At 38.0% G+C, this 144,179-nt stretch overlaps 11 protein-coding genes, 3 long non-coding RNA genes and 2 pseudogenes across 17 annotated transcripts in view; 1 reads left to right on the plus strand and 15 right to left on the minus strand.

The window, feature by feature from the left end:
- Window positions 1-3,290: 3,290 nt before the first annotated feature.
- On the minus strand, window positions 3,291-6,611 carry LOC147551266 (putative disease resistance protein RGA4). The gene is made up of 2 exons (XM_086672562.1): window positions 4,028-6,611; window positions 3,291-3,916 (listed from the first exon to the last, which is right to left on the minus strand). Exons 1-2 carry the CDS (start codon window positions 5,262-5,264, stop codon window positions 3,597-3,599), a joined length of 1,557 nt encoding a protein of 518 aa, XP_086528688.1. The 5' UTR covers window positions 5,265-6,611; the 3' UTR covers window positions 3,291-3,596.
- Window positions 5,472-64,504, minus strand: LOC147551267 (putative disease resistance protein RGA3). The gene is made up of 2 exons (XM_086668542.1): window positions 63,848-64,504; window positions 5,472-6,756 (listed from the first exon to the last, which is right to left on the minus strand). The coding sequence occupies exons 1-2, from the start codon at window positions 64,276-64,278 to the stop codon at window positions 5,472-5,474; spliced, it is 1,716 nt and encodes a 571-aa protein (XP_086524668.1). The 5' UTR covers window positions 64,279-64,504.
- LOC147551268 (disease resistance protein RGA2-like) lies at window positions 33,924-37,935 on the minus strand. Its single transcript, XM_086672557.1, has 2 exons — window positions 34,674-37,935; window positions 33,924-34,557 (listed from the first exon to the last, which is right to left on the minus strand). The coding sequence occupies exons 1-2, from the start codon at window positions 37,822-37,824 to the stop codon at window positions 34,238-34,240; spliced, it is 3,471 nt and encodes a 1,156-aa protein (XP_086528683.1). The 5' UTR covers window positions 37,825-37,935; the 3' UTR covers window positions 33,924-34,237.
- On the minus strand, window positions 45,754-47,113 carry LOC147551269 (putative disease resistance protein RGA3). Its single transcript, XM_086665332.1, has 3 exons — window positions 46,957-47,113; window positions 46,141-46,854; window positions 45,754-46,028 (listed from the first exon to the last, which is right to left on the minus strand). Exons 1-3 carry the CDS (start codon window positions 47,111-47,113, stop codon window positions 45,754-45,756), a joined length of 1,146 nt encoding a protein of 381 aa, XP_086521458.1.
- LOC147551270 (putative disease resistance protein RGA3 pseudogene) lies at window positions 46,030-49,353 on the minus strand (annotated as a pseudogene). The gene has a single exon (XR_015238940.1). The product of XR_015238940.1 is annotated as a putative disease resistance protein RGA3 pseudogene (transcript).
- Window positions 50,355-52,049, minus strand: LOC147551271 (uncharacterized). The gene is made up of 4 exons (XR_015238944.1): window positions 51,923-52,049; window positions 51,062-51,815; window positions 50,637-50,959; window positions 50,355-50,465 (listed from the first exon to the last, which is right to left on the minus strand). It is a non-coding gene; the product is annotated as an uncharacterized LOC147551271 (long non-coding RNA).
- LOC147551272 (conserved oligomeric Golgi complex subunit 4 pseudogene) lies at window positions 52,785-56,497 on the minus strand (annotated as a pseudogene).
- LOC147551273 (disease resistance protein RGA2-like) lies at window positions 63,437-83,740 on the minus strand. Of its 3 annotated transcripts, none has more exons than XR_015238938.1 (3): window positions 80,509-83,740; window positions 80,051-80,403; window positions 63,437-63,535 (listed from the first exon to the last, which is right to left on the minus strand). XR_015238938.1 is itself a non-coding variant. In XM_086672555.1 (3 exons), the coding sequence occupies exons 1-3, from the start codon at window positions 83,672-83,674 to the stop codon at window positions 79,952-79,954; spliced, it is 3,561 nt and encodes a 1,186-aa protein (XP_086528681.1). In that variant the 5' UTR covers window positions 83,675-83,740; the 3' UTR covers window positions 79,800-79,951. The 3 variants fall into 3 exon arrangements, 2 of the variants coding, with proteins under 2 accessions (XP_086528681.1, XP_086528682.1); XM_086672555.1 differs by lacking the exon at window positions 63,437-63,535 and adding an exon at window positions 79,800-80,049 and having other exon boundaries at window positions 80,107-80,403; XM_086672556.1 differs by lacking the exon at window positions 63,437-63,535 and having other exon boundaries at window positions 80,036-80,403.
- LOC147551274 (uncharacterized) lies at window positions 66,619-67,237 on the minus strand. The gene is made up of 2 exons (XR_015238267.1): window positions 67,156-67,237; window positions 66,619-67,060 (listed from the first exon to the last, which is right to left on the minus strand). It is a non-coding gene; the product is annotated as an uncharacterized LOC147551274 (long non-coding RNA).
- Window positions 83,741-90,902: 7,162 nt separating the features above from the next.
- LOC147551275 (uncharacterized) lies at window positions 90,903-92,494 on the minus strand. The gene is made up of 2 exons (XR_015238442.1): window positions 91,618-92,494; window positions 90,903-91,078 (listed from the first exon to the last, which is right to left on the minus strand). It is a non-coding gene; the product is annotated as an uncharacterized LOC147551275 (long non-coding RNA).
- Window positions 92,495-101,255: 8,761 nt separating this feature from the next.
- LOC147551276 (putative disease resistance protein RGA3) lies at window positions 101,256-106,436 on the minus strand. Its single transcript, XM_086672567.1, has 3 exons — window positions 103,394-106,436; window positions 101,372-101,470; window positions 101,256-101,314 (listed from the first exon to the last, which is right to left on the minus strand). Exon 1 carries the CDS (start codon window positions 106,399-106,401, stop codon window positions 104,116-104,118), a length of 2,286 nt encoding a protein of 761 aa, XP_086528693.1. The 5' UTR covers window positions 106,402-106,436; the 3' UTR covers window positions 101,256-101,314; window positions 101,372-101,470; window positions 103,394-104,115.
- A 7,557-nt stretch (window positions 106,437-113,993) lies between these two features.
- LOC147551277 (putative disease resistance protein RGA3) lies at window positions 113,994-118,022 on the minus strand. Its single transcript, XM_086672568.1, has 2 exons — window positions 114,724-118,022; window positions 113,994-114,611 (listed from the first exon to the last, which is right to left on the minus strand). The coding sequence occupies exon 1, from the start codon at window positions 117,881-117,883 to the stop codon at window positions 115,829-115,831; it is 2,055 nt and encodes a 684-aa protein (XP_086528694.1). The 5' UTR covers window positions 117,884-118,022; the 3' UTR covers window positions 113,994-114,611; window positions 114,724-115,828.
- LOC147551278 (putative disease resistance protein At3g14460) lies at window positions 114,716-115,783 on the minus strand. Its single transcript, XM_086672569.1, has one exon. The coding sequence runs from the start codon at window positions 115,781-115,783 to the stop codon at window positions 114,716-114,718; it is 1,068 nt and encodes a 355-aa protein (XP_086528695.1).
- Window positions 118,023-127,842: 9,820 nt separating the features above from the next.
- Window positions 127,843-128,732, plus strand: LOC147551279 (uncharacterized). Its single transcript, XM_086668543.1, has 2 exons — window positions 127,843-127,868; window positions 127,997-128,732. Exons 1-2 carry the CDS (start codon window positions 127,843-127,845, stop codon window positions 128,730-128,732), a joined length of 762 nt encoding a protein of 253 aa, XP_086524669.1.
- A 7,790-nt stretch (window positions 128,733-136,522) lies between these two features.
- On the minus strand, window positions 136,523-136,972 carry LOC147551280 (putative disease resistance protein RGA1). Its single transcript, XM_086668544.1, has one exon. The coding sequence runs from the start codon at window positions 136,970-136,972 to the stop codon at window positions 136,523-136,525; it is 450 nt and encodes a 149-aa protein (XP_086524670.1).
- Window positions 136,973-140,210: 3,238 nt separating this feature from the next.
- Window positions 140,211-144,179, minus strand: part of LOC147551281 (disease resistance protein RGA2-like) — a 4,106-nt gene continuing 137 nt past the window's right edge. The window contains exons 1-3 of the mRNA XM_086672565.1: window positions 141,031-144,179; window positions 140,618-140,915; window positions 140,211-140,555 (exon numbers count right to left, since the gene is read on the minus strand). The exon at window positions 141,031-144,179 is cut by the window's right edge and continues 137 nt beyond it. Of these exons, the coding sequence (XP_086528691.1) occupies window positions 140,522-140,555; window positions 140,618-140,915; window positions 141,031-144,179 (3,481 nt within the window). The 3' untranslated portion in view covers window positions 140,211-140,521. The remainder of the gene's footprint in view (window positions 140,556-140,617; window positions 140,916-141,030) is intronic.

Consider the following 144,179-nt stretch of genomic DNA (forward strand, 5'->3'; position numbering starts at 1 on the left):
GCGTTCCACCCGAGATTTCCACCCAGATCCGACGCCCCAGATTTTAACCGACTTCAACAATCAGTTATACTTCATGTTTGGTCCCTAATTCCGAACAGATATGTCTTTTAACCCAACAGACACTATGCATCCATTCAACTCCTATATAAACCAACCAAACCCACTCCATTTTCATCAATTCATTATCTTCTCTTCTTCTCTTCTCTCCTAACAATTAGAAGTTCTGGTTTGCCTAGAATATCTAATTAAGGGAGTAATTCTAGAAGTTCTGGTTAGACTAGAATATCTAGAAAAGGAAGAAAGAAGTTTTTCATAGGTCGTCTAGAATATCAATTCAATTCATTCTCTTCTTCTCTTCCCTTCTAACAATTAGAGGTTCTGGTTAGCCTAGAATATCTAATTAAAGAAGTATTTTCTAGAGGTTCTGGTTAGACTAGAATATCTGGAAAAGGAAGAAAGAAGTCTCGAGTGAAATTTGAATTTCAGAAGCATCTAGAAGATCATCCGCATTAGTCCAAGAGCTCATAATACTGACAAAGGTTCGTCCGCTTTCAGAATATAGAAGTACCATCTTAAAATTCTGAAAGGTTAGTCGTTGTATCCCGAAGGCATTCACCCTAACGTTTGGTACTGTTACGGGGGTGTAAAATGTCTTAAGGAAAGAGAATTTATTCTTGCCTCGACTACATTAACACCTATCTCGGTTAGTCCGAAAGAAGGAATATTGATTAATCATTATTCCTTATTAGTTTATCTCTCTATAAGTTAGAGAAAGGAAACTCTGTCTAAATTAAGCCAAGACAGAGAGAAATCGACTTATCGATTAATAACCGGAGAACAACAGTTTAGAACATGGTGGTTGATAGCATAAAACAACTTGATATTTTTTTTTTTACCGTATAAAATGTAAAACTATGTTTTATACATAATGTATTTGTCTTTTAAATTAGACAAACACATTATTAAGAATTTATTGGACACCCTTCAACAAAAAAAAAATATTTGTTGGGCACATAACTTTCAAATACGTTAGATATATAAGTCTTGGTATCATATAATCAAGGTAGTCTGGGAACTAAAATTACTTCTTTACTTCAAGTCATTGAACGATTCTTAATTTTTTTATGCTTAACCAAAGTGGGGGGAAAATAAAATAAAATAAGAAACGGATCAAGTATCTCTTATCCTATTTTCGCATTAGAGAATGTGAACCTGTGTCAAACTATTGATTAATATATTGGAATAATCTTATATATACATCTTCGAATGAAGTTGGGATAATGGGAAAGATGTTAAATTTTTAAACATATTTCCATAGTCGGGACGGCCTTAGGTTCTGGAGAGTTTAAGAGAAAATTTGAATTTGTGTTTAATAGAGAGGGCCCCAATTTCAAATTTCGTTTCGGACCACCAAAATCACAGGGCCGACCCTGCTCAGAAGGAGAACAACCTTAAAAACTATTTATTAAAGGAGAACAAACTACAAAATGAAACATAAAAGTGTCCTGACGAACGGAGGACTTTTCGCCGAAAGAAAGAGACGTAGATTTGAGTACTAAGAATGATAGAGACGGTTATTTTTTTTTCAGAGAGGGAAGAGACGGTTTACAGAGAATGTTTAGGGCTTGTTACTAGTCCTAGTAGACCCATGTTCAATTATGTCTTTAATTTTAATAAAAGGAAAAACAGAACACAAGAGTATTGTAAGTCTCTAACCCTGCCTCCCCATTTTCTATTTTTCCAATAGACACTACACATTTCTAATAAGGAGGTGCTAGAGTGACTTAGAGGATGACATAATAACGTGGAATTCACTAAAACATGTCATCCTCTAAGTACCAAATTCTAAGTCACTTTATTATTTCCCTTTCTAATATTGAAGGATAATTTAACTAGTTCTGTTTTTGTTCAAAATGAAGGATGATGCTCTATTTGGTATGGATTCAACTAGCATACAGACACATCGGATGTTTGATTTTTCGATTTTTTCTTTATATCAAGCAAATCATGTTTAAAATAATTTATTAAGATATACTAATGATGGGTTCCAACATTTTCGAATTTTTTATTTTCTTACAACAGTTCTTAACATATAAACATTCCTTTGAATACATGTCAAGAAAGTGTTACATTCTATTAATTTTATTTCTTTCATAAATCTCTAACTAAGTTGGAGCAAAAAATCAAGGAAACATATCTAAATGGAAGAGAGTTTTCCATGGCCGCGGCTTTGGGGAATAAAGAAAATTCTCCGGGGAATAAATTCTCGAGGGAATCCAAATTTTTTTGAAAGTTCTCCGGGGAATAAATTTTTATGGGGAATACAAAATACGTTTTTATAAAAGTTCTCTTTCATCTCATCTATTCTCTCTGCCACTTCATCTTCTCGCCACCTCATCATCTTCTCCGACGAAGGTCGCCGGCCGGCCAATTTTCCAGCCGGCGACCTTCAAACATAAAAAAATTAAAATTAAAATTAAAATTTTTTTCTCTCTCCTCTCTCTCAAATTTTTTTTTTTTTTGTCCTTCCTCTCTCTCTCTCTCTAGAACAGATCTAGAGAGAGAGAGAGAGTAGATCTTCACGAACAGACCGAGATCTGTTCGTGAAGATCTACTCTCTCTCTCTCTAGATCTGTTCTAGAGAGAGAGAGAGGAAGAAAAAAAAAAAAATTTGAGTGAGAGGAGAGAGAATTTTTTTTTTAATTTAATTTTTGTTTTTATGTTTGAAGGTCGCCGGCCGGCGACCTTCACCGGAGAAGATGATGAGATGGCGTGGAGATGAGGTGGTAGAGAGAGGTGATGAGATGGAGGAGAACTCCCAAAAATTAGAAGTCCCTTAGCAATAAAAAAAAGCATAAAAGTCAAACTTATTTCACTAGTTTTAAGAAAAGTCTTTATTACCCGGAGAATTTTCTTTATTCCCCAAAGCCGCGGCCTTTTCCAATTCCAAAATTTAAATGAAAGTTAGTATGTTTGCTGTTTTAGCTCAATCAAATTAATGCCGCTCTCTTTATAAATATTACAACATAATTTTACGATGTGATTTTATTTTTGTCTAACGAAACCCCGATTTTGTTCACCACTTTGGGCTTCCTAACGACTAGGGCCGATTTTGTTCACCACTTTGGGCTTCCTAACGACTAGGGCCGATTTTGTTCACCACTTTGGGCTTCCTAACGACTAGGGCCGGCCCTGTCACTGAAGTCCACATAACACACTATCTTTTTTATCACAGCCACATGAAATCATATTCGACCTAGCTTCTTGATTATGACCAGATCACCATCACCAAAAAATAAGAATAAAATCTTATTCACCCTCACAACCAGCAGGGGCACTAAGAACAGAGTTAAGATCAACAGAACTTCTTTCACTTATTACAACAGGACCCTAATCTCAAATTGTACCAACTCAAACAAATCCAAGTTCAACTCTATCACAAATCTCTTCACCAGGACAATATTATCAATTCACATACCTTGAATCCATATGTTATTGAGATATGTGAGTGGCTGAGATGGCAAATATTACAGATTTTTGCAATCTTCAATGTGCGAGTAACTAACTCCATTTGTAACTCTGAAACAATGAATGAATTATGCAACCTCTCTTTCTAACTTAAGTATCAATTTTGGAATGTGGGCAATCTTGTACCAATCGGTTCCCTTGTCTTTGTCACATCGTCTGTGTAGATCTGGATGACAATTTTCGATCCATAGTCTATTGAGAGATGTGAGTGGTTCGGAGGGTAAATATTTCAGATTATGGCAATCTTCAATAATTAAGGTATCAAGTGAAGTGAGGTTGGCTATCCACCCCGGCAAAGATGTCATCTTAGGTAGGTTATCAAGACACAGAAAACGAAGAACAAGGAGGTTGTGAAACTCATCTGTTGGAAACTCAAATCCCGGACAATCTGCAAAAAATAAAACATAACAAGTGCTCTGCTTGGTTATCAGATTTCTTTGATTTCATGCAACGAAAACTGGAAATCTAAAACGAGACAAGAAAATAAATGATCACTTACTTCGGATGATCAATTCAGTTAGTGAAGTGAGATTATTATAAAGCTCCTTAGTGAGATTCTTTAGCTTATCACAACTACGTATCTCAAGACGTGTAAGATTTTGCAGTGTCATCATCATTGTCGTCCCTGTTACCCCAAAGGATATTAAATCGTAAACTTCAGCAATCCGAAGTTTAGAAAGTTGAACGGGGGAACTTTCTAGACAGCTGACCAAAAACGATTCTACGCAATTCCTCAACTTTAAAACTCTTACAGATAGCTGCAACTGGGGAATTTTTCTTAACTTGGTACACTTAGAGATGATTAAGTTTGTAAGGTGGGGGAATGAAGTTTGTCTATCTTCTTTTATTCCGTTTTCCACTTCTGATGACAGTGATGACCATTCCTCCAAATTAGGCATCTTAGATATTTCTACACGTTCAAGTGAAGGAAAGAAGACGAAACCTGATAGACCACCATGATTTCCATGATAAAACTCATCTCCAATGTATCTCACGGAATCCATTCTACGTAATTCAAGAATCTTAAGTACCGGTAGTAGCCCAAGCGCCGGTAGATGTTCCACCCTTTGACAATCAAAAAGTTTGATATTGACCAAATTAGAGATGCATGATAGACCACTTGGAAACATTGCACCTCCATACCCATTTATACAAAGCTCACTCAAATTAGGTAGATGTTTGAGGCTTTCCGCAACAATTTCCAGCACCTCTTCTTGTTGTTCGCCGGTGCTGTAACTATTTCCTTGCTCGAGACTAATTGGCGGTGACCACTCTAAATGTACGACACGCAAATTGTGCTTTCCGATTAAGTTGGCTTTTTTAGCGTCAACTACGTTTCTCACATTGTTTATTGCTTTTATCGTTAATTCTCCTTTCAGGTTGTTCAGTCCTTGTAATTGCTCTATAGTAGAACCGCTCTCTGCACCTACAATGAAGAAACTTAATGTTTGGAGATTAACCAATTCTCCCATACCGTTTGGCATTCGGGTTAATGCATCACAACCCCTAATGCAGAGGTGTCTGAGGCTTCTCAGTTTCGATAGGTCTTTAGGTAACATTTGGAGCTTTTTACAGTAAGTTAGGTTCAATGTTTGGAGATTAACCAATTTTTCCATACCGTTTGGCATTAGGGTTAATGCATAACAACGTTCAATGAATAGGTGCCTGAGGCTTCTCATTCTCGATAGGTCTTTAGGTAACATTTGGAGCTCTTGACAGCCGGTTAGGTTCAACATCTGCAGATTTCTTAGTTGACAAAATGATTTATTGGGTAATGAAGTTATACCAGTGTCGGAGAGATTGAGGTACCTCAAGTGCTTCAAATTGCTTATTCGGTCAAGCTTTGTATTTATCCTGCTTAAATTTAATGTCCGCAAATTTCTAAGATTTTTGAAATTTAGTTGAAGATGAGTTCCATCGAAGTGTTCACATAGAAGAGTGCGCTAATTTGGTTTTGACCTTTCCACGAAAAGCACAAGATAGCTCTGCAGTGAACTTGAGAACGACGAATGAAAAGACACATGTCTTAATCTTCTATTACCAGTATTATTTCTTGTTTTGTCATACCCAATCACAAAGCATTCTTCCCTCATTATAGAACATGCAAGATCATGCATTAAGTCATGCATTTTACACCATTTCACATTGCCAAAATTATCGTTATAGGTGTCTTGAAAGAAGGACCTCCACAATAAATCGTTAAAAATCTCATTTCCTACATCTTCTAACTCCAAAGGACCCCCTTTAAGCGGAACAAGACCGTTCGCCATCCATAAATGAATCAATTCTTCTCGGTTCAAATTATAATCTTTTGGAAAGATGGAGCAATAAGCAAAACACGATCTCAAATGTGAGGGTAAATGATTGTAGCTCAACCTCAAAATCGATAAGATATTGTCTTCGTTTTCTAATTGAAGATCCCAAATTTCATTGTCTCTAACAAACAACCACTCTCTCTCTTCTCTTTTACGGCGAAGCAGTCCTCCTAATGCTTTCGCAGCCAAGGGTATACCTCCACACTTAAGCGCAATCTCCTTGCCAATAGCTTCCAATTTCGGATAAATTTCTATTTCGTTCTTTCCCATGTCGAAAGCACGATGCTTGAACAGTGAAAAACAATCCTCATGGGATAAACCTTTTGGGCGACACACTGGAAGCGTAGACATTATCGATGCCAGTTTTTCAAGTCTGGTGGTCACAATAATTGAACTATCTTTGCTTCCACATCTGAATGAGGATTTCAAAACATCCCACTTGTTCATATCATCATTCCATACATCATCTAACACCACTAAGAATCTCTGCCCATTAAGTTTCTCGCGAAGGCGACGTTGCAAAGGTTCTAAGTTTTCGAGATCATTTGCAACCCCTCCTAACGATTCTATAGTAGCTCTGAGAAGGAATTTCGGGTCAAAGTTGTCAGAGACACAAACCCAACATCTAACCTGAAAATGATCGACAATCCTCCCATCATGGTACACCATTTTAGCAAGAGTAGTCTTCCCAAGACCGCCCATTCCATGTATTACACATACCGAAGCATCTCCTGCTCGACTATGATCTCCACCCTCCTCCTCAACCCCTGTATTTTTTATCAATAGGTTCACCATGTAATCTTTATCATCTTCCCTTCCATAGACTTCTTTCTCAGCCATATCGGAGCTAGTTTCTAGGTGCTGAGTCGACCTCGATTCAACTCTATTTCCCATTTCCAAATGGAAATTCGACCTTTGTCTGGCAATCTCATGAAACTCTGTCTGAACTTTTCTCATTCTTTTCGCAATTTCCCGACGAGAATAAACTTGTTTGAAATTGATACAAGATGAGAGATGTAATACCTGAAGATTGTTAGAAGTCGGGGTCTCCATTGTTTGAATGGTTAAAGCTTCAGTAGCTAACTCATCCAAGATGTCCTCGGCATCATAAGCTGCATCCTTGAGTTTATTCAACCAATTCTGAAGGGGTTTGTTTTTAAGTTGTTTTAACTCAGCGTCTTCGATGACATCTTTAATGGTGGATAGTGTGCTGGAAAATTTGTCCAACTCTTCAACTAAAGGAGAACTGAGATTACCAAGAACAGTTTCAACTAAAGGAGAGACTAAAACTTGAAGAGCCATTGAAGCAGCCATCTCTTTATCTGGTGGTAGGGAGATAGATCTTTAGCAGGACTTTACAAAGTGATATTCTCTCTCCTTTCCTTTTGGTGGATGAAGGGAAATTAGAATATGAGGTAGAAAAATGACTACAATCAAGATAAGAGGACTTGCTGGGGTCTTTCATTAAAGTAAATACTTGGGGAGAAAACAGTTCTATTATGCCTAATGATAGTTGACAGGCTTATGCCTTGATCGCTTCATTAAGAGAGAGTAAGCTGAGTTAGGTAAGGTTTGTGAAGAGACTAATAGTCTCTTAATACTAATGAACCAAAAGAGAAGATGATGAAACAAAAGGAAACCAGAGAGCAAAGAGATGAATATAATTTGAATTTAATCTTTTGTATTTCTCTGTATATCAATTACAACTTGTATTGGTATTATATATATAGGTATATATGGATATGGTAGAATATACATAAAATGGAAACTTACATAAAATGGAAACTAATAGGAAATGGTAACATATTATACATGGAATATTAACTAGTATGGTAAGTCTAAGCTATCAAGAATTTGGTTTTATCCTTATCTATTCTTGCCGAGTATAGCCGAGTTGGATGGGTTGGTGACAACTCTTGTGGTGTCCTTAATACTCCCCCTCAAGTTGGAGCCGAAATTGAGATGATGCCCAACTTGCCAATATTCTTCTGAAAAATGTCGCCACCCAGTGGTTTTGTGAAGATGTCGGCCAGTTGATCTATTGTTGATGTGAAATGGGGAGCGATGGTTTTGTCTTTAATTTTTTCACGAACGAAATGACAGTCTATTTCAATGTGTTTGGTTCGTTCATGAAAAACCGGATTGTTGGCGATGTGAAGTGCCGCGCGATTGTCACAATAGACGAACATTGGTGAAGGATGAGTAATACCAAAATCCATAAGAAGGGATTTAATCCATTGGAGTTCACAAGTAAGATTAGCAAGTGCTCGATATTCAGCTTCAGCTGAAGATTTTGCAACTGTGGGTTGTTTCTTTGACTTCCATGACAAAGGACTTGAACCTAGCATAGTGAAATATCCTGTAGTGGAACGTCGAGTCGTGGGACAACCTGCCCAGTCAGAATCACAATAGCCGGTGACGTGGAACGAGCTATTGGCGGAAAGAAATATGCCATGGTTAATGGAACCTTTCAGGTATCGAAGGATACGATGTGCCGCTTCAAGATGAATATTAGTAGGATTTTGAAGAAATTGACTAAGATTATTAACGGCATAGGTAATGTCAGGACGAGTGACGGTAAGATAGAGTAATCGGCCAATTAGACGACGATAGACAGAGGGGTCGGAAAGAGGATCACCATCTGAAGGATTGAGACGGAGTTTTTGTTCCATCGGAAAGGAGGATGGTCGTGATGCAGTGAGACCAGAATCTGCGAGAATATCAAGAACGTATTTTCTTTGACATAGGAAAATTCCTTTTGAGGATCGGGAAACTTCAATGCCGAGAAAGTATTGTAGACGACCGAGATCTTTTAGAGAAAATGTTTGATCGAGAAAAATTTTTAGTTTGGAAATTGCCAAATCATTATTTCCCGTAATTATGATGTCATCCACATATACAAGGACATAAATGGATGTGGAGGAGTTGGTGAAAGAAAAAAGAGAGTAGTCAGAGAGGGATTGAGTGAAACCCTTTTTTAAGAGAACTGAGGAGAATTTCGAGAACCATTGCCGAGAAGCCTGTTTGAGGCCATAGAGGGACTTGTGTAAATGACAAACTTTGGACTCCCCCTGTTTGGAAAAACCGGGTGGTAGTTTCATGAAGACCTCTTCATTGAGATCTCCTTGGAGAAAAACATTGTTGACGTCAAGTTGGTGAAGTGACCAACCCTTGATTGCGACAATGGAGAGAAGAATACGGACAGTGACCAACTTAGCTACCGGAGCGAATGTGTCATGATAGTCCAGACCCTCTATTTGAGTATAACCTTTGGCGACAAGCCGAGCTTTGTATCGTTCAACCGATCCATCAGAGCGAAATTTGATTTTGTAGACCCATTTGCAACCAATGGGTCGTTTTCCAGGGGGTAGATCAACGATGGACCAGGTTTTATTTGATTCCAGTGCCAAAATTTCTTTTGACATAGCATTTCGCCATTCCGGGGACTTCATAGCTTGTGAATAAGAAGTAGGTTCCACAGTTGAGATAACAGAAGCCAGGAATACTTGATGATTCTTTGAGAATACATCAAGGGACATGTAATTTGTCATAGGGTAAGGAATGGGTGAGTGAGTAGACGATTGACAAATGTAGTCCGATAAATGTTTTGGTGGGCGTCTTGAACGTTGAGGCCGATGGTTGTCCATCTCGGAGTCACTTGATGGAACCGATTGAGTAGGGGAACCTGCTAATGAGGTGTCCGAATGATGAGGAGATGTGAGGCGTGGAGGGGCAGGAGATACCTCATGGGACGGTGATGAAGGACCTGACGTATTAGGATGAGACAAGTGGGAGGTGCCTGTAGTCAGGTGTGGTATTGTTGAGGGGACAGGAGTGCCCGAAGTGGGTGATGATGGGCTTGACGTTGAAGGATGAGGCAGATTGGAGGTGCCTGCAGACAGATTTTGTGTTGGTGAGGGGACAGGAGTGTCCATAGTGGGAAGCTCCACTGTTGGGGCCGTTGGAGAAGTAGAACGGCTTCTGAGGGCAGCCACCCGATTAGGAACCGTGGTGGAAGAATGTTGAAATGAGCCGTCATCATTAATTGCTAAAAAATGCCGTTTCTTAGAAGCGGGAATGGAGGTCATTGGAAATCGGTCTTCGTGGAAGATAACATCACGAGAAGTAATTATCTTGCGTGTAGAGAAATCATATATACGAAAGCCTTTTTGGCCATTAGGATAGCCAATAAACATACCCGGCGAGGCTCGAGGATCTAATTTTGTCTTAACGATTGGATGACGAAAGTAACATAAACAACCAAAGACTCGAAGATGGTTGAGGTTAGGTGGAGAACCTAACAATTTTTCGTGTGGAGATTTTCCATGTAAAACGGGAGTAGGTAATTTGTTTATTAAATATACTGCGGTAAGAACACATTCACCCCAAAAGGAAAGAGGGAGGTGTGCTTGAAGGCGTAAAGATCTTGCCACTTCCAAAATGTGTCTATGTTTGCGTTCTACGACCCCATTTTGTTGAGGGGTGTAGGTGCAACTTGTTTGGTGGGAGATTCCATGATTTTGGAACCAATTTTGTAGTTCGTGGTTCATAAATTCAGAACCATTGTCGGATCGGAAGGTTTGAATTTTGGGAATCAAGATTGAACCATTGCCGGTTTTGAATTTGTTAATGTGATATTTAAATTGATTTGAAACAAATGTTGTGAAATTAGTGACGTACTTGGTAGTATCGGATTTATTTGGGAGAAGAAATATCCAAGTGCATCTAGAATAATCATCAACTATTGTTAAAAAATAACGACATCCCGAGTTTGATAGGACCGAAAAGGGACCCCATAAGTCGGCGTGAACGAGTTCAAAAGGACGAGAAGTAATGGAGGTGCTAGTCGGAAAAGGCAAACGTTTATGTTTAGATAAAGGACAAACATCGCACGGTTTATTATTTATTTGAATTGATTTCATACATTGAACATTAGAAAGTAAATACTTAAATCGACTAAGAGAGGGATGTCCCAATCTCCAATGCCAAATATTAAAATTAACATTATTACTACTACTAGGAAAGAAAGATGAGCAAATCCTAGGGTCCGTACGAAGAAAATAGAGTCCATCCGATCGATCACCAAGTCCAATCGTCGTTGCCGTCGCTAGGTCCTGAAAGACACACGAGGAAGGATTAAAAATTACCTCACATAATAAGGATGTAGTTATTTCCGAAACAGAAATCAAATTGATTTTGAAATCCGGAACATGTAGAACATTTTTAAGAAAAAATGATTTTGAAAAAGAGATGGAACCAATATGGAGAACACGTATTCGTGTGCCATCGGGAAGTCGCACATAATAATCGGGAGGTGCTTTAACGTAAGAAGAAAAAGAAGATAATGTTGAACAAATGTGTTTGGCCGCTCCCGAGTCGACTACCCAAGAATGATTATTAAAGAACATACCGGTCAAGTTGATGATGGGGTCGGTGGACTGTTCTGGTGTAGCAGGGGTGCCTGTAGACTGACGGTTTTGCTCCAAGAGAGTAATCAAAGTCTGGTACTGTTCCTTGGTTAGAGAGGTGGCTGGAGGCGCTCCCTGTTGGGCTGTTGTGGACGTGACAGAGGCAGCCATATGATGCTGCTGTGGGCGCCCCCGAGAACGGGATAATGGGCCTGACCGACTTGTGTTTGCTGGTGGATATCCATGCAATTGATAGCATTGGGCCCGAACGTGACCGTGAGTGTGACAATAGTCACAATAGGGACGTTGTCTCTTTGACCGTTGTGGTTCACCACGGTCATTGCGAGATCCTTGGCCGACGGCTAGAGTAGCCGCTTCAACACCATTGGAGTTAGAGTTGACAATATTTTGTTGAACCTCCTCCTGCTTAACGAGTGAATGAATACGTAAAGTGGAGGGGAATGGATCCATTAGAAGGATTTGACTGCGAATTGCAGAGAAACGATCGTGGAGTCCTTGAAGGAACTCCATTGCACGATCCTGATTTAACCTGTCAATCATAGACTTACCATGAGTACAAATACATGGTTCAACTGTTGTAAGTGATTGAAGCTCGTCCTGGAGCGATTTTAACTGAGTGAAGTATGTGGAGACATCTAAGGCCTCTTGTTTCAAACATGAGATAGCTCTTTTGAGTTGGAAAACCTTCGGAGCGTTGGTTTGAAAGAAACGATCATGGAGATTTTTCCATGTCTCAGCAGCGGATTCATCATAAAGAATTGATGACTGGATATCTGGAGTAACTGAATTGAGTATCCAGCTGGCAACAAGATCGTTGCAACGTTCCCATGAATGTAACTCAACGGGAGAAGTTGGTTTCTCAATAGTCCCATCCACGAAACCAAGCTTGTCTTTGGCACGGAGGGCTTTTGTCATACCACGAGACCAGGAGGCGTAGTTATCTCCGGTAAGAAGTGGTTGGATTAAAACAGTGGTTGGTGAGTCCGAATGGTGGACATCGAACACTTGAGTAACATTAGTAGCGGATTGAGTGGTGGTATCAATTGTTGAAGACATTGTGTATTTTTAAAAAAAAATCAAGTAGGCTCTGATACCATGTGAAGAGACTAATAGTCTCTTAATACTAATGAACCAAAAGAGAAGATGATGAAACAAAAGGAAACCAGAGAGCAAAGAGATGAATATAATTTGAATTTAATCTTTTGTATTTCTCTGTATATCAATTACAACTTGTATTGGTATTATATATATAGGTATATATGGATATGGTAGAATATACATAAAATGGAAACTTACATAAAATGGAAACTAATAGGAAATGGTAACATATTATACATGGAATATTAACTAGTATGGTAAGTCTAAGCTATCAAGAATTTGGTTTTATCCTTATCTATTCTTGCCGAGTATAGCCGAGTTGGATGGGTTGGTGACAACTCTTGTGGTGTCCTTAATAAGGTTAACTCATTGGAGAGGACTTGGACATTTTTATTATTGGCTACTATATCACCCTATTCGTATTTTGGGCAAACTCACATGCCCCCTCACTTGTGATGTTATTTTGGGCTAAGCACTTTATTTTCAGGTAACAATACACATATATCTTCTGAGCCTATTACGTGTAGGTTTAGTTCTAATAACATAGAGAAATTTTATTCATCCCTCCATTTTGATCCCTCCGCCAGCCCTCCGCCGATGTGGCGACATATCACTTGAGTGTGGAGCAATTGGAGAGAGAATGGTGAGAAAATATACTTCAGTAATATGCCACCACATCAGCGGAGGGTTGGGGGAGGGACCAAAGTGGAGGGATGAATAGAATTTTTGAGAAAAGAATGCATACCAACTAAAATTCAAGCAAGCAAAACAAAATGTAGTAACTGGGTACATATAATTTTACCCTGAAAATGCAAACTGCAGACAGATGATAGTTGTGCTTCTATTTCAACTGAATTTCAAATTACACCAATATCAAAAGATCAACAAAACTTCCCTCACTTACTCCAACAAGACCCTAATTTCAAAATTCACCAACTAAACCAAATCCAAGCTCAACTCTTTCCCAACTTTCTTCACCAAGACAATATTATCATCACTAGACTAATCCCATGTGCTAAAATTCTGAAAAACATCTGTCTCCTCTAACTCATCAATCTTCTGTGTAGATCTGGATGACAATCTTCTATCCGTAGATTATTAAGAGATGTGAGTAGCTCGGATGGCAAATATTTTAGATTATCGCAACTTACAATGGTTAAGCTATCAAGCGTTGCAAGGTTGGCTATCCACTCCGGCAAAGATGTCACTTTAGGTAGTCTAACAAGACTCAGAAAACGAAGAGCGGGGAGGTTATGAAACTCATCTGTTGAAACCTCAAATTCCGGACAATCTGCAAAAAAAAAAAACATAACAAGTGTTCTTATTACCAGATTCTTACGACTTCATACAATGGCAACTGGATATATATAACGAGACAAGAAAATAAATGATCACTTACCTGTGATGCTCAATTCAGTTAGTGAAGTGCGATTGTCATAAAGCTCTTTATTGAGAATCTTTAGCTCAAGACAACCATATATATCAAGACATGTAAGATTTTGCAGTGTCATCGTCATTGTCGTCCCCGTTACCCGAAAGGATGTTAAACCGTTAACTCCAATAATCACAAGTTTAGAGAGACGGAGGGGGGAACTTTCTAAACACCTTACTAAAACCGATTTTGTGCAATGGAATAACTCAAACTCTTAAAGATAGCTGCAACCGTGGAATATTTCTTAACTTGGTGCCAAAGATGGTTAATTTTGTTAGGTGGGGGAATGAAGATTGTCTATCTTCTTTTATTCCGTTTCCCACTTCTGACAACGGTGACGACCATTCCTCCAAATTAGGCATATCAGATATTTTAACATGTTCAAGTGATGGAAAGAAGATAAAACCTGGTAGACCTCCTTGATTTCCATGATAAAACTCATCTCCGATGTATCTCACCGAATTCATATAACCTATTTCAAGAAACTTAAGTACTGGTAGTAGCCCAAGCGGCGGTAGGTTTTCCACCCTTGGACAATAGTAGAGTTTGATATTGACCAAATTAGAGATGCATGATAAATCACTTGGAAACATGGCACCTCCATACCCATCTATACAAAGGCCACTCAAATTAGGTAGATGTCGGAGGCTTTCTGCAACGATTTCCAGCACCTCTTCTTGTTGTTCACTGGTGCTGCGCCCATTTCCTTGCACCAAACTAGTTGGTGGTGACCAGTTCAAGTTTACGACACGCAAATTGTGCTTTCCAATTAAGTTGGCTTTTTTAGCATCAAGTACGTTTCCCGCGTTCTCCATTGCTTTTATTGTTAATTCTCCTCTTAGGTTGTTTAGTCCTTGTAATTGCTCAATACCAGAACCACTCTCGGGACCCACAATGAAGATGCTTAATGTTTGGAGATTAACCAATTTTCCTATACCGTTTGGCATGCGGGTTAATGCAGAACAACCACTAATGAATAGGTGTCTGAGGCTTCTCAGTTTCCATAGGTCTTTAGGTAACATTTGGAGCTTGAAACAGTCGGTTAGGTTCAACATCTGCAGATTTCTTTGTTGGCAAAATGATTTATTGGGTAATGAAGTTATAGCAGGGTCAGAGAGATTGAGGTACCTCAAGTGCTAGCTACAAATTGCTTATTTGATCAAGCTTTACATTCCTTGAGCTCAAATCTAATACCCGCAAATTTCTAAATTTTTGAAGATTAGTTCAAGATAAGGTCCATCAGTGAAGTAGTCCACTAGGAGAGAGCGCCTATTTGGTTGTGGATTTAGTTTCACGAAAGGCTCGAGATTTGGCAGTAGACCTGTCACCGAAATTGAGTATGGCGAAACAAAAGATACATGTCTTAATCTTCTGTTACCAATATTGTTTGTTTCTTTTTCAAACTCGATCACAGAGCTTTCTTCCCTCATTATAGAACATGCAAGATCCTGCATTAAGTCATGCATTTTACATGAATCAATTCTTCTCGTTTAATTATGTAATCTTTTGGAAAGGCGGAGCAATAAGCAAAACACGACCTCAGGTGTGAGGGTAAATGATAGTAGCTCAACCTCAAAATTGATAAGATAGTGTCTTCGTTTTCTAATTGAAGTTCCCAAATTTCATTCTTCCTAACAAACAACCATTCGTTTTCTTCTCTTTTAAAGCGAAGTAGTCCTCCTAATGTTTTCGCAGCCAAGGGTATACCTCCACACTTATGCACGATCTCCTTCCCAATAGCTTCCAGTTTAGGATAAATTTTTATTTTGTTTTTGCTCATGTTGAATGCACGATGCTTGAACAAAGAGAAACAATCCTCCTCGGATAAACCTTTTGGGCGGCACAAGGAAAGCGTAGACATTATCGATGCCACTCTCTCAAGTCTGGTGGTCACAATAATTGAACTACCTTTGCATCCACATCTGAACGAGTATTTCAACTCATCCCACTTGTTCATATCATCATTCCATACATCATCTAACACCAATAAAAAACTCTCTTCCCACTAAGTTTCTCGTGAAGGCGACGTTGCAAAGAATCTAAGTTTTCAAGATTATTTGCAACCCCTCCGAACCATCCTATAGTGGCTATGAGAATGAATTTTGGGTCGAAGTTATCAGAGACACAAACCCAACATCTAAGCTGAAAATGATCGACAATTCTGGCATCATTGTACACCATTTTAGCAAGTGTAGTCTTCCCAAGACCACCCATTCCATGTGTTAAAGTATAGCACCAGGGCCAGCCCATTGGATAAGCCCACCGACCGAGAGCATGCAAAGCATGCATAGCCGACCGACCGACCAAGAGCAAGAAGCAAACCCTAGTCGGTTTTGCTATTAGAGAAAGTTAATTATTGTAATATTCATGTAAAGGGAAGTTTCCCAATATTCTTAGATTACTTCTATATGTAAATCTCTTGTAAACCTATAAATACTCATGTAAACCAATGAATAAAATGACCAGTGTTTTGGGGAAATAAGCAAAGTTTCCGGGGTAATAAGTTTTGGGTGGAAACAAATTCTTTTTGTTTCCTCCAAACATCACTTCTTCAATTTTTTATTCTTTCTTCTTCTCCTCTACTTCAACTAGAACTCCGGCGACCTCCACCGGAATCCGACGACTCCCACCTTTAACGCCGGCGAAGCTAATTACCAACTCTCCCTCTCCATCCCTTTTTCTCTCTATCTCTCTCTCTTCTGCCTCTCTCTCTCTTCTCTCCTTTCTCTCTCTTTTTGTATGGTGGAAATTCTATTCAGGAGTTAGCGACATCACAGAGCAATTAAAGTATATGGTGACTGAACCATAAAGTATACGAGTGATTTCCTAAAGCTACCAAAAGAATCAATTATTGGGAAACAAACACACCCTTAGGTTTGGTCATAACTGATTTTTGAATAATAATCAACTCAACAAACTTCCTAACAATCTTAAACTATATTGATTTGTAACTAACTCTTTGTAACAGGTTTTTTCTGTTTTGTAACAACTCAGCTATAGCTCTATAAATAGCTGAGTTCTCTTCATTTCTTAAGTTAATGAAAAATAGCAAAGCTTCCATTAATGGTGTATTCACTTATCTATCATGGTATCATGAGCCAAAGCTCTTACGCTTCTTCAAATAAGATCTCTTTTTTTCTTCTCATTTTGTCTGATAATAACAAGAACAATGTTGAATTCTTGTTCATCTTCTTCATCTCCTACCTAGAAATTGATCCGATTATGAAGATTAATCGAAAAGCTAAGCTAAAATCAAATATGCGAACAGAAATTAACGAGGTTCGGCTTTAAAGCCTACGTCCTCGGGCGAACAAGAAATCTTTATTGAAGGATAGATGAAGACGACTCACACAACCCGCAAGTTCGTCCCAAGATGGTACCGTATAGAAATTAACCTTCTATACTAAATCTTCGACGATCGAGAAATTAAACACCGCTCAAAACTATGAACAAAATCTCTCTCACTTGCTCACTCTCTCTAGCTCTCTAAAGAAGAGTTGTTGTTGAGTAGTTGTGTTGATGATGATTATTACAAAGACTCAAGACCCCTATTTATATTATAATATAAGCCGGTGGGATTCTCCAATTTTGGAAACCAATTCCAATAATTTAGAATTGGCAACCGCCAATATCAGTTTGAACCGCCTCTAGCCACATTCAAAACCGCCTCAACCAAGCCATGAAAAACCGCCTCTTACAATTCTCCACCTCATACACAATTTGATATACTTCAAATTTTGGACGAACACCAGGATACTCCTTGTAAGATATATCTTCTTCTTGTAACTTCATCCGACTGCACCATATGACCATGGTTGCCTACGTACCCTTTTATAGGATCAAGCCTACCGTAGTTCTACCAATCCTTCACATAAAGTTTATCTTGTCGCCATTACGCCCTTTCGGGCAACTTAACACGAGCCGATTTGTAGCAATTCCAGGCAATGCTAAAACTTGCTACACGTCACCACTTTAGTCAACATGTCTGCGGGATTCTCATCTGTGTGTACCTTCATGAGAGAAACATCACCTTCCTCTATGACATCTCGTATAAAGTGATACCTGACATCGATATGCTTAGTACGAGCATGATGAACCTGATTCTTCGCCAAGTAGATTGCACTTTGACTATCACACCATACATCTACACACTCCTGCTTAATCCCTAGATCATCCAGAAGACCCCACCACCACAATGCTTCCTTCACACCCTCGGCCATAGCCATATACTCGGCCTCCGTAGTAGATAACGCGACTGTAGATTGTAACATCGATCGCCAACTAACTGGAGCACCATGTACCTTAAATACATAACCAGTAGTAGATCGTCTTCTATCTAGATCGCCAGCATAATCCGAGTCAACATAACCGCTTACCTGACATGTGTCTCCACCAAAGCACAAACTCGTATCAACAGTACCCTTCAAGTACCTCAAGACCCACTTCACAGCTTCCCAATGTGTCTTTCTCGGGTTTGCCATAAACCTACTAACCACACTGACCGCCTGTGAAATATCCGGACGAGTACACACCATAGCGTACATCAAACTGCCAACTGCACTAGCATACGGTACACGATCCATATGATCCTTCTCCACCGTAGTAGTGGGAGATTGTTTTCCCGAGAGCCTGAAGTGTGGTGCCAAAGGTGTTGACACCGCCTTCGCATTCTGTATCCCAAATCGAGAAACTACTCGTTCGATGTAACCTTTCTGATTCAAGTACAGTTTCTTACTTGACCGCTCTCTCTTAATCTCCATTCCCAGTATCTTCTTTGCAGCGCCCATGTCTTTCATCTCAAACTCTTGACTGAGTTGAGATTTCAACTTATTTATCTCCACCATGCTTCGAGAAGTAATAAGCATGTCATCCACATACAAAAGGAGATAAATAAAGTCACCTTCACGAAGTTTCTTGATGTATACACAACAATCATAGTCACTTCTGCGAAAACCATGCTTTAGCATGAAAAAATCAAATCGTTTGTACCATTGGCGAGGGGATTGTTTCAATCCATAAAGAGACTTCCTCAAACGACATACTTGATTTTCTTTACCCTCAACCTTGTATCCCTCAGGTTGAGCCATATAAATTTCTTCTTCCAAATCACTGTGCAAGAAGGCGGTTTTAACATCGAGTTGTTCTAGCTCAAGATCACTGCGAGCAACAATACTCAATAGCACCCAAATAGAAGTATGTTTCACGACCGGTAGAAAATCTCATTGTAGTCGACCCCTTCTTTCTGTGCATAACCCTTGGCCACTAGTCTTGCCTTATACCTTGTACCCTTGATTTCGGAAGAATCCTCTTTCTTCTTGTACACCCACTTACAACCAATAACAGACTTACCTTCGGGCAATGGGACAACCTCCCATGTCTGGTTCTTGTGAAGAGACTCCATCTCTTCTTGCATAGCAACCAACCAACTCTCTCTTTCCTCCGCGGTAATAGCTTGTTTGAAGGTGACCGGCTCGTCGTCTTCCACTGAGAGTGCATATTCAACCACATTTGCCTGCCCGTAATGCCTAAGAGATTTGTCTGACCCTAACCTCTGTACTGGCTTATATAACCGTTTCGGCCTAGTGTGTACCGAAACATCCTGCTGTTGTTGTTGTAAAACTTGTGTACCTTCCCCTTGAACCTCCTCATGATCGGGTTCATCAATTTCCTCATCCTGAGTTTTATCCTGATGCTCCACCTGATCATGATTCCTAGAAACCCGTTGGTCTTCGGCTTCTACTTCCACTACTTGAGTTTTAGTAGACCCAACATCACCACAACTAGGCACCGTAGCTTTCGCCATAGCTACAATAGATGACTCATCAAACACCACATCTCTGCTGATTACAAACTTATTGTCTTCCGTACACCATAGCCGATAACCCTTGACTCCTGTAGCATATCCTAAGAAAATTGCCTTCTTTGCTCTATTGTCAAGTTTGTTACCTTTAACATGGTAATAGGCCGTACAACCGAAAACCTTAAGTCTCTCGTAATCTGCATGTTCACCTGACCACACCTCGTAAAGTATGCCGCCATCTAAAGAAGAATGTGGAGACCTGTTCACAATATAACAAGCTGTAGCAACGGATTCTGCCCACCATTCTACGTCTAATCCCGAATTGGAGCGCATACATCTAGCCTTCTCAAGTAGTGTACGGTTCAATCTCTCTGCGACTCCATTCTGTTGAGGTGTGTTTACTACTGTCCAGTGCCTCACAATGCCTTCCTGATTACAAAACTCCTTGAATGCCCCATCCGTGTATTCGGTCCCATTATCCGACCTTAACATCTTCAGCTTTCGACCAGTTTTGTTCTCAACCATTGCTTTCCACACCAGGAATGTGTTGAATACCTCATTCTTATGCTTCAGAAAATAAAGCCAGACAAATCTCGAATGATCATCAACGAATGTAACAAAATACCTGGAACCACCCTTGGAAGGTAACTTTGCCGGTCCCCAGACATCGGTGTGTACGTAGTCTAACACCTCTTTGCTCCTGTGCTTGCTTGTAGAGAACGTCACACTGTGTGCCTTCCCGAACACACAATGCTCACAAAACTCCATGCAAGGCTTCTTCATGTCCTTCAACAAGCCTTTGCCGCACATCAAAGATAGACCCTTTTCCGACATATGCCCAAGGCGCATATGCCAAAGCCTCGTACAAGCCGTTGGATCCCTTCCATTGATTCCTACTGCTACATCTCATGTAATTGTTGTCCCCAAAAGTTTGTATAAATTACCGTAACGAGTACCTCTCATTACTACCAAAGAACCCTTAACTACTTTTAAGGAGCCATTCTCTATAATTATCTTTCAGCCGCTTCGCTCCAACACACCAAGGGAAATTAGATTTTTCCGCAAATCGGGTATGTGTCTTACGTCCGTCAATGTTCTCACCACTCCATCGTGCATCTTGATACGTATTGTTCCGAGTCCCACAGTTTTACATATACTATCATCACCCAGTATAACTGTACCACCATCTATACTCCTATAGGTAGTAAACCACTCCCTATTTGGACACATATGGTGTGACGCCCCTGAATCAAGCATCCACTTATCGGAGATCTTCTCAGACATCTCTGTCACCGAGAAACATTCGTCAGGGTCTTCTGACACATATCCCGCCTCTTGCATCTCTTGTTTCCCTTTGTAGTCTTCGTTCTTTTGCTTCAACTTTCTCTTTGGACAAGTCGCTTTAAAGTGGCCAAGCTCACCACAACTAAAGCACGTTTTCTTGAAAGAGCCTCTAGATTTGGATATAGATTTCCCGCCCTTTCCCTTTCCCCTTTCATTACTCCCCCCCCTCGTTACAAACAACTCTTGTGCTTGATCCTTGTCTACTCCACCCGACGCCATACTGCTAGTAGCAACCTTACGAAGGTCATCCGCTAATAACGAATTTCTCGTCTCTTCCATGCTTAGACTATCACCAACAAGCATCAAAGTTTAAACAAGGTTCTCATAGGATTTAGGCAATGAAAGTAATAATATGAGGGCTTGGTCCTCATCTTCAACCTTAACATCAATATCCTTCAAATCTGAGATAATTCTGTCAAACCTATTCACATATTCCTGAATAGAAGAATCCTCTTCCATTCTACATGTGAATAATTTGGATTTTAAGTAGACCCGATTTGTTAAAGTTTTCGTCATGAAACTGCTTTCTAGCTTTAACCACACACTCGCCGTCGTTGCTTCTCCGTCTACTAGGAACGCCACGTCCCTCTCAAGACACAACATAATGGTGGCCCGTGCTTCGAGATCTAACTCCTCCCAATCCTCATCTGACATATCTCCTGGTTTCTTTTCCGTCAACGTCTTGTGTAATTTCTGCGAGATTAGCAGATTCTTCATCTGCATCCGCCAATAAGAAAAATCGTTTTTCCCATTGAACTTCTCTATCTCATATTTCCCTGATTTGACCGTACCACTTCTCGATCCCATCTTCTTTTCGTTCAATCTCAAACAAGGCTCTGGTACCAATTGTTAGAACTAAAAGTCGCGGAAGCTATCGAACCTACCTAGAAATTGATCTGATTATGAAGATTAATCGAAAAGCTAAGCCAAAATCAAATATGCGAACAGAATTTAACGAGGTTCGGCTTTAAAGCCTACGTCCTCGGGCGAACAAGAAATCTTTATTGAAGGATAGATGAAGACGACTCACACAACCCGCAAGTTCGTCCCAAGATGGTACCGTATAGAAATTAACCTTCTATACTAAATCTTCGACGATCGAGAAATTAAACACCGCTCAAAACTATGAACAAAATCTCTCTCACTTGCTCACTCTCTCTAGCTCTCTAAAGAAGAGTTGTTGTTGAGTAGTTGTGTTGATGATGATTATTACAAAGACTCAAGACCCCTATTTATATTATAATATAAGCCGGTGGGATTCTCCAATTTTGGAAACCAATTTCAATAATTTAGAATTGGAAACCGCCAATATCAGTTTGAAGCGCCTCAACCAAGCCATGAAAAACCGCCTCAACCAAGCCATGAAAAACCGCCTCTTACACATCAGATCGTGAATCTAGTCCCAATTAGATTAACATCTGACAACTGCATCACTTGAAAATCTCTGTTTCTGCCTGTGTTACGAAGGTATAGTGTCTTAAACCTTGTTGATGGATCTTCATCTTGTCCAGAAAAGGTTATTATTGATACTAATGGCATGGAAATCCTCAATCCTGCTTATTTTGAATTGATCGAACGAGATCAAACACTTCTAATCTAGTTAAACTCTTCACTTTCTGAAAAATTTCTTCCTTATGTTGTTAGAGTATCTTCATCTCGTGAGCTCTGGTTATCTCTTGAACACAAGTTTTCATGGCTTTCAACATCTCATGTATTACAATTACAATCTCGTCTGCAACAACTTAAGAAAGGTTCTTCATCTATGAGTGTTTATCTCCAACAAATCAAGGTAATTGCTGATCAACTTGCTGCTGCAGGAGCTCCATTTCCTGATAAACATCTTGTGGTTTTAACTCTAAAAGGATTAACATCAGAGTATGAATCTTTTAAAACATCAGTTTCTATAAGAACTCCTCCTGTTACTGTTGACGAACTACATAGTCTTCTGTTAAGTCATGAAGTTTCTATTCTTGAATCACAAAATGTTCAAAATTCTCTTCTTACTGAGACACCAAATCAAGCTTATATGGCTCAAGGTTCATCCTCTTCTCCACAAGCCTATACTGCTCAAAATTTATCCCATTTTCCATCCCAATCTTCTAACAGAGGAAGATACCAATCTAATAGAGGCAGGGGTAGAGGTAAACCACAGTATTCATCTGGTCATCATTCACAAAGTTCTCAAGATTCATCATCTTCAGATAGACCAATTTGTCAAATATGTCAAAAAATTGGGCATCTTGCTATTGATTGCTTTAATAGAATGAATCTCAGCTATATTGGGAAAACACCACCTGCTAAGCTTCATGCTAAGTATGCTGCTCCTTCTAATCAGTCTCCAGCTATTGGTATACTGACACAGGTGCATCTACTCATATGACTGCTGATCTTTCTAACATTCAGTCTGCAACTCAATATCAAGGAACTGACAGAGTTCACATTGGTAATGGACAAGGTTTGCCTATCTCTAACATAGGTTCTTCTTGTTTTACATCACATGATCATCTCTTCAAATTTAATAACATACATCATGTGCCTGATATTTCTGAAAATCTTTTATCTATTTTTCAATTTGCTAAAGATAATCAATGTGCTCTTACCTTTACTGATACTGAACTCACTGTGAAGGACAAGAAATCAGGAAAGACTCTTTTCCAAGAGCAACCTAAAGATGGAACCTATCCCTTGTCACTTCATCAAGCTGCCTTTTCATCTGCTCACAAGGCTGCCTCTCTACATCCTGTTGCCTTTGTTTCTCAAGCTACTTCACCATCACTTTGGCATCAAAGGCTTGGACATCCCTCTCTCTCAACTCTTCAAAGTATCATCAACACAAGTAATCTTCCTCTCAACAATAAAGACTTCACATTCTTCTGCAGTGAATGTCAATTAGCTAAAGCTAAGAAGCTTCCTTTTCAACCCTCTTCTTGCAAGACCACTTCTGCATTGCATTTGCTTTACATTGACCTCTGGGGTCCTTCACCAACTGCTTCAATAAGTGGTTTTAGATATTTTGCTACTATTGTTGATGATTTTACCAAGTACTGTTGGATATTACCTCTCATTAATAAATCAGATTTCTATCTTTCTTTTGTTAATTTCAGTAAAAGAATAGAAATTGCCTTGCAAACTAAAATCAGATTCATTAGAACTGATTCAGGAGGGGAATTTACTAGTAATGCTCTTGAAGAATTTCTTATTTCTCAAGGCATTACCCACCAATTTTCATGTCCTCACACACCAGAACAGAATAGCACTGTTGAAAGGAAACACAGACACATTTTGGAAACAAGTAGGTCTCTTCTTTTTCATTCTCATGTTCCTACATCATATTGGGTTGAAGTTTTTCAGACCTCTGTCTTCCTTATCAATATACTGCCTACTGCTACTTTGAATAATATCTCACCCTATGAGAAACTATATGGGAGTCCACCCAACTACAGTTATCTTAGAGCTTATGGGTGTCTCTGTTTTCCTTGGTTAAGACCTTACAGTCACAATAAGCTAGAACCCAGGAGCATACCTTGTGTTTTCATAGGTTACAGTCTCAATCACATGGATTTTAGATGTCTTGACCCAACAACAGGAAGAGTCTATACCTCTAGACATGTTACTTTCAATGAGCAGTGCTTTCCATTCTCATCACACAAAGTCAATTCAGATATAGTGGTCTCTCCTATTCCCTCTTCACTCTTTTCGGATTTTTCTGAGTCAACAACTACTCCACTTCCTTCTTTGGTTGATAATTCAACCATTCCTACTACATCAAATCCCTTGATTCCTACTACATCAAATCCCTCCATTCCTACTACATCAAATTCCTCTTTGCCTTTATCCACAACTGATAATTCTCAGCCTAATCTACCTACTTCAGAACAATCCACCCCTATTCCCACTGATGTTCAACTCCACACCCAATGCAACTCTCCTGGTTCTAATACTACTTCCTCACCTAATATGTCCTCTTCTTCTTCTCAGCCTGATTCTTCTTTTCCACAAAATACTCATCCAATGGAAACAAGAGCAAAGAGAGGAATCTTTAAACCCAAAATCAACCTATTCACTGCAGCTAAACACCCTCTCCCAATGGCATTACTTTCTCAATGTTCTGAAATTACTCCTTCTTGCTATACTCAAGCTGCCAAAGAGGAGAAGTGGAGAGCAACTATGACAACTGAATTTAATGCTCTATTACAAACTAAGACTTGGACATTGGTTCCTTCTACTGGTAATGAAAATCTTGTGGGCTGCAAGTGGGTTTATAAGATAAAACAAAGGGCAGATGGTACAATTGAGAGATATAAGGCTAGGTTGGTGGCAAAGGGTTTCCATCAGCAATCTGGGATTGATTACAATGATACTTTTAGTCATGTGGCTAAACCATCAACAATAAGAGTTATTTTATCTCTTGCTCTTCACTTTAATTGGGATATGACACAGTTGGATGTCACCAATGCTTTCCTTCATGGAACTCTCAAGGAAGAAGTGTTCATGATACAGCCACAAGGTTTCATTGATCCTGATAAGCCTAATCACATTTGCAAACTTCAAAAGTCTTTGTATGGCTTTAAACAAGCTCCAAGAGCCTGGTATGAGGAACTAGTTCAAGCTCTCTTAGGCCTGGGTTTTCAAACAGCTAAATCTGATTCTAACTTTTTTGTTCTTAAAACCAAGGCTGATATCGTCTATCTTCTTGTTTATGTGGATGACATACTCATTACTGGTAGTTCATTATCTCTTAAGCAAGATATCATTGATCAACTTAAGCAATCTTTTGCCATGAAAGACCTTGGTTCTTTACATTACTTCTTGGGGCTGGAAGTATTTAGAGATACTAATGGTATGTTCCTGTCTCAGTCTAAGTATGTTCTGGACCTTCTTAAAAAGACATATATGCAAGGGGCTAAACCATGTAATACTCCCATTTCCACCTCAGAGAAGCTTGATCCATATTCTGGTTCTTTACTTGAAGACCCAACAGTTTTTCGATCCATGGTTGGTGCACTTCAGTATCTTACTTGGACAAGGCCAGATATAGCCTTTTCAGTTAACCAAGTTTGTCAATTCATGCATAGTCCTCGAGTACCTCATCTCACTGCAGCTAAGAGAATTCTTAGGTATTTAAAAAGGGAACAATCACTCATGGAATTCAATTTACTAAAGGTCCCATTTCACTAAATTCTTATAGTGATGTTGATTGGGCTGGTGATTATAATGATAGAAGATCAACAGGGGGTTATGTAATTTACTTAGGTCCTAATCCAGTTTCCTGGAGTGCTAAGAAACAATCTACAGTAGCTCGATCTTCTACTGAATCTGAGTACAGATCATTGGCTCACACTGCCGGTGAGATTACTTGGCTCACTTATCTTCTGCAGGACCTTCGCATTTTTCTCCATGATGTTCCATCTATTTTATGTGATAACATTTCAGCTATCTCATTGGCCTCGAATCCTGTTTTCCATGCTCGCACAAAGCATGTTGAGATAGACTATCATTATGTAAGAGAGTTGGTAACTTCGAAACTTCTTCAGATTCTCTATGTGTGCACACAAGATCAAGTTGCTGATGTGTTTACTAAGGGACTCTCTTCTGTTCGATTTAATATTCTTCGAGCTAAGCTTTCGGTTCATTCCTCTCCCCTCAGCTTAAGGGAGAGTATTGGGAAACAAACACACCCTTAGGTTTAGTCATAACTGATTTTTGAATAATAATCAACCCAACAAACTTCCTAACAATCTTAAACTATATTGATTTGTAACTAACTCTTTGTAACAGATTTTTCTGTTTTGTAACAACTCAGCTATAGCTCTATTATCAATAAGACCCTAATATAGTTTCCTTGCATCATAGAGCTATTATTGCCAAAACACAAATTCAATGTCGGGTGGCCTTCATATATACAGTGAGATAGTGAGATACTGAGATGTTCTCTTTAGGAAAACATTAAGAAAAGAATATACAAAAAACTGGCACATGAATTGATCAATTTAGAAAAGGCCAACGCTTTGGGGAAAGCAAAATAGTTTCCGGGGTGTGAAGACTTGGTCAAAAGTTGGTCAATTTTGTTTGACAATTTTGTTTTGTAAGTTGTTAGAGAGAAAAATAAAAAACCCCCACCTCACCTCTCTCTCTCTCTCTCTCCACCTCATCTTCTCTCTCCACCTCATCTTCTCTCTCTATCTCTCTTCTCCGATTAGGTCGCCGGCCGGAATTCACGCAATCTCTCTCTCCTCTAGAAACTCCGGCGAAGGGAAACCGGAGAAGGGGTTTCCCTTAGCCGGAGTTTCTAGAGAGAGAGAGAGACAGAGTGACTGAATTTTTTTTTTTTTTCATGGTCGCCGGTCGGAAAATTTTCCGGCCGGCGACCTAATCGGAGAAGAGAGAGAGAGAAGATGAGGTGGAGAGAGAGAGGTGAGGTGGAGGGAGGTGAGGTAGAGAGTTTTTTTATTTTGAACCATATTCCCCATAAAATATGTTTCTTCGGAAACTTTTCAAAATTTTGCATATTCCCTTTAAAATTTCACACCCCGGAAACTATTTAGCTTTCCCCAAAGCGCTGGCCTTTAGAAAAATGTGTGAAGGGAAAACAATCAAACATTGTAAAAAACACGGGTAATCATTTACAGGAGCACGTAATTTTAGGGTTTTAGAGAGAATGGGTATCGCCATTAAATCCCCTTACTGCAGCATGAACCCGATCTACGGGCTTCATAAACTTCAGACGTCCGACAATCCTCTTTGAAAATCCGATCTAAAAAATGAAACACTATATACAGTAAGACTTCATTCTAAAACCCTAGAAGAAAAGGGTATTAATCGAACAAAAAAAATGAAAGAGAAATAGTAGAAATGGTTACCAGATTAGAATTTGCTGGATTGATTAGAGATGAAGATGGAATTGCCTGAAATCTTCCAAGGGCCAGTCTTTTCATCTTCTAGAGAGAGAGGTTTTGGCCTAAGAGTAACGTAAATTCTCTCCATAATCGAAGGTTCCGGCGAAGGGACCATTCCCTTCGCCGGAATTTCGAGAGAGAAAGGAGAGAAGAGAGAGAGAGAAAAAAAGAAGAGAGAGAGAGAGAGAGAATGGAGAGAGGGAGAAAGAAAATAGAGAGATGACTATATCGCCGGCCAACGACTTCCAAAGTGCGTTTGGTTTGCGTTTTTTTATTTTGCACCATCTTCCCCGGAAAATTTTTAGCTTTCCCAAAGCAGTGACCATACAAAAAAAGAAATCTTCTCATAATAGCTTGAACACAGAGAGAGAAGACAAGAAAGAGAGAGAGATGTATGAGAAGATTTCTCAGTGTTGTCGTTATTTCTTAACTTTGGTGGACGGTTTATGGGGACCTTTCTCCGTCCCCTCAAACTCTGGTTGTCGTTATTTCTTAACTTTGGTGGACGATTTTACTCGTTGCACTTGAATTTTTTTAATGTCACACAAATCCGACACTACTCAATTTATCAAGAATTTTTCTAATTATATATCAACTCAATTTTATTCTTCCATCTCCAATTTACAATCAGGACAAGGAACGATTCCTATTCCAAAAATTCAATCAATCCGATCTGATAATGGTATGGAATTTTGAACCATGAACTTCAATCATGGTTCCGTAAGAACGACATTATTCATCAAATTAGTTGCCCTCATACTCCTCAACAGAGAATGGCATCGTTGAAAGAAAACATTGACACATTCTGGAAGTAGCACACTCCTTACGACTTCAAGCCCATCTCCCAACTTCCTTTTGGAGTGAATGTGTTCTAACGGTAGTATATCTCATCAACAAATTGCCAACACCAACATTACAAGACATTTCTCCTCATGAAAAACTCTTGGGTTCTCCTCCCAAATTTGACCATCTTCGGGTTTTTGGATGTCTATGTTATACTAGACGTCCTTTGGTAACAACAAAGTTAGGTTCCCGAGCATCTCCGGGTATTTTCGTCGGCTATCCCCACAATCAAAAAGGATATCGCGTTTTCGACTTGAATTCTCGTAAAATAATCACCTCTCTTGATGTTCTTTTTTACGAAGATAAATTTTCGATGTTGCCTAAACATCCGATCCCTTCTCCTCCTCCTTACCGACCAATGGTCTCCATCCACGATGATGGTACTTTTAATTTTCCGAGGACATCACAATCGCCTCCTCGTCAAGTCTCTCATCAAGCGTCTGATGTGCCTATAGGCACTCCCTCAGCTTTTCGGCTCTGTCCCTTCCGCTTCGGGTCAGCCCGACAGCAACTCCTCTTCGGGCACCCCGGGGTACCTCACGGACCAATCCCAGAGCCCGACTTCATCCCCCATCGATCACGCACCCACATCTCTAGGGGTGCCTCCTCCCGATGGTCCGATTCATCCTCCACGGCCAACACGCAACCGCCGACCACCCACTCATCTCAATGACTACATCTGTCACTCTTACCCGGATTCTAATGTGGTGTACCCTCTTACTCAATATCTAAATTTTGAATAATTCTCGGGTTCTCATCAAGTCTTTCTCAATTCGGTAATCACAACCGTTGAACCCACTTCTTTTTCTCAAGCCGTCAAATCACCTCATTGGCGTGAGGCAATGTCTAAAGAAATTGCCGCTTTAGAATCAAATAACACATGGACCGTTACGGACCTCCCTTCTAGAAAGAGGGCAATTAGATGTAAATGGGTCTACAAAATCAAATTCAAAGCCGATGGCTCCATTGAACGCTACAAAGCCCGTCTTGTAGCGAAAGGATACACACAAATCGAGGGTCTCGATTTTCATGACATCTTCATGAAATTACCTCCCGGTTTCTCCAAACAGGGGGAGTCCAAAGTCTGTCGCCTTTAGAAATCTCTCTACGGCCTTAAACAGGCATCTCGTCAATGGTTTTCCAAATTTTGATCCGTCCTTATCAAGAAGGGTTTCACACAATCCCTCTCTGATTATTCATTATTTTCTCTCTGCACATCTTTCGTACATCTATACGTTCTAGTCTACGTAGATGATATTGTCATCACTGGAAATGATGAATCCGCCATTTCCAAACTTAAATCCTTTGCCAACGCAAATATGCCCTTGACATCATTAAAGACTATGGTCTTTTGGCATGTCGTCCTTCTCCTTTCCCAATGGAACAGAAGCTTCGTCTCAGTCCTTCCGATGGTGATCCCCTTCCAGATCCCACCGTTTACAGACGGCTGATTGGTCGTCTTCTCTATCTCACCGTAACACATCCTGATATCTGTTATGCGGTCAATAATCTTAGTCAATTTCTCCAAAAATCCAGCACTACTCACCTTGATGCTGCTCATCGGGTCCTTCGTTATCTCAAAGAATCCATTGGCCATGGCCTTCTTCTCTCTTCTTTCAGTTCTCTTCACATCACTGGATACTGTGACTCTGACTGGGTTGGATGCCCCTCCACTCGTCGTTCTACCACGGGTTACTTTACTATGTTGGGTTCTAGCTCACTCTCTTGGAAATCCAAGAAACAACCAACGATTGCTAAATCTTCTGCTGAAGCAGAGTACCGTGCGCTAGCACATCTCACTAGTGAGCTTCAATGGCTGAAGTACCTTCTCAAAGATCTTGGCATCACACATTCTTCACCCATGAAGGTTCACTGTGATAACAAAGCTGCTCTCCATATCGTCTATAACCCAGTCTTCCATGAACGAACAAAGCATATTGAGATTGATTGTCACTTCGTTCGAGAAAAGATCAAAGCAAATATCATCGCTCCTTGTTTCACACCGACTTCTGAACAACTAGCGGATATCTTTACAAAACCACTAGAAGTTGATGCATTCAAGTCGATTATTGGCAAGTTGGGCCTCACATCCCTTTCTGCTCCAACTTGAGGGGGGGTGTTAAAGTATAGCACCAGGGCCAGCCCATTGGATAAGCCCACCGATCGAGAGCATGCAAAGCATGCATAGCCGACCGACCAACCAAGAGCAAGAAGCAAACCCTGGTCGGTTTTGTTATTAGAGAAAGTTGTTAATGATTGTAATATTCATGTAAAGGGAAGTTTCCCAATATTCTTAGATTACTTCTATATGTAAATCTCTTGTAAACCTATAAATACTCATGTAAACCAATGAATAAAATACACATAGAAATCTTCTCATACATATCTCTCTCTCTCTCTTTCTTGTCTTCTCTCTCTGTGTTCAAGCTATTATCATTCAAGAGGTATTTCCCTCTTCACACCATGTATGACGCATAGCGAAGCATCTTCCCCAATCTCATCGAACTCTCTCTGAACATTCCTTATTCTTTTCACAATTTCCCGGCGACGAGAATAAACTTGTTTGAGATTGATACAAGATGAGGGATATAATACCGTAGTGGTTAAAGCTTCAGTAGCTAACTCATCCAAGATGTCCTCGGCATCGTAAGCTGCATCCTTGAGTTTATTTAACCAATTCTGAATGGGTTTGTCTCTAAGTTGTCTCAACTCAGCGTCTTCTATGACATCTTTAATGGTGGAAAGTGTGCTGGAAAATTTCTCCAACTCTTGTTTGAAACCAGAAAGCAGAGCAAATTCATATTGGATAAGAGAACGGAGATTACCAAGAACAGTTTCAAGTAAAGGAGACACTAAAACTTGAAGAGCTATTGAAGCACCCATCTCTCTGTCTGGTCTTTGTTTAACAAGAGTGATATAAGAGTATTAGGTAGAGAAAGGGAAAATAAATACTTTACTTCGAATATTAGGTAGAAAAAGAGGCTGATCAAGATAAGAGAGTTGTTACGGTCTTTCTTTAATCAGTATTATTACCTTCATGTAGGTAGTGGTCTTTCTTTAAGGCAATGAATATAATATTGAAGACAGAGTGACTTGGTCAAGGTTCACAAAGTGAAGATACATTTTATTCTCGGTTACTAGGTATCATTTTCTGCATACACGCCCCCACATGAGGGGGCTTCTTTCAAGAGAGCCGCATGCTTTTCTTGGTGAACTTAAACAAATGTGTCTTTTAAACTTATCAATGTATGGGCCTAGTTCTACCATGTTAAATTTGTGGTCATCCAACTCAAAACTAATAGTGATGAGTGGAATGGACCTAGACATGTTACTCTTGGTTACTAGATCACCCTTTTTCTCATGGGGGACTATTGTAACCATTATTGTATTGACAAACATTCTTTTCAACTTTGTTTCGCAAATTGCTCATTCAAGATCTAACCAGATTAAAGTTATGTAGCGTTTGTCTTGTATACAACTCGAAGCTGATATCCGATTCAAAAGTCTGAATTGACTCGAGTTAGGTTCCAAATCTCAAGTCAGATTCCAAATTGTTTTGTTTAATGTCCGACTCGTTTTAATGACTTATTTGAGTTGATTTTAGGTCCATTTGATTCAGACGAGTTAGGTGGTTCGGATACATCGGGAACCAAGCTTGTACACACTTGTTTTTCATATGGATTGAAGAATCATTAAATTACATCATACATGGCATTGATACATCGGGAACCAAGCTTGGACTCCTGGTATGCGGAGTGAATGTCCAACCACTAAGTCAAATAATAGTGGACGCTTGGAAACATACTTGTAACCCAAATTCTAGACTCAATTTAACTACTATCAGTAGGTGGCCTAAGTGTACTCGTCAGTAAACTGTCACAAGTCCACCACAATACATCACATTCTAAAATACTACCATCATACTTATAGTCGAAGCCCCAAAGACTTCCAACTCCTACAACGTACAATTATTACCGTAGGAGACACAACACGAGCGACCCTAGGCCAAAGTGGCCAAAGCAGTCGCTTTGGGCCCTAAATTTAGAAAGGGCCCAAATGTTTTAGCAGTAGATGATTATGTATAAGAACAAGTCTGCTTTTAAACGTCAATGGAGTTCCCGCACAATGATTTAGAGTTTTTTTTTCTTATGAGAAATGTTTAGGGCTTGTTACTAGTCCTAAACTCCCACTAGACCCATGTTCAATTAAGTCTCTAACTCTATAACAAAAAACAAGAGTAAGTCTCTAACCCTGCCTCTGCATTATCTATTTTTCCAATAGACACTACACATATCTAATATTGAAGGATCATTTAACTAGTTCTGTTTTTGTTCAAAATTATATCGGAGGCCCTAAGCGAAATTAAAATTGGGGTCCCATACACTGTATATTAGAAAAAATTAAATAAAATTTAAACAATGCAAAGGGTAGGAGAATTGAACCCTTGACCTCTTATCCAAATTTGAACTCTTTACCACTTAACTACGCCTTAAATTATGTTTGAAATTGGTTTAAAATATAATTAATTTTTCGAAAGTTACATAGGAAATAGGAAACATGAGGCCCTTGATTATTTGGGGCTCAAAGCGGCCGCTTTGGTGGCTTTGGTCACGGGCCGCCCCTGAATGGATGATGCTATATTTGGTATGGATTCAACTAGTATAGATACATTGGATGTTTGATTTTTCGATTTTTTCTTTATATCAAGCAAATCATGTTTAAAATAATTTATTAAAATAAATTGATACTAGTGATGGGTTCCAACATTTTCAAATTTTTTATTTTCTTACAACAGTTCTTAACATATAAACATTCCTTTGAATACATTTCAAGAAAGTGTTATATTCTATTAATTTTATTTCTTTCATAAATCTCTAACTAAGTTGGAGCAAGAAATCAAGGAAACATATCTAAATCGAAGAGAGTTTTCCAATTCCAAAATTTAAATGAAAGTTAGTATGTTTTCTGTTTTAGCTCAAGTAAATTAACGCCGCTCTCTTTATAAATATTACAACATAATTTTACGATGTGATTTTATTTTTGTCTAACGAAACCCCAATTTTGTTCACCACTTTGGGCTTCCTAACGACTAGGACCGATTTTGTTCACAACTTTGGGCTTCCTGACGACTAGGGCCGGGCCCTGTCACAGAAGTACACATAACACACTATCTTTTTATCACAGCCACATGAAATCATATTTGACATAGTTTCTTGATTATGACCGGATCACCATCACCAAAAATTAAAAATAAAATCTTATTCACCCTCACAACAAGGCACCAGCACGGGCACAAAGAACAGAGTTAAGATCAACAGAACTTCTTTCACTTATTACAACAGGACCCTAATCTCAAATTGTACCAACTCAAACAAATCCAAGTTCAACTCTATCACAAATCTCTTCACCAGGACAATATTATCAATTCACATACCTTGAATCCATATGTTATTGAGATATGTGAGTGGCTGAGATGGCAAATATTACAGATTTTTGCAATCTTCAATGTGCGAGTAACTAACTCCATTAGTAACTCTGAAACAATGAATGAATTATGCAACCTCTCTTTCTAACTTAAGTGTCAAGTTTGGAATGTGTGCAATCTTGTACCAATCGGTTCCCCTGTCCTTTTCACATTGTCTGTGTAGATCTGGATGACAATCTACGATCCGTAGATCATTGAGAGATGTGAGTGGTTCGGAGGGCAAATTTTTCAGATTATAGCAATCTTGAATTTGTAAGGTATCAAGTGTTGTGAGGTTGGCTATCCACCCCGGCAAAGATGTCAGCTTAGGTAGGTAAAAAAGATACAGAGAACTAAGAACAGGGAGGTTGTAAAACTCATCCGCTGTGAACTCAAATTCCGGACAATCTGCAAAAAATTAATAAAACATAACAAGTGACCTTCTTTGTTATCAGATTTCTTTGATTTCATGCAACGAAAACTGGAAATATAAAACGAGACAAAGAAAATAAATGATCACTTACTTTGGATGGTCAATTCAGTTAGTGAAGTGAGATTATTATAAAGCTCCTTAGTGAGATTCTTTAGCTTATCACAACTACTTATCTCAAGACTTGTAAGATTTTGCAGTGTCATCATCATTGTCGTCCCTGATACCCCAAAGGATATTAAATCGTAAACTTCAGCAATCTCAAGATCAGAAAGTTGAAGGGGGCAACTTTCTAAACAGCTTACCAAGGATGATTCTACGCAATTCAATAACCGTAAGACTCTTAAAGATAGCTGCAACTGGGGAATTTTTCTTAACTTGGTACACTCAGAGATGATTAAGTTTGTAAAGTGGGGGAATGAAGTTTGTCTATCTTCTTTTATTCCGTTTTCCACTTCTGATGACGGTGACGACCATTCCTCCAAACTAGGCATCTCAGATATTGATAATTCTTCAAGTGATGGAAAGAAGACGAAACCTGATTGACCAACATGATTTCCATGATAAAACTCATCCCTGATGTATCTCACCGAATCCATTTTACATAATTTAAGAATATTAAGTACCGGTAGTAGCCCAAGCGCCGGTAGATGTTCCACCCTTTGACAATCAAAAAGTTCGATATTGACCAAATTAGAGATGCATGATAGACCACTTGGAAACATTGCACCTCCATACCCATTTATAGAAAGGTCACTCAAATTAGATAGATGTTTGAGGCTTTCCACAACAATTTCCAGCACCTCTTCTTGTTGTTCGCTGGTGCTGTAACTATTTCCTTGCTCGAGACTAATTGGCGGTGACCACTCTAAATGTACGACACGCAAATTGTGCTTTCCCATTAAGTTGGCTTTTTTAGCGTCAACTACGTTTCTCACATTGTTCATTGCTTTTATCGTTAATTCTCCTTTCAGGTTGTTCAGTCCTTGTAATTGCTCAATAGTAGAACCACTCTCTGCACCTACAATGAAGAAGCTTAATGTTTGGAGATTAACCAATTCTCCAATACCATTTGGCATTCGGGTTAATGCATCACAATCCTCAATGCATAGGTGTCTGAGGCTTCTCAGTTTCGATAGGTCGTTAGGTAACATTTGGAGCTTTTGACAGTAAGTTAGGTTCAATGTTTGGAGATTAACCAATTCTCCCATACCGTTTGGCATTCGGGTTAATGCATAACAACCATCCATGAATAGGTGTCTGAGGCTTCTCAGTTTAGATAGGTCTTTAGGTAACATTTGGAGCTTGTTACAGCTCTTAAGGTTCAACGTCTGCAGATTTCTTAGTTGACAAAATGATTTATTGGGTAATGAAGTTATACCAGTGTAGGAGAGATTGAGGTACCTCAAGTGCTTCAAATTGCTTATTCGGTCAAGCTTTGCATTTATCCTGCTTAAATTTAATGTCCGCAAATTTCTAAGATTTTTGAAGTTTAGTTGAAGATGAGTTCCATTTCTAAAGCGTTCACATAGAAGAGTGCGCAAATTTGGTTTTGATCTTTCCACTAAAAGCACAAGATAGCTCTGCAGTGAACTTGAGAACTGCGGATGAAAAGACACATGTCTTAATCTTTTATTACCAGTATTATTTCTTGTTTTGTCATTCCCAATCACAGAGCATTCTTCCCTCATTATAGAACATGCAAGATCATGCATTAAATCATGCATTTTACATGATATCACATTGCCAAATTCATCGTTATAGGTGTCTTGGAAGAAGGACCTCCACAATAAATCGTTAAAAATCTCAATTCCCACATCTTCCAACTCTAAGTGACTACCTTTGAATGGAACAAAACCGTTTGCCATCCACAAATAAATCAATTCTTCTCGGTTGAATATGTAATCTTTTGGAAAGACGGAGCAATAAGCAAAACACGACCTCAAATGTGAGGGTAAATGATTGTAGCTCAACCTCAAAATTGACAAGATAGTGTCTTCATTTTCTAATTGAAGTTCCCAAATTTCATTGTCTCTAACAAACAACCACTCTTTCTCTTCTCTTTTACAGCGAAGTAGTGCTCCTAATACTTTCGCCGCCAAGGGTATACCTCCACACTTAAGCGCAATCTCCTTGCCAATAGCTTCCAATTTCGGATAAATTTCTATTTCGTTCTTTCCCATGTCGAAAGCACGATGCTTGAACAGTGAAAAACAATCCTCATGGGATAAACCTTTTGGGCGACGCACTGGAAGCGTAGACATTATCGATGCCACTTTTTCAAGTCTGGTTGTCACAATAATTGAACTACCTTTGCTTCCACATCTGAATGAGGATTTCAACACATCCCACTTGTTCATATCATCATTCCATACATCATCTAACACCACTAAGAATCTCTGCCCATTAAGTTTCTCGCGAAGGCGACGTTGCAAAGATTCTAAGTTGTCGAGATCATTTGCAACCCCTCCTAAGGATTCTATAGTAGCTCTGAGAAGGAATTTCGGATCGAAGTTGTCAGAGACACAAACCCAACATCTAAGCGAAAAATGACCGACAATTCTCTCATCATGGTACACCATTTTAGCAAGAGTAGTCTTCCCAAGACCACCCATTCCATGTATGACACATACCGAAGCATCTCCTCCTCGACGATCTCCATCCTCCTCCTCCTCAACCCTTGTATTTTCTATCAATAGGTTCACCATGTAATCTTTATCATCTTCCCTTCCATAGACTTCTTTCTCGGCTATAACGGAGCTTGTTTCTAGGTGCTGAGTCGACCTCGGTTCAACTCTATTTCCTATTTCCAAATGGAAATCCGACCTTTCTCTGGCAATCTCATCAAACTTTCTCTGAACCTTTCTCATTCTTTTCGCAATTTCCCGACGAGCATTAACTTGTTTGAAATTGATACAAGATGAGAGATGTAATACCTGAAGATTGTTAGAAGTCTGGGTCTCCATTGTTTGGATGGTTAAAGCTTCAGTAGCTAACTCATCCAAGATGTCCTCGGCATCATAAGCGGCATCCTTGAGTTTATTCAACCAATTCTGAAGGGGTTTGTTTTTAAGTTGTTTTAACTCAGCGTCTTCGATGACATCTTTAATGGTGGATAGTGTGCTGGAAAATTTGTCCAACTCTTGTTTGAAACCAGAGAGTAGTGCAAATTCGGATTGGATAAGAGAACCGAGATTACCAAGAACAATTTCAATTAAAGGAGACACTAAAACTTGAAGATCCATTGAAGCAGCAATCTCTCTAGTCTTTCCTTTTGGTTGTCTTTGAAGTCTGAAAGAGAGGTAGATATAGGGAAAGTGAAAACTTTACTTGGAATATTAATTTTCTCTCACTCCAAGTAGAGTATTTACTTTACTTGGAGTATTTGAAGACAAGATAAGAATTCTGTCATGCCTAATGATACTACGTACCTTTATAACTTTGGGTTAATTCCATTTTGGCCCCTAAAGATGACCATCATCCATTTTGGTCTCCTTTTGATCTTTTTTGTCAGACTTTAACGAGTTATGTTTTTCTTTTCTACCTATCTCTTCAAAATTCTTTCCTCTTTATCCTGTCACTTTCTTCTTGCCGGTCGCCGTAGGTCGTGTTAGAGTATAAGGATCTAGATGAATCGAAGAGAGTTTTCCAATTCCAAAATTTAAATGAAAGTTAATATGTTTTCTGTTTTAGCTCAATTCAATTAATGTCACTCTCTTTATAAATTTTGCAACATAATTTTACGATGTGATTTTATTTTTTTCTAGAAGGAAACTCCAATTTTGTTCACCACGTTGCCTTCCTAACGACTAGGGCCGATTTTGTTCACAACTTTGGGCTTCCTAACGACTAGGGCTGGGCCCTGTCACAGAAGTACACATAACACACTATCTTTTTATTTTATTTTTTGAATACTTTGATTAAATTAATGAAAGGAAACGGGAATACAAAGACGCACATGGCTAGTTAGGCCTAGTGACAGAAAACAAAAAACAGAAAAACACCGCATGAGGATCACTCCAAAGACCCCCCACGACACAATAAAAACATCAAAGACATCCTTTCCATAGACCACCACAACACCGGAACACCGGATACCAAGGTTTGCCCATTAAAGCGAGTCTAAAAAACCATCCCATGACTCAACCATGCAATTAAACGAATATACTTTAGCCCACTTGTACGATCTGCTCCAATGGTAAATAAGACATTTAGCCGCGAAGAAGATGTACTCTGATGATCGGGATTTATCTCTGAAAATTCCATCATTTCTAGCACTCCAAATTGCCTATATGATTGCTTTAGGGATAATGTTGAGAATAGCCTTCTTATGTTTACTACCTTTGATACCTTTCCAAGCCAGCATAAGATCGGTAATGGAGTTGGGGGTACACCAGACAATCCCGATATTACTCATGAATCTGTTCCATACGCCCCTCGCCGTGTCACAATGGAGAAATATATGCGAGGAGGATTCTTCATCATTCCCGCAAAAACCGCATCGATTTGGCGATATGAAACCCCGTTTCCTCAAGTTGTCCATGGTTGGAATCCTCTCCCAAATCACAGCCCATAAGAACACACTCACCCTCATGGGTATATTCTTTCTCCAAACATCTCTAAAAACCGGTTTAGACTCCAACTCCTGGTTTGACAAAAGTGAGAACATCGCTCTTACTGATAACTCTACCTTCTCCGGATCCGGGTTTGAAATCCATACCCTAGCGTCTGGTTGATTGATGAGGCAGAACGGTTCTAAGTCGTTTAAGAGGCTTTTAGCCTCCTCCAACTCCCAATCATAGAGCCCTCTCCTAAAATCCACCCTCCAAACCTTCGAGTTAATGTCAAAGTAATCATTAACAGTCCCATCCTTCGATTCGGAGAGCAAAAAGAGATTCGAGTACGCTTCTTTAAGGGATGTGTCCTTAGCCCAAATATCACCCCAGAAACTCGTATTCTTTCCGTCCCCGACCTTAATCTTGGACATGGAATGAAACTTATGACACCTACTATATATCCCCCTCCAAACCGAGACCCCATACGCTTTTTTAGGTGGTTTCGACATCCACCCTAACTCCTCTTCCCCATATTTTTCCTTAATAATTTTCCTCCACAGAAGGTTCTTTTCCTTACCGAATCTCCATAGCCATTTAGATAATAATGCATCGTTCATCCTCCTCAGACTTTTGATTCCCAAGCCCCCTTGAGCGATCGGCTTACAAAGAATCTCCCACGCCACCCAATGGGATTTCTTGTTGTCCATCTCACCATCCCAAAAGAAATCCTTGAACTTTCTTTCCAATTCATTACAAATCGAGACCGGAGCCGAGAAAAGAGATAAGAAATAGATAGGAAGAGCCGATAAAACCGCCTTAATTAGAGTCAATTTCCCCCCTCTTGACAAAAGTCTTGCCTTCCACGGAGAGAGGCGTCTAGCCACCTTCTCAATGACTGGATCCCATAGGTGTTTAGATCTATAAGAGAACCCCAACGACAGACCTAAATAGGAAATAGGGAGGGATGCTTTAACACATCCAAAAGTCGCAGCCAAGTCGTCTAAGCCCTCCACGCCAACTTCAATCACTTGGCTTTTACCGAAGTTTACCTTAAGACCAGAGGCTGCTTCAAACCATATGAGAGTGTCTTTTAGCTTGCAGATCTGGTTGATGTCTTCTTTAATGAAAAATAACGTGTCGTCCGCAAATTGTAGGTGGGTAATAGGCGTTCCATTATCAGACACCCTGAAACCATCGAACCATTGAATCTCTTCCCCTCTTTTAACCATACAATTAAGAACTTCCGCCACGAGCAAGAATAAAAGAGGCGACAATGGGTCTCCTTGACGGATCCCCCTGGAATTCATAAACACCGACGACGTAGTACCATTTATCAAAGCCGAGAACGAAACCGATGAGATGCAGTTAAAAATCCAAGTTCTCCATTTATATTTGAAACTCATCTTAGTCATGATGTCGTAAAGGAAATCCCAACTGATTTTGTCGTAAGCTTTTTCCAAATCAACCTTAACCATAATACCCGAGGACTTCGATTTCATCTTGGGGTCCAGCAATTCATTAGCAATTAAAACCCCGTCGAGAATTTGTCTATCACTAATAAAAGCCCCTTGATTAGGAGATATGATGGATTCCAGAACCGACTTAAGTCAGTTTGCCAAAACCTTGGAAATGATCTTATAAGGTCCCCCCACTAAACTTATCGGCCTGTAGTCGTTCAATGAATCTGTAATATCCTTCTTAGGGATGAGCACGAGGAACGATTGATTCAATCTTCAATCTAAACTACCCGAGAACCAGAAATCCGAGATTACCTTCATAAAGTCTCTCCCAATAATACTCCAGCATTTGTCGTAAAATTTGATGGAGATACCATCCGTCCCCGAAGCTTTATCTTTCGCCAAATCTTTGATTGCGAGAAGGACCTCCTCCTCCGAGAAATCCCCCTCCAGTGACTCAGCTTGGAGATTTGAAATCAAAGGCAAGTTTAGACTACCCCACACCAGGTCTCCACATAGCCGGCTCCTTGTATATATTTGCAAAGTGCTCGACCACCCGACTTTTGATCTGCTTGTCCTCCATGATAAGCTCATCGCCTACTCTCAAAGCTGCTATCCGATTCGACCTCTTTCTACAATTTATGATTCCATGGAAGAACTTTGAATTCCTGTCTCTTGCCTCAAGCCAATTGATTCTCGATTTTTGTCTCAAACTAATTTCCTGAAGATTAAGAATTTTCTCCAGCTCTACTCTCATACTCTGTCTGAGCAAAAGATCCTCATCACACAAATTAGTAGTTTTCTCCAATTTGTCGAAATTGTGGATCCCCTCCTGGAGTCTAGCCAAAGTCTCCTTCTGACCTTTGAATTTTTCTCTTGACCATTTATTTGCCTTTTCTTTCAATATGTTCATTTTAGCCCAAAAAGAAGCATCTCTATCCATCTCCTCCCACCAAAGTTTAACCTGGGGAATAAAGTCCACATCCAAAAGCCAAATATCTTCAAGTCTAAAAGGAGGGTTACCTGTGGTCTTGATATTTGATTTCAGAAGAATGGGAGCATGGTCCGACAAAGGCTTCGGCAGAATAATCTGAGAAACTGAAGGGAATTGATCCTCCCAAGCTTTGTTAATTAGGAACCTGTCCAGCCGGCTCATCGCCGGAACTGATTGATTGTTGGACCATGTGAAAGCCATCCCATTCCCTGGAAGGTCAATGAGCTCATTTCTCCCTACCCATTCGTCGAATCTCTTCATTTTAGAGGTGATGGAATGTTTGTTCCTCTTCTCATATTCGAATCTAGTGACATTAAAGTCCCCACCGATACACCAAGGTAAATTCCAAAGATCATAAATTGAATCTAATTCACTCCAAAATGACTCCCTAAGCGAGGAAATACACGGACCATAAACCGAAGTAGCCATCCATTCAAAACCATCTGATACATTACATAACTTTAGAGAAATGGAAAAACTACCTATGACCCTGTCGGAACAAGCAAAATAAGAAGGATCCCACATACATAGAACACCCCCTGTCGACCCAGTAGCCGGTAAAGCACACCAGGCCACATTACAATTACCCCAAAGACTAAACACAAGAACATCATTAATATTTTCTAACTTAGTTTCTTGAAGAAACACAAAATTCGCCTTCATCTCTATCCTTAACTTCCTAACTGCAGCCTTCTTCTTTGCTGCTCCCAAACCCCTAATATTCCAGCTGATGAAGTTAATTGACATAATCAAGACGAGTTACCACCCTTGAACACGAACGAGTCCTCCTACTTCCTCCTGATTCTGACTCCCTCATCGTCCACTTTAGCCTTCTAGCCTCCCTTTCTAACTTAGATGTTGTTCCTGCCCTCTTCTGTCCACTGCTCTGATCAGGAGTCTTATCTCCATCGACTGAAACCCTATTTTGAACCGGAGTATGAATCACCATTGCAAGATCACTATCCATAGGCGAAGCCTCTGTACTGTCGATGACCCCTTCTGATTCCCCCAAATTCCCTAGATTATTTACTTCTGGACCCATGGTAGCTAAAGGTTGAGTAAACAGTACTAAGTCTTCTTCGCCCTTGTCAAAGTTCTCCTTGAGATCCGATCCTATCAACTTAAGAAGGTTCTCCATCTTCCTCTTAGCCCCTTCCTGATCCAACGCAAAACCCAACTCCTTGCATGTTGCCAAGAACTCCTCCATCCTCTGTTCCATACTCGTGTTGATCACCGCTACTGACAAATCATGAGATAGAATACTAGCTGGGGTGACGGCTGGATGAGGGGGAGAAAAGGCACCTGTCCATTCTTTGTCAAGGGTAATACTCTTGGAGATCCTTGGAAAGTCTCTGCCCATGGTTCCCTTAAAAGAATCCATTAGGGCCTTACCCAAGTCCGTGATCAGGAGAGGGGGCGCCCTAGGAACCCTCCTGGGCTTTCTATTTCTCTTCCTGGATCTATAATATATCTTAAACCTTTTCTTTGCTGGGCCCGTCTTCTTTGGGCCCCCAACCTTTTCCCCTGGCCTAGGACCTCTGTCTTCGGCGCACGCCGCTGAAATTTGAAATTTGTCCGTACCCTGACTTATCTCTGATACATTGATCGGAGGTTCAGCCACCATATCATCTGACGAGACGAGACCTTGATCTATCATCGAAGTGGTAATAGGATCAGACCCCATCGGCCATTTCTCTTTACGAGGGTCCCTTAACAAGCTATTGAACCTCGTTTCTTCAGCAATAGTCAACTCCTTGGATTGCTCCCTGATGTACTGGTTTGTATCACTGTCACCTCGGTCTTCTACATCCGAGAAATGAGCTGACCCGAAAAACCTCAAACCGCTTTCCGGCGACACCATAGTTTCCGGCGAGAACACACAGTGGAGAAAAACTTCCACCACATCCCCCTGTCCAGAAGGATCAATCTCTCCGGTATCTTTGACGTGATGTCGCACCTGATGTAAATAGAAGCGAAAGCTAACACCTTGAAAGACTTAGTATCTTCATCAATCATCAAAAAATCTCCAAACGTCTCGCCAATATCATGGAAAACCTCTTCATTCCAAAGGTTGAAAGGGAGGCCAAAAATCTTCACATTGACCCTACACATGGACAAGTTGACCTGATTACAATCCGGGGGCCATCGGCGAAAGAACATCCTCTCGACCTGAGACAGATGAATCTCGCCTAAATCCAGCAGGGGTTTCGTGTTGTATTTAGTCTTGATTACTGCTCGAACCCTGTTAAAAGGGATCAAAGATACCTCCCCAGTCTTCAAAATCCCCCTGATTAAATCTTCCACACTCCCCCAGTCGTCAATGGCATATGTAGCTTCCACCAAAAACCGTGTCTTCCCAACTGATGGTTCCATTAGGGGTCAAGGCCATAGCAGAGCAATGAAGGTTTTCAGTTTTGGTACTTTTAGAGATGGATATGTTAGGGTTTTTAGAAGGTCTCTGTTGAAGAAGGGCTGATTTATAAGAGGTTGAGTGAAGTTTTGGTTGAAAAGATATGTTCTGAACTTGACATGCATTGGCTATGGGAAAATAGGATATTCCCGGTTTGTTGACAGATGTCGAAGATGATAGGGTTGTGGACTTGGATTGGTTGTTGTTAAGGTGGGAATGATGAAGGTGTTTAGGACTGGTTTTGGCAGAAGACGAAGATGAATCGATGGTGTAATGGGGGTTGTTGGTCTCGGGAAGGTGGATGGGTAATGGGGGTTGAATGGGTATCGAACTCTTCACTTGATCCGGCGGAGGTAAGGACCCATTGACATTAAGCCGGCGGAGAATAATGGTCTTTGATTTCTGGGAAAAAAGGAGCGTGAGATCTAGGTGATCTGCAATAATCTTCCAAAAGATTCCATTAACGCCAGCTGGAAAACAGAAGGAACTTCGGGCATTCTCCTTGCCACCTGTACGGTACACTCTGATGAACGGATCAAAATTATTTTCCCTCGTCTCCCAGAACTATACGACTCCATTATCCCTACATCTTCCCCTCCTTTCCATGTCCTCCTTCAACGACGGGAACTTGTATGCCTTTGACCTTACGAAACATGCCAGACCGAAAATCCCTTCTACTGGTAAGTTGCAGGACCATTCCATGGAGTTACGGATCTCCCGAACCCTAGTGAATTTAGGGTTCATCTTCTCGAACCAGAATATCTTCTTGTCCACCTCTACAGAAACCGAAGTCTCAACCATGGCGGAGGCAAGCCAACACCGAGCGCCACCTCTCTCCTCACTTTCTCTCTCTTCACTTTCTCTCTCCTTATAGAATTTTAAATTTCCATTGGGAGGCGTTAAAAGTCTGTAACTCTACTTCACACTATCTTTTTATCACAGCCACATGAAATCATATTTGACATAGTTTCTTGATTATGACCGGATCACCGTCACCAAAAAATAAGAATAAAATCTTATTCACCCTCACAACCTGATGGAGACCATCTTCCTATTGGGCCTCACGGCCATGGTAATAGTGGGCCTCACGGTCAAGAAGCTACATTAGCGTAGTTTCTATAATTAAGTATTTAGGGTTTCCATAATTATGAGTCTTAGCAATCAAGGAAAGTATTATTAGTAGTTATCTTATTTCCTTATTTGAGTCTATCTAGGAAAGTACAATCTCTATATAAGAGAAGTCTAGTCTGTCTTTGTTAACCAGATCAGAGAATGTTATCAACCAAGTTTGTTATTAATCAAGTTTATTGTTCATCGTTATTTTATCAGTTTTATTTCGTTAGTTTAGTTTATTAATTAATGGTGGATTCCATTACTTTTACGCTTCCGCAACAATCTACATCACAACCAGCACGGGCACAAAGAACAGAGTAAAGATCAACAGAACTTCTTTCACTTATTACAACAGGACCCTAATTTCAAATTGTACCAACTCAAACAAATCCAAGTTCAACTCTATCACAAATGTCTCCACCAGGACAATATTCTCAATTCACATACCTTGAATCCATAGATTATTGAGATATGTGAGTGGTTGAGATGGCAAATATTACAGATTTTGCAATCTTCAATATGTAAGCAACTAACTCCATTTGTAACTCTGAAACAATGAATTAATTATGCAACCTCTCTTTTTAACTCAAGTGTGTAAGTGTGGAATGTGTGCAATCTTGTACCAATCGGTTCCCTTGTCCCTGTCACGTCATCTGTGTAGATCTGGATGACAATTTTCGATTTCTAGATTTTTTTTTTTTTTTGATGAGAGAATTTTCGATTTCTAGATTAATGAGAGATGTGAGTGGTTCGGAGGGTAAATATTTCAGATTATGGCAATCTTTAATATGTAAGGTATCAAGTGTTGTGAGGTTGGCTATCCACCCCGGCAAAGATGTCACCTTAGGTAATCTTAAAAGATACAGATAACGAAGAAAAGGGAGGTTCTCATCTGTTGAAAACTCAAATTCCGGACAACCTGCAAAAAATAAAACATAACAAGTGATCTTCTTAGTTATCAAATTTCTTTGATTTCATGCACCGAAAACTGGAAATCTAAAACGAGACAAAGAAAATAAATGATCACTTACTTTGGATGGTCAATTCAGTTAGTGAAGTGAGATTATTATAAAGCTCCTTAGTGAGATTCTTTAGCTTATCACAATAAATTATCTCAAGACTTGTAAGATTTTGCAGTGTCATCATCATTGTCGTCCCTGATACCCCAAAGGATATTAAATCATAAACTTCAGCAATCTGAAGTTTAGAAAGTTGAACGGGGGAACTTTCTAGACAGCTGACCAAAAACGATTCTACGCAATTCCTCAACTTTAAAACTCTTAAAGATAGCTGCAACAGGGGAATTTTTCTTAACTTGGTACACTTAGAGATGGTTAACTTTGTAAGGTGGGGGAATGAAGTTTGTCTATCTTCTTTTATTCCGTTTTCCACTTCTGATGACGGTGACGACCATTCCTCCAAACTAGGCATCTCAGATATTGATAATACTTCAAGTGATGGAAAGAAGACGAAACCTGATTGACCAACATGATTTCCATGATAAAACTCATCCCTGATGTATCTCACCGAATCCATTTTACATAATTTAAGAATTTTAAGTACCGGTTGTAGCCCAAGCGGCAGTAGAATTTCCACCCTTTGACAACCATAGAGTTTGATACGGTCTAAATTACGGAGGCAAGATAAATCACTTGGAAACATGGCACCTCCATACCCATTTATAGAAAGGTCACTCAAATTAGGTAGATGTTTGAGAATTTCCGCAACAATTTCCAGCACCTCTTCTTGTTATTCGCTGGTGCTGTAACTATTTCCTTGCTCGAGACTAATTGGCGGTGACCACTCTAACTGTACGACACGCAAATTGTGCTTTCCGATTAAGTTGCCTTTTTTAGCGTCAACTACGTTTCTCACATTGTTCATTGCTTTTACCGTTAATTCTCCTATCAGGTTGTTCAGTCCTTCTAATTGCTCAATAGTAGAACCACTCTCTGCACCTACAATGAAGAAGCTTAATGTTTGGAGATTAACCAATTCTCCCATTCCGTTTGGCATTCGGGTTAATGCATCACAACCATCGATGCATAGGTGTCTGAGGCTTCTCAGTTTCGATAGGTCGTTAGGTAACATTTGGAGCTTTTGACAGTCAGTTAGGTTCAAAGTTTGGAGATTAACCAATTTTCCCATACCGTTTGGCATTAGGGTTAATGCAAAACAACGTTCAATGAATAGGTGTCTGAGGCTACTCAATTTCGATAGGTCTTTAGGTAACATTTGGAGCTTAATACAGTGGGTTAGGTCCAACGTCTGCAGATTTCTTAGTTGACAAAATGATTTATTGGGTAATGAAGTTATACCAGTGTAGGAGAGATTGAGGTACCTCAAGTGCTTCAAATTGCTTATTTGGTCAAGCTTTGCATTTACCTTTCTTAAATTTAATGTCCGCAAATTTCTAAGATTTTTGAAGTTTAGTTGAAGATGAGTTCCAAGGCTGAACTGTTCACATAGAAGAGTGCGCAAATTTGGTTTTGATCTTTCCACGAAAAGCACAAGATTGCTCCGCAGTGAACTTGAGAACGACGAAACAAAAGACACATGCATGCCTTAATCTTCTATTACCAGTATTATTTCTTGTTTTGTCATTCCCAATCACAGAGCATTCTTCCCTCATTATAGAACATGCAAGGTCATGCATTAAGTCATGCATTTTACACGATATCACATTGCCAGATATATCGTTATAGGTGTCTTGAAAGAAGGACCTCCAACATAAATCGTTAAAAATCTCAATTCCCACATCTTCCAACTCTAAGTGACTACCTTTGAATGGAACAAAACCGTTTGCCATCCACAAATAAATCAATTCTTGTCGGTCGAATATGTAATCTTTTGGAAAGACGGAGCAATAAGCAAAACACGACCTCAAATGTGAGGGTAAATGATTGTAGCTCAACCTCAAAATTGACAAGATAGTGTCTTCATTTTCTAATTGAAGTTCCCAAATTTCATTGTCTCTAACAAACAACCACTCTTTCTCTTCTCTTTTACAGCGAAGTAGTGCTCCTAATGCTTTCGCAGCCAAGGGTATACCTCCACACTTAAGCGCAATCTCCTTGCCAATAGCTTCCAATTTCGGATAAATTTCTATTTCGTTTTTTCCCATGTCGAAAGCACGATGCTTGAACAGTGAAAAGCAATCCTCATGGGATAAACCTTTTGGGCGACACACTGGAAGCGTAGACATTATCGATGCCACTTTTTCAAGTCTGGTGGTCACAATAATTGAACTATCTTTGCTTCCACATCTGAGTGAGGATTTCAAAACATCCCACTTGTTCATATCATCATTCCATACATCATCTAACACCACTAAGAATCTCTGCCCATTAAGTTTCTCGCGAAGGCGACGTTGCAAAGGTTCTAAGTTTTCGAGATCATTTGCAACCCCTCCTAACGATTCTATAGTAGCTCTGAGAAGGAATTTCGGGTCAAAGTTGTCAGAGACACAAACCCAACATCTAACCTGAAAATGATTGACAATCCTCCCATCATGGTACACCATTTTAGCAAGAGTAGTCTTCCCAAGACCACCCATTCCATGTATTACACATACCGAAGCATCTCCTGCTCGACTAAGATCTCCACCTTCCTCCTCAACCCCTGTATTTTTTATCAATAGGTTCACCATGTAATCTTTATCATCTTCCCTTCCATAGACTTCTTTCTCGGCCATATCGGAGCTAGTTTCTAGGTGCTGAGTCGACCTCGGTTCAACTTTATTTCGCACTTCCAAATGGAAATTCGACCTTTGTCTGGCAATCTCATGAAACTCTGTCTGAACTTTTCTCATTCTTTTCGCAATTTCCCGACGAGAATAAACTTGTTTCAAATTGATACAAGATGAGAGATGTAATACCTGAAGATTGTTAGAAGTCGGGGTCTCCATTGTTTGAATGGTTAAAGCTTCAGTAGCTAACTCATCCAAGATGTCCTCGGCATCATAAGCTGCATCCTTGAGTTTATTCAACCAATTCTGAAGGGGTTTGTTTTTAAGTTGTTTTAACTCGGCGTCTTCAATGACATCTTTAATGGTGGATAGTGTGCTGGAAAATTTCTCCAACTTTTGTTTGAAACCAGAAAGCAGAGCAAATTCAGATTGGATAAGAGAACCGAGATTACCAAGAACAGTTTCAACTAAAGGAGAGACTAAAACTTGAAGAGCCATTGAAGCAGCCATCTCTTTGTCTGGTGGTAGGCAGATAGATCTATAGCAGGACTATACAAAGTGATATCTCTCTCATTGAAGTAAATAAAGACTTAGAATATGAGGTAGAAAACTGAGGCTGATCAAGATAAGTGGACTTGCTGGGGTCTTTCATTAATGTAAATAGTTGGGGTCGGGGAAGGAAACAGTTCTATTATGCCAAATGATAGGCTTATGCCTGGATCTCTTAATTAAGAGAGAGTAATAAGCTGAGTTAGGCATTTATGGCTAATCTCACATGCTCCCTCACTTTGTGAGGTTTTTCTGGGCTAAGCACTTTTTTTTCTGGTAACAGTACACATACATCTTCTAGGCCTATTACGTGTAGGTTTAGTTCTTAACATATTAGTCATCTTCTATATTTATCCGTCTTCTCTGTCACCACCAACATATCACCGTCATAAAGCGAATAAAAATGACCCATTATCAACTATAAAACAATAGATAGGCAAACTCTATGTACAAATTTCAACAAAAAAAAAACTCTATGTACAAAGGATGAGGCTTAAGCAGTTCTAGTCATCAAGAAACAGAAAGCTAATTCCTTTCCAAAAAAATATCGGTAATTTGGGAAATTCTATGTACAAAGGATTTTTGACAAAACCCTTGACTGGATGAGTCATACGGGTAAAAGAACGGTCCAGATTAAAGTCAAACTTTAGAAAAACTGTCTTTTAGTAAAAGTGAGTCATTAAGTCAAAGATTTTGTTATTGTAGCACACCCCAAATGATTTATGTGAGTACGTGACTGTCAGCATTCTTTGAGTGATGGATCAGAATCCAGCATAATGTTTTTATCATCGTCATCAACTCAAACCCCATCATTGGTCATTGCTTCAGTTTTCTCCGATCACTCTTCATCGTATAACTGCTCTATTTAATTTTGGAAAAGCTCCTATAAGCATAGGTAAAACCAGAATAGGTAAAACCAAAACCGAATCAACCTCAAATGCCCAAGAAAAGAGTGCATACCAACTAAAATTTAAGCAAGCAAAACAAAATGTAGTAACTGCAGACAGATGATAGTTGTGCTTCTATTTCAACTAAACTTCAAATTCACCAACAAAACTTCCCTCACTTACTCCAACAAGACCCTAATTTCAAAATTCACCAACTAAACCAAATCCAAGCCTAAGGTGCTGTTTGTTTTTTCACCAACTAAATTCAGATTCAGACCCAAAAAAAAAACAAACAGCACCTAACTTGTAAAATTATTCAGCATATTCAGATTCAGTTAATTCAGTTCAGCAAATTCAGATTCAGCAAATTCAGATTCATACCCAAAAAAAAAAAAAACAGCACCTAACTCTTTCACAAATTTCTTCACCAAGACAATATTATCATCACTAGACTAATCCCATGTGCCAAAATTCTGAGAAACATCAGTCACCTCTAACTCATCAAGTATCAAGTTTGGAATGCGGGCAATCTTGAACCAATCGGTTCCCCTGTCCTTTTAACATCGTCTGTGTAGATCTGGATGACAATCTTCTATCCGTAGATTATTAAGAGATGTGAGTAGCTCCGATGGCAAATATTTTAGATTTTCGCAACTTACAATGGTTAAGCTATCAAGCGTTGCAAGGTTGGCTATCCACTCCGGCAAAGATGTCACTTTAGGTAGTCTAACAAGACTCAGAAAAAGAAGAACGAGGAGGTTATGAAACTCATTTGTTGAAAACTCAAATTCCGGAGTCCGGACAATCTTTCAAGATCGAGAAACTCACCAACCAAGTCTGTTTACGTGGGATTACTGATGCGCCTAAAAGACAAATCCAGAAGGAAGTCATTGCCACAAGAAACGTCAAAATCTTAGTAATATGTTCGAGTAGGATGTGGATTCCTAACTAGTTCCAACACAAACAATAAACTCCAGTTCAAAGTAATGGTTATGAAGGAAACCATATCCTTTTCCACAAATGAGAAAAACATTAACACAACTTTCTCCACTCAAACTATCCAAATACAATACAAATACGAATGTGGTTAATCGGAATACGAAGCATCTGAATCAAATAGACCCAAAATCACAACCCGAATCAACAATTCAAACAAAACACACAAAAACAAACATTCTCAAATCTGACTCTGAGACAATTCCGACCTAACTACTTAAAGAAAAAAAAAAACAAAAACAAATCAAAATCAGACAAAAAACTACAATCCAGATAATGGACTTAATTTAAGTAATAATCTTAACCTCATTTCAGTACGGAGATCAGAAAATCAGCTGCCTTTCAGCTACATTCTGATCGAAATCCTTAACAAGGTTAGGTTTTCGGAAAAATATGAATTGAACAGTTCAACGAGTAAAAGAATGCCCTAAAAAATTCAAATGATTGAAGCTATACAAATAATTCTGAGAGATTAAGAGCCATCAGAGGGGAAGAAAAACCTAAAGATTTATCTCATTGCGTCATTGTAAATACAATGAACAACTCAAAGCCCTTGCGCAATATCCCAACATCATATGGCTAGTTTCTCAACAAATACACAAAAAATGATTTAAATATGATCGAGAAATAGTTTAGTTGCCGAGCAAAGAAACCCCAAGTGTTATCAATCGAGCGAAGATTCAATGATTTTACCTCTTTTAAGATGGTTGATTGTGAAGTGGGTTTGCGAGAAATCAATATCCCATCAGTCTAGAGAATGAAATTAGGGTTTCGAGTCTCGCTGGGTAGAATGGTAGATAACCTTTCCGTCACATATCGTATTATAAATGCGCCGTTGACACATATGAGAAATGACTAAAGGTGTCCCCGAACATAACCAAAAGGGTGCCTCTATACACAGCTCACTTTTTAACTACGACATTTCGCTTGAGTTATTGACGCCCGTCAATCCAATGTCCACTACGAGACAGTAAGCATGTCGTCATACTGGTTTCACAATGAGGTTCGGCTAAGACTAAGAGCATCTCCAATGTAAGAGCATCTCCAATGCAACACTCAACCTTAGAAACTCCGAGTGGCACGTGAGATTTTCAGAGTTTTTCTTTGAAAACCCTCTCCAATGCAAAACTTAATATGAATCTTCAAAATGATGTGGCGGTAGTTAAATAGAGATATCTCAAGAGGACACTCTGAAAATGGAGTGTCCTCTTGGGATATCTCTAATTGCCACCTCAGCATTATTTATATTTATAAATTAAAAATCTTAAGTAATAAAGCCGAAGCCAATTAAAACACCCAACTCCTTTGCCAAATCTGATTGATTGGCATCTTCATCTCCCCATGCCCTCCCATCTTTTCCACTGTTTCATTTTACCTAATTCAACTATAATTGTGTTTTTTAATAGTTAAGTGTTTTAAGCAACAACATACATGGAAGTAGAGAAGAACCAGACCTATAAAACAACCTAATTTGATTATATGTGGCTTACACCCAGTCATCTAACTATGTTAATTGCCATTTTTATGTTGCTAGCAAACCATGTACCCTAAAGTGTTATGAACAACACGAATGGTAAACAACAATCTGCCAAAAGAAGAAATAATCTAACACAAATCCAAAACCCGTAATTTATTCTTGTGGTGATGAAAATTTATGTTCAATAAGAAAACCCTAGCTACCTTTCCTTCATGTCCTTTTCCCTTCTCGATCAAAACCTTAATAAACCTAGAATCTTCTTCGAACTGTTAGAGATTCACCAAGAAATCACAGGAAAAGTCCTGTTCAATCTTCATCTTCACAACTTGTTCCACTTCACGTCTTTATCTTGACACTTCACGGCCAAAGAAACTATTTTCGTAGCTTGTTTCTGTTTTCCCCTACTCACTTTTTAATTTTTTATTTGTGCAACTTCAAATTAAAAATGCCACGTAAGTAATTATGTATGAGATTTAGAGTTTTGCATTGGAGAAGTCCTCGAAACCGAGGATCTCTATGTGGCCAAATAGGAAAGAGAAACTCTAGAGATCTTCCTTTGAAACTTGACATCTAGGATATTTAGAATTTTTTTAGAGTTTTGCATTGGAGATGCTCTAACACTCAAAAAAAATTCAATTAATCTAATGTGTCAAATATGAACTGAGTTTCTCTTTCCTATGTAGCACAATTAAGATACTCAATTCAAAATACTTCTCGAATGCAACACTCAAAAAACCTCAATATTTACTTTAGACTTACTCTTGTTTTTTATTTTAATATATAAAATGATGGTGTGGACCAATTGAGACACAACAATAAATGTTGAGATACTCAAAAGAAAACTCAATTGTTGAGTTTTCTTTTAAGTATCTCAACATTTATTGTTGACACATTATATTGAGTTTCTAGTTGAGTGTTGCATTGGAGAGTGTTTTTTGTTAAAAACTCAAATAATTTTATGTGTCAAATTGAGTTTTACAAGTTGAGTGTTGCATTGGAGATGCTCTTAGGTTTTGGGTCTGTCCAATCTAAAACCTTGTTTACAGGTTCGAACTGTGTAGTCTGTAACCATTCAGAGTCTTTAGATTTGATAAACTTCATTAACACTTACTTGTAACCCAAATTCTGGGCTCTATTTAACTACTATCATTAGGTGGCCTAAGTGTACTCGTCAGTAAACTCTCACAAACCCCACCAAAATGCATCACATTCTAAAATATTACCATCACACTTATAGTGGAAGCCCCAAACACTCCAGACTCCTCCAAACAACGTACAATTATTACTTAAGAGTCACAACAGGAGCAACCCTCAGCCAAAGTGACCAAAGCAGTCGCTTTGGGCACTAAACTTAGAAAGGGCCCAAATGTTTTAGCCGTAGATGATTATGTATAAGAACGAGTGATGTAGAACGCAGCGGAATTAAAGAAGACGATAAAATTAAACAAAGAACGATAAAATAACGATGAAATAACTCTAAATACTTAAAACTTTATTAAACTTCAATGGGGTTTCTCTTCAACTTGAGAATAATGGACAAACTAGATATCCTTTTATAGGATTCTGGACTTTCCTAGATAGACTTGAATTAGATTTTCCTAAATAATTAAAATACTGCAACTTCCTAAATAACTAGACTCAAATCTGGACCTTTCCAATTATTGGAAATACTAAAATAACATAATTTCCTAAACTTAAATTCTCTAATAATCATACTAAAATTGGGACTTCCTAAAACTATTCTCCATGGCCGGTTGGCCCATGGCTTGGTTTGGTCATGGAAAAAGCCTCCACGCCGGGTGCCCCTGCATCAGCTTCCCCTTCTCCCACGAGGTTCGTCCCGAACCGTTTCGACGAAGAAAATAAGTGAGCCGCCTGTATACGTTGAATTCCGCCAGACCGATTCTTAGTGTCCACTTTTCACGAAAGTTGCTGAAAATCTGTAGAAGATAATGATGTATTAGGGAACCCATTATAATCTGGACCCCGTGACGCTCCGAGATTCGCAAATTCAACAATAGTGAAGAACCATCCAACAAATCGCGACATCGACCGTCATCTTTTAGCTTCTGGAAAGAAATCACAAATACGACCTTCTTTCTTGGAGAAACAACAATGAATGTCGTCTTCCATTCCAATATGAATACCACCTTTTGTCGTTTAATAACCACCTGAAATAACCTAACAAGGTTTTGACTATCAAGTGAAAAGGCGAATCGTGGGGAACAAATAAAGATTAACAAATTACTTGGTTCCCAAAGAAAATAACGATAGATTTTTGTCGCATTCGGAACCGTCTTACCCAATCTCAAGTTGGCTCTTGTCTCACCTTTTAACTTAGCTGTAGATATGTCAATCGTAGCTTCACGTGACAATTCATCAATCGCTATAGCCTTCCTAACACTCTCCACCATAAAGGATTCTTCAAAAATCACATAGAACTTAGTAATTTCCTGAACCACTTTATTGAAGTTTCCATTTTTAAATAATTTCATTGCTCTTGGACCCAAATCTGGATCAACAGATCTCAAACCCATAATTTTGGACAATATGAATTTGGTATAATCCTCACCCCACTGTGTCAATGACAAGATTTCTTCCAAATACAACTCGATTTCCTTCGGATCGGGATCTTTTGTAGTTCCAACAGAGAGTAGGTTCTTACTATAAGAGTTAATTTCATATTCTAATCTACTCAATTGCCGATACTCCATATATTTCTTCAAGATAAGCGAACCTCGAGTATCACATTCCTCTTGAAGCTCACATATGGCATAAAGAATTCCATCTGCACCACAAAGACTCTGCAAAATCTCAGCATTTTCTTCAACAACCAAAACAATATCTCTAAACAGCTTTGTGAAACAACCGACAAAATTAACTTGATTAATTCCTCCACCGTTGTTGTGTTCCTGAAGTTCCTCTAAGTGCTCAAATTCTGATCTAGAGTTGAATGCAATTACTTTCTTTAAATAAGAAACATAAACTTGAAATCCTTCATCTTCAATACCTAACAGTGAAAAAAACTTAATAAACCGTAAAATCGTCGTATGATCACATCGATCTACGGCAGAAGACAATTTATTCCTAACAATTCCTTCAAGTTGTTTCGTTGATGAAAGAAGATGTTCTCTCTGTTCAGATCCAGAATCTTTAAATTTCTCATCGATTTGTAAAAATATTGAAACATATTTGGCCGCTGATTCATAATCTTCAGTTTTTAATGCTTTTTTAACACCATCAATACAATTACCTCTTTCAACAATAGCATCAATTCTAGATAAAGTAAATTGAACACAAGATTGAGCAAGATCTAATTCTCTAACTTTTCCACTTACCTGAACAGCAAGGTCACAAGTTGATCGAACATTAGTCAACATATAATTTGAATCAGCTTTAACAATCGCCAAATCTTCATCGGATTTCTGCAAATTAATGAGTGTTTTCGCAAGATCTGTTCTTTGAGATAGTAAATTTTCGAGTTGAACATCGATGCCTCTTTGATAAGCTATGTATTCGTGAAGGAGATGAGTCATTGCTCCTGCATCAGTAAGATTACGAACATGTTCTAGGGTTTCTGTACTACCAAAGTTAACTGAAGAAACTCCCTTTTCTTCTTCTTCTTTGATGGCGGAATTTGGAAGCACTGTGTTTGGTGGTTCGTCTTGAATTGGTAGAAGTATAATCTTCTTCCGAAGCCAAAAGAATTCAAAGATGTTCGCGCGGCATCTTTGAACCGCGTCCACATCATAAATCCATGGTTTGCCTAAGATGAGATGACAGTTCTCCATGTCAACAATATCACAACAAAGGTAGTCATGATAGTGGGAACCGATTGAGAACAAAAATATGCATTGTTGACTAACTGCCAATTCGTTTTTGTCAGAAACCCAACCGAGTTTATACGGGCAAGGGTGGTCGTAAGTAGGAAGACCGAGTGCTTTGACTAGGCGAAGTGATATCATGTTTCCTTCGCTACCATCGTCAATAATAAAGTCACATACCTTATTGTTGATGGTAAGTCTTGACTGGAAAACGTTATGTCTTTCCGCAGGATCCAGAGGTTTGGGAAGGATGGAAGAAGACCGTTGAAGTGGTGAATTCGGCGGTGGTGAATGAATAGAGTACGGAGGTGGTGACGGTTGGTATTGACGAGGAGACGGTTGTGGAGGATTTTCTCGTGCGATTTCTCCCGGATTCCAATGATAATTGTACGAGTCGTTATTCGCATATAAACATGAAGAACATGAGCATTGATTCGTTATCTCTTGATGAGTATAATTTGATTGAATATAATCATCTTGACGAATATAATACGATTGATACTGATGTAACTGGTCTGGAAAAAAATTTCCAGAATCATTAGCCAAAAACTTTGGTGGCTCTGAATACCACATGATGTAGAACGCAGCGTAATTAAAGAAGACGATAAAATTAAACAAAGAACGATAAAATAACGATGAAATAACTCTAAATACTGAAAACTTTATTAAACTTCAATGGGGTTTCTCTTCAACTTGAGAATAATGGACAAACTAGATATCCTTTTATAGGATTCTGGACTTTCCTAGATAGACTTGAATTAGACTTTCCTAAATAATTAAAATACTGCAACTTCCTAAATAACTAGACTCAAATCTGGACCTTTCCAATTATTAGAAATACTAAAATAACATAATTTCCAAAACTTAAATTCTCTAATAATCATACTAAAATTGGGACTTCCTAAAACTATTCTCCATGGCCGGTTGGCCCATGGCTTGGTTTGGTCATGGAAAAAGCCTCCACGCCGGGTGCCCCTGCGTCAACGAGTCTACTTTTAAACATCAATGGAGTTCCTGCACAATGGTTTAGATTTTTTTTTTTCTTATGAGAAATGGTTTAGGGTTTGTTTTTTTTTTAAACCAAGTGAAACCATATTTCATTCATAAGTGATTCGACCACAAGTTACATGGATGATAATTTGTATTTCTTTGAGAACTACATGAGAGTTACATACGATAAGTTCATAGAACTTTCGAATGTAAAGTGCCTCATGAAGGAAAAGAAATTGACCAGACACAGATTGAAAAACAAAAGACCCTAAAGGCCGACAAAAGATCATGAAGATCGAAAATGAAAAGACCCTAAAGGTCGACAAAATACATAGAACTGAAACTAAAATTGTTCCAACCGAGAGAACTACGGCCGATGATGAATGTAAATCGCAAGGCCAACCACCACCATCACTGCCGAACAAGTCTTTGAGTCCTTCTGTTTAGGTTTGTTACTTGATAGATCCAAAGATTCAAGAAGCTTCAATCAACCAAATGTTGTTGTATCAATTCCTGTTGAACCCTAGAAATCCCAAATCTCTCTTCTTTTCTGCCTCTCTCACTCCATCAATATGTTACTAAATCTTTCGCATTCTTTAAAAAATTGAAAGAATCGATCAGCTCGCTTTGGGCCACCAAATTTTGGGGGCCACATTTGCAGATGCGCCTGTTGAATTTTGTAGCAGTCACGTTTTTTTAACTTAAGCCCAGTAGAAACTGAAATAAGAGGCCCGTATTCAAGAGGAGCTGGTTTCAATAAATGAGACCACCAAAAGTTTGAACTTTTCAACCAAATGACCATTCCACACATGTCTGTTTTTACTCCTACTTCATCTCTCTAGATTCCATGTCTCTTTGTATCTCTTAGCCACTTTATGTCACTCTCTGTCACGGTCTAAACTCATCCCCACTTCTCTCCACAATTTATACATGGCCAGCGCTTTGGGGAAAGCTAAATAGTTTCCTGGGTGTGAAATTTTAAAGGCAATATGCAAATTTTTGAAAATTTTCCGGAGAAACATATTTTATGGAGAATATTTTTTACCACTCTCTCTCCCCTCCTCACCTCTCTCTCTCTCTCCCCCCCACCACTCTCTCTGTCTTCTCCGATCAGGTCGCCGGCCAGAAAATTTTCCGACCGGCGACCTGGAAAGATAAAAAAAAAAAAAAAAAAAATCACTCCTCTCTCTAGAAATTTCGACGAAGGGGTAAAAATTTTTCCAAACGGCGACCTGGTCGGAGAAGACAGAGAGAGAGGTAAAAAAGAAAAACTTTTTTATTGCAAATTTATAATATAAGTTAATATTATAGTTTAAAGTGGATACATAAATTTTTTTTATTATTATTTAGTATATATGTAACTTTTATTTTTACTTTATTGCGTTGTTTTTGTTACGTTCAAGTTATTCCTGATTAATTTAAATTTCATTTTTTGGGTGGTTTCTATTATTTATTTATTTTTGTTATGTTCAAGTTATTCCTCATTAGAATTTTTAATGAACCATGGTATTTTTAACTATTCTAAATGCTAAAACTCATTTATAACAGCTCGAACTCTTCTCATAACAGGAGGTTTAGAATATGGTGGCTGATAGCATAAAACACCTTGAAATTTTTTTTTTGACTGTATAAGACGTAAAACTATGTTTTATACATAATGTATTTGTCTTTCAAATTAGACAAACACATTATTAAGAATTTATTGGACACCCTTCAATAAAAAAAAAATATTTGTTGGGCACATAACTTTCAAATACGTTAGATATATATAAGTCTTGGTATCATATAATCAAGGTAGTCTGGGAACTAAAATTACTTCTTTACTTCAAGTCATTGAACGATTCTTAATTTTTTTTTATGCTTAACCAAAGTGGGGGGAAAATAAAATAAAATAAGAAACGGACCAAGTATCTCTTATCCTATTTTCGCATTAGAGAATGTGAACCTGTGTCAAACTATTGATTAATATATTGGAATAATCTTATATATACATCTTCGAATGAAGTTGGGATAATGGAAAAGATGTTAAATTTTTAAACATATTTCCATAGTCGAGACGGCCTTAGGTTCTGGAGAGTTTAAGAGAAAATTTGAATTTGTATATAATAAAGAGGGCCCCAATTTCAAATTTCGTTTCGGACCACCAAAATCACAGGGTCGGCCCTGCTCAGAAGGAGAACAACCTTAAAAACTATTTATTGAAGGAGAACAAACTACAAAATGAAACATAAAAGGGTCCTGGCGAACGGAGGACTTTTCGCCGGAGGAAAGAGACGTAGATCTGAGTACTAAGAGTGAGAGAGACGGTTTTTTTTTCCAGAGGGAGGAGACGGTTTACAGAGAATGTTTAGGGCTTGTTACCAGTCCTAGTACACCCATGTTCAATTATGTCTTTAATTTTAATAAAAGGAAAAACAGAACACAAGGGTATTGTAAGTCTCTAACCCTGCCTCTCCATTTTCTATTTTTCCAATAAACACTACACATTTCTAATAAGGTGGTGCTAGAGTGACTTAGAGGATGACTTAGAGGATGACATAACGACGTGGAATTCACTAAAAGACAAGGTTTTTTCAAAGTTTGACCACGGTGGGGACCGCTTTTCTTTCCGAGGAAACATGTCATCCTCTAAGTACCAAATTCAAAGTCACTCTATCATTTCCCTTTCTAATATTGAAGGATTATTTAACTAGTTCTGTTTTTGTTCAAAATGAAGGATAGATGCTATATTTGGTATGGATTCAACTAGTATAGATACATTGGATGTTTGATTTTTCGATTTTTTTTCTTTATATCAAGCAAATCATGTTTAAAATAATTTATTAAAATAAAGAATTTTTGGGCTTATAGCCCAAAAAACGGGTCCTAATAGTAGATATAATCCTCTCTAATCCTATAAAGGGTTTTAAAGCCAAAAAAATAATATAAATGGATATCTAGTCCATTTGGTCTCATCTAGAGAGAAAACACAAATCTCTAAAATAAATATTATTTCATAATCCCTAATCGAACCTTTCCATATTTTATAACTGATTTACCTTCGAAATTAATGCATATCTTTTTCCATATTTATCTCCCATATTTCTCTCCAATCATGTTTCTATTCAAAGTAAGGATATCTTCATTATTTTCAGTAACGGAAACTCTTTATTTGATCTCTCTAAAACCGATTCAGTTGACAAACCTCCATTAAACTCAGAAAATCTTCTTTTTCTACATTATATTGCTGTCCAAATTCATCATTTATCAGGTTTAATACTTTCGAAATCTTTATAAACACCATTGTTAATATTTAATATTTAATATTTCTTCTTATAACTAAAACCCTACTAATTTCGCTCTATTATAAAACGCATCAGATTTATGATACATATCTATAAGATCTGTTTACTAATTCATTAACTTCGAATGTATGATGTTTATTTTCTCTCTCTAAAATTTTCATAAATGTTTAAGATCTTTATGTCTATTCCTTATTCAATAATTCATAACTAAAACCCTAAAATTTTCATAACTGTTTAAAATCTTTATGTTTATTCCTTATTCAATGATTCCTTCAAAGTTAGTATGTTATGTTTGCATCCAGTGATAATATCATATTTCTTTAGATCTATGTTTAATCTTCTGTTGTTTCTGATATTTCATGAGATCAGATTATCAATCATCAATCGAATGTTTAATGTTTATTTTCTTTCTCTCTCTTAAAATTTCATTTATGTTTTTGATCTTGATGTTTAATCCTTCAACTCGAGTTTGACATTATTGCAATCAATCATCATAGCAGATATCTTTAGATTTGTTGTTTAAGCTTAATGATATTCTCATTTTTTTTTCTTCAGATATGGTTTTCAATCCGTACGGATTTATGAAACATTTGTTCTTTCGTACAGTTACTAATAACAGAATTTACAGTACATGTACTTTATTGTAAATTACCACAATTTATAGTAAATTATGAGTAATTTATAAAACATTACCCGTGCTTTAACACCAAAACAGTACTCATTTCATTAGTAGAAATACTTCGCTTTACTATCAAATCTCGTGTACTTTGCAATAAAGTATATATAATTTACGTATATCTTCATGTTCTTACCATTGTGTATATAATTTACGTATAAGTGCACATAAATTATGTATTATTTATTCACTATTACGTGTACTTTTCACCCAAAACAGTAGCATTGATAAGTTTACCAAACTACTCAAAACCTTCAAACGTTGTCAAAATTTGACAAACATTATATATAATTTACGAAACTGTACATGTAATTTATAATACAATATATGATTTTTTTTTTTCTTTAATGTATGTGTGTTTATGTGTGTAGATTTGATATACCAGATGAAATTTCAAAGAGAATCATCAAATCAAAGTGAGTCAACGAAACTAATGGAGAGTACATGGATGGGCACCATTTTTGAACCAAAGAAGATTTTGTACTTTTTTTTTTGTAACAGAATGTAAAGGATGTGTAATGTAAAAGAAATTATGTGTAATGTAAAAGAAATTATGTGTAATTTACTAAACAAGACCCACATACATTTGATAAATTATGTTGTATACTTGACAAATGATGGTTTCCTCGTCATAAATAATACATAATTTACGTATTTGTTTCATAATTTGTATTCTATGTGTATTTATGTATGAGTAAAAACGAAAACATATGTTGCTTTAATGTTCCCAAAAAAATATACTATTTCCAAATCTGAAAGTTAAGTGAGAAAAAATGATATATATGTTTTGTACATTAACCCCTAAATCACGCTAAATTGATCCTAGAAAATATACTATTTCCAAATCTTAAAGTTAAGTGAGAGATAATTGATTTGAATCGAAAAAAATTTACATAGTAAGAGAGAGAAAATTGATTTGGTTTCCAAATTTGTAAAGAGAGAGAAAATTAATTTGGTTACGATTTTTGTTTTGAATTGATTTGGAAATAGATTTGCTTTCCAAAACGGTTAGAAGATAGAGAAAAATCAATTTCGGATTTATACGTTAGATGCTTTAAATCTCCTAAATCACGCCCACATTAGAAACATTCCAAATTCACCCTGGAAAATTAAAAAAACCCGTGATTTTTGTAGGAGGGATGGACGGTAGTTATCTCATAAAGAATGGGTTATTATGTCCATAATGTAAAAGGACAAAATATCCATGTTTTGGGAAGATTGGATCATAACCTTTTTTGAATATTATTTTAGTCTATATACCCACGGACCCTAAAATAAATTGATACTAATGATGGGTTATAACATTTTTGAATTTTTAATTTTCTTACAACAGTTCTTAACATATAAACATTCCTTTCAATACATTTCATGAAAGTGTTATATTCTATTAATTTTATTTCTTTCATAAATCTCTAACTAAGTTGGAGCAAGAAATCAAGGAAACATATCTAAATCGAAGAGAGTTTTTCAATTCCAAAATTTAAATGAAAGTTAGTATGTTTTCTGTTTTAGCTCAATTAAATTAATGCCGCTCTCTTTATAAGTTTTACAACATAATTTTACGATGTGATTTTATTTTTGTCTAACGAAACCCTAATTTTGTTCACCACTTTGGGCTTCCTAACGACTAGGGCCGATTTTGTTCACCACTTTGGGCTTCCTAACGACTAGGGCCGGCCCTGTCACTGAAGTACACATAACACACTATCTTTTTTTTTTATCACAGCCACATGAAATCATATTTGACCTATAGTTTCTTGATTATGACCGGATCACCATCATCAAAAAATAAGAAAAAAAATCTTATTCACCCTCACAACCAGCACGGGCACTAAGAACAGAGTAAAGATCGACAGAACTTCTTTCACTTATTACAACAGGACCCTAATTTCAAATTATACCAACTAAAAGAAATCCAAGTTCAACTCTATCACAAATGTCTCCACCACAACAATATTATCAATTCACATACCTTGAATCCATATATTATTGAGATATGTGAGTGGCTGAGATGGCATATATTACAGATTTTTGCAATCTTCAATGTGTAAGTAACTAACTCCATTTTTAACCCAACATCTAACCTGAAAATGATTGACAATCCTCCCATCATGGTACACCATTTTAGCAAGAGTAGTCTTCCCAAGACAACCCATTCCATGTATTACACATATCGAAGCATCTACTGCTCCACTATGATCTCCACCCTCCTCCTCAACCCCTGTATTTTTTATCAATAGGTTCACCATGTAATCTTTATCATCTTCCCTTCCATAGACTTCTTTCTCGGCTATAACGGAGCTAGTTTCTAGGTGCTGAGTCGATCTCGGTTCAACTTTATTTCTCACTTCCAAATGGAAATCCAACCTTTCTCTGGCAATCTCATCGAACTTTCTCTGAACTTTTCTCATTCTTTCTGCAATTGCCCGACGAGAATAAACTTGTTTGAAATTGATACAAGATGAGAGATGTAATACCTTAACCTTGTCGGAAGTCTGGGTCTCCATTGTTTGAATGGTTAAAGCTTCAGTAGCTAACTCATCCAAGATGTCCTCGGCATCATAAGCTGCATCCTTGAGTTTATTCAACCAATTCTGAAGGGGTTTGTTTTTAAGTTGTTTTAACTCGGCGTCTTCAATGACATCTTTAATGGTGGATATTGTGCTGGAAAATTTCTCCAACTTTTGTTTGAAACCAGAAAGCAGAGCAAATTCAGATTGGATAAGAGAACTGAGATTACCAAGAACAGTTTCAACTAAAGGAGAGACTAAAACTTGAAGAGCCATTGAAGCAGCCATCTCTTTGTCTGGTGGTAGGGAGATAGATCTATAGCAGGACTTTACAAAGTGATATCTCTCTCATTGAAGTAAATAAAGACTTAGAATATGAGGTAGAAAACTGAGGCTGATCAAGATAAGTGGACTTGCTGGGGCCTTTCATTAATGTAAATAGTTGGGGTCGGGGAAGGAAACAGTTCTATTATGCCAAATGATAGGCTTATGCCTTGATCTCTTAATTAAGAGAGAGTAAGCTGAGTTAGGTAAGGTTAACTCAGTGGAGAGGACTTAGACATTTTTATTATTGGCAACTAGGTCACCCTATTGGTATTTTGGGCTAATCTCACATGCCCCCTCACTTTGTGAGGTTTTTCTGGGCTAAGCATTTTTTTTCGGGTAACAGTACACATATATCTTCTAGGCCTATTACGTGTAGGTTTAGTTCTTAACATATTAGTCATCTTCTATATTTATCAGTCTTCTCTGTCACCACCAACATATCACCGTCATAAAGCGAATAAAAATGACCCATTATCAACTATAAAACAATAGATAGGCAAACTCTATGTACAAATTTCAACAAAAAAAAAAGGCCGCGGCTTTAGGGAATAAAAAAAAATTTCGGGGGATAAAGACTTAGTCAGTTGAACTTATGGAGCATATTTTTTAGTCCAAAAATTTACTAGATTGAATTATGCTCCCTAATCATCATCTTCCATTTACCTCCACCACCACTACATAGCCATTCCGGATCACCACAATCAAGTTTAGTCTCCCCCGAGAGTAACCGAGTCTTTATTCCCCCTAATCTTTCCCTCATCATGTCTTCCCTCCTTATCTCTTCCTCTGTCTCCTGATACTCTCTCTATTTCTCTCTCTCTCTCCCACTCTCTCACTCTCTCTCTCTCTACTTCTTTCATTGTCTTCTTCTTTTCAATCAAGGGAAGAACAAAATTCAAACACCTACATCAGTAAATAGAAGTTTCTTGAAATTGTTGGATACTTGGATGAAATGAGACAGACATACCCATGAGAAAACTTAAATAAACTACTGATAAGATGTAAAAAAGGAGAAACCTCTAATGATTATTACCAACAGATCTAGGTTTGTAACGATAGGCTTCTTCACTCCACCGGTGGCAGGTGTCGATTTGCCGACAACCTAAAACAGTAAATCTGGAAATTTGAATACATTCTCATAGTCAAGATCTAATGTTTCAATTTCATAATCAAGATTTAGAGTTCCAATTTCATAATCAATTAGGGTTCCAGTTTGATAATCAAGATTTAGGGTTTCAATTTCATAATCAAAATTTAGAGTTTCAATTTCATAATCAAGTTTAGGGTTTCAATTTTCATAACTTACTTAGCTAGTTGTCTCATGGTAAATTTTCCTCTGTGTTAAATGACAAGCAGGTTGCTACTTAGTACGACCCATCCACCATAATAAAAAATCCCCAAATAAATCCATGTTTAGATACCAAATCAAAGCAAGAAGATGATCGGACAATTAAAACCCCTTCTTCATCTTCTTCTATAAGTTTTTAGAGAGAGAAAGAAGGGAAAGGAAGAAGAGAAAAGTGGACGAGATAGAGAGAAAAAAGTGGTGATGGTGGTGACTGGAGAAAAGAACGGTAACGGTGGTGATTTGGTGGTTGGAATTTTTGGTGGTGATAGTCGGAAGTTTTGGAGTATAGGTGAAGTGATGAAGATTAAGGACTATAATACAATCAAAATTATTTTCAGACTCAAATTAAAGATGCCCCGTAAGTCAATCTTGACTGACTAAAGTCTTTATTCCCTAGAGAATTTTCTTTATTCCCCAAAGAACCCACCAAAAAAAACTCTATGTACAAAGGATGAGGCTTAAGCAGTTCTAGTCATCAAGAAACAGAAAGCTAATTCCTTTCCAAATATCGGTAATTTGGGAAATTCTATGTACAAAGGATTTTTGACAAAACCCTTGACTGGATGAGTCATACGGGTAAAAGAACGGTCCAGATTAAAGTTTGTAGAAAAACTTTGTCTTTTAGTAAAAATGAGTCATTAAGTCAAAGATTTTGTTATTGTTGCACACCCCAAACGATTTATGTGAGTACGTGACTGTCGGCATTCTTTGAGTGATGGATGAGAATCCAGCATAATGTTTTTATCATCGTCATCAACTCAAACCCCATCATTGGTCATTGCTTCAGTTTTCTCCGATCACTCTTCATGGTATAACTGCTCTATTTAATTTTGGAAAAGCTCCTATAAGGATAGGTAAAACCAAAATAGGTAAAACCAAAACCGAATCAACCTCAAATGCCCAAGAAAAGAGTGCATACCAACTAAAATTTAAGCAAGCAAAACAAAATGTAGTAACTGCAGACAGATGATAGTTGTGCTTCTATTTCAACTAAACTTCAAATTCACCAACAAAACTTCCATCACTTACTCCAACAAGACCCTAATTTCAAAATTCACCAACTAAACCAAATCCAAGCCTAACTCTTTCACAAATTTCTTCACCAAGACAATATTATCATCACTAGACTAATCCCATGTGCCAAAATTCTGAAAAACATCAGTCACCTCTAACTCATCAAGTATCAAGTTTGGAATGCGTGCAATCTTGGACCAATCGGTTCCCCTGTCCTTTTAACATCGTCTGTGTAGATCTGGATGACAATCTTCTATCCGTAGATTATTAAGAGATGTGAGTAGCTCGGATGGCAAATATTTTAGATTTTCGCAACTTACAATGATATCAAGCGTTGCAAGGTTGGCTATCCACTCCGGCAAAGATGTCACTTTAGGTAGTCTAACAAGACTTAGAAAAAGAAGAACGGGGAGGTTATGAAACTCATTTGTTGAAAACTCAAATTCCGGACAATCTTTCAAGATCGAGAAACTCACCAACCAAGTCTGTTTACGTGGGATTACTGATGCGCCTAAAGGAAGTCATTGCCACAAGAAAAGTCAAAATCTTAGTAATATGCTGACGCAGCGGAAAACTGATAAAAAGTCTTAGAACTCCGTCTAAAGACTATTGAACCGAAATTGATAACAAGAATACTAAAAATACTGAATTTTATTGATTGAATGAATGAATAAAACAACTCTTAGATCCCCCTTTATATAGACTTAGGGTTTCCTTAACCTAATCACACTCAAATAACAATTTCTAATAAATAAAATACTACTTTCCTAAACCTAATCAAATTCTAATAACAACTTCTAAATAAATAAAATACTAGAATCTAAAACCTAAAAGGTTTCCTACAAAATATAAAACTGCTAAAAATAATAATTCTCTACGAACAAAAATATTATACTACTAAAATAACTAGTTTTTAAGATATCCAAGATACTTGGAATATCTCATGAAAATCTCCCTGCATCAGTCTCCTCCACTTCAAAGAAACTCGCCTCGAGTTTACTGATTGATTGGAAGGTTGTCTTGAATGGTACACCCATGAGAAAACTTTGTCGTGAATTGTGCATGGGAATCACCAAACTATCTAATTGGACGTGAGACTTTATTAAGTCACAGAAAATTTTCGGACTATAATTGTGATGTGATTCAAACTCCCTTTTCACTCCAAAAATAAACTTGTATAGATCATGAGTATAGTGATTGAAAATTATGAACTTCGATGAAGACTTTCTAATAAAACAACTTATCAATCCACGTGAAACAATTTTAGATTCGCCAAATTCTGAGACCGGATCTTCGTATGAAGGAACTTCAATTAGACTAATGTTTGACTTCCGAAGAATTTCACCTTCCTTTGATTCAGCTTCTTGAACAATGTCCTTTGTCTCAAATTTCTGAACAACGTCCGTTGTCTCAATTTCCTGAAGAATTTCCTTTGACTCAATTGGTTGAACCACTTCCTTTAACTCAATTTCCTGAATAATTTCTTCAGAAACAAATTCCTTACCGTGTAAATTGATATCAGGAGATTTATTTGTGAACACAATAATGTTAGATTTTTCTTTGTGAGTAATATTACTTGAATTTTCTATGCTCACAATTTGTGGTGGTTCAACATTCTCTAAGGGAGTCGTTTTTACCTTTTTAATAGTTAAGTGAGGTTGTTCTTCCCTCCGAAATTCAAACTTCCTATATTCCCGTTCCTCGGCTTCAATTTTTAGGGCCAAGTTGTACGCCTCCTGAATAGTCCATACTGTAACTATCCCCACTTTTTCTCGCAAACTACATTTTAATCCGCTTAAAAATCGATTTGCTACAACATCTTCATATTCTATAATGTTCTCCATATTATTTCTTTGAGCCAGTTTTGAAAACTCCTCATAGTACTCACCCACCGAACGCAATCCTTGTCTACAGTTCTGGTAAGTCATAAACAAGTGTTGTTGATAATCTGGTGGTAAGAACCTCTCCCTCAGGTTTTCTTTCATAGACGGCCAATTCAGGATTGGAGCCCTTCCTTGCCCCACTCTTTGACGTTGTAACTGATCCCACCAAACAGCAGCACTTCCTTTCAGTCTACAAGCAATAATGTTTATCATCTGTTCACCAGGAACAGTATATGACATATTCACTTGCCGCTCAACCTCATGTAGCCAATCAAGGAACTCTTCGACCGACAAATAACCATTAAAGAGTGGTATTTCTTCCTTGACTTTGTATTCATCATAATATCTACGCGGATATAATTGGTTAGGATAATAGTTACCTCTATTTTCTTGGTTGCCAGCATATTGTTGAAGTGGTTGTTCTCTGCCTTCGTTTCCATTAACAGCTTGGTTGTGGGCGAATCCCTCAACACGTTCTCTGTTAATAGGTTGCCTAGGGTTTATGTTGACATTCAGGTTGTTAATCATCTCTATCATCTGATTTAGTTGGTGACTCAAACCGTCAACTTTTACCCACAAAGCATCGTTACCTCGTTCACCGTCGAGGTTTTCGTTTCTAGCTTCGTCTTCTGCCATTAAGCCAGGAGAAACCTCGCTCTTGATGCCAACTGACGCAGCGGAAAACTGATAAAAAGTCTTAGAACTCCGTCTAAAGACTATTGAACCGAAATTGATAACAAGAATACTAAAAATACTGAATTTTATTGATTGAATGAATGAATAAAACAACTCTTAGATCCCCCTTTATATAGACTTAGGGTTTCCTTAACCTAATCACACTCAAATAACAATTTCTAATAAATAAAATACTACTTTCCTAAACCTAATCAAATTCTAATAACAACTTCTAAATAAATAAAATACTAGAATCTAAAACCTAAAAGGTTTCCTACAAAATATAAAACTGCTAAAAATAATAATTCTCTACGAACAAAAATATTATACTACTAAAATAACTAGTTTTTAAGATATCCAAGATACTTGGAATATCTCATGAAAATCTCCCTGCATCATATGCCTCATCGAACCTTCCAGTAGGATGTGGATTCCTAACTAGTTCCAACACAAACAATAAACTCCAGTTCAAAGTAATGGTTATGAAGGAAACTATATCCTTTTCCACAAATGAGAAAAACATTAACACAACTTTCTCCACTCAAACTATCCAAATACAATACAAATTAGTGCGTTTGCTATAAATTTTTATAGTCGTAATTCAAAGGGAACCCGAATCAAATACGAATTTGGTTAATCGGAATACGAAGCCTCTGAATCAAATAGACCCAAAATCACAACCCGAATCAACAATTCAAACAAAACACACAAAAACAAACATTCTCAAATCTGACTCTGAGACAATTCCGACCTAACTACTTAAAGAAAAAAAAACGAACACTATTCAAAATCAAACAAAAAACTGCAATCCAGATAATGGACTTAATTTAAGTAATAATCTAAACCTCATTTCAATACGGAGATCAGAAAAGCAGCTGCCTTTCAGCTACATTCTGATCGAAATCCTTAACAAGGTTAGATTTTCGGAAAAATATGAATTGAACAGTTCAACGAGCAAAAGAATGCCCTAAAAAATTCATATGATTGACGCCATACAAATAATTCTGAGAGATTAAGAGCCATCAGAGGGGAAGAAAAACCTAAAGATTTATCTCATTGCGTCATTGTAAATACAATGAACAACACAAAAAGTGATTTAAATATGATCGAGAAATAGTTTAGTTGCCGAGCATAAGAAACCCTAAGTGTTATCAATCGAGCAAAGATTCAATGATTTTACCTCTTTTAAGATGGTTGATTGTGAAGTGGGTTTGCGAGAAATCAATATCCCATCAGTCTAGAGAATGAAATTAGGGTTTCGAGTCTCGCTGGGTATAATGGTAGATAACCTTTCCGTCACATATCGTATTATAATGCGCCATTGACACATCTGAGAAATGACTAAAGGTGTCCCCGAACATAACCAAAAGGGTGCCTCTATACACAGCTCACTTTTTAACTATGACGTTTCGCTTGAGTCATTGACGCCCGTCAATCCAATGTCCACTACGAGACAGTAAGCATGTTGTCAGACTGGTTTCACTATGAGGTTCGGCTAAGACTAAGAGCATCTCCAATGTAACACTCAAGAAAAATTCAATTAATCTAATATGTCAAGTATGAATTGAGTTTCTCTTTCCTAAGTAGCACAATTGAGATACTCAATTCAAAATACTTCTCCAATGCAACACTAAAAAAACCTCAACATTTTTTTTAGATTTACTCTTGTTTTTTATTTTAATATATAAAATGATAATGTGGACCAATTGAGACACAACAATAAATGTTGAGATACTTAAAAGAAAACTCAACGAATTGGGTTTTCTTTTAAGTATCTCAACATTAATTGTTGACACATCGTATTGAGTTTCTAGTTGAGTGTTGCATTGGAGAGTGTTTTTTGTTAAAAACTCAAATAATTTTATGTGTCAAATTGAGTTTTACAAGTTGAGTATTGCATTGGAGATGCTCTTAGGTTTTGGGTCTGTCCAATCTAAAACCTTGTTTACAGGTTCAAACTGTGTAGTCTGAAACCATTCAGAGTCTTTAGATTTGATAAACTTCATTAACACTTACAAATTATTGTACGTCATCAGGGTCGTGTTTGAGGGTGTACGGACAGGGTGCCCGTATAGGGACCCCACCTATAAGAGGCCTGTTTTCGATAATGTCTTAACAGTTAAGTATATAAAGACAAGGATACATACCTAAACATTTGAAATCTCTTAGTCGAGATGGTAAGGTACGTTTCATCCCATCTATGTGGTATATTATTGTAGAATTTATAACAAACATTAAAAAAATGATGAAAAATAATAATAATAAAAAAAAAAAAAAAAAAAAAAAAACAGAAGAGAAAGATGCTAATTTGATATGGGAAAAAATAACATTGGGCCTTAAGCAATTGTAGCCCAAGTCATGTTTCTATAAACCATAAAACTGAAAAAAGAATTTGGATATTCTCTCCGAGACTTAAACCTACAACCCTTGTGGTGTTAGGCCACTATTACACCAGCTAAGCTAATCTCGTTACATGTTTTAAATAGGATTTTAATCTATAAGTATATATCGCTTTAAATTTTTCGGAAAAGGGTACCTAGGGAGAGGAGGGCCCGGTGCGACCGCACCCCATCCCCCGCGCCTCTGAGTAGTAATGCATGGAAAATAAATTATTAGCTCATCACATTTCTTAATATTTTAAAAATCATTCAAAAACCCCATGTACGATGACGCCTTATCAATTATCGCTATTGTCTCATTTTCTAACACCTAAGCATTACTTAGTTTTGTTTCCAACAATAGTTCCATGAGGTCACCTAAAGACATTAACTCTTGCTATGTTTGAGTCTATTGTCCAATACGATATCATTATCATGACATCCAACCCTTAGCATTCATCGAAATTATCCTTACCATACCAGACCAAGCGACAAGTACGAGATAATGTTCATAGCGATGTTTCCAAGAGCCAGTCCAAAAAAGCACTGACACTAAGCTTGAGTACACACTTCTTTTTTATATGGGTTCAAGAATCATTAAATTACATGATAGATGGCATGGAAACATCGGGAATCAAGCTTGGGACTTCGTATGGGGATTGAATGTCCAACCACTAAGTCAAATGGCAGTGGACGCTTGGAAACATTTTTTTTTTTTTGTTGAAGGGTAACATATTAAGATAAAGAGTCTATTACAACAAACAAAGTAGAAAAACAAAATTACAATAAGTAAAGTAGAAATACAAAATAGCAGAACTGAGGAATTGCATAAGATAACGTCGATTTTTCGAGCATTCTTCATTTTGTAGCTTGCAAATCTGGCAGCTCCTCTTGGGAATGATATGCAATTTGATCTTAAGAGTCCTTCTGGTTGGTTGAGAGATGAAACTTCTATCTAACTTCCTGTAACATTGAAGATGGATTAAACATACATCCATTGTTTCAAGAAGAAACGAGGATGTCTGCAAGATGGAACCATTAGATGGTTCCGAGTTGTCCTGCCAGTATTCTCCATATGAAGAGGCCATATCCACTCGAGTTCTACATTGTGGAAACAGGTTAGATACCTGGAAAATGAGATCGCCGACATAGCCCGAGTATAAATACCCAGCTACTCCGACAAATGATCGCAAATGAATTGCGACAAGGGGTGGAAGTGAAAATGTTACGGAACTTTGATAAAGAGTTAAGTCTATTAGCTAACCAAATACAAAGGTGATCATCAAAAAGTGAGATGGAAGATAAGAAACAAAAACAACACGTCAGAGGTGGAGATTGATGTTCGAAATATTGTGTCGTCCAGGGTCGAAGGGAAAGTTGAGATGAATGCTTTTTATTTCTGTTTTGGTTGAGAAACAGAAGTGCCCAGCAATTGTACGAATAATGTTCCTAAACTGTATAGGGTTAAAGATGGGTGAAACTAGGATGGCTAGCCGTTCAACATGATCGTCAGTGTGTCGACTATAAGTTAACAATATGTAACTAGCAAAAGTACTATGATTGAGGTAGGCGTAAAGGTTCAACCTGACTTGAAGACAGAAGGAATCGAAATCAGATAGTAGATTTTTCTCAAAAGTGATGAATACCATAAAGTTTGGGTTGTGCTTTGTTAGGATTAAAAAGAAGGTTGAATCTAGGGCTTGGAAACATACTTGTAACCCAAATTCTGGGCTCTATTTAACTACTATCATTAGGTAGCCCAAGTGTACTCGTCTGTAAACTCTCACAAACCCCACCAAAATACATCACATTCTAAAATATTACCATCACACTTATAATGGAAGCCCCGAACACTCCAGACTCCTTCAAACAATGTACAATTATTACTTAAGAGTCACAACAGGAGCAACCCTCAGCCAAAGTGACCAAAGCAGTCGCTTTGGGCACTAAACTTAGAAAGGGCCCAAATGTTTTGGCAGTAAATGATTATGTATAAGAACGAGTCTACTTTTAAACATCAATGGAGTTCCAGCACAATGGTTAAGAGTTTTTTTTTCTTATGAGAAATGGTTTAGGGTTTTTTTTTTTTTGAAACCAAGTGAAACCATATTTCATTCATAAGTGATTCGACCACAAGTTACATGGATGATAATTTTTATTTCTTTGAGAACTACATGAGAGTTACATATGATAAGTTTATAGAACTTTCCAATGTAAAGTGCCTCATGAAGGAAAAGAAAATGACCAGACACAGATTGAAAAAGAAAAGACCCTAAAGGCCGACAAAAGATCCTGAAGATCGAAAATGAAAAGACCCTAAAGGTCGAAAAAATACATAGAACTGAAACTAAAATTGCTCCAGCCGAGAGAACTACTGCCGACGATGAATGTAAATCTCAAGGCCAACCACCACCATCACTGCCGAACAAGTTTTTGAGTCCTTGTGTTTAGGCTTGTTACTTGATAGATCCAAATATTCAAGAAACTTCAATCAACCAAATGTTGTTGTATCAATTCCTGTTGAACCCTAGAAATCCCAAATCTCTCTTCTTTTCTGCCTCTCTCACTCCATCAATATGTTACTAAATCTTTCGAATCCTTTAAAAAATTGAAAGAATCGATCAGCTCGCTTTGGGCCACCAAATTTTGGGGGTCACATTTGCAGATGCGCCTGTAGAATTTTGTAGCAGTCACGTTTTTTAACTTAAGCCCAGTAGAAACTGAAATAAGAGGCTCGTATTCAAGAGGAGCTGGTTTCAACAAATGGGCCCACCAAAAGTTTGAACTTTTCAACCAAATAACCATTCCACACGTCTGTTTTTACTCCTACTTCATCTCTCTAGATTCCATGTCTCTTTGTATCTCTTAGCCACTCTGTCACGGTCTAACCTCATCCCCACTTCTCTCCACAATTAATACATGACCAGCGTTCTGGGGAAAGCTAAATAGTTTCCGAGGTGTGAAATTTTAAAGGCAATATGCAAATTTTTGAAAATTTTCCGGAGAATCATATTTTATGGAGAATACTTTTTACCTCTCTCTCTCTCCCCACCTCACCTCTCTCTCTCTCCCCGCCACTCTCTCTGTCTTCTCCGATCAGGTCGCCGGCCGGAAACTTTTCTGGCCGGCGACCTGGAAAGATTAAAAAAAAAGTTCACCCTCTCTCTCTAAAAACTCCGGCGAAGGGGTAAAAAATTTTCCGACCGGCGACCTGGTCGGAGAAGACAGAGAGAGTGGTGGGGAGAGAGAGAGGTAAAAAAGAAAAACTTTTTTTATTGCAAATTTATAATATAAGTTAATATTATATTTTAAAGTGGATACATAAAGTTTTTTTATCATTTAGCACATATTTAAGTTTTATTTTTACTTTATTGCCTTGTTTTTGTTACGTTCAAGTTATTCCTGATTGATTTTCGTTTGTTGTTAAAACAAAATTAATTTAAATTTCATCTTTTTGGATGGTTTCTATTATTTATTTATTTATTTTTGTTATGTTCAAGTTATTCCTTTTAGAATTTTTAATGAACTATGGTATTTTTAACTATTCTAAATGCTAAAACTCATTTATAACAACTCGAACTCTTCTCATAACAGGAGGTTTAAAACGTAAAACTATGTTTTATACATAATGTATTTGTCTTTTAAATTAGACAAACACATTATTAAGAATTTATTGGACACCCTTCAACAAAAAAAAAAGTATTTGTTGGGCACATAACTTCCAAATACGTTAGATACATATAAGTCTTGGTATCTTACAATCAAGGTAGTCTGGGAACTAAGATTACTTCTTTACTTCAAGTCATTGAAAGATTCTTAATTTTATTATGCTTAACCAAAGTTGGGGGAAAATAAAATAAAATAAGAAACGGACCAAGTATCTCTTATCCTATTTCGCATTAGAGAATGTGAACCTGTGTCAAACTATTGATTAATATATTGGAATAATCTTATATATACATCTTCGAATGAAGTTGGGATAATGGGAAAGATGTTAAATTTTTAAACATATTTCCGTAGTCGGGACGGCCTTAGGTTCTGGAGAGTTTAAGAGAAAATTTGAATTTGTGTTTAATAGAGAGGGCCCCAATTTCAAATTTCGTTTCGGACCACCAAAATCATAGGGCCGGCCCTGCTCAGAAGGAGAACAACCTTAAAAACTATTTATTGAAGGAGAACAAACTACAAAATGAAACATAAAAGGGTCCTGGCGAACGGAGGACTTTTCGCCGGAAGAAAAAGACGTAGATCTGAGTACTAAGAGTGAGAGAGACGGTTATTTTTTTTTTCCAGAGAGGGAGGAGACGGTTTATAGAGAATGTTTAGGGCTTGTTACTAATCCTAGTAGACCCATGTTCAATTATGTCTTTAATTTTAATAAAAGGAAAAACAGAACACAAGAGTATTGTAAGTCTCTAACCCTGCCTCTCCATTTTCTATTTTTCCAATAGACACTACACATTTCTAATAAGGAGGTGCCAGACTAACTTATAGGATGACTTTAAGGATGACATGATGACGTGAAATTCACTAAAAGAAAAGGTTTTTTCAAAGTTTGACCACGGTGGGGACCGTTTTTCTTTCCGAGGAAACATGTCATCCTCTAAGTACCAAATTTCAAGTCACTCTATAATTTAACTAGTTCTGTTTTTGTTCAAAATGAAGGATGATGCTATATTTAGTATGGATTCAACTAGTATAGATACATCGGATGTTTGATTTTTCGATTTTTTCTTTATATCAAGCAAATCATGTTTAAAATAATTTATTAAAATAAATTGATACTAGTGATAGGTTCCAACATTTTCGAATTTTTTATTTTCTTACAACAGTTCTTAACATATAAACATTCCTTTGAATACATGTCAAGAAAGTGTTACATTCTATTAATTTTATTTCTTTCACAAATCACTAACTAAGTTGGAGCAAGAAATCAAGGAAACATATCTAAATCGAAGAGAGTTTTCCAATTCCAAAATTTAAATGAAAATTAGTATGTTTTCTGTTTTAGCTCAATTAAATTAATGCTGCTCTCTTTATAAATTTTGCAACATAATTTTACCATGTGATTTTTTTTTTTGGGAAAATGGTTCTTTGGGTTCAAAATAATATCATAATAACCAAAAAGACCTAGATATTTTCCTATTAATCAAAATGTGCTAAAATATTATAAGGAATGAGACAGAGAGTTCAAAATAATATGATTAATTATCAATCAGGTTATTTTTTATTTTTTTCTTTCCCTAAATACCCTTTCTTATTTAATTCACAATCTTTCACTCTCTTAAAAACCAGATACTGTATGTGTTTAGGGTTTTTTTGTTCTTGCCTCACGAATCTTCTTCCCGGTTCTTCTTCTTCATCGATTAACATCTTCGAAATCAACACCTTCTTCTTCATGATGAAGTTGTGATTATAACAAGTAGAGGATTAATCTGCCTGATCCGAATTCGACGAAGTCGAGGAAGATGCGATCACCCTAGGCGAAGCCATTGTTTCTCGTCACTTGTATCCCTAATATGTTCACTCGTTTGCTCTCTCTCTCTCTAAAATTCTACTTTCTTTTTGTTAGGGTTTCGATTTAATTTTTTTTGTGTTCGGAGTTTTAAAGTAAATAAGTTGTCGAATCTCTTATGTGCATCTGTTGTGTGTGGATTTTACTCAGTTTTAGAGTGAGAAAGAAGACAAAGTATTAAGAGAATATCTATATTGTTCTAATTTCATGTTCAAAACTGTTGGATTTGTGTTTGGGTTTACAAATTCATGGTAGAATAAATCAAATACCTTTTTAAATAGTGCACTTGTTGATTTAGATGCTAAATGAGATCTAATGGTTGATGCAAGGAATGACTTTTACAGAGTTAGAGATCATGATCAACTATTTAGACTTCAGCTATCTCTAGGTTTGCTCAAAGCCTCAAAATGAAAGAAAATGTAAATGAAGCATTTGGTGGATTAGTAAATGTAAATGAAGGAAAAAAATTCATACCCATTTGATTAAATCTGAGTTTGGATTTGTTGTTGTTGTTGGAAGTTTAGTGGATTTGTATGCAAAATGTAATCAATTTGATTCGGCAACCAAACTGTTCGATGAAATGACCGAAAGAAATGCAACTTCTTGGAACAATGTTATATCTTGTTATTATCAGAGTGGGAAGTCTGAGAAAGTATGGAATTGTTTGACGAGATGATGGTGGGTTCGAGCCTGATTTAGTAACGATTTACGACGGTTTTCTCTGGATGTCTCATACTTTCGAATTTGGAAAGAGGAAAAGAAATCCAAGGATTTGATTCACAAAGGATTTGAGTTGGATTTATAAGCTATGCTCTTGTTGGTATGTTCTTTAGTTGGTTTGAATTTACGAATTGTTTGTTTAACCTTATGAATAATATATATATATATATATATATATATATATATATATATATATATATATATATATATATATATATATATAATATTCTGTAAACTTAGATAAGAATGTTTGAATATTTGATACAAAAGCGTTCTAGAAGATTGTAAGTAGAGGTGCATTCAAGTTTTTGTAGTCCGAACACTTGAACCTACCTCACCATTTCTTTGAATATAACTGCGTATTTTCATATTCATTTTCAAACATTTAGTTTTTGGTCCAATGTGAATCTTCCTATTCATGCTACTTTTATGTATAAATGGAATTAGAAATTATATACACATATCAGAAAGGTAGATAGATATATCTTCTTTTGTTAAAGTTATGGTTGTCTATTTATATGAGCTTTAGTACTAGGTTCTTTAAATCTATCATGGAAAATTGAATATGAAATAGGCATTCTACAGTTCTGAACTAATTCCACTATCTTCTAGTTCGTATTTGTCTTGAATTGTTTGACGACATGAAGTATCTTGGATATCAGTTATCTCTGAGTTTGCTCAAAATGAAGGAAAATGTAAATGAAGCATTTGGTGGATTAGTAAATGTAAATGAAGGGGAAAAAAAAATCATACTCATTTGATCAAATCTGGGTTTGGATTTGTTGTTGGAAGTTCTTTAGTTGGTTTGTATGCAAAGCTTGCAAATTATATTTGCATTCTATATTTTACAAACACATTTTGCCGTTTAAATTATGCAAACACAGTTTGCAGTTTACAACTAATTGAGTTTTGGGATTTTGCTTGAAAGAGATGAGACAGAAATTGTTTGGTGGGGTGAAAATTTGTAGGGCTCCACTTTTGATCTCATATATGATCAATTCTTTGTAAAGTTGAGAGAAATGATAGATTTCTTTGTAAAGATAGGGACACTCAAGAATGTGAGAGTTATTGATTGACATACCATATATGCATTTATACTTGGACTCTTTCTATGTGAGGTTGTTTGTGATTTTTAAAGCTTTTTATATTTCATATATGATCAATTCTTGGGTATCTATTTATTGTAAATATAAACTATTTATTTAATGAATACAATGAAAATTTTGTGAAGATGTAAACGTGTGCAAACTGAGTTTGTAATGTCGCAAATGTAAACTCAATTTGCATTGTCGCACATGCAAACGCAGTTTGCAAAATCGCAAATGCAAACACATGTTTGCAGAACTTGTTTGCAAACGTTTGTTTGCATAACAGATTTCTGCAAACAGTTGTTTGCAGAATAGATTGTGCAAACACGTGTTTGCAGAAAAACGTAAGTGGAAAAACACCGTTTTTTTTCTGGGTTTTTTTTTGAAAAAAAAAGTGTTGAAAGTGGATCTTGTTAGAAAGCTAATGAAAAATCATTTCTAAATATATAAATTTTATTGAAATCCGACATCTCAAACAAAAGTTATATTGATTTAAAGTTTATAGAAAATAAAAGATTTTAGTTACACAAAAAGACAAAAAAGGACAATTTAGTCTTTTTATACTTTTTGACCTGAATAATAATTTTCAAATGTTTTGTGTTTTTCTACTCATTTTCAATATTATTTTGACCTTTCTAGTTATTACCTCTTTTTTTTTCTAGAACGAAACTCCAATTTTGTTCACCACGTTGGGCTTCCTAACGACTAGGGCCGATTTTGTTCACAACTTTAGGCTTCCTAACGACTAGGGCCGGCCCTGTCACTGAAGTACACATAACACACTATCTTTTTTATCACAGCCACATGAAATCATATTCGACCTAGCTTCTTGATTATTACCAGATCACCATCACCAAAAAATAAGAAAAAAATCTTATTCACTCTCGCAACCAGCACGGGAACTAAGAACAGAGTAAAGATCGACAGAACTTCTTTCACTTATTACAACAGGACTCTAATTTCAAATTATACCAACTAAAACAAATCCAAGTTCAACTCTATCACAAATGTCTTCACCAGGACAATATTATCAATTCACATACCTTGAATCCATGTGAGTGGTTGAGATGGCAAATATCACAGATTTTTGCAATCTTCAATGTGTGAGTAACTAACTCCATATGTAACTCTGAAACAATGAATGAATTGTGCAACCTCTCTTTTTAACTCAAGTATAAGTTTGGAATGTGGGCAATCTTGTACCAATCGGTTCCCTTGTCCCTGTCACATCGTCTGTGTAGATCTGGATGACAATTTTCGATCCATAAAGTATTGAGAGATGTGAGTGGTTCGGAGGGTAAATATTTCAGATTATGGCAATTATAAATATGTAAGGTATCAAGTGTTGTGAGGTTGGCTATCCACCCCGGCAAAGATGTCACCTTAGGTAATCTAAAAAGATGCAGAGAACGAAGAACAGGGAGGTTGTGCAACTCATCTGTTGGAAACTCAAATTCCGGACAACCTGCAAAAAATAAAACATAACAAGTGCTCTTCTTAGTTATCAGATTTCTTTGATTTCATGCAACAAAAACTGGAAACATAAACAAGAAAATAAATTATCAGTTACCTGTGATTTTCAATTCAGTTAGTGAAGTGAGATTTTCATAAAGCTCTTTAGTGAAAATCTTTAGCTTAAGACAACTATTTATCTCAAGACGTTTAAGATTTTGCAGTGTCATCATCATTGTCGTCCCTGTTACCCCAAAGGATATTAAATCGTGAATTGAATCAATCTCAAGATCAGAAAGTTGAAGGGGGCAACTTTCTAAACAGCTTACCAAGGATGATTCTACGCAATTCAATAACCGTAAGACTCTTAAAGATAGCTGCAACTGGGGAATTTTTCTTAACTTGGTACACTCAGAGATGATTAAGTTTGTAAAGTGGGGGAATGAAGTTTGTCTATCTTCTTTTATTCCGTTTTCCACTTCTGATGACAGTGATGACCATTCCTCCAAATTAGGCATCTTAGATATTTCTACACGTTCAAGTGAAGGAAAGAAGACGAAACCTGATAGACCACCATGATTTCCATGATAAAACTCATCTCCGATGTATCTCACGGAATCCATTTTACGTAATTGAAGAATCTTAAGTACCGGTAGTAGCCCAAGCGGCAGTAGATTTTCCATCCTTCGACAACCATAGAGTTCGATACAGACTAAATTACAGAGGCATGATAAATCACTTGGAAACATGGCACCTCCATACCCTTTTATAGAAAGTTCATTCAAATTTGGTAGATGTTTGAGGCTTTCCGCAACAATTTTCAGCACCACTTCTTGTTGTTCACTGGTGCTGTAACTATTTCCTTGCCCAAGACTAGTTGGCGGTGACCACTCTAAATGTAAGATACACAAATTGTGCTTTCCGGTTAAGTTGGTTTTTTTAGCGTCAACTACGTTTCTCACATTGTTCATTGCTTTTATCGTTAATTTTCCTTTCAGGTTGTTCAGATCTTGTAATTGCTCAATAGTAGAACCACTCTCTGCACCTACAATGAAGAAGTTTAATGTTTGGAGATTAACCAATTCTCCCATACCGTTTGGCATTCGGGTTAATGCATCACAACCATTAATGCATAGGTGTCTGAGGCTTCTCAGTTTCGATAGGTCGTTAGGTAACATTTCGAGCTTTTTACAGTAAGATAGGTCCAATGTTTGGAGATTAACCAATTTTCCCATACTGCATGGCATTCGGGTTAAGGCACCACAACCATTCATGAATAGGTGCCTGAGGCTTCTCAGTTTAGACAGGTCTTTAGGTAACATTTGGAGGTTTGCACAGATCTTTAGGCTCAACGTCTGCAGATTTCTTAGTTGACAAAATGATTTATTGGGTAATGAAGTTATACCAGTGTAGGAGAGATTGAGGTACCTCAAGTGCTTCAAAGTGCTTATTCGGTCAAGCTTTACATTTATCCTGCTTAAATTTAATGTCCGCAAATTTCTAAGATTTTTGAAGTTTAGTTGAAGATGAGTTCCATTTCTAAAGCGTTCACATAGAAGAGTGCGCAAATTTGGTTTTGACCTTTCCACGAAAAGCACAAGATTGCTCTGCAGTGAACTTGAGAACGACGAATGAAAAGCCACATGTCTTAATCTTCTATTACCAGTATTATTTCTTGTTTTGTCATACCCAATCACAGAGCATTCTTCCCTCATTATAGAACATGCAAGATCATGCATTAAGTCATGCATTTTACATGATATCACATAGCCAACTTTATCGTTATAGGTTTCTTGAAAGAAGGACCTCCACAATAAATCGTTAAAAATCTCAATTCCCACGTCTTCCAACTCTAAGTGACTACCTTTGAATGGAACAAAACCGTTTGCCATCCATAAATGAATCAATTCTTCTCGGTTGAAATTGTAATCTTTTGGAAAGACGGAGCAATAAGCAAAACACGACCTCAAATGTGAGGGTAAATGATTGTAGCTCAACCTCAAAATTGCTAAGATATTGTCTTCATTTTGTAACGGAAGTTCCCAAATTTCATTGTCTCTAACAAACAACCACTCTTTCTCTTCTCTTTTAAAGCGAAGCAGTCCTCCTAATGCTTTCGCAGCCAAGGGTATACCTCCACACTTGAGCGCAATCTCCTTGCCAATAGCTTCCAATTTCGGATAAATTTCTATTTCGTTCTTTCCCATGTCGAAAGCACGATGCTTGAACAATGAAAAACAATCCTCGTGGGATAAACCTTTTGGGCGACACACTGGAAGCGTAGACATTATCGATGCCACTTTTTCAAGTCTGGTTGTCACAATAATTGAACTACCTTTGCTTCCACATCTGAATGAGGATTTCAACACATCCCATTTGTTCATATCATCATTCCATACATCATCTAACACCACTAAGAATCTCTGCCCATTAAGTTTCTCGTGAAGGCGACGTTGCAAAGATTCTAAGTTTTCAAGATCATTTGCAACCCCTCCTAACGATTCTATAGCAGCTCTGAGAAGGAATTTCTGGTCGAAGTCGTCAGAGACACAAACCCAACATCTAAGCGGAAAATGATCGACAACCCTCTCATCATGGTACACCATTTTAGCAAGAGTAGTCTTCCCAAGACCACCCATTCCATGTATGACACATACGGAAGCGTCTCCTCCTCGACTATGGTTTCCATCTTCCTCCTCCCCAACCCCTGTATTTTTTATCAATAGGTTCACCATGTAATCTTTATCATCTTCCCTTCCATAGACTTCTTTCTCGGCTATAACGGAGCTAGTTTCTAGGTGCTGAGTCGACCTCGGTTCAACTTCATTTCCCACTTCCAAATGGAAATCCGACCTTTCTCTGGCAATCTCATCGAACTTTATCTGAACTTTTCTCATTCTTTTCGCAATTTCCCGACGAGCATAAACTTGTTTGAAATTGATACAAGATGAGAGATGTAATACCTGAAGATTGTTAGAAGTCTGGGTCTCCATTGTTTGAATGGTTAAAGCTTCAGTAGCTAACTCATCCAAGATGTCCTCGGCATCATAAGCTGCATCCTTGAGTTTATTCAACCAATTCTGAAGGGGTTTGTTTTTAAATTGTTTTAACTCAGCGTCTCCGATGACATCTTTAATGGTGGATAGTGTGCTGGAAAATTTCTCCAACTCTTGTTTGAAACCAGAAAACAGAGCAAATTCAGATTGGATAAGAGAACCGAGATTACCAAGAACAGTTTCAACTAAAGGAGAGACTAAAACTTGAAGAGCCATTGAAGCAGCCATCTCTTTGTCTGGTGGTAGGGAGATAGATCTTTAGCAGGACTTTACAAAGTGATCTCTCTCTCTCTCATTAAAGTAAATCCTTTGGGAAGGAAACAGTTTTATTATGCCTTATGATAGTTGATAGGCTTAGGGGCAATTACTGAAACCCCCACCTTTTCATAATGGAGATTACTGAAACCCCCACCTTTCATTTATAATTACAAAAACCCCCATCTTTTTGAAAATTCTGTTAGATTTAACTTTATACTTTTAAATATTACTTTGTTACCCTTCTTACTAAAACCCCCACCTTTTCATAATAAACTTACTAAAACCCCCACCTTTTCTAAAACACTTACTGAAACCCCCACCTTTTCTAAACAGACTTGGCCTCTTACTGAAACAATATTTGAGAGTAGGACAAGGGGTGAAATATGGCCGTCCACATAGGATCTGACCCATGTTTTTGGACATTCAATGAGCCGAACATGAGCCTATATACGAAATCTAAAACAACATCACCAACATAACAGGTTTTAGCTAGATTTCCCTGATTCGAATTCAACATATTTTACACGAAGAAGATGCTGCTTAGCATGTTTTACACGAAGATGCTGCTTAGCATGTTTTTGGACTTTACAAAGTGATCTCTCTCTCTCTCATTAAAGTAAATCCTTTGGGAAGGAAACAGTTTTATTATGCCTTATGATAGTTGATAGGCTTAGGGGCAATTACTGAAACCCCCACCTTTTCATAATGGAGATTACTGAAACCCCCACCTTTCATTTATAATTACAAAAACCCCCACCTTTTTGAAAATTCTGTTAGATTTAACTTTATACTTTTAAATATTACTTTGTTACCCTTCTTACTAAAACCCCCACCTTTTCATAATAAACTTACTAAAACCCCCACCTTTTCTAAAACACTTACTGAAACCCCCACCTTTTCTAAACAGACTTGGCCTCTTACTGAAACAATATTTGAGAGTAGGACAAGGGGTGAAATATGGCCGTCCACATAGGATCTGACCCATGTTTTTGGACATTCAATGAGCCGAACATGAGCCTATATACGAAATCTAAAACAACATCACCAACATAACAGGTTTTAGCTAGATTTCCCTGATTCGAATTCAACATATTTTACACGAAGAAGATGCTGCTTAGCATGTTTTACACGAAGATGCTGCTTAGCATGTTTTTGGACTTTACAAAGTGATCTCTCTCTCTCTCATTAAAGTAAATCCTTTGGGAAGGAAACAGTTTTATTATGCCTTATGATAGTTGATAGGCTTAGGGGCAATTACTGAAACCCCCACCTTTTCATAATGGAGATTACTGAAACCCCCACCTTTCATTTATAATTACAAAAACCCCCACCTTTTTGAAAATTCTGTTAGATTTAACTTTATACTTTTAAATATTACTTTGTTACCCTTCTTACTAAAACCCCCACCTTTTCATAATAAACTTACTAAAACCCCCACCTTTTCTAAAACACTTACTGAAACCCCCACCTTTTCTAAACAGACTTGGCCTCTTACTGAAACAATATTTGAGAGTAGGACAAGGGGTGAAATATGGCCGTCCACATAGGATCTGACCCATGTTTTTGGACATTCAATGAGCCGAACATGAGCCTATATACGAAATCTAAAACAACATCACCAACATAACAGGTTTTAGCTAGATTTCCCTGATTCGAATTCAACATATTTTACACGAAGAAGATGCTGCTTAGCATGTTTTACACGAAGGGTGGGAGGAAATCTCCGTCTACGCAGCAAACACCAAGTCAAGATGATAGCTCGCTAAATTGGTGGCGAACGAAAAAACTCAACTTGATTAGGTCATATCCTGTGACCTGTGTTACTTCGGCAGAGAAATGGAATAAAACGAGAAACGATATCACTTGTTGTAGAAATGATAAAAAAAATGAGAAACATTATCAAAAGAAACGGCACAGACTCGTCGTTAGGTGGTGTGATAACCCAATATTAACCTAGATTTCTTGGCATGACGCAACCTGCAGAAATTCAATGGTGAAGGAAGTTTCATGGGAAGAACCTATTTCACCTACTATGACTTCCAAATGAACATCTCAACAGCAATCTTCTTGCCTTGTTGACCAAAACCTGCCCTAATCAAAGCTTGTGTTCTAACATTTTCCTAACAACTAGATTAGGACAAATATATATTTATATATATAGCAATCTTCTTGCCTTTTTTACTAAAACCTGTACTAATCAAAGTTTTACCTTTTCTTCTAAACCTAGGACAATCTTTGCCTGTAATTTCGAAGAAAAACTTCACACACGAACCAAGAATACTACGATTACTTTTCATGTCATCATGATCAATAAACTAAAGAGACAAGACTAAGAGTAATCTATGACTAATTGAATAGGACTATTACTATTACTTGATCATTAAGCATCGACACCAAAAACCGAAATAAGACTAAGAGGAGATCAAAACTATACTATATATAGGCATGAAACATGTATATGAATCATAACCATCAATTTTCGATATTGAAATTGGTAATATATTAAAATTGAAGTTAAAGAGCTACCCACTTAGTCAAATGTGATTATATGCAACTTGGATTAAAGGTTTTAACCTATCTAAAAGATTCAACAACTAAGTAAACTAGTAGTACTTCATGATTTTCAACACAAATTGGTGAGTATATGAAGATGTTTTCGAAGAATATAACTATGCTTAAGAGAATTTGATTTGAAAATTTTCATCTAAACAACAAAAACAATAAGATTTGTTCTTTTTCATTCTTATAAATCTACATGACAATAATTCATTAAACCCATTAAACACCTAACCTTCTTCTTCTATTTACATGAACTATTCAAACAAATGACAAAATTATTGAACAGAACATAACAAGAACTTGAACTCACCTCTAAGAACAGAGATTTTTACCCAAAGTTGATTCCTTTTCTCTCTCTCTCTCTAAATCCCCATTTTCAAGATCAATTTTTGGACAAGCACCTTCTGAGAGTTTGAATCAAATTTGAAGCATTTCTACTGATTTTTTCATTATCATCTTCAATCAATCTTGAACAAATTTCAATAACCCCTTTTCTCTTAACTTCTAAACTTATATCTTCACTATGAGAACAAAGTGAATTTAAAGTAGCTAGGCACAAATTATACATCTTGAACTACCTTGTTGAAGAACATGAATCAAAACCCTAACACACCCATCAATTTTCCCCATTTCTTCTCTTCCTTCTTTGCATTTTGCTAACAAACCCAGAACTTCAAATGCTCTTTCTAATCCAGAAGTAGCCATTTCAATCAAAATTGGAACCACCGCACAATCAACAACTCTCTTCTTATTATCAGGAAATGAGCAAAGAACATAAAGAGCAGTTGCTCGGTATGGTGGTTCTCCCGTGCTTGGTGGGAGAAGATAGATCAGGTTATTTGCCCCCACGTGTTTTCTCGAAGGCGCCCAGTTTTTTGCATTCATAAAGGGTGGGCTTGTTTAACAAATGGGCTTTTCGGTCAATGCACATCACTAACGGCCCCATGCTGTTAAATCTGACGGAAATTTTCAAAAAGGTGGGGGTTTTTGTAATTATAAATGAAAGGTGGGGGTTTCAGTAATGTGCATATTGAAAAGGTGGGGGTTTCAGTAATTCCCCCTAGGCTTAGGCCTTGATCTCTTCATTAAGAAAGAGTCAGCTGAGTTACGTAAGGTTGACTCAGTGGAGAGGATTTAGCCATTTTATTATCAGGACATCCAGGTTTCTTTTGTTTAAAAGACATTGTATGTTTTTTTAAAGCTAGGGCCCAAATAACTTTGCGAAATGGTCTTGAAGGACAATTTTGAAGACACCCAAATTTTCAATGTCAGAAATGCCCTTTGTCTGATCAAATAATACTCAATAAACCAATTTGAAATCAAAACCAGGAATTAATTGGCTCTTTCTCAAAAACAAGACACTACTACCAGAAATAACGAGAGATTTGGGCGATTTTCACCTAGCTTGGTTGAACTTGATTTTCTGATTTTATGATCATCAATGTATTTTAGGGTTTCGTGATTGAATCTCTTTAGTTGTTTAGGGTTTTGAGTTAGTTTTTTCTTAAGAATTCTAGTGAGAGAAAGTTGTAATTCCCTTTCATAATTTGCTAGAGTTTCAAAAGTTTTATATACTTTCAATGGAAGGAGAATCTCAAAGTATTCCAAGGTGTAATCTTACTTGTTATTTTCGTTATTTTCATTGAACAAAAAATTATGAGTTATGAATGATAATTATGAGTTATTCATGATAGTTCATTCGAAAATGATATACAAGACATTGCAAATAGTTTGCATTGCTTCGTAGTGATTTGTAAATAGTCGGTTGTTACTTAACTTTTCATGAGAGTTTTCCGATGATAAGAATCGGTGATAGCTGTGGTTAACTAGCATGAATGAACTCACCTGGGATTTCTATTTGCTACTTAGTATTTCTACTGAATTGGGAGGCCTAGATAGTGGAAACACAAGTGCCCTCCTATAATATATATATATATATATATATATATAGGAGGAAGTGTGTTTCAACGTTCGACAATGACTCATGACCATTATGCGAACAATAAACAGGAGGGTTTGATACCATGAAGTGACAAAACAAGGGTATCCTTAACCATTCATTTGTCTATTGTAATTAGTTATTCATATGAAAGAAGAACTGGAGAAGAGATTGGATTTTTACCTGAATTGCTAGATAAGTTGCCCTCCACATATAGTTCCCAATTAAGCACAACATTCCAATGTGCCACGGAGTAAGCCCAAGATCTAGCAAACAAGAAATAACAAAACCAGCAGGTTGTGGTTGAGATTTGGCACTAATTCCATCATTTTCCCCAATGAGAAATGAATCACTGTCAAACCCAATTACAGCAGGACTCCTAAGCAGAACCATTAATATAGCTCCTGAAACACATATTAGTGTACCAGCAACATTGAGTTGACCTTCTATTTTTAATAGGCTCACTTTCTCTGTTCCGCAAAATGTTAATTTAGACTACAAATTAGAGAAACTAGACAAGATTAGAAGAAAATTAGAGTATGGGTTATGTACATAAGGAAACAAAGCCAATTATTTTATCAGAAATGTAAAATTAATTAAACAAGTAAATTAAAAAAGAGGGAGAAGAGGAGAATTGTACCCCATTAAAACAGCTAAAAGAAAAGTAAAGACATGAATGGTGGGTTGTTAGTATGAGACTATTTCTCTTATATGGGTCGGTATTTAACTTCTATTACTTTGTTTCAAGTAACATACAGAGCATGAATTGCTCAGCTGCCTTCACAGATTACAAGTATAAGATCTTTCGTTATGTCACAACGTGATTCCATTGGGATCATGTACCATAAAGTTGAACGCAGCAGTGGAGATGATGCTGGTTACATGGTCTAGCTTTGTGATTATGCACCTGTTCTTCCTCACTGAACAAGCTCTAGGTTATCAGGTAGCAAAACGTCAACTTCACTATGGAGTTCTTAATCTGGGTCGTTCCTATCTTACACTTTTCGAACGTTATTCCTCTAAAAAAACTGTTTCTTCTTTTTTCGTAGGAAATGTTCAAAGATCGTGGCGATCTCTTGTGTACAATCACTAGATTTGACTCGTTCTTTTTGCAACCCAATGTTGGTGCTGCTGGAGAATATGTTGGGTTGATGGTTATTCGTGCATACCATATGATTATCGGTGGTAAAGTTTATTGCTTTACCACCGACTGAGAAGAAGAAGGCTGAAAGACCAAAGAAAAAGAGGATACCAAACAGTGGAGCATAGTGGAAGTGGTCGATAAAGTGTAGTGTGTGCCAAACATCTGGTCACAACAAGAAAACTTGTAAACTTGATGTTTGAACCTGTTCTCGTTACGTTATTACTTTTTACCAAGAACATTTGTCAATTTAATTCATGAATTAGTTTTCATTAGCTTTCGCTTGTTTTCCAAATATATTGTCTTCATTTTTGTTGGATGAACAATGTCGGTTTAATTGCTTAATTATAATAGTATGTAAACCTTGGTCTTGGCAACTGATACAGTGCAAATCAGTTTGCAAGTCAGTTTGCAAACCATATTGCAAATCAGTTTGCAAACCATATTGCAAACCACTGCATACCAGTTTGCAAACCATATTGCAATTCAATTTTGCATACCATATTGCAAACCACTGCATACCAGTTTCCAAACCATATTGCAAATCAATTTGCAAACAAATGCAAATCAGTTTGCAAACCAATGCATACCAGTTTGCAAACCATATTGCAATTCAGTTTGCATAACATATTGCAAACCACTGCATATCAGTTTGCAAACCATATTGCAAATCAATTTTCAAACCAATGCAAACCAATTTGCAAACCACAAGGCAAACCAATGCATACCAGTTTGCAAACCATATTGTAAATCAATTTTCAAACCAATGCAAATCAATTTGCAAACCAATGCAAATCAGTTTGCAAACCACAATGTAAACCAATGCAAATCAGTTTGCAAACCAACGCAAATCACTGCATACCAGAATGCAAACTACTACAAATCAATTTGCAAACCACTGCAAATTAGTTTGCAAACCAAAATGCAAATAAGATAGCAACCCACTGCATACCAAATTGCAAAGTCACCAAATAAACTTAGAATCGTTTTGCAACTTAGATGTAATACTTGCATATCCTTCAACTTAGATGTTAATACTTGCACATCCTTCAATTCAAAGGAACTCAATTTATGTACACCGTGTATGTTACCTTTTGATGAATTACAAACAATTTGTATTACGTGTTATTTTACGGGGGTTCAGGGGCGTAGACCCCGTTCTTTTTTGTACAAATTTTAAAAACAAATAATTGAACAAAAAATGAGAAGGATTAATCTTTCGAAAATGATTCAATCTTTCGATTTTAATCTTTCGTTCATCTATTGAAAAGACTTAACGAAACATGTTGTGAATATTTAAAAAAGACAAAAAGAAAAGAAAAATTGAACCTGATTTACGAAGACATGCAAACTACTGTAAATCAACTTGCAAGCCAATGCAAATAAATTTCCAAACCAATACAAACCACAATGCAAATCAGTTTGCAAGCCACTACAACTTAAATTTATAAGACCAAATAAGTAATCGAATATATACTCAACATAATAGGATTAAAAAACTATTAAAGATTCATCAAAATATTCACAACACACATTTATCAAAATATTGAGAACAAATATTATATTCAAACGCCTTTTTTTGATTGAATCCAACAATATTTTTCATCTGAAACAATTTTAGCAACTATCTTTCCTCTAAGTTTCGTAATCTTGTTAGGTTCAACCTCCATTTCTTCAAAATCCTGACCTTTTGTAGCATTCGAAATGAAGACATGCGTATAAACCACTATCAACTCTGTAAAGAAAAAGACAAGTCATTTAGTTGATAAAGCTATGCAAACTAGATTGCAAAGCTCTGCAAACCAGTTTGCAAAGCTCTACAAATTATTTTCTAGTTGGTAATAGAAGTTAGAACAGTACCATATATCATAAGTTTCAAATTCCACTTCATGCATATTCATATAATCAAACATTAAAATCCACTATTCATCCTCAATCAAACAGTATAATCCACAACTAACTCAATCTCCTAAATACTAAAGAACGGGACATTGTAATCAAGTATCAACAACCCAATAAATCTATTTATGTGTTTGGGACATTGCAAACCATATTGCAAGTTAAGCTAATAACACTTCCTTAACTCTGAAACTGAAATTTGAAAGCTAATAAAACCAATACTAACCATTACAACCGTGAACGATAAAGACCATTTTCTAGCGAAACTAAACTAATAAAACTAAGAGCATGTAACTAAAAACCCAAGTGAGATAAGTATAGAGATAAGTATTGCTTCATAGTTAAGGTCATTACGGAAAAGATTCTCATATATACCTACTAAAGTGAATGGAGTACTGGAGTTCTTGACTTCTACCCAAGTTCCTGAAACATCAATATAGTACAAAAATGAATACCCATGCTATAAACATTCCAGATAAAATCTTCAAATGCTTCTTATTAGACATTAACTTCATGACCAACACAAACACAAAGTTTTGTGCATATCTACTAAGAGTACCTCATTATATAACAACAATGTTTTAGTTACTAACTAAATCAATATGTTAAACAAGGAGCATTTCAGTAAATAAAATTCACTAACCTCGACAAGTAGTGAGCAAGATGTGAATAATTCAAACACATGGGTAGCAACTAAACTATTTAAAACTCAAGATTATCTGGTTCAAGTGAAACAAATTCATTCAGGCATTTCTTCATACACCTTACCAGCATCTAATGACTTAGCCCTCTAACAAACAACAAATCAACGTGATAGTCCCACAAATTTTCATTTCTTCATACACGACCAACAAATTACTGAAAACCCTAAACCCTATCACAATTCTAACTATTTAATTCAATATTATAAGTCGTAAATACTAACCCTAAATCACATTTCATGGTTAATATATTTCAAGCAGGAAAATAAATGCATTTTCAGAATTCAAATTAACAGATCAACCGAGAAGGAGAAATAAATAAAAGAAATCGAGAAACAAGAATGCCCCAAGGAGCTGAAATCGATTATTGGCTGAAATCAATTGTTGCCTGAAATCGGTTGTTGCCTGGATGAAGAACTTGATGGCTGAAATTGATTGTTGCAATAAGAACTGTTTGAAAATTCACTCAGAAATGTGAACTACCTGGATGAAGAAATTGATGGTTGAAATCGATTGTTGCCGAAAACCCTAGTTTTTCTTGCTACCTGGTCAGAGAGAGAAAGACGGGATAGAAAAAAAGGGGAAAATTAAGAATTAAAAGATTGTTTTATTTTCTCTGATTAATAAGGTTACTTTAGTCTTTTCCATGTATTTGATTATTTACGAAAATACCCCAGAGAGTTGAAGCCTACAAAAAGTTGATAGATCCTTTTTAACCAAAGCCCCAATTTTTCAGGGAGTTTTGGCCAAATTATTGGCTACTTTTTTTTATGAGATATTATTATTGGCTACTTGGTCACCTCTTCCTATTTTGGGCTAATCTCACATGCCCCCTCATCTGTGAGGTTTTTTTTGGGTTAAGCATTTTTTTTTTCGGGTAACAGTATAATTATATCTTCTAAGTCTATTATGTGTGGGATTGGTTCTAATAACATATTAGTCATCTTTACTATTTATCCGTCTTCTTCGTCACCACCAACATATCACTGCCATAAAGTTAATAAAAATGACCCATTATCAACTATAGAACAATGGGAAATGCTAAGTGTACAAAGAATCTTTGACAAGATTCTTGACACGATGAGTCACACGGGTAAAAGAACGGTCCAAATCAAATACGTTCGATATATATAAGTCTTGGTATCATATAATCAAGGTAGTCTGGGAACTAAAATTACTTCTTTACTTCACGTCATTGAACGATTCTTAATTTTTTGAGTTATTTCCTTTTTGGCCCCCTACTTTGTGACCAGTTTCCTTTATAGCCCCTTGTTTTTCGTAAATTCAAATATGGCCCCCTATTTTCAAGTAAATGCCATAACTACCCTCCTAATTTCAAAATAAAAATATTAAGAAAATAGATATTTCCAGCTCACGTCTCTCTCTCTCTCTCCAACTCACCTCTCTCTTCTCTGGTGAAAGTCGCCGGCCGGAAAATTTTCCGGCCGACAACCTTCAAACCTAAAAAAATAAAAATCTCTCTCCTCTCCCTCTCTCTCAATTATTTTTTAAACTCTCATCTCTCTCTCTCTCTCTAAATACTCCGGCGAAGGGAAACCCCTTTGCCGGAGGTCTGTTCGCATCAGACCATCTCTTTCTCTCTCACTAGTCCGCACACAGAGTCCCATCAAAACGTCAACTTATGCTTCTTCAAATATTTATTTCTTTTTTTATTTCTTCTTCTTTCTCTCTCTAAAAACCATTTCTTTCTCTCTCACTCGTCCACACACAGTTGAAGAAAAAGACCCATCAATGGAAAGCTCAACAAACCCACAAGAAAACCACTACCCATATCCCTAAAAATCACCCATAACTAGGGGTGGGAATTCTACCCGAAAGCCCGATACCCGTCACGTTTACCCGAGCCCGACAATGTCCATGGACGCCCGCGCCCAAAGATGGGTACTACCCGCCCTGCCCGATGATTTTTCGTGGGCGGGCTCGAGTGAAAAGCTCTGCCCGCCACCCCGCCCATACCCGAGCCCGATATGCTCACCCGACGGGTGCCTATAGATGCCAATCACTTTAAGTGTCGATTATACTTCACTATAAAGCCCAAAGTAGATTTAAGGTTTCTCCCAAGATATATAAACTACACATTGAAGCAACCCTAATAGATTACCACATTGAATCTGAAAAATTCGATAGCATAGAGAGAGAAAAAGAATCTACGTTGTCTCTCTAGCCGTTTCTCTCTTATTTACTAGACCTTCTTGTGCCAACCTTCTTCTCTATTAAATAAGTTATTGGAATCATCTTCCATCTCTATGTAGTGGTCAAATTTTAAGATTATTTTGATGTGAAGGAAGAACAAAGAAGAACTAATGGAACATACAAAGACAAGAAAAAACGTGGAAGACAACCAAGTCTCATGTTTGCATATATAGATCTATATCAGTTGTTGATTTCTTATGTTACGGAATCTGAGTATTTCTTTCATTCTTGATTTATAAGTTTTGTAAAAATTTGGTATCAATTTGTTTAGAGAAGCTTATTTGAACAATATCAAATTTCTAGATTTTCCTGATCTGGTAGAAAAATATCAGATAAAGAAACCCGATGCCCGATTTGCTCGAAGCCCGACTTGCCCGATGCTTTAGTGGGCTTGGGCGGGATTTGATCATAGGAGATTTTAGAAAAGCCCGCCCGAATCCGCCTGAGAACCCGAGTGGGCAGAGGAGAAACTTACCCGACCCGCCCGAGCCCGACTAAGAATTACCCGCGGGTGCCCATACCCGCCCGATTCCCACCCCTACCCATAACCAATTCTCTCACCAACAATGGAGTTCATCAATTCATTCAACAATCCCCATTAACACCAAAATCAATTATCACATCTGAAACTAAAACTCCTTTTCCAACTACTTTTATTTAAGCAGATACTTCCTTTGTTAAACAAGTAGTTCAAATTCTAACAACCATCACCATGATCAAACTCAGATCCTCTTTCCAAAAACCCAATTCCACCAATCAAAAGTGGACCAAAAAAACAAGTAACCAAATTATATGAAAGGAGAAACAGCTTAAAGAAATCGAACCCCAATTCTTATCAAACTAATTAGTAATTTATCAAGAATCGAACCTATAGGGTTTGTTAAGCCTTTGATGGAATCAATGAAATGACGAAGTGGATCAGCAACAATATCAAAGCCCCCACTAAAGTAAACAAAAGCACCAGAGTCAAATTTCTGAAGATCTAGGGTTTCCTAATCTAAAACCTTTTGAGCTTCTGGGCAACCAGTAATGAAGATTTGAAATCCACGGTCAAGAAGAAACCCATCAACAATATCAGTTCGAACTCGACCACCGACGCCATCAGAAGCTTCAAGAAGAATGAATGGGATATTTTCTGAGTTTAGCCTATTTGTAGCAGCGAGTCCACCACCAATGATGATGACACCAAGTTTTGTTTTCCAGCGATTTTGTGTCAGACTCCGATGAGTAAGTTGGTGTCTGTAAAATCGGAATTTGAATTGGAAATTTAATTTGGGGGTTTTGTTGAAATCATGAGAAGAAGATAGAAAAAAGTGAGGGTCTGGAAAATGGAGATTGTAAAAGATTCATGGGTGGATCACCAAAATTGGTTTGATTTTGAGGGGAATCGGATTTTGAGATGAAAATTCAAGAGATTCTTTTTAGTAGATGAAGAGATGAGGATCCATGTCTCCGCGGATTTTGAGATGAAAGTGAGGGTTCACGAACAGAGAGTGTTTAGAGAGAGAAATCATAGTTTTTTTTCAAGGTCACCCCGCCAGAAAATATTCCAGCCGGCGACCTTCGTCGGAGAAGAAAGAGGTGAGGTGGAGAAGAGATGAGGTGGAGAGACATGTGCGGTGGAGAGGGATGTGAAGTTGAAGTGAGGTGGAGAGAGATATTTACTAATTAAATTTATTTTAAAAATATATTAAAGGGAGGGGTAGTTATGGCATTTACATGAAAATATGGGGTCAAATTTGAATTTACAGAAAGTAGGGGGCCATAAAGAAAGCTGGTCACAAAATAGGGGGCTAAATAGGAATTAATTCTAATTTTTTTATGCTCAACCAAAGTGGGGGGGAAAATAAAATAAATAAGAAAAGGACCAAGTATCTCTTATCCTATTTTCGCATTAGAGAATGTGAACCGGTGTTAAACTATTGATTAATATATTGGAATAATCTTATATATACATCTTCGAATGAAGTTGGGATAACGGGAAAGATGTTAAATTTTTAAACATATTTCCATAGTTGGGACGGCCTTAAGTTCTGGAGAGTTTAAGGGAAAATTTGAATTTGTGTTTAATAGAGAGGGCGGCTTCATTGTTTAATAGAGAGGGCGGCCATTCCCCCAAATCCACTACTGTTCCGATCACTGTTATAGGTGTTGGCGGCTTTATTGTTGCCCACTGCAGAAGAAGTTTTCCCTGTTTCTTGACCATTATTTTTTATTCCTTTTTTGTGACCGTCAGAGCACCACTCGGGATATCCGACAAGCTTAAAACATTGCTCTATGGTATGTTTTGTCATACCACAGTGAGTATACTTAAGGTGAGACTTGTCCTCTTTGGTTGATGGTCCGGGTTTTTTTCCCTCGGATCGACGGTGACCCTTTGTTATGAGCCCTATTCCTGTTTCGGAGGCACTCAAACCGGCTGCTATGTTACCTGCATCAATAGACGTTGCTCCTAGAATGGTCTGGTGAGCAGCCTATTTACGGACAGCCGCATAGGCTGCTTCTGCAATTGGGAGAGGTTCTAACCGAAGAATTTCCCTTTTAATGGGGTCATATTTTCGATTTACGGCATTTAGAAATTGAAAAAGTTTCTGTTCTGACCTGATTTTTTAGTAGGTTTGGATGTCTTCTGGACACTTCATGGGATTCGGATCGATTCGGTCAATCTCACCCCAAATACCTTGTAGTGTAATCCAGAAATCTTGAAGGGAACTTTCATTCTGTTTGATGTCATTTGCTTTAACGTGAAGGTTGAACGTCTGCAACTTGTCTCTACCACTGCTATATGTGACCAACAGAGCATCCCACAACGATTTTGCTTTGGGAAACTCGGTTAGATTGCCCGCAAGTACTGGTTCAATATTCTATATTAACCATGAAAAAACGACTAAGTCGTCTTGTCCCATTGTTCGTAAGCTTCATGATTTCGATCTGGTGGGTTTGAAGTTAAATGTTTCAGCAAGTTTTTTGACCTTCCGCCTATGGCGACCCGAATCATTCGGGTCCATAGCGCATAGTTTTGACTGGTAAGTTTCAGATTGATTTGTAAACTATCGGATAGTTTTGGACTTTTTGGTTGAGAATTTTTTAGCAGATTGGCAAGTTGTAAGGTGAGATCATTATCCGAGTTATCTTCATTTGACATGGTGACTCGGTAATGACTGGTTGTGGTTTGGGTAGATGATGAGCAGATTAAAAATCATGCTCGGATACCATGTTATCAAGAGAGAATTAAGAAAAGAAAATGGGGTAATTTCTAGAAAGGTCAAAATAATATTGAAAATGAGTAGAAAAACACAAAACATTTGAAAATTATTATTCCGGTCAAAAAGTGTGCAAATACTAAAATACCCCTTTTTGTCATTTTGTGTAACTAAATTCTTTTAGTTTTCTTTAAACTTTAAATCGATATAACTTTTGTTTGAGATGTCGGATTTCTATAAAAATTATATATTTAGAAATGAATTTTCATTAGCTTTCTAACAAGATCCACTTTCAATATTTTTTTTCAAAAAAAAAATCCAGAAAAAACGGCGTTTTTTTTCTTTTACGTTCTTCTGCAAACGTATTTGCAACAATCTGTTCTTTTCAAAAAAAAAAAACGGCGTTTTTTTCCTTTACGTTCTTCTCTGTTCTGCAAACGTGTTTGCAACAATCTGTTCTGCAAACGTGTTTGCAACATTCTGTTCTGCAAACGTGTTTGCAACAATCAGTTCTGAAAAGTGTTTACAACAATCTGTTCTGCAAACGTGTGTTTGCAACAATCTGTCCTGCCAACGTTTGTTTGCATAATGTAAACTACCAACATGTGTTTGCATAATGTAAACTGCAAACTGTGTTTGCAAAATATAGATTGCATACATGATTTGCAAGCTTTACAGAATATAATCTTGGGTTGCATATCTTGCAAACTCGATTTGCAAATCAAGAATATAAACTAAGAGTATGTATCTACAAAATCTTGAGCTTGGAAAATTTCATCATTCATCATATAAAATCGAGATCTGGATCGTTTGAAAAAAAAAACTAGAGAACAGAAAAAAAGGATTGAGCAACATCTCATTCCTTTCTTGCATCAAGAGAAGAAGAAAAAAAGGACAACCATTCAAACGATTAATCGTTAATTATCCCACCAAGACAATAACAATAGTAGTTTATATAACATCTGTAATCCAACATTTATAGCAAAAGCAACTAAAAAATAGTTCCAACCTCTCTATGCATTGCTAGCAATGTTGTTGGAGAGTAAGTCAAGTCCTTCACACAGTCCTTGTCTTGAAGTAGCACATGTGCTCTAAATGTGCGAGTGACGTTGACGGAGAAAATGAAGGCCATGCTTATAAATGAACTCAGCAACATTACCTGCACTTGGAGGATCTTGCTTGTTACCAAACACAAAAAGCACGACATCTCTCAATTCATCCTCATTCAACATCCTATGCAACTCATCTCTAGCCTCAACACGATCACAATCACTGTTGGCAACCACAAAGATGAGACCATGTGCTTGTTTGGAAGTAGGAGAGTTCTTCTCTGAAATTATTTTCAAGACATTAACTAATGCTCTTAGTCGATCCCATATGTTCAAACCATAGAGTGCTTCAACTAGTGACTGTTGAAACTCGAAACAGTCTTCTTCTACAGGATAATGTGTCGAATATATAACACAAATAAGAACTAGTACAAAAAATATATATGTAATGAAATTATGGTTACCAAGTAAAAGAGTGACCGTCTCAACAAAAAAAAAAAAAGACTGACTTGAATTGGCTTGGGTATCTTAGTTTTGATGTATGGCCAAAATCTATCTTCAACAACGGATTTTACAGGACAACAAGCACGTAATCCGTCTATACCAGCAAATCTTCCAAATCCACTGTGTTTCACTCCACCGAATGACAATGACTACATAAAGAGTGACCATATATATTGTTTTTAGTGTGACAATAGTTATCTACAAAATAAGGCTCAGATATGCGACAAAATAACCAATAAAGAGTTGAGACTTGATTAGTGTTTGCTTCTTTTTCCTAAGAAAAGTTCAAACATGATATCGAGTCAAGGTGTGAATGTGACTCGTCGTGAATCAGATTTCAAACCGTGTGTTCTACTTTCCAATTTCTGACTCGATTGATCTTATTTGCTAAAAATGTGTGACACGGTGTTATCTTTAAGCTATTCAGTGAAAACTTATTTCATACTAGAACAATATGTAAATGTCTGACTTGGCTGAAGTCATTAATTGAGAGAGTACCTGACACATGTAGTTTGATGCGAAGTCATTAATTGCAGCGACTCCACAATACATTGGGAAGCTATTTCTCTTGCACGACGCTGATTACCAGAAAAGACAGCGCAACCAAGCCCGTAATTTGAGTCATTGCAAGCTCAATAGCTTCTTCATCAGAGTTGAACTTCATTATTGGCATGATTCGTCCAAATGTCTAAAGGTGACCAAGGTAATTAAATTATTATCAGTATGTGTGACTAAAAACTTGCACATTAAAAAGTCAAAGCAAAGGTAGCACCTCTTCTTGCATCAACTTCATAGTATGATTGACATTTACTATTATAGTTGGTGGGAAGAACTGATCAACTGCATCTTCGCCTAAATTTCCAAAACCTCCTCGTTCGGCTATCATTCATATGTTTATAGCTTCCATTAGTTTGAGTAATGGATTCAAATGTTCAAACAATTCTCAACTTATGATGGCTTACTAGTTTTAGATCACCTTTAAGATGTCGATGGGATAAAGAATCTAACTATCCCATGAGAGCATAATACATCAAAACATAAAATGAAAATAAAATCACTCAATTTCTTCTAGAGAAGACAATGAAATCTTTCATTTTATATCTCTTTGAACCAAAAAAATCTAAAAATCACTCATTTTCTCCAGGGGAACGAACACAATGAGATCTTTCATTTTCAATATCTTGAAACCAAAAAACACTAACGAAAAAATTCAGGTCATGTAAATAAGAAACTAAGAACAGAAAAAATGGTTAAAATGCACAAGATTTTGGATACCAAATTATGAAACTATCAAAAAATTGTAAAACATTATGAGCAAATTAATCACACCCACATTCAGGCAAAGGATAAGAAGCCCCATATACAAATCTCACAAGAAACAATAAAAAATATTCCCAATTTAAAACCCTAATTTCTGGTACAGACAACAAGTTTTCTTTTTTATTCTACAAGATCTCAACAAATAACAAAAACCATTATTAAAGTTTACCTCTTTAAGCCCAAAATATGATATATTCTAGGTTATCGACCACGACGATCTCGATCAATTTGATCTTGCGCGATTTGTTGTTTTTGTTTCTCAACAAGCTTATCAAGAGCTGATTGAACAACATCTCTACCACCAATTAATAACCTAGTTATGACCTCCGGATTCTTTTCATAACGAGCTTCTTCAAATTCTCTTCTAGCATTGCGAGGATTCTACTCGTGATTTCGAGATCAATTGAGGTAGTGCAAAAAGAAGACGAAGAAGAACGATCAAAGAAGAAGAAGGATCAATGAAGAAGAAGGATCAGAGAAGAACGAAAGAAACCCTAAAAAGCAGAAGATAAGATTTTGAAGAAGAAGATTTGGAGAAGAAGCATGGAAGAAGAACCCTAAAAAATTTATGATTTTTTTAGAGGGAAAGTGAGTTTTGATATGAAAGGGTATTTTGAGAACTAAAATATTAGATAATGATTTTAAAAGGGAATAATAACGTCTATTTATGCTATTGTATAATGGATCTATATAAGGAAGGCAAGTTGTCACTAGTTGTAATTCTTGGATGAAAGAAAACCATATATTTAGTAAAGGAAACTATATATTTGGTTCCTTAAATATGATGAGGATAAGAGACAATCTTGGTGATCCATATTCTTTCTTTATTTCAACAAATCTCCCTTGAAATATTGAAGGATAATTTAACTAGTTCTGTTTTTGTTCAAAATGAAGGATGATGTTATATTTGGTATGGATTCAACTAGTATAGACACATCGGATGTTTGAGTTTTCGATATTTTCTTTATATCAAGCAAATCATGTTTAAAATAATTTATTAAAATAAATTGATACTAGTGATGGGTTCCGACATTTTCGAATTTTTTATTTTCTTACAACAGTTCTTAACATATAAACATTCCTTTTTTTTGATGAAATATATAAACATTCTTTTTTTTTTTTGATGAAATATATAAACATTCCTTTGAATACATGTCAAGAAAGTGTTATATTCTATTAATTATATTTCTTTCATAAATCTCTAACTAAGTTGGAGCAAGAAATCAAGGAAACATATCTAAATCGAAGAGAGTTTTCCAATTCCAAAATTTAAATGAAAGTTAGTATGTTTTTTGTTTTAGCTCAATTAAATTAATGCCGCTCTCGTTATAAATTTTACAACATAATTTTACGATGTGATTTTATTTTTGTCTAACGAAACCCTAATTTTGTTCACCACTTTGGGCTTCCTGACGACTAGGGCCGATTTTGTTCACCACTTTGGGCTTCCTAACGACTAGGGCCGGGCCCTGTCACAGAAGTACACATAACACACTATCTTTTTTATCACAGCCACATGAAATCATATTTGACATAGTTTCTTGATTATGACCGGATCGCCATCACCAAAAATTAAAAATAAAATCTTATTCACCCTCACAACCAATGGCGAGGCCACATAGGGGCATGTGGGGGCACATGCCCCCACAGCCCAAACATGAACTCCTGTGGGTATGAAGTTCAAACTTCTTTCAAACCAAGCCAGGGCATATCACTAACCATAGACTTATCATTACTTCACCATAACTAACTCTTATCTCATGTTGGAACATATTTTCTGTTAGGAACCCAACGCGGCGTTCATCTTTGTCTTGGTCATAGTCGAATTCTTGGGACCAAATTTTTGTTAAGTCCGAAATAAAAGAGGAGTTGAATATGCATAATCGGGAGGAAACTCTTTGTCAGCGATATCGACAACCATCAAAAGAGATAGAAAAGAGAGTAAATTCGAGAGGGACGGAAGGAGAGTTGTCTGTTAAGATTAGAGATCATCATGTTAAGAGAGAGAGAGAGAGAGAGAGAGATAAGGAGACAAAGAAGACCTGTTAGTAGAGAGTCCTTTTGCCACAGGCAGGAGAGAAAGATTCCCCCTTTCTCACTTTACATCTCACTGGCTTAAAGTCCACAGCAGCTACTTTATTTATACCCAAGTTCAATATTCCTGGGTTTGCACTTCTACGGAAGGATCAAAATTGGGACCTCCGCACTTACCAACTGGGCTACCAGTTGTTGGCGATATCTTTTTATGTTGTGTTCATAAGTAATGAGTCCTAATTTTTCCGATGGATTGGTTGAATGGTGTGTGAATATATAACTTTCTGTTTCACTTTTGACTCCAACTTTCCTTGTATTTTTTCTTTGACATATGTAATTTTTATTTACTGACTATTGTCACTAAAACGTGCCCCCACAACTAAAACTTTCTGGCCTCGCCACTGCTCACAACGAGGCACCAGCACGGGCACAAAGAACAGAGTTAAGATCAACTGAACTTCTTTCACTTATTACAACAGGACCCTAATCTCAAATTGTACCAACTCAAACAAATCCAAGTTCAACTCTATCACAAATCTCTTCACCAGGACAATATTATCAATTCACATACCTTGAATCCATATGTTATTGAGATATGTGAGTGGCTGAGATGGCAAATATTACAGATTTTTGCAATCTTCAATGTGCGAGTAACTAACTCCATTTGTAACTCTGAAACAATGAATGAATTATGCAACCTCTATTATTAACTCAACTCAAGTATCAAGTTTGGAATGTGTGCAATCTTGTACCAATCGGTTCCTTTGTCTTCGTCACATCGTCTGTGTAGATCTGGATGACAATTTACGATCCGTAGCTTATTGAGAGATGTGAGTGGTTCCGAGGGTAAATATTTCAGATTAAAGCAACTTCCAATATCTAAGGTATCAAGTGAAGTGAGGTTGGCTATCCACCCCGGCAAAGATGTCACCTTAGGTAAGATTAAAAGATACAGAGCACGAAGAACAGGGAGGTTGCAAAACTCATCCGTTGTGAACTCAAATTCCGGACAAACTGCAAAAAATTAATAAAACATAACAAGTGATCTTCTTAGTTATCAGATTTCTTTGATTTCATGCAACGAAAACTGGAAATCTAAAACGAGACAAAGAAAATAAATGATCACGTACTTTGGATGGTCAATTTAGTTAGTGAAGTGAGATTACTATAAAGCTCCTTAGTGAGATTCTTTAGCTTATCACAATTATTTATCTCAAGACTTGTAAGATTTTGCAGTGTCATCATCATTGTCGTCCCTGTTACCCCAAAGGATATTAAATCGTGAACTGAATCAATCTCAAGAACAGAAAGTTGAAGGGGGCAACTTTCTAAACAGCTTACCAAGGATGATTCTACGCAATTCAATAACCGTAAGACTCTTAAAGATAGCTGCAACTGGGGAATTTTTCTTAACTTGGTACACTCAGAGATGATTAAGTTTGTAAAGTGGGGGAATGAAGTTTGTCTATCTTCTTTTATTCCGTTTTCCACTTCTGATGACGGTGACGACCATTCCTCCAAACTAGGCATCTCAGATATTGATAATTCTTCAAGTGATGGAAAGAAGACGAAACCTGATTGACCAACATGATTTCCATGATAAAACTCATCCCTGATGTATCTCACCGAATCCATTTTACATAATTTAAGAATATTAAGTACCGGTAGTAGCCCAAGCGCCGGTAGATGTTCCACCCTTTGACAATCAAAAAGTTCGATATTGACCAAATTAGAGATGCATGATAAATCACTTCGAAACATGGCACCTCCATACCCATTTATAGAAAGGTCACTCAAATTAGATAGATGTTTGAGGCTTTCCGCAACAATTTCCAGCACCTCTTCTTGTTATTCGCTGGTGCTGTAACTATTTCCTTGCTCGAGACTAATTGGCGGTGACCACTCTAAATGTACGACACGCAAATTGTGCTTTCCCATTAAGTTGGCTTTTTTAGCGTCAACTACGTTTCTCACATTGTTCATTGCTTTTATCGTTAATTCTCCTTTCAGGTTGTTCAGTCCTTCTAATTGCTCAATGGTAGAACCACTCTCTGCACCTACAATGAAGAAGCTTAATGTTTGGAGATTAACCAATTCTCCCATACCGTTTGGCATTCGGGTTAATGCATAACAACCATCCATGAATAGGTGTCTGAGGCTTCTCAGTTTAGATAGGTCTTTAGGTAACATTTGGAGCTTGTTACAGCTCTTTAGGTTCAACGTCTGCAGATTTCTTAGTTGACAAAATGATTTATTGGGTAATGAAGTTATACCAGTGTAGGAGAGATTGAGGTACCTCAAGTGCTTCAAATTGCTTATTCGGTCAAGCTTTGCATTTATCCTGCTTAAATTTAATGTCCGCAAATTTCTAAGATTTTTGAAGTTTAGTTGAAGATGAGTTCCATGGCTAAACTGTTCACATAGAAGAGTGCGCAAGTTTGGTTTTGATCTTTCCACTAAAAGCACAAGATAGCTCTGCAGTGAACTTGAGAACTGCGGATGAAAAGACACATGTCTTAATCTTTTATTACCAGTATTATTTCTTGTTTTGTCATTCCCAATCACAGAGCATTCTTCCCTCATTATAGAACATGCAAGATCATGCATTAAATCATGCATTTTACATGATATCACATTGCCAAATTCATCGTTATAGGTGTCTTGGAAGAAGGACCTCCACAATAAATCGTTAAAAATCTCAATTCCCACATCTTCCAACTCTAAGTGACTACCTTTGAATGGAACAAAACCGTTTGCCATCCACAAATAAATCAATTCTTCTCGGTTGAATATGTAATCTTTTGGAAAGACGGAGCAATAAGCAAAACACGACCTCAAATGTGAGGGTAAATGATTGTAGCTCAACCTCAAAATTGATAAGATAGTGTCTTCATTTTCTAATTGAAGTTCCCAAATTTCATTGTCTCTAACAAACAACCACTCTTTCTCTTCTCTTTTACAGCGAAGTAGTGCTCCTAATGCTTTCGCAGCCAAGGGTATACCTCCACACTTAAGCGCAATCTCCTTGCCAATAGCTTCCAATTTCGGATAAATTTCTATTTCGTTCTTTCCCATGTCGAAAGCACGATGCTTGAACAGTGAAAAACAATCCTCATGGGATAAACCTTTTGGGCGGCGCACTGGAAGCGTAGACATTATCGATGCCACTTTTTCAAGTCTGGTTGTCACAATAATTGAACTACCTTTGCTTCCACATCTGAATGAGGATTTCAAAACATCCCACTTGTTCATATCATCATTCCATACATCATCTAACACCACTAAGAATCTCTGCCCATTAAGTTTCTCGCGAAGGCGACGTTGCAAAGATTCTAAGTTGTCGAGATCAATTGCAACCCCTCCTAAGGATTCTATAGTAGCTCTGAGAAGGAATTTCGGATCGAAGTTGTCAGAGACACAAACCCAACATCTAAGCGAAAAATGACCGACAATTCTCTCATCATGGTACACCATTTTAGCAAGAGTAGTCTTCCCAAGACCACCCATTCCATGTATGACACATACCGAAGCATCTCCTCCTCGACGATCTCCATCCTCCTCCTCAACCCTTGTATTTTCTATCAATAGGTTCACCATGTAATCTTTATCATCTTCCCTTCCATAGACTTCTTTCTCGGCTATAACGGAGCTAGTTTCTAGGTGCTGAGTCGACCTCGGTTCAACTCTATTTCCTATTTCCAAATGGAAATCCGACCTTTCTCTGGCAATCTCATCAAACTTTCTCTGAACCTTTCTCATTCTTTTCGCAATTTCCCGACGAGCATTAACTTGTTTGAAATTGATACAAGATGAGAGATGTAATACCTGAAGATTGTTAGAAGTCTGGGTCTCCATTGTTTGAATGGTTAAAGCTTCAGTAGCTAACTCATCCAAGATGTCCTCGGCATCATAAGCGGCATCCTTGAGTTTATTCAACCAATTCTCAAGGGGTTTGTTTTTAAGTTGTTTTAACTCAGCGTCTTTGATGACATCTTTAATGGTGGATAGTGTGCTGGAAAATTTGTCCAACTCTTGTTTGAAACTAGAGAGTAGTGCAAATTCGGATTGGATAAGAGAACCGAGATTACCAAGAACAATTTCAATTAAAGGAGACACTAAAACTTGAAGATCCATTGAAGCAGCAATCTCTCTAGTCTTTCCGTTTGGTTGTCTTTGAAGTCTGAAGTGAGAGAGAGGTAGATCTAGGGAAAGTGAATACTTTACTTGGAATATTAATTCTCTCTCCCTCCAAGTAGAGTATTTACTTTACTTGGAGTATTTGAAGACAAGATAAGAATTCTGTTATGCCTAATGATACTACGTACCTTTATAACTTTGGGTTAATTCCATTTTGGCCCCTAAAGATGACCATCATCCATTTTGGTCTCCTTTTGATCTTTTTTGTCAGACTTTAACGAGTTATGTTTTTCTTTTCTACCTATCTCTTCAAAATTCTTTCCTCTTTATCCTGTCACTTTCTTCTTGCCGGTCGCCGTAGGTCGTGTTAGAGTATAAGGATCTAGATGAACCGAAGAGAGTTTTCCAATTCCAAAATTTAAATGAAAGTTAATATGTTTTATGTTTTAGCTCAATTCAATTAATGCCGCTCTCTTTATAAATTTTGCAACATAATTTTACGATGTGATTTTATTTTTTTCTAGAAGGAAACTCCAATTTTGTTCACCACGTTGGCCTTCCTAACGACTAGGGCCGATTTTGTTCACAACTTTGGGCTTCCTAACGACTAGGGCTGGGCCCTGTCACAGAAGTACACATAACACACTATCTTTTTATTTTATTTTTTGAATACTTTGATTAAATTAATGAAAGGAAACGGGAATACAAAGACGCACATGGCTAGTTAGGCCTAGTGACAGAAAACAAAAAACAGAAAAACACCGCATGAGGATCACTCCAAAGACCCCCCACGACACAATAAAAACATCAAAGACATCATTTCCATAGACCACCACAACACCGGAACACCGGATACCAAGGTTTGCCCATTAAAGCGAGTCTAAAAAACCATCCCATGACTCAACCATGCAATTAAACGAATATACTTTAGCCCACTTGTACGATCTGCTCCAATGGTAAATAAGACATTTAGCCGCGAAGAAGATGTACTCTGATGATCGGGGTTTATCTCTGAAAATTCCATCATTTCTAGCACTCCAAATTGCCCATATGATTGCTTTAGGGATAATGTTGAGAATAGCCTTCTTATGTTTACTACCTTTGATACCTTTCCAAGCCAGCATAAAATCGGTAATGGAGCTAGGGGTACACCAGACAATCCCGATATTACTCATGAATCTGTTCCACACGCCCCTCGCCGTGTCACAATGGAGAAATATATGCGAGGAGGATTCTTCATCATTCCCGCAAAAACCGCATCGATTTGGCGATATGAAACCCCGTTTCCTCAAGTTGTCCATGGTTGGAATCCTCTCCCAAATCACAACCCATAAGAACACACTCACCCTCATGGGTATATTCTTTCTCCAAACATCTCTAAAAACCGGTTTAGACTCCAACTCCTGGTTTGACAAAAGTGAGAACATCGCTCTTACTGATAACTCTACCTTCTCCGGATCCGGGTTTGAAATCCATACCCTAGCGTCTGGTTGATTGATGAGGCAGAACGGTTCTAAGTCGTTTAAGAGGCTTTTAGCCTCCTCCAACTCCCAATCATAGAGCCCTCTCCTAAAATCCACCCTCCAAACCTTCGAGTTAATGTCAAAGTTATCACTAACAGTCCCATCCTTCGATTCGGAGAGCAAAAAGAGATACGAGTACGCTTCTTTAAGGGATGTGTCCTTAGCCCAAATATCACCCCAGAAACTCGTATTCTTTCCGTCCCCGACCTTAATCTTGGACATGGAATGAAACTTATGACACCTACTATATATCCCCCTCCAAACCGAGACCCCATACGCTTTTTTAGGTGGTTTCGACATCCACCCTAACTCCTCTTCCCCATATTTTTCCTTAATAATTTTCCTCCACAGAAGGTTCTTTTCCTTACCGAATCTCCATAGCCATTTAGATAATAATGCATCGTTCATCCTCCTCAGACTTTTGATTCCCAAGCCCCCTTGAGCGATCGGCTTACAAAGAATCTCCCACGCCACCCAATGGGATTTCTTGTTGTCCATCTCACCATCCCAAAAGAAATCCTTGAACTTTCTTTCCAATTCATTACAAATCGAGACCGGAGACGAGAAAAGAGATAAGAAATAGATAGGAAGAGCCGATAAAACCGCCTTAATTAGAGTCAATTTCCCCCCTCTTGACAAAAGTCTTGCCTTCCACGGAGAGAGGCGTCTAGCCACCTTCTCGATGACTGGATCCCAAAGGTGTTTAGATCTATAAGAGAACCTCAACGACAGACCTAAATAGGAAATAGGGAGGGATGCTTTAACACATCCAAAAGTCGCAGCCAAGTCGTCTAAGCCCTCCACCTTGCCAACTTCAATCACTTGGCTTTTACCGAAGTTTACCTTAAGACCAGAGGATGCTTCAAACCATATGAGAGTGTCTTTTAGCTTGCGGATCTGATTGATGTCTTCTTTAATGAAAAATAACGTGTCGTCCGCAAATTGTAGGTGGGTAATAGGCGTTCCATTATCAGACACCCTGAAACATCGAACCATTGAATCTCTTCCCCTCTTTTAACCATACAATTAAGAACTTCCGCCACGAGCAAGAATAAAAGAGGCGACAATGGGTCTCCTTGACGGATCCCCCTGGAATTCATAAACACCGACGACGTAGTACCATTTATCAAAGCCGAGAACGAAACCGATGAGATGCAGTTAAAAATCCAAGTTCTCCATTTATATTTGAAACCCATCTTAGTCATGATGTCGTAAAGGAAATCCCAACTGATTTTGTCGTAAGCTTTTTCCAAATCAACCTTAACCATAATACCCGAGGACTTCGATTTCATCTTGGAGTCCAGCAATTCATTAGCAATTAAAACCCCGTCGAGAATTTGTCTATCACTAATAAAAGCCCCTTGATTAGGAGATATGATGGATTCCAGAACCGACTTAAGTCAGTTTGCCAAAACCTTGGAAATGATCTTATATGGTCCCCCCACTAAACTTATCGGCCTGTAGTCGTTCAATGACTCTGTAATATCCTTCTTAGGGATGAGCACGAGGAACGATTGATTCAATCTCCAATCTAAACTACCCGAGAACCAGAAATCCGAGATTACCTTCATAAAGTCTCTGCCAATAATACTCCAGCATTTGTCGTAAAATTTGATGGAGAAACCATCCGGCCCCGGAGCTTTATCTTTCGCCAAATCTTTGATTGCGAGAAGGACCTCCTCCTCCGAGAAATCCCCCTCCACTGACTCAGCTTGGAGATTCGAAATCGAAGGCACGTTTAGACTACCCCACACCAGGTCTCCACATAGCCGGCTCCTTGTATATATTTGCAAAGTGCTCGACCACCCGACTTTTGATCTGCTTGTCCTCCATGATAAGCTCATCGCCTACTCTCAAAGCTGCTATCCGATTCGACCTCTTTCTACAATTTATGATTCCATGGAAGAACTTTGAATTCCTGTCTCCTGCCTCAAGCCAATTGATTCTCGATTTTTGTCTCACACTAATTTCCTGAAGATTAAGAATTTTCTCCAGCTCCACTCTCATACTCTGTCTGAGCAAAAGATCCTCATCACACAAATTAGTAGTTTCCTCCAATTTGTCAAAATTGTGGATCCCCTCCTGGAGTCTAGCTAAAGTCTCCTTCTGACCTTTGAATTTTTCTCTTGACCATTTATTTGCCTTTTCTTTCAATATGTTCATTTTAGCCCAAAAAGAAGCATCTCTATCCATCTCCTCCCACCAAAGTTTAACCTGGGGAATAAAGTCCACATCCAAAAGCCAAATATCTTCAAGTCTAAAAGGAGGGTTACCTGTGGTCTTGATATTTGATTTCAGAAGAATGGGAGCATGGTCCGACAAAGACTTCGGCAGAATAATCTGAGAAACTGAAGGGAACTGATCCTCCCAAGCTTTGTTAATTAGGAACCTGTCCAGCCGGCTCATCGCCGGAACTGATTGATTGTTGGACCATGTGAAAGCCATCCCATTCCCTGGAAGGTCAATGAGCTCATTTCTCCCTACCCATTCGTCGAATCTCTTCATTTTAGAGGTGATGGAATGTTTGTTCCTCTTCTCATATTCGAATCTAGTGACATTAAAGTCCCCACCGATACACCAAGGTAAATTCCAAAGATCATAAATTGAATCTAATTCACTCCAAAATGACTCCCTAAGCGAGGAAATACACGGACCATAAACCGAAGTAGCCATCCATTCAAAACCATCTGATACATTACATAACTTAAGAGAAATGGAAAAACTACCTATGACCCTGTCGGAACAAGCAAAATAAGAAGGATCCCACATACATAGAACACCCCCTGCCGACCCAGTAGCCGGTAAAGCACACCAGGCCACATTACAATTACCCCAAAGACTAAACACAAGAACATCATTAATATTTTCTAACTTAGTTTCTTGAAGAAACACAAAATTCGCCTTCATCTCTATCCTTAACTTCCTAACTGCAGCCTTCTTCTTTGCTGCTCCCAAACCCCTAATATTCCAGCTGATGAAGTTAATTGATATAATCAAGACGAGTTACCACCCTTGAACACGAACGAGTCCTCCTACTTCTTCCTGATTCTGACTCCCTCATCGTCCACTTTAGCCTTCTAGCCCCCCTTTCTAACTTAGATGTTGTTTCTGCCCTCTTCTGTCCACTGCTCTGATCAGGAGTCTTATCTCCATCGACTGAAACCCTATTTTGAACCGGAGTATGAATCACCATTACAAGATCACTATCCATAGGCGAAGCCTCTGTACTGTCGATGACCCCTTCTGATTCCCCCAAATTCACTAGATTATTTACTTCTGGACCCATGGTAGCTAAAGGTTGAGTAAACAGTACTAAGTCTTCTTCGCCCTTGTCAAAGTTCTCCTTGAGATCCGATCCTATCAACTTAAGAAGGTTCTTCATCTTCCCCTTAGCCCCTTCCTGATCCAACACAAAACCCAACTCCTTGCCTGTTGCCAAGAACTCCTCCATCCTCTGTTCCATACTCGTGTTGATCACCGCTACTGACAAATCATGAGATAAAATACTAGCTGGGGTGACGGCTGGATGAGGGGGAGAAAAGGCACCTGTCCATTCTTTGTCAAGGGTAATACTCTTGGAGATCCTTGGAAAGTCGATGCCCATGGTGCCCTTAAAAGAATCCATTAGGGCCTTACCCAAGTCTGTGATCAGGAGAGGGGGCGCCCTAGGAACCCTCCTGGGCTTTCTATTTCTCTTCCTGGATCTATAATATATCTTAAACCTTTTCTTTGCTGGGCCCGTCTTCTTTGGGCCCCCAACCTTTTCCCCTGGCCTAGGACCTCTGTCTTCGGCGCACCCCGCTGAAATTTGAAATTTGTCCGTACCCTGACTTATCTCTGATACATTGATCGGAGGTTCAGCCACCATATCATCTGACGAGACGAGACCTTGATCTATCATCGAAGTGGTAATAGGATCAGACCCCATCGGCCATTTCTCTTTACGAGGGTCCCTTAACAAGCTATCGAACCTCGTTTCTTCAGCAATAGTCAACTCCTTGGATTGCTCCCTGATGTACTGGTTTGTATCACTGTCACCTCGGTCTTCTACATCCGAGGAATGAGCTGACCCGAAAAACCTCGGACCACTTTCCGGCGACACCATAGTTTTCGGCGAGAACACACAGTGGAGAAAAACTTCCACCACATCTCCCCTGTCCAGAAAGATCAATCTCTCCGGTATCTTTGACGTGATGTCGCACCTGATGTAAATAGAAGCGAAAGCTAACACCTTGAAAGACTTAGTATCTTCATCAATCATCAAAAAATCTCCAAACGTCTCGCCAATATCATGGAAAACCTCTTCATTCCAAAGGTTGAAAGGGAGGCCAAAAATCTTCGCATTGACCCTACACATGGACATGTTGACCTGATTACAATCCGGGTGCCATCGGTGAAAGAACATCCTCTCGACCTGAGACAGATGAATCTCGCCTAAATCCAGCAGGGGTTTCGTGTTGTGTTTAGTCTTGATTACTGCTCGAACCCTGTTAAAAGGGATCAAAGATACCTCCCCAGTCTTCAAAATCTCCCTGATTAAATCTTCCACACTCCCCCAGTCGTCAATGGCATATGTAGCTTCCACCAAAACCGTGTCTTCCCAACTGATGGTTCCATTAGGGGTCAAGGCCATAGCAGAGCAATGAAGGTTTTCAGTTTTGGTACTTTTAGAGATGGATATGTTAGGGTTTTTAGAAGGTCTCTGTTGAAGAAGGGCTGATTTATAAGAGGTTGAGTGAAGTTTTGGTTGAAAAGATATGTTCTGAACTTGACATGCATTGGCTATGGGAAAATAGGATATTCCCGGTTTGTTGACAGATGTCGAAGATGATAGGGTTGTGGACTTGGATTGGTTATTGTTAAGGTGGGAATGATGAAGGTGTTTAGGACTGGTTTTGGCAGAAGACGAAGATGAATCGATGGTGTAATGGGGGTTGTTGGTCTCGGGAAGGTGGATGGGTAATGGAGGTTGAATGGGTATCGAACTCTTCACTTGATCCGGCGGAGGTAAGGACCCATTGACATTAAGCCGGCGGAGAATAATGGTCTTTGATTTCTGGGAAAAAAGGAGCGTGAGATCTAGGTGATCTGCAATAATCTTCCAAAAGATTCCATTAACGCCAGCTGGAAAACAGAAGGAACTTCGGGCATTCTCCTTGCCACCTGTACGGTACACTCTGATGAACGGACCAAAATTGTTTTCCCTCGTCTCCCAGAACCACACGACTCCATTATCCCTACATCTTCCCCTCCTTTCCATGTCCTCCTTCAACGACGGGAACTTGTACGCCTTTGACCTTACGAAACATGCCAGACCGAAAATCCCTTCTACCGGTAAGTTGCAGGACCATTCCATGGAGTTACGGAACTCCCGAACCCTAGTGAATTTAGGGTTCATCTTCTCGAACCAGAATATCTTCTTGTCCACCTCTACAGAAACCGAAGTCTCAACCATGGCGGAGGCAAGCCAACACCGAGCGCCACCTCTCTCCTCACTTTCTCTCTCTTCACTTTCTCTCTCCATATAGAATTTTAAATTTCCATTGGGAGGCGTTAAAAGTCTGTAACTCTACTTCACACTATCTTTTTATCACAGCCACATGAAATCATATTTGACATAGTTTCTCTTATGACCGGATCACCGTCACCAAAAAATAAGAATAAAATCTTATTCACGCTCATAACCTGATGGAGACCATCTTCCTATTGGGCCTCACGGCCATGGTGATAGTGGGCCTCACGGTCAAGAATTTACATTAGCGTAGTTTCTATAATTAAGTATTTAGGGTTTCCATAATTATGAGTCTTAGCAATCAAGGAAAGTATTATTAGTAGTTATCTTATTTCCTTATTTGAGTCTATCTAGGAAAGTACAATCTCTATATAAGAGAAGTCTAGTCTGTCTTTGTTAACCAGATTAGAGAATGTTATCAACCAAGTTTGTTATTAATCAAGTTTATTGTTCATCGTTATTTTATCAGTTTTATTTCGTTAGTTTAGTTTATTAACAATGGTGGATTCCATTACTTTTACGCTTCCGCAACAATCTACATCACAACCAGCACGGGCACAAAGAACAGAATAAAGATCAACAGAACTTCTTTCACTTATTACAACAGGACCCTAATTTCAAATTGTACCAACTCAAACAAATCCAAGTTCAACTCTATCACAAATGTCTCCACCAGGACAATATTCTCAATTCACATACCTTGAATCCATAGATTATTGAGATATGTGAGTGGTTGACATGGCAAATATTACAGATGTTGCAATCTTCAATATGTAAGCAACCAACTCCATTTGTAACTCTGAAACAATGAATTAATTATGCAACCTCTCTTTTTAACTCAATTGTGTAAGTGTGGAATGTGTGCAATCTTGTACCAATCGGTTCCCTTGTCCCTGTCACATCGTCTGTGTAGATCTGGATGACAATTTTCGATTTCTAGATTTTTTTTTTTTTTTTGATGAGAGAATTTTCGATTTCTAGATTAATGAGAGATGTGAGTGGTTCGGAGGGTAAATATTTCAGATTATGGCAATCTTTAATATGTAAGGTATCAAGTGTTGTGAGGTTGGCTATCCACCCCGGCAAAGATGTCACCTTAGGTAATCTTAAAAGATACAGATAACGAAGAAAAGGGAGGTTCTCATCTGTTGAAAACTCAAATTCCGGACAACCTGCAAAAAATAAAACATAACAAGTGATCTTCTTAGTTATCAAATTTCTTTGATTTCATGCAACGAAAACTGAAAATTTAAAACGAGACAAAGAAAATAAATGATCACTTACATCCGATGGTCAATTCAGTTAGTGAAGTGAGATTATTATAAAGCTCCTTAGTGAGATTCTTTAGCTTATCACAATAAATTATCTCAAGACTTGTAAGATTTTGCAGTGTCATCATCATTGTCGTCCCTGATACCCCAAAGGATATTAAATCGTAAACTTGAGCAATCTGAAGTTTAGAAAGTTGAACGGGGGAACTTTCTAGACAGCTGACCAAAAACGATTCTACGCAATTCCTCAACTTTAAAACTCTTAAAGATAGCTGCAACAGGGGAATTTTTCTTAACTTGGTACACTCAGAGATGATTAAGTTTGTAAAGTGGGGGAATGAAGTTTGTCTATCTTCTTTTATTCCGTTTTCCACTTCTGATGACGGTGACGACCATTCCTCCAAACTAGGCATCTCAGATATTGATAATACTTCAAGTGATGGAAAGAAGACGAAACCTGATAGACCACCATGATTTCCATGATAAAACTCATCTCCAATGTATCTCACGGAATCCATTCTACGTAATTCAAGAATCTTAAGTACCGGTAGTAGCCCAAGCGCCGGTAGATGTTCCACCCTTTGACAATCAAAAAGTTTGATATTGACCAAATTAGAGATGCATGATAGACCACTTGGAAACATTGCACCTCCATACCCATTTATACAAAGCTCACTCAAATTAGGTAGATGTTTGAGGCTTTCCGCAACAATTTCCAGCACCTCTTCTTGTTGTTCGCCGGTGCTGTAACTATTTCCTTGCTCGAGACTAATTGGCGGTGACCACTCTAAATGTACGACACGCAAATTGTGCTTTCCGATTAAGTTGGCTTTTTTAGCGTCAACTACGTTTCTCACATTGTTTATTGCTTTTATCGTTAATTCTCCTTTCAGGTTGTTCAGTCCTTGTAATTGCTCTATAGTAGAACCGCTCTCTGCACCTACAATGAAGAAACTTAATGTTTGGAGATTAACCAATTCTCCCATACCGTTTGGCATTCGGGTTAATGCATCACAACCCCTAATGCAGAGGTGTCTGAGGCTTCTCAGTTTCGATAGGTCTTTAGGTAACATTTGGAGCTTTTTACAGTAAGTTAGGTTCAATGTTTGGAGATTAACCTATTTTTCCATACCGTTTGGCATTAGGGTTAATGCATAACAACGTTCAATGAATAGGTGCCTGAGGCTTCTCATTCTCGATAGGTCTTTAGGTAACATTTGGAGCTCTTGACAGCCGGTTAGGTTCAACATCTGCAGATTTCTTAGTTGACAAAATGATTTATTGGGTAATGAAGTTATACCAGTGTCGGAGAGATTGAGGTACCTCAAGTGCTTCAAATTGCTTATTCGGTCAAGCTTTGTATTTATCCTGCTTAAATTTAATGTCCGCAAATTTCTAAGATTTTTGAAATTTAGTTGAAGATGAGTTCCATCGAAGTGTTCACATAGAAGAGTGCGCAAATTTGGTTTTGACCTTTCCACGAAAAGCACAAGATAGCTCTGCAGTGAACTTGAGAACGACGAATGAAAAGACACATGTCTTAATCTTCTATTACCAGTATTATTTCTTGTTTTGTCATACCCAATCACAAAGCATTCTTCCCTCATTATAGAACATGCAAGATCATGCATTAAGTCATGCATTTTACACCATTTCACATTGCCAAAATTATCGTTATAGGTGTCTTGAAAGAAGGACCTCCACAATAAATCGTTAAAAATCTCATTTCCTACATCTTCTAACTCCAAAGGACCCCCTTTAAGCGGAACAAGACCGTTCGCCATCCATAAATGAATCAATTCTTCTCGGTTCAAATTATAATCTTTTGGAAAGATGGAGCAATAAGCAAAACACGATCTCAAATGTGAGGGTAAATGATTGTAGCTCAACCTCAAAATCGATAAGATATTGTCTTCGTTTTCTAATTGAAGATCCCAAATTTCATTGTCTCTAACAAACAACCACTCTCTCTCTTCTCTTTTACGGCGAAGCAGTCCTCCTAATGCTTTCGCAGCCAAGGGTATAACTCCACACTTAAGCGCAATCTCCTTGCCAATAGCTTCCAATTTCGGATAAATTTCTATTTCGTTCTTTCCCATGTCGAAAGCACGATGCTTGAACAGTGAAAAACAATCCTCATGGGATAAACCTTTTGGGCGACACACTGGAAGCGTAGACATTATCGATGCCAGTTTTTCAAGTCTGGTGGTCACAATAATTGAACTATCTTTGCTTCCACATCTGAATGAGGATTTCAAAACATCCCACTTGTTCATATCATCATTCCATACATCATCTAACACCACTAAGAATCTCTGCCCATTAAGTTTCTCGCGAAGGCGACGTTGCAAAGGTTCTAAGTTTTCGAGATCATTTGCAACCCCTCCTAACGATTCTATAGTAGCTCTGAGAAGGAATTTCGGGTCAAAGTTGTCAGAGACACAAACCCAACATCTAACCTGAAAATGATTGACAATCCTCCCATCATGGTACACCATTTTAGCAAGAGTAGTCTTCCCAAGACCGCCCATTCCATGTATTACACATACCGAAGCATCTCCTGCTCGACTATGATCTCCACCCTCCTCCTCAACCCCTGTATTTTTTATCAATAGGTTCACCATGTAATCTTTATCATCTTCCCTTCCATAGACTTCTTTCTCAGCCATATCGGAGCTAGTTTCTAGGTGCTGAGTCGACCTCGATTCAACTCTATTTCCCATTTCCAAATGGAAATTCGACCTTTGTCTGGCAATCTCATGAAACTCTGTCTGAACTTTTCTCATTCTTTTCGCAATTTCCCGACGAGAATAAACTTGTTTGAAATTGATACAAGATGAGAGATGTAATACCTGAAGATTGTTAGAAGTCGGGGTCTCCATTGTTTGAATGGTTAAAGCTTCAGTAGCTAACTCATCCAAGATGTCCTCGGCATCATAAGCTGCATCCTTGAGTTTATTCAACCAATTCTGAAGGGGTTTGTTTTTAAGTTGTTTTAACTCAGCGTCTTCGATGACATCTTTAATGGTGGATAGTGTGCTGGAAAATTTGTCCAACTCTTGTTTGAAACCAGAGAGTAGTGCAAATTCAGATTGGATAAGAGAACTGAGATTACCAAGAACAGTTTCAACTAAAGGAGAGACTAAAACTTGAAGAGCCATTGAAGCAGCCATCTCTTTATCTGGTGGTAGGGAGATAGATCTTTAGCAGGACTTTACAAAGTGATATTCTCTCTCCTTTCCTTTTGGTGGATGAAGGGAAATTAGAATATGAGGTAGAAAAATGACTACAATCAAGATAAGAGGACTTGCTGGGGTCTTTCATTAAAGTAAATACTTGGGGAGAAAACAGTTCTATTATGCCTAATGATAGTTGACAGGCTTATGCCTTGATCGCTTCATTAAGAGAGAGTAAGCTGAGTTAGGTAAGGTTAACTCATTGGAGAGGACTTAGACATTTTATTATTGGCTACTATATCACCCTATTCGTATTTTGGGCAAACTCACATGCCCCCTCACTTGTGATGTTATTTTGGGCTAAGCACTTTATTTTCAGGTAACAATACACATATATCTTCTGAGCCTATTACGTGTAGGTTTAGTTCTAATAACATAGAGAAATTTTATTCATCCCTCCATTTTGATCCCTCCGCCAGCCCTCCGCCGATGTGGCGACATATCACTTGAGTGTGGAGCAATTGGAGAGAGAATGGTGAGAAAATATACTTCAGTAATATGCCACCACATCAGCGGAGGGTTGGGGGAGGGACCAAAGTGGAGGGATGAATAGAATTTTTGAGAAAAGAATGCATACCAACTAAAATTCAAGCAAGCAAAACAAAATGTAGTAACTGGGTACATATAATTTTACCCTGAAAATGCAAACTGCAGACAGATGATAGTTGTGCTTCTATTTCAACTGAATTTCAAATTACACCAATATCAAAAGATCAACAAAACTTCCCTCACTTACTCCAACAAGACCCTAATTTCAAAATTCACCAACTAAACCAAATCCAAGCTCAACTCTTTCCCAACTTTCTTCACCAAGACAATATTATCATCACTAGACTAATCCCATGTGCTAAAATTCTGAAAAACATCTGTCTCCTCTAACTCATCAATCTTCTGTGTAGATCTGGATGACAATCTTCTATCCGTAGATTATTAAGAGATGTGAGTAGCTCGGATGGCAAATATTTTAGATTATCGCAACTTACAATGGTTAAGCTATCAAGCGTTGCAAGGTTGGCTATCCACTCCGGCAAAGATGTCACTTTAGGTAGTCTAACAAGACTCAGAAAACGAAGAGCGGGGAGGTTATGAAACTCATCTGTTGAAACCTCAAATTCCGGACAATCTGCAAAAAAAAAAACATAACAAGTGTTCTTATTACCAGATTCTTACGACTTCATACAATGGCAACTGGATATATATAACGAGACAAGAAAATAAATGATCACTTACCTGTGATGCTCAATTCAGTTAGTGAAGTGAGATTGTCATAAAGCTCTTTATTGAGAATCTTTAGCTCAAGACAACCATATATATCAAGACATGTAAGATTTTGCAGTGTCATCGTCATTGTCGTCCCCGTTACCCGAAAGGATGTTAAACCGTTAACTCCAATAATCACAAGTTTAGAGAGACGGAGGGGGGAACTTTCTAAACACCTTACTAAAACCGATTTTGTGCAATGGAATAACTCAAACTCTTAAAGATAGCTGCAACCGTGGAATATTTCTTAACTTGGTGCCAAAGATGGTTAATTTTGTTAGGTGGGGGAATGAAGATTGTCTATCTTCTTTTATTCCGTTTCCCACTTCTGACAACGGTGACGACCATTCCTCCAAATTAGGCATATCAGATATTTTAACATGTTCAAGTGATGGAAAGAAGATAAAACCTGGTAGACCTCCTTGATTTCCATGATAAAACTCATCTCCGATGTATCTCACCGAATTCATATAACCTATTTCAAGAAACTTAAGTACTGGTAGTAGCCCAAGCGGCGGTAGGTTTTCCACCCTTGGACAATAGTAGAGTTTGATATTGACCAAATTAGAGATGCATGATAAATCACTTGGAAACATGGCACCTCCATACCCATCTATACAAAGGCCACTCAAATTAGGTAGATGTCGGAGGCTTTCTGCAACGATTTCCAGCACCTCTTCTTGTTGTTCACTGGTGCTGCGCCCATTTCCTTGCACCAAACTAGTTGGTGGTGACCAGTTCAAGTTTACGACACGCAAATTGTGCTTTCCAATTAAGTTGGCTTTTTTAGCATCAAGTACGTTTCCCGCGTTCTCCATTGCTTTTATTGTTAATTCTCCTCTTAGGTTGTTTAGTCCTTGTAATTGCTCAATACCAGAACCACTCTCGGGACCCACAATGAAGATGCTTAATGTTTGGAGATTAACCAATTTTCCTATACCGTTTGGCATGCGGGTTAATGCAGAACAACCACTAATGAATAGGTGTCTGAGGCTTCTCAGTTTCCATAGGTCTTTAGGTAACATTTGGAGCTTGAAACAGTCGGTTAGGTTCAACATCTGCAGATTTCTTTGTTGGCAAAATGATTTATTGGGTAATGAAGTTATAGCAGGGTCAGAGAGATTGAGGTACCTCAAGTGCTAGCTACAAATTGCTTATTTGATCAAGCTTTACATTCCTTGAGCTCAAATCTAATACCCGCAAATTTCTAAATTTTTGAAGATTAGTTCAAGATAAGGTCCATCAGTGAAGTAGTCCACTAGGAGAGAGCGCCTATTTGGTTGTGGATTTAGTTTCACGAAAGGCTCGAGATTTGGCAGTAGACCTGTCACCGAAATTGAGTATGGCGAAACAAAAGACACATGTCTTAATCTTCTGTTACCAATATTGTTTGTTTCTTTTTCAAACTCGATCACAGAGCTTTCTTCCCTCATTATAGAACATGCAAGATCCTGCATTAAGTCATGCATTTTACATGAATCAATTCTTCTCGTTTAATTATGTAATCTTTTGGAAAGGCGGAGCAATAAGCAAAACACGACCTCAGGTGTGAGGGTAAATGATAGTAGCTCAACCTCAAAATTGATAAGATAGTGTCTTCGTTTTCTAATTGAAGTTCCCAAATTTCATTCTTCCTCACAAACAACCATTCGTTTTCTTCTCTTTTAAAGCGAAGTAGTCCTCCTAATGTTTTCGCAGCCAAGGGTATACCTCCACACTTATGCACGATCTCCTTCCCAATAGCTTCCAGTTTAGGATAAATTTTTATTTTGTTTTTGCTCATGTTGAAAGCACGATGCTTGAACAAAGAGAAACAATCCTCCTCGGATAAACCTTTTGGGCGGCACAAGGAAAGCGTAGACATTATCGATGCCACTCTCTCAAGTCTGGTGGTCACAATAATTGAACTACCTTTGCATCCACATCTGAACGAGTATTTCAACTCATCCCACTTGTTCATATCATCATTCCATACATCATCTAACACCAATAAAAAACTCTCTTCCCACTAAGTTTCTCGTGAAGGCGACGTTGCAAAGAATCTAAGTTTTCAAGATTATTTGCAACCCCTCCGAACCATCCTATAGTGGCTATGAGAATGAATTTTGGGTCGAAGTTATCAGAGACACAAACCCAACATCTAAGCTGAAAATGATCGACAATTCTGGCATCATTGTACACCATTTTAGCAAGTGTAGTCTTCCCAAGACCACCCATTCCATGTGTTAAAGTATAGCACCAGGGCCAGCCCATTGGATAAGCCCACCGACCGAGAGCATGCAAAGCATGCATAGCCGACCGACCGACCAAGAGCAAGAAGCAAACCCTAGTCGGTTTTGCTATTAGAGAAAGTTAATTATTGTAATATTCATGTAAAGGGAAGTTTCCCAATATTCTTAGATTACTTCTATATGTAAATCTCTTGTAAACCTATAAATACTCATGTAAACCAATGAATAAAATGACCAGTGTTTTGGGGAAATAAGCAAAGTTTCCGGGGTAATAAGTTTTGGGTGGAAACAAATTCTTTTTGTTTCCTCCAAACATCACTTCTTCAATTTTTTATTCTTTCTTCTTCTCCTCTACTTCAACTAGAACTCCGGCGACCTCCACCGGAATCCGACGACTCCCACCATTAACGCCGGCGAAGCTAATTACCGACTCTCCCTCTCCATCCCTTTTTCTCTCTATCTCTCTCTCTTCTGCCTCTCTCTCTCTTCTCTCCTTTCTCTCTCTTTTTGTATGGTGGAAATTCTATTCAGGAGTTAGCGACATCACAGAGCAATTAAAGTATATGGTGACTGAACCATAAAGTATACGAGTGATTTCCTAAAGCTACCAAAAGAATCAATTATTGGGAAACAAACACACCCTTAGGTTTGGTCATAACTGATTTTTGAATAATAATCAACTCAACAAACTTCCTAACAATCTTAAACTATATTGATTTGTAACTAACTCTTTGTAACAGGTTTTTTCTGTTTTGTAACAACTCAGCTATAGCTCTATAAATAGCTGAGTTCTCTTCATTTCTTAAGTTAATGAAAAATAGCAAAGCTTCCATTAATGGTGTATTCACTTATCTATCATGGTATCATGAGCCAAAGCTCTTACGCTTCTTCAAATAAGATCTCTTTTTTTCTTCTCATTTTGTCTGATAATAACAAGAACAATGTTGAATTCTTGTTCATCTTCTTCATCTCCTACCTAGAAATTGATCCGATTATGAAGATTAATCGAAAAGCTAAGCTAAATCAAATATGCGAACAGAAATTAACGAGGTTCGGCTTTAAAGCCTACGTCCTCGGGCGAACAAGAAATCTTTATTGAAGGATAGATGAAGACGACTCACACAACCCGCAAGTTCGTCCCAAGATGGTACCGTATAGAAATTAACCTTCTATACTAAATCTTCGACGATCGAGAAATTAAACACCGCTCAAAACTATGAACAAAATCTCTCTCACTTGCTCACTCTCTCTAGCTCTCTAAAGAAGAGTTGTTGTTGAGTAGTTGTGTTGATGATGATTATTACAAAGACTCAAGACCCCTATTTATATTATAATATAAGCCGGTGGGATTCTCCAATTTTGGAAACCAATTCCAATAATTTAGAATTGGCAACCGCCAATATCAGTTTGAACCGCCTCTAGCCACATTCAAAACCGCCTCAACCAAGCCATGAAAAACCGCCTCTTACAATTCTCCACCTCATACACAATTTGATATACTTCAAATTTTGGACGAACACCAGGATACTCCTTGTAAGATATATCTTCTTCTTGTAACTTCATCCGACTGCACCATATGACCATGGTTGCCTACGTACCCTTTTATAGGATCAAGCCTACCGTAGTTCTACCAATCCTTCACATAAAGTTTATCTTGTCGCCATTACGCCCTTTCGGGCAACTTAACACGAGCCGATTTGTAGCAATTCCAGGCAATGCTAAAACTTGCTACACGTCACCACTTTAGTCAACATGTCTGCGGGATTCTCATCTGTGTGTACCTTCATGAGAGAAACATCACCTTCCTCTATGACATCTCGTACAAAGTGATACCTGACATCGATATGCTTAGTACGAGCATGATGAACCTGATTCTTCGCCAAGTAGATTGCACTTTGACTATCACACCATGAATCTACACACTCCTGCTTAATCCCTAGATCATCCAGAAGACCCCACCACCACAATGCTTCCTTCACACCCTCGGCCATAGCCATATACTCGGCCTCCGTAGTAGATAACGCGACTGTAGATTGTAACATCGATCGCCAACTAACTGGAGCACCATGTACCTTAAATACATAACCAGTAGTAGATCGTCTTCTATCTAGATCGCCAGCATAATCCGAGTCAACATAACCGCTTACCTGACATGTGTCTCCACCAAAGCACAAACTCGTATCAACAGTACCCTTCAAGTACCTCAAGACCCACTTCACAGCTTCCCAATGTGTCTTTCTCGGGTTTGCCATAAACCTACTAACCACAATGACCACCTGTGAAATATCCGGACGAGTACACACCATAGCGTACATCAAACTGCCAACTGCACTAGCATACGGTACACGATCCATATGATCCTTCTCCACCGTAGTAGTGGGAGATTGTTTTCCCGAGAGCCTGAAGTGTGGTGCCAAAGGTGTTGACACCGCCTTCGCATTCTGTATCCCAAATCGAGAAACTACTCGTTCGATGTAACCTTTCTGATTCAAGTACAGTTTCTTACTTGACCGCTCTCTCTTAATCTCCATTCCCAGTATCTTCTTTGCAGCGCCCATGTCTTTCATCTCAAACTCTTGACTGAGTTGAGATTTCAACTTATTTATCTCCACCATGCTTCGAGAAGTAATAAGCATGTCATCCACATACAAAAGGAGATAAATAAAGTCACCTTCACGAAGTTTCTTGATGTATACACAACAATCATAGTCACTTCTGCGAAAACCATGCTTTAGCATGAAAAAATCAAATCGTTTGTACCATTGGCGAGGGGATTGTTTCAATCCATAAAGAGACTTCCTCAAACGACATACTTGATTTTCTTTACCCTCAACCTTGTATCCCTCAGGTTGAGCCATATAAATTTCTTCTTCCAAATCACTGTGCAAGAAGGCGGTTTTAACATCGAGTTGTTCTAGCTCAAGATCACTGCGAGCAACAATACTCAATAGCACCCAAATAGAAGTATGTTTCACGACCGGTAGAAAATCTCATTGTAGTCGACCCCTTCTTTCTGTGCATAACCCTTGGCCACTAGTCTTGCCTTATACCTTGTACCCTTGATTTCGGAAGAATCCTCTTTCTTCTTGTACACCCACTTACAACCAATAACAGACTTACCTTCGGGCAATGGGACAACCTCCCATGTCTGGTTCTTGTGAAGAGACTCCATCTCTTCTTGCATAGCAACCAACCAACTCTCTCTTTCCTCCGCGGTAATAGCTTGTTTGAAGGTGACCGGCTCGTCGTCTTCCACTGAGAGTGCATATTCAACCACATTTGCCTGCCCGTAATGCCTAAGAGATTTGTCTGACCCTAACCTCTGTACTGGCTTATATAACCGTTTCGGCCTAGTGTGTACCGAAACATCCTGCTGTTGTTGTTGTAAAACTTGTGTACCTTCCCCTTGAACCTCCTCATGATCGGGTTCATCAATTTCCTCATCCTGAGTTTTATCCTGATGCTCCACCTGATCATGATTCCTAGAAACCCGTTGGTCTTCGGCTTCTACTTCCACTACTTGAGTTTTAGTAGACCCAACATCACCACAACTAGGCACCGTAGCTTTCGCCATAGCTACAATAGATGACTCATCAAACACCACATCTCTGCTGATTACAAACTTATTGTCTTCCGTACACCATAGCCGATAACCCTTGACTCCTGTAGCATATCCTAAGAAAATTGCCTTCTTTGCTCTATTGTCAAGTTTGTTACCTTTAACATGGTAATAGGCCGTACAACCGAAAACCTTAAGTCTCTCGTAATCTGCATGTTCACCTGACCACACCTCGTAAAGTATGCCGCCATCTAAAGAAGAATGTGGAGACCTGTTCACAATATAACAAGCTGTAGCAACGGATTCTGCCCACCATTCTACGTCTAATCCCGAATTGGAGCGCATACATCTAGCCTTCTCAAGTAGTGTACGGTTCAATCTCTCTGCGACTCCATTCTGTTGAGGTGTGTTTACTACTGTCCAGTGCCTCACAATGCCTTCCTGATTACAAAACTCCTTGAATGCCCCATCCGTGTATTCGGTCCCATTATCCGACCTTAACATCTTCAGCTTTCGACCAGTTTTGTTCTCAACCATTGCTTTCCACACCAGGAATGTGTTGAATACCTCATTCTTATGCTTCAGAAAATAAAGCCAGACAAATCTCGAATGATCATCAACGAATGTAACAAAATACCTGGAACCACCCTTGGAAGGTAACTTTGCCGGTCCCCAGACATCGGTGTGTACGTAGTCTAACACCTCTTTGCTCCTGTGCTTGCTTGTAGAGAACGTCACACTGTGTGCCTTCCCGAACACACAATGCTCACAAAACTCCATGCAAGGCTTCTTCATGTCCTTCAACAAGCCTTTGCTGCACATCAAAGATAGACCCTTTTCCGACATATGCCCAAGGCGCATATGCCAAAGCCTCGTACAAGCCGTTGGATCCCTTCCATTGATTCCTACTGCTACATCTCATGTAATTGTTGTCCCCAAAAGTTTGTATAAATTACCGTAACGAGTACCTCTCATTACTACCAAAGAACCCTTAACTACTTTTATGGAGCCATTCTCTATAATTATCTTTCAGCCGCTTCGCTCCAACACATCAAGGGAAATTAGATTTTTCCGCAAATCGGGTATGTGTCTTACGTCCGTCAATGTTCTCACCACTCCATCGTGCATCTTGATACGTATTGTTCCGAGTCCCACAGTTTTACATATACTATCATCACCCAGTATAACTGTACCACCATCTATACTCCTATAGGTAGTAAACCACTCCCTATTTGGACACATATGGTGTGACGCCCCTGAATCAAGCATCCACTTATCGGAGATCTTCTCAGACATCTCTGTCACCGAGAAACATTCGTCAGGGTCTTCTGACACATATCCCGCCTCTTGCATCTCTTGTTTCCCTTTGTAGTCTTCGTTCTTTTGCTTCAACTTTCTCTTTGGACAAGTCGCTTTAAAGTGGCCAAGCTCACCACAACTAAAGCACGTTTTCTTGAAAGAGCCTCTAGATTTGGATATAGATTTCCCGCCCTTTCCCTTTCCCCTTTCATTACTCCTCCCCCTCGTTACAAACAACTCTTGTGCTTGATCCTTGTCTACTCCACCCGACGCCATACTGCTAGTAGCAACCTTACGAAGGTCATCCGCTAATAACGAATTTCTCATCTCTTCCATGCTTAGACTATCACCAACAAGCATCAAAGTTTAAACAAGGTTCTCATAGGATTTAGGCAATGAAAGTAATAATATGAGGGCTTGGTCCTCATCTTCAACCTTAACATCAATATCCTTCAAATCTGAGATAATTCTGTCAAACCTATTCACATATTCCTGAATAGAAGAATCCTCTTCCATTCTACATGTGAATAATTTGGATTTTAAGTAGACCCGATTTGTTAAAGTTTTCGTCATGAAACTGCTTTCTAGCTTTAACCACACACTCGCCGTCGTTGCTTCTCCGTCTACTAGGAACGCCACGTCCCTCTCAAGACACAACATAATGGTGGCCCGTGCTTCGAGATCTAACTCCTCCCAATCCTCATCTGACATATCTCCTGGTTTCTTTTCCGTCAACGTCTTGTGTAATTTCTGCGAGATTAGCAGATTCTTCATCTGCATCCGCCAATAAGAAAAATCGTTTTTCCCATTGAACTTCTCTATCTCATATTTCCCTGATTTGACCGTACCACTTCTCGATCCCATCTTCTTTTCGTTCAATCTCAAACAAGGCTCTGGTACCAATTGTTAGAACTAAAAGTCGCGGAAGCTATCGAACCTACCTAGAAATTGATCTGATTATGAAGATTAATCGAAAAGCTAAGCCAAAATCAAATATGCGAACAGAATTTAACGAGGTTCAGCTTTAAAGCCTACGTCCTCGGGCGAACAAGAAATCTTTATTGAAGGATAGATGAAGACGACTCACACAACCCGCAAGTTCGTCCCAAGATGGTACCGTATAGAAATTAACCTTCTATACTAAATCTTCGACGATCGAGAAATTAAACACCGCTCAAAACTATGAACAAAATCTCTCTCACTTGCTCACTCTCTCTAGCTCTCTAAAGAAGAGTTGTTGTTGAGTAGTTGTGTTGATGATGATTATTACAAAGACTCAAGACCCCTATTTATATTATAATATAAGCCGGTGGGATTCTCCAATTTTGGAAACCAATTTCAATAATTTAGAATTGGAAACCGCCAATATCAGTTTGAAGCGCCTCAACCAAGCCATGAAAAACCGCCTCAACCAAGCCATGAAAAACCGCCTCTTACACATCAGATCGTGAATCTAGTCCCAATTAGATTAACATCTGACAACTGCATCACTTGAAAATCTCTGTTTCTGCCTGTGTTACGAAGGTATAGTGTCTTAAACCTTGTTGATGGATCTTCATCTTGTCCAGAAAAGGTTATTATTGATACTAATGGCATGGAAATCCTCAATCCTGCTTATTTTGAATTGATCGAACGAGATCAAACACTTCTAATCTAGTTAAACTCTTCACTTTCTGAAAAATTTCTTCCTTATGTTGTTAGAGTATCTTCATCTCGTGAGCTCTGGTTATCTCTTGAACACAAGTTTTCATGGCTTTCAACATCTCATGTATTACAATTACAATCTCGTCTGCAACAACTTAAGAAAGGTTCTTCATCTATGAGTGTTTATCTCCAACAAATCAAGGTAATTGCTGATCAACTTGCTGCTGCAGGAGCTCCATTTCCTGATAAACATCTTGTGGTTTTAACTCTAAAAGGATTAACATCAGAGTATGAATCTTTTAAAACATCAGTTTCTATAAGAACTCCTCCTGTTACTGTTGACGAACTACATAGTCTTCTGTTAAGTCATGAAGTTTCTATTCTTGAATCACAAAATGTTCAAAATTCTCTTCTTACTGAGACACCAAATCAAGCTTATATGGCTCAAGGTTCATCCTCTTCTCCACAAGCCTATACTGCTCAAAATTTATCCCATTTTCCATCCCAATCTTCTAACAGAGGAAGATACCAATCTAATAGAGGCAGGGGTAGAGGTAAACCACAGTATTCATCTGGTCATCATTCACAAAGTTCTCAAGATTCATCATCTTCAGATAGACCAATTTGTCAAATATGTCAAAAAATTGGGCATCTTGCTATTGATTGCTTTAATAGAATGAATCTCAGCTATATTGGGAAAACACCACCTGCTAAGCTTCATGCTAAGTATGCTGCTCCTTCTAATCAGTCTCCAGCTATTGGTATACTGACACAGGTGCATCTACTCATATGACTGCTGATCTTTCTAACATTCAGTCTGCAACTCAATATCAAGGAACTGACAGAGTTCACATTGGTAATGGACAAGGTTTGCCTATCTCTAACATAGGTTCTTCTTGTTTTACATCACATGATCATCTCTTCAAATTTAATAACATACATCATGTGCCTGATATTTCTGAAAATCTTTTATCTATTTTTCAATTTGCTAAAGATAATCAATGTGCTCTTACCTTTACTGATACTGAACTCACTGTGAAGGACAAGAAATCAGGAAAGACTCTTTTCCAAGAGCAACCTAAAGATGGAACCTATCCCTTGTCACTTCATCAAGCTGCCTTTTCATCTGCTCACAAGGCTGCCTCTCTACATCCTGTTGCCTTTGTTTCTCAAGCTACTTCACCATCACTTTGGCATCAAAGGCTTGGACATCCCTCTCTCTCAACTCTTCAAAGTATCATCAACACAAGTAATCTTCCTCTCAACAATAAAGACTTCACATTCTTCTGCAGTGAATGTCAATTAGCTAAAGCTAAGAAGCTTCCTTTTCAACCCTCTTCTTGCAAGACCACTTCTGCATTGCATTTGCTTTACATTGACCTCTGGGGTCCTTCACCAACTGCTTCAATAAGTGGTTTTAGATATTTTGCTACTATTGTTGATGATTTTACCAAGTACTGTTGGATATTACCTCTCATTAATAAATCAGATTTCTATCTTTCTTTTGTTAATTTCAGTAAAAGAATAGAAATTGCCTTGCAAACTAAAATCAGATTCATTAGAACTGATTCAGGAGGGGAATTTACTAGTAATGCTCTTGAAGAATTTCTTATTTCTCAAGGCATTACCCACCAATTTTCATGTCCTCACACACCAGAACAGAATAGCACTGTTGAAAGGAAACACAGACACATTTTGGAAACAAGTAGGTCTCTTCTTTTTCATTCTCATGTTCCTACATCATATTGGGTTGAAGTTTTTCAGACCTCTGTCTTCCTTATCAATATACTGCCTACTGCTACTTTGAATAATATCTCACCCTATGAGAAACTATATGGGAGTCCACCCAACTACAGTTATCTTAGAGCTTATGGGTGTCTCTGTTTTCCTTGGTTAAGACCTTACAGTCACAATAAGCTAGAACCCAGGAGCATACCTTGTGTTTTCATAGGTTACAGTCTCAATCACATGGATTTTAGATGTCTTGACCCAACAACAGGAAGAGTCTATACCTCTAGACATGTTACTTTCAATGAGCAGTGCTTTCCATTCTCATCACACAAAGTCAATTCAGATATAGTGGTCTCTCCTATTCCCTCTTCACTCTTTTCGGATTTTTCTGAGTCAACAACTACTCCACTTCCTTCTTTGGTTGATAATTCAACCATTCCTACTACATCAAATCCCTTGATTCCTACTACATCAAATCCCTCCATTCCTACTACATCAAATTCCTCTTTGCCTTTATCCACAACTGATAATTCTCAGCCTAATCTACCTACTTCAGAACAATCCACCCCTATTCCCACTGATGTTCAACTCCACACCCAATGCAACTCTCCTGGTTCTAATACTACTTCCTCACCTAATATGTCCTCTTCTTCTTCTCAGCCTGATTCTTCTTTTCCACAAAATACTCATCCAATGGAAACAAGAGCAAAGAGAGGAATCTTTAAACCCAAAATCAACCTATTCACTGCAGCTAAACACCCTCTCCCAATGGCATTACTTTCTCAATGTTCTGAAATTACTCCTTCTTGCTATACTCAAGCTGCCAAAGAGGAGAAGTGGAGAGCAACTATGACAACTGAATTTAATGCTCTATTACAAACTAAGACTTGGACATTGGTTCCTTCTACTGGTAATGAAAATCTTGTGGGCTGCAAGTGGGTTTATAAGATAAAACAAAGGGCAGATGGTACAATTGAGAGATATAAGGCTAGGTTGGTGGCAAAGGGTTTCCATCAGCAATCTGGGATTGATTACAATGATACTTTTAGTCATGTGGCTAAACCATCAACAATAAGAGTTATTTTATCTCTTGCTCTTCACTTTAATTGGGATATGACACAGTTGGATGTCACCAATGCTTTCCTTCATGGAACTCTCAAGGAAGAAGTGTTCATGATACAGCCACAAGGTTTCATTGATCCTGATAAGCCTAATCACATTTGCAAACTTCAAAAGTCTTTGTATGGCTTAAAACAAGCTCCAAGAGCCTGGTATGAGGAACTAGTTCAAGCTCTCTTAGGCCTGGGTTTTCAAACAGCTAAATCTGATTCTAACTTTTTTGTTCTTAAAACCAAGGCTGATATCGTCTATCTTCTTGTTTATGTGGATGACATACTCATTACTGGTAGTTCATTATCTCTTAAGCAAGATATCATTGATCAACTTAAGCAATCTTTTGCCATGAAAGACCTTGGTTCTTTACATTACTTCTTGGGGCTGGAAGTATTTAGAGATACTAATGGTATGTTCCTGTCTCAGTCTAAGTATGTTCTGGACCTTCTTAAAAAGACATATATGCAAGGGGCTAAACCATGTAATACTCCCATTTCCACCTCAGAGAAGCTTGATCCATATTCTGGTTCTTTACTTGAAGACCCAACAGTTTTTCGATCCATGGTTGGTGCACTTCAGTATCTTACTTGGACAAGGCCAGATATAGCCTTTTCAGTTAACCAAGTTTGTCAATTCATGCATAGTCCTCGAGTACCTCATCTCACTGCAGCTAAGAGAATTCTTAGGTATTTAAAAAGGGAACAATCACTCATGGAATTCAATTTACTAAAGGTCCCATTTCACTAAATTCTTATAGTGATGTTGATTGAGCTGGTGATTATAATGATAGAAGATCAACAGGGGGTTATGTAATTTACTTAGGTCCTAATCCAGTTTCCTGGAGTGCTAAGAAACAATCTACAGTAGCTCGATCTTCTACTGAATCTGAGTACAGATCATTGGCTCACACTGCCGGTGAGATTACTTGGCTCACTTATCTTCTGCAGGACCTTCGCATTTTTCTCCATGATGTTCCATCTATTTTATGTGATAACATTTCAGCTATCTCATTGGCCTCGAATCCTGTTTTCCATGCTCGCACAAAGCATGTTGAGATAGACTATCATTATGTAAGAGAGTTGGTAACTTCGAAACTTCTTCAGATTCTCTATGTGTGCACACAAGATCAAGTTGCTGATGTGTTTACTAAGGGACTCTCTTCTGTTCGATTTAATATTCTTCGAGCTAAGCTTTCGGTTCATTCCTCTCCCCTCAGCTTAAGGGAGAGTATTGGGAAACAAACACACCCTTAGGTTTAGTCATAACTGATTTTTGAATAATAATCAACCCAACAAACTTCCTAACAATCTTAAACTATATTGATTTGTAACTAACTCTTTGTAACAGATTTTTCTGTTTTGTAACAACTCAGCTATAGCTCTATTATCAATAAGACCCTAATATAGTTTCCTTGCATCATAGAGCTATTATTGCCAAAACACAAATTCAATGTCGGGTGGCCTTCATATATACAGTGAGATAGTGAGATACTGAGATGTTCTCTTTAGGAAAACATTAAGAAAATAATATACAAAAAACTGGCACATGAATTGATCAATTTAGAAAAGGCCAACGCTTTGGGGAAAGCAAAATAGTTTCCGGGGTGTGAAGACTTGGTCAAAAGTTGGTCAATTTTGTTTGACAATTTTGTTTTGTAAGTTGTTAGAGAGAAAAATAAAAAACCCCCACCTCACCTCTCTCTCTCTCTCTCTCCACCTCATCTTCTCTCTCCACCTCATCTTCTCTCTCTATCTCTCTTCTCCGATTAGGTCGCCGGCCGGAATTCACGCAATCTCTCTCTCCTCTAGAAACTCCGGCGAAGGGAAACCGGAGAAGGGGTTTCCCTTAGCCGGAGTTTCTAGAGAGAGAGAGAGACAGAGTGACTGAATTTTTTTTTTTTTTCATGGTCGCCGGTCGGAAAATTTTCCGGCCGGCGACCTAATCGGAGAAGAGAGAGAGAGAAGATGAGGTGGAGAGAGAGAGGTGAGGTGGAGGGAGGTGAGGTAGAGAGTTTTTTTATTTTGAACCATATTCCCCATAAAATATGTTTCTTCGGAAACTTTTCAAAATTTTGCATATTCCCTTTAAAATTTCACACCCCGGAAACTATTTAGCTTTCCCCAAAGCGCTGGCCTTTAGAAAAATGTGTGAAGGGAAAACAATCAAACATTGTAAAAAACACGGGTAATCATTTACAGGAGCACGTAATTTTAGGGTTTTAGAGAGAATGGGTATCGCCATTAAATCCCCTTACTGCAGCATGAACCCGATCTACGGGCTTCATAAACTTCAGACGTCCGACAATCCTCTTTGAAAATCCGATCTAAAAAATGAAACACTATATACAGTAAGACTTCATTCTAAAACCCTAGAAGAAAAGGGTATTAATCGAACAAAAAAAATGAAAGAGAAATAGTAGAAATGGTTACCAGATTAGAATTTGCTGGATTGATTAGAGATGAAGATGGAATTGCCTGAAATCTTCCAAGGGCCAGTCTTTTCATCTTCTAGAGAGAGAGGTTTTGGCCTAAGAGTAACGTAAATTCTCTCCATAATCGAAGGTTCCGGCGAAGGGACCATTCCCTTCGCCGGAATTTCGAGAGAGAAAGGAGAGAAGAGAGAGAGAGAAAAAAAGAAGAGAGAGAGAGAGAGAATGGAGAGAGGGAGAAAGAAAATAGAGAGATGACTATATCGCCGGCCAACGACTTCCAAAGTGCGTTTGGTTTGCGTTTTTTTATTTTGCACCATCTTCCCCGGAAAATTTTTAGCTTTCCCAAAGCAGTGACCATACAAAAAAAGAAATCTTCTCATAATAGCTTGAACACAGAGAGAGAAGACAAGAAAGAGAGAGAGATGTATGAGAAGATTTCTCAGTGTTGTCGTTATTTCTTAACTTTGGTGGACGGTTTATGGGGACCTTTCTCCGTCCCCTCAAACTCTGGTTGTCGTTATTTCTTAACTTTGGTGGACGATTTTACTCGTTGCACTTGAATTTTTTTAATGTCACACAAATCCGACACTACTCAATTTATCAAGAATTTTTCTAATTATATATCAACTCAATTTTATTCTTCCATCTCCAATTTACAATCAGGACAAGGAACGATTCCTATTCCAAAAATTCAATCCATCTGATCTGATAATGGTATGGAATTTTGAACCATGAACTTCAATCATGGTTCCGTAAGAACGACATTATTCATCAAATTAGTTGCCCTCATACTCCTCAACAGAGAATGGCATCGTTGAAAGAAAACATTGACACATTCTGGAAGTAGCACACTCCTTACGACTTCAAGCCCATCTCCCAACTTCCTTTTGGAGTGAATGTGTTCTAACGGTAGTATATCTCATCAACAAATTGCCAACACCAACATTACAAGACATTTCTCCTCATGAAAAACTCTTGGGTTCTCCTCCCAAATTTGACCATCTTCGGGTTTTTGGATGTCTATGTTATACTAGACGTCCTTTGGTAACAACAAAGTTAGGTTCCCGAGCATCTCCGGGTATTTTCGTCGGCTATCCCCACAATCAAAAAGGATATCGCGTTTTCGACTTGAATTCTCGTAAAATAATCACCTCTCTTGATGTTCTTTTTTACGAAGATAAATTTTCGATGTTGCCTAAACATCCGATCCCTTCTCCTCCTCCTTACCGACCAATGGTCTCCATCCACGATGATGGTACTTTTAATTTTCCGAGGACATCACAATCGCCTCCTCGTCAAGTCTCTCATCAAGCGTCTGATGTGCCTATAGGCACTCCCTCAGCTTTTCGGCTCTGTCCCTTCCGCTTCGGGTCAGCCCGACAGCAACTCCTCTTCGGGCACCCCGGGGTACCTCACGGACCAATCCCAGAGCCCGACTTCATCCCCCATCGATCACGCACCCACATCTCTAGGGGTGCCTCCTCCCGATGGTCCGATTCATCCTCCACGGCCAACACGCAACCGCCGACCACCCACTCATCTCAATGACTACATCTGTCACTCTTACCCGGATTCTAATGTGGTGTACCCTCTTACTCAATATCTAAATTTTGAATAATTCTCGGGTTCTCATCAAGTCTTTCTCAATTCGGTAATCACAACCGTTGAACCCACTTCTTTTTCTCAAGCCGTCAAATCACCTCATTGGCGTGAGGCAATGTCTAAAGAAATTGCCGCTTTAGAATCAAATAACACATGGACCGTTACGGACCTCCCTTCTAGAAAGAGGGCAATTAGATGTAAATGGGTCTACAAAATCAAATTCAAAGCCGATGGCTCCATTGAACGCTACAAAGCCCGTCTTGTAGCGAAAGGATACACACAAATCGAGGGTCTCGATTTTCATGACATCTTCATGAAATTACCTCCCGGTTTCTCCAAACAGGGGGAGTCCAAAGTCTGTCGCCTTTAGAAATCTCTCTACGGCCTTAAACAGGCATCTCGTCAATGGTTTTCCAAATTTTGATCCATCCTTATCAAGAAGGGTTTCACACAATCCCTCTCTGATTATTCATTATTTTCTCTCTGCACATCTTTCGTACATCTATACGTTCTAGTCTACGTAGATGATATTGTCATCACTGGAAATGATGAATCCGCCATTTCCAAACTTAAATCCTTTGCCAACGCAAATATGCCCTTGACATCATTAAAGACTATGGTCTTTTGGCATGTCGTCCTTCTCCTTTCCCAATGGAACAGAAGCTTCGTCTCAGTCCTTCCGATGGTGATCCCCTTCCAGATCCCACCGTTTACAGACGGCTGATTGGTCGTCTTCTCTATCTCACCGTAACACATCCTGATATCTGTTATGCGGTCAATAATCTTAGTCAATTTCTCCAAAAATCCAGCACTACTCACCTTGATGCTGCTCATCGGGTCCTTCGTTATCTCAAAGAATCCATTGGCCATGGCCTTCTTCTCTCTTCTTTCAGTTCTCTTCACATCACTGGATACTGTGACTCTGACTGGGTTGGATGCCCCTCCACTCGTCGTTCTACCACGGGTTACTTTACTATGTTGGGTTCTAGCTCTCTCTCTTGGAAATCCAAGAAACAACCAACGATTGCTAAATCTTCTGCTGAAGCAGAGTACCGTGCGCTAGCACATCTCACTAGTGAGCTTCAATGGCTGAAGTACCTTCTCAAAGATCTTGGCATCACACATTCTTCACCCATGAAGGTTCACTGTGATAACAAAGCTGCTCTCCATATCGTCTATAACCCAGTCTTCCATGAACGAACAAAGCATATTGAGATTGATTGTCACTTCGTTCGAGAAAAGATCAAAGCAAATATCATCGCTCCTTGTTTCACACCGACTTCTGAACAACTAGCGGATATCTTTACAAAACCACTAGAAGTTGATGCATTCAAGTCGATTATTGGCAAGTTGGGCCTCACATCCCTTTCTGCTCCAACTTGAGGGGGGGTGTTAAAGTATAGCACCAGGGCCAGCCCATTGGATAAGCCCACCGATCGAGAGCATGCAAAGCATGCATAGCCGACCGACCAACCAAGAGCAAGAAGCAAACCCTGGTCGGTTTTGTTATTAGAGAAAGTTGTTAATGATTGTAATATTCATGTAAAGGGAAGTTTCCCAATATTCTTAGATTACTTCTATATGTAAATCTCTTGTAAACCTATAAATACTCATGTAAACCAATGAATAAAATACACATAGAAATCTTCTCATACATATCTCTCTCTCTCTCTTTCTTGTCTTCTCTCTCTGTGTTCAAGCTATTATCATTCAAGAGGTATTTCCCTCTTCACACCATGTATGACGCATAGCGAAGCATCTTCCCCAATCTCATCGAACTCTCTCTGAACATTCCTTATTCTTTTCACAATTTCCCGGCGACGAGAATAAACTTGTTTGAGATTGATACAAGATGAGGGATATAATACCGTAGTGGTTAAAGCTTCAGTAGCTAACTCATCCAAGATGTCCTCGGCATCGTAAGCTGCATCCTTGAGTTTATTTAACCAATTCTGAATGGGTTTGTCTCTAAGTTGTCTCAACTCAGCGTCTTCTATGACATCTTTAATGGTGGAAAGTGTGCTGGAAAATTTCTCCAACTCTTGTTTGAAACCAGAAAGCAGAGCAAATTCATATTGGATAAGAGAACGGAGATTACCAAGAACAGTTTCAAGTAAAGGAGACACTAAAACTTGAAGAGCTATTGAAGCACCCATCTCTCTGTCTAGGGGTGGGAATCGGGCGGGTATGGGCACCCGCGGGTAATTCTGAGTCGGGCTCGGGCGGGTCGGGTAAGTTTCTCCTCTGCCCACTCGGGTTCTCGGGCGGATTCGGGCGGGCTTTTCTGAAATCTCTTATGATCAAAGCCCGCCCATGCCCACTAAAGCATCGGGCAAGTCGGGCTTCGGGCAAATCGGGCATCGGGTTTCTTTATCTGATATTTTTTTACCAGATCAGAAAACTCTAGAAATTTGATATTGTTCAAATAAGCTTCTTTAAACAAATTGATACCAAAACTTTACAAAACTTATAAATCAAGAATGAAAGAAATACTCAGATTCCGTAACATAAGAAATCAACAACTGATATAGATCTATATATGCAAATATGAGACTTGGTTGTCTTCCATTTTTTTTCTTGTCTTTGTATGTTTCATTAGTTCTTCTTTGTTCTTCCTTCACATCAAAATAATCTTAAAATTTGACCACTACATAGAGATGGAAGATGATCCCAATAACTTATTTAATAGAGAAGAAGGTTGGCACAAGAAGGTCTAGTAAATAAGAGAGAAACGGCTAGAGAGACAACGTAGATTCTTTTTCTCTCTCTATGCTACCGAATTTTTCAGATTCAATGTGGTAAACTATTAGGGTTGCTTCAATATGTAGTTTATATATCTTGGGAGAAACCTTAAATCTACTTTGGGCTTTATAGTGAAGTATAATCGACACTCAAAGTGATTGGCATCTATAGGCACCCGTCGGGTGAGTATATCGGGCTCGGGTATGGGCGGGGTGGCGGGCAGAGCTTTTCACCCGAGCCCGCCCACGAAAAATCATCGGGTTGGGCGGGTAGTACCCATCTTCGGGCGCGGGCGTCCATGGACATTGTCGGGCGCGGGTAAACGTGACGGGTATCGGGCTTTCGGGTAGAATTCCCACCCCTATCTCTGTCTGGTCTTTGTTTAACAAGAGTGATATAAGAGTATTAGGTAGAGAAAGGGAAAATAAATACTTTACTTCGAATATTAGGTAGAAAAAGAGGCTGATCAAGATAAGAGAGTTGTTACGGTCTTTCTTTAATCAGTATTATTACCTTCATGTAGGTAGTGGTCTTTCTTTAAGGCAATGAATATAATATTGAAGACAGAGTGACTTGGTCAAGGTTCACAAAGTGAAGATACATTTTATTCTCGGTTACTAGGTATCATTTTCTGCATACACGCCCCCACATGAGGGGGCTTCTTTCAAGAGAGCCGCATGCTTTTCTTGGTGAACTTAAACAAATGTGTCTTTTAAACTTATCAATGTATGGGCCTAGTTCTACCATGTTAAATTTGTGGTCATCCAACTCAAAACTAATAGTGATGAGTGGAATGGACCTAGACATGTTACTCTTGGTTACTAGATCACCCTTTTTCTCATGGGGGACTATTGTAACCATTATTGTATTGACAAACATTCTTTTCAACTTTGTTTCGCAAATTGCTCATTCAAGATCTAACCAGATTAAAGTTATGTAGCGTTTGTCTTGTATACAACTCGAAGCTGATATCCGATTCAAAAGTCTGAATTGACTCGAGTTAGGTTCCAAATCTCAAGTCAGATTTCAAATTGTTTTGTTTAATGTCCGACTCGTTTTAATGACTTATTTGAGTTGATTTTAGGTCCATTTGATTCAGACGAGTTAGGTGGTTCGGATACATCGGGAACCAAGCTTGTACACACTTGTTTTTCATATGGATTGAAGAATCATTAAATTACATCATACATGGCATTGATACATCGGGAACCAAGCTTGGACTCCTGGTATGCGGAGTGAATGTCCAACCACTAAGTCAAATAATAGTGGACGCTTGGAAACATACTTGTAACCCAAATTCTAGACTCAATTTAACTACTATCAGTAGGTGGCCTAAGTGTACTCGTCAGTAAACTGTCACAAGTCCACCACAATACATCACATTCTAAAATACTACCATCATACTTATAGTCGAAGCCCCAAAGACTTCCAACTCCTACAACGTACAATTATTACCGTAGGAGACACAACACGAGCGACCCTAGGCCAAAGTGGCCAAAGCAGTCGCTTTGGGCCCTAAATTTAGAAAGGGCCCAAATGTTTTAGCAGTAGATGATTATGTATAAGAACAAGTCTGCTTTTAAACGTCAATGGAGTTCCCGCACAATGATTTAGAGTTTTTTTTTCTTATGAGAAATGTTTAGGGCTTGTTACTAGTCCTAAACTCCCACTAGACCCATGTTCAATTAAGTCTCTAATTCTATAACAAAAAACAAGAGTAAGTCTCTAACCCTGCCTCTGCATTATCTATTTTTCCAATAGACACTACACATATCTAATATTGAAGGATCATTTAACTAGTTCTGTTTTTGTTCAAAATTATATCGGAGGCCCTAAGCGAAATTAAAATTGGGGTCCCATACACTGTATATTAGAAAAAATTAAATAAAATTTAAACAATGCAAAGGGTAGGAGAATTGAACCCTTGACCTCTTATCCAAATTTGAACTCTTTACCACTTAACTACGCCTTAAATTATGTTTGAAATTGGTTTAAAATATAATTAATTTTTCGAAAGTTACATAGGAAATAGGAAACATGAGGCCCTTGATTATTTGGGGCTCAAAGCGGCCGCTTTGGTGGCTTTGGTCACGGGCCGCCCCTGAATGGATGATGCTATATTTGGTATGGATTCAACTAGTATAGATACATTGGATGTTTGATTTTTCGATTTTTTCTTTATATCAAGCAAATCATGTTTAAAATAATTTATTAAAATAAATTGATACTAGTGATGGGTTCCAACATTTTCAAATTTTTTATTTTCTTACAACAGTTCTTAACATATAAACATTCCTTTGAATACATTTCAAGAAAGTGTTATATTCTATTAATTTTATTTCTTTCATAAATCTCTAACTAAGTTGGAGCAAGAAATCAAGGAAACATATCTAAATCGAAGAGAGTTTTCCAATTCCAAAATTTAAATGAAAGTTAGTATGTTTTCTGTTTTAGCTCAAGTAAATTAACGCCGCTCTCTTTATAAATATTACAACATAATTTTACGATGTTATTTTATTTTTGTCTAACGAAACCCCAATTTTGTTCACCACTTTGGGCTTCCTAACGACTAGGACCGATTTTGTTCACAACTTTGGGCTTCCTGACGACTAGGGCCGGGCCCTGTCACAGAAGTACACATAACACACTATCTTTTTATCACAGCCACATGAAATCATATTTGACATAGTTTCTTGATTATGACCGGATCACCATCACCAAAAATTAAAAATAAAATCTTATTCACCCTCACAACGAGGCACCAGCACGGGCACAAAGAACAGAGTTAAGATCAACAGAACTTCTTTCACTTATTACAACAGGACCCTAATCTCAAATTGTACCAACTCAAACAAATCCAAGTTCAACTCTATCACAAATCTCTTCACCAGGACAATATTATCAATTCACATACCTTGAATCCATATGTTATTGAGATATGTGAGTGGCTGAGATGGCAAATATTACAGATTTTTGCAATCTTCAATGTGCGAGTAACTAACTCCATTTGTAACTCTGAAACAATGAATGAATTATGCAACCTCTATTATTAACTCAACTCAAGTATCAAGTTTGGAATGTGTGCAATCTTGTACCAATCGGTTCCCCTGTCCTTTTCACATCGTCTGTGTAGATCTGGATGACAATCTACGATCCGTAGATCATTGAGAGATGTGAGTGGTTCGGAGGGCAAATTTTTCAGATTATAGCAATCTTGAATTTGTAAGGTATCAAGTGTTGTGAGGTTGGCTATCCACCCCGGCAAAGATGTCAGCTTAGGTAGGTCAAAAAGATACAGAGAACTAAGAACAGGGAGGTTGTAAAACTCATCCGCTGTGAACTCAAATTCCGGACAATCTGCAAAAAATTAATAAAACATAACAAGTGATCTTCTTAGTTATCAGATTTCTTTGATTTCATGCAACGAAAACTGGAAATATAAAACGAGACAAGAAAATAAATGATCACTTACTTAGGATGGTCAATTCAGTTAGTGAAGTGAGATTATCATAAAGCTCTTTAGTGAGATTCTTTAGCTTATCACAACTACCTATCTCAAGACTTGTAAGATTTTGCATTGTCATCATCATTGTCGTCCCTGTTACCCCAAAGGATATTAAATCGTAAACTTCAGCAATCTCAAGATCAGAAAGTTGAAGGGGGCAACTTTCTAAACAGCTTACCAAGGATGATTCTACGCAATTCAATAACCGTAAGACTCTTAAAGATAGCTGCAACTGGGGAATTTTTCTTAACTTGGTACACTCAGAGATGATTAAGTTTGTAAAGTGGGGGAATGAAGTTTGTCTATCTTCTTTTATTCCGTTTTCCACTTCTGATGACGGTGACGACCATTCCTCCAAACTAGGCATCTCAGATATTGATAATTCTTCAAGTGATGGAAAGAAGACGAAACCTGATTGACCAACATGATTTCCATGATAAAACTCATCTCCGATGTATCTCACCAAATCCATTCTACGTAATTCAAGAATCTTAAGTACCGGTAGTAGCCCAAGCGCCGGTAGATGTTCCACCCTTTGACAATCAAAAAGTTCGATATTGACCAAATTAGAGATGCATGATAGACCACTTGGAAACATTGCACCTCCATACCCATTTATAGAAAGGTCACTCAAATTAGATAGATGTTTGAGGCTTTCCACAACAATTTCCAGCACCTCTTCTTGTTGTTCGCTGGTGCTGTAACTATTTCCTTGCTCGAGACTAATTGGCGGTGACCACTCTAAATGTACGACACGCAAATTGTGCTTTCCCATTAAGTTGGCTTTTTTAGCGTCAACTACGTTTCTCACATTGTTCATTGCTTTTATCGTTAATTCTCCTTTCAGGTTGTTCAGTCCTTGTAATTGCTCAATAGTAGAACCACTCTCTGCACCTACAATGAAGAAGCTTAATGTTTGGAGATTAAACAATTCTCCCATACCATTTGGCATTCGGGTTAATGCATCACAACCATTAATGCATAGGTGTCTGAGGCTTCTCAGTTTCGATAGGTCGTTAGGTAACATTTGGAGCTTTTGACAGTAAGTTAGGTTCAATGTTTGGAGATTAACCAATTCTCCCATACCGTTTGGCATTCGGGTTAATGCATAACAACCATCCATGAATAGGTGTCTGAGGCTTCTCAGTTTAGATAGGTCTTTAGGTAACATTTGGAGCTTGTTACAGCTCTTTAGGTTCAACGTCTGCAGATTTCTTAGTTGACAAAATGATTTATTGGGTAATGAAGTTATACCAGTGTAGGAGAGATTGAGGTACCTCAGGTGCTTCAAATTGCTTATTCGGTCAAGCTTTGCATTTATCCTGCTTAAATTTAATGTCCGCAAATTTCTAAGATTTTTGAAGTTTAGTTGAAGATGAGTTCCATTTCTAAAGCGTTCACATAGAAGAGTGCGCAAATTTGGTTTTGATCTTTCCACTAAAAGCACAAGATAGCTCTGCAGTGAACTTGAGAACTGCGGATGAAAAGACACATGTCTTAATCTTTTATTACCAGTATTATTTCTTGTTTTGTCATTCCCAATCACAGAGCATTCTTCCCTCATTATAGAACATGCAAGATCATGCATTAAATCATGCATTTTACATGATATCACATTGCCAAATTCATCGTTATAGGTGTCTTGGAAGAAGGACCTCCACAATAAATCGTTAAAAATCTCAATTCCCACATCTTCCAACTCTAAGTGACTACCTTTGAATGGAACAAAACCGTTTGCCATCCACAAATAAATCAATTCTTCTCGGTTGAATATGTAATCTTTTGGAAAGACGGAGCAATAAGCAAAACACGACCTCAAATGTGAGGGTAAATGATTGTAGCTCAACCTCAAAATTGATAAGATAGTGTCTTCATTTTCTAATTGAAGTTCCCAAATTTCATTGTCTCTAACAAACAACCACTCTTTCTCTTCTCTTTTACAGCGAAGTAGTGCTCCTAATGCTTTCGCAGCCAAGGGTATACCTCCACACTTAAGCGCAATCTCCTTGCCAATAGCTTCCAATTTCGGATAAATTTCTATTTCGTTCTTTCCCATGTCGAAAGCACGATGCTTGAACAGTGAAAAACAATCCTCATGGGATAAACCTTTTGGGCGACGCACTGGAAGCGTAGACATTATCGATGCCACTTTTTCAAGTCTGGTTGTCACAATAATTGAACTACCTTTGCTTCCACATCTGAATGAGGATTTCAACACATCCCACTTGTTCATATCATCATTCCATACATCATCTAACACCACTAAGAATCTCTGCCCATTAAGTTTCTCGCGAAGGCGACGTTGCAAAGATTCTAAGTTGTCGAGATCATTTGCAACCCCTTTTAAGGATTCTATAGTAGCTCTGAGAAGGAATTTCGGATCGAAGTTGTCAGAGACACAAACCCAACATCTAAGCGAAAAATGACCGACAATTCTCTCATCATGGTACACCATTTTAGCAAGAGTAGTCTTCCCAAGACCACCCATTCCATGTATGACACATACCGAAGCATCTCCTCCTCGACGATCTCCATCCTCCTCCTCCTCAACCCTTGTATTTTCTATCAATAGGTTCACCATGTAATCTTTATCATCTTCCCTTCCGTAGACTTCTTTCTCGGCTATAACGGAGCTAGTTTCTAGGTGCTGAGTCGACCTCGGTTCAACTCTATTTCCTATTTCCAAATGGAAATCCGACCTTTCTCTGGCAATCTCATCAAACTTTCTCTGAACCTTTCTCATTCTTTTCGCAATTTCCCGACGAGCATTAACTTGTTTGAAATTGATACAAGATGAGAGATGTAATACCTGAAGATTGTTAGAAGTCTGGGTCTCCATTGTTTGAATGGTTAAAGCTTCAGTAGCTAACTCATCCAAGATGTCCTCGGCATCATAAGCGGCATCCTTGAGTTTATTCAACCAATTCTGAAGGGGTTTGTTTTTAAGTTGTTTTAACTCAGCGTCTTCGATGACATCTTTAATGGTGGATAGTGTGCTGGAAAATTTGTCCAACTCTTGTTTGAAACCAGAGAGTAGTGCAAATTCGGATTGGATAAGAGAACCGAGATTACCAAGAACAATTTCAATTAAAGGAGACACTAAAACTTGAAGATCC

The sequence above is a fragment of the Eschscholzia californica genome, unplaced genomic scaffold, assembly GCF_041429995.1.
Source record: "Eschscholzia californica isolate CP2 unplaced genomic scaffold, dmEscCali1.0.p SCAF_3, whole genome shotgun sequence".
In the NCBI taxonomy this organism is placed as follows: Eukaryota; Viridiplantae; Streptophyta; class Magnoliopsida; order Ranunculales; family Papaveraceae; genus Eschscholzia; species Eschscholzia californica.

Excerpts from the sequence above, each read along its gene's own strand:
- LOC147551266 (XM_086672562.1), bottom strand. The coding sequence starts at position 5,264 with ATGTTGAACCTAACCGGCTGTCAAGAGCTCCAAATGTTACCTAAAGAC. Across the intron at positions 3,917-4,027 it reads AACTGAATTGATCATCCGAA|ATTGTCCGGGATTTGAGTTT; the intron begins GTAAGTGATCAT and ends TATTTTTTGCAG.
- LOC147551268 (XM_086672557.1), bottom strand. The coding sequence starts at position 37,824 with ATGGATCTTCAAGTTTTAGTGTCTCCTTTAATTGAAATTGTTCTTGGT. Across the intron at positions 34,558-34,673 it reads AACTGAATTGACCATCCAAA|ATTGTCCGGAATTTGAGTTC; the intron begins GTAAGTGATCAT and ends AATTTTTTGCAG.
- LOC147551269 (XM_086665332.1), bottom strand. The coding sequence starts at position 47,113 with ATGGGAGAATTGGTTAATCTCCAAACATTAAGCTTCTTCATTGTAGGT. Across the intron at positions 46,855-46,956 it reads CGTAGTTGACGCTAAAAAAG|AAGAGGTGCTGGAAATTGTT; the intron begins GCAACTTAATCG and ends GCGAATAACAAG. Across the intron at positions 46,029-46,140 it reads AACTGAATTGACCATCCAAA|GTTGTCCGGAATTTGAGTTT; the intron begins GTAAGTGATCAT and ends TATTTTTTGCAG.
- LOC147551267 (XM_086668542.1), bottom strand. The coding sequence starts at position 64,278 with ATGGCTGCTTCAATGGCTCTTCAAGTTTTAGTCTCTCCTTTAGTTGAA. Across the intron at positions 6,757-63,847 it reads GATGAGATTGCCAGAGAAAG|GTCGAATTTCCATTTGGAAA; the intron begins GTTGGATTTCCA and ends TGCCAGACAAAG.
- LOC147551273 (XM_086672555.1), bottom strand. The coding sequence starts at position 83,674 with ATGGCTGCTTCAATGGCTCTTCAAGTTTTAGTCTCTCCTTTAGTTGAA. Across the intron at positions 80,404-80,508 it reads AACTGAATTGAAAATCACAG|GTTGTCCGGAATTTGAGTTT; the intron begins GTAACTGATAAT and ends TATTTTTTGCAG. Across the intron at positions 80,050-80,106 it reads CATTCCAAACTTATACTTGA|TTACTCACACATTGAAGATT; the intron begins GTTAAAAAGAGA and ends ATATGGAGTTAG.
- LOC147551276 (XM_086672567.1), bottom strand. The coding sequence starts at position 106,401 with ATGGATCTTCAAGTTTTAGTGTCTCCTTTAATTGAAATTGTTCTTGGT.
- LOC147551278 (XM_086672569.1), bottom strand. The coding sequence starts at position 115,783 with ATGTTACCTAAAGACCTATCGAAACTGAGAAGCCTCAGACACCTCTGC.
- LOC147551277 (XM_086672568.1), bottom strand. The coding sequence starts at position 117,883 with ATGGCTGCTTCAATGGCTCTTCAAGTTTTAGTCTCTCCTTTAGTTGAA.
- LOC147551279 (XM_086668543.1), top strand. The coding sequence starts at position 127,843 with ATGGATCTTCATCTTGTCCAGAAAAG. Across the intron at positions 127,869-127,996 it reads CTTCATCTTGTCCAGAAAAG|AGTATCTTCATCTCGTGAGC; the intron begins GTTATTATTGAT and ends TTATGTTGTTAG.
- LOC147551280 (XM_086668544.1), bottom strand. The coding sequence starts at position 136,972 with ATGGGTGCTTCAATAGCTCTTCAAGTTTTAGTGTCTCCTTTACTTGAA.